The 144179-nt window shown below is 41.4% G+C and overlaps 2 non-coding genes across 2 annotated transcripts; one reads left to right on the top strand and one right to left on the bottom strand.

The window, feature by feature from the left end:
- Window positions 1–83756: 83756 nt before the first annotated feature.
- TRNAV-AAC (transfer RNA valine (anticodon AAC)) lies at window positions 83757–83829 on the bottom strand. Its single transcript has one exon. It is a non-coding gene; the product is annotated as a tRNA-Val (tRNA).
- Window positions 83830–85458: 1629 nt separating this feature from the next.
- Window positions 85459–85531, top strand: TRNAV-AAC (transfer RNA valine (anticodon AAC)). Its single transcript has one exon. It is a non-coding gene; the product is annotated as a tRNA-Val (tRNA).
- Window positions 85532–144179: the final 58648 nt, after the last annotated feature.

Below are 144179 nucleotides of genomic sequence, written 5' to 3'. Positions count from 1 at the left end.
GATAGGTCTTATGGCGACGATGGGATAGGAAAGGACTAGGAGTGGGAAGGAAGCGGCCGTGGCCTTAATTAAGGTACAGCCCCAGCATTTGCCTGGTGTGAAAATGGGAAACCACGGAAAACCATTTTCAGGGCTGCCGATAGTGGGATTCGAACCTACTATCTCCCGGATGCAACCTCACATCCGCGCGCCTCTACGCGCACGGCCAACTCGCCCGGTATCATTTATTTTTGGGTTGGCAATATTTCCTTTTTATTTCCGCCAGTTTTGAATCTGTAATTAATTTTCCACCTATCACAGGCTTCTTGTTCGATCCTGCGTGTTACTTTTGAAATCTACCAATAAAATTGAGAGGGTGTGGCTGGTTTAGTCTTGAATGATCTGACGGTTTATAAACTGCGGATTTTCTCGTTTATTGGCCAATTGATCGACGTCTATCTGAGTGTGTGTATTAAGCAGGAGGCGAGCGGCCTCTTTCGTCGGCAGCTAGAACATCTACAAGGTAATGGCCACATAACTTTATTCTTTCTTGCTACCTCCGCAGTTTAACCCGAGGGAAATGTCCGACCCTTTTGTATGTAACAACTTTCCTAAAATGTAACTTCTTCTGGCTAACGTAAAAACTTCATAAAATCTTGAAATGTAAATCGGGGATAGAGAGTGAATTACCCTCTCGACCTCCCCTTCATCTTGGTTTGAGGTGACTACGTTTTGTAACTGTTTTTCCTTCTGTAATGTGTTAAAGTAATTTGTATACGAGTGACCTCAGTAGTTTGGGAATAGCCCCTGTTTCATTGGCCTAGAGCCCCTTAGGTATTTCATTATCTTGGAGCTCAGTACTCCTTTCAATTTGTGTTTCGGGCCATTTACTTAACCTGTTCTTTTCCGCAAAGGCTCTATAGGTTGTGTACGAGGTACCTCTGTTTCAAATTTTAAGTTGGGCCATGGGAGGCCGGAGAATGTAAAATTTTTGAGGTCGCCTCGAGGAGGCTGAAAGAAACGGAGTTCCTGTTAGCTCCTTTTTTAGTTTTGTAATTGTAAAATGTGCCTCTGGGAGGTTAGGTGTTGTGATTTAGGGAGCAAGTGCTCCTGAATTAGGGGATTTCAGCCCCTCAGTATATAATACCTCTTCCTTTGTAAAATTGTATAACTAGGGGCTTAAGGCCCAAAGTGTTAAGGTTCTGAATCTTGGATTTTTCCCAATCCTGTTTAATAATTGCTACTTGTACCTGTAACATGGTCATGAAAAAGATCGTTAAGTTTGTTTTCGGAGAAGAAATATAACTTTTGTTAAAGTTTTAAATTCGATTCTTGACATTGTATTTAGACCCATTCAAGCCCACAGCTTCTTTAACCTCTTTCTGCTCCACGGGTATCCCCGTAACAAGTGGTAGCAGAACGTGGTTGAATGGGTCTCAATTAAGCCCTTTTGCCAGCTAAAACATAGAATCCGCATTGAACTCCAAGAATTTTCTCGGTCGCTGGATTTTCTTTCTAAATTTGTAAATTTCTTTCACCATGTCTGGTCCTCGCGAAGTCCTCCATCCCGTCTACTTGCGCAAGGAGGAATTGATTTATGAATTACTGATTAGAAATGTTCAATCTGGAGGCACGATTGAGGCAGATACAACCAAATATAAAGAGTCATTAGAATTACCTATTTGTAACCCAATTTGGGGGAAAAAGAAATTGATGACGCTCTCTCCACTATCACGGACAACACCACCGAGCTAGCATCCGTAGTTAGTTTTTTTGAAGTGAGTGATCCACATCCTAATCAACGTAAAAGAGTGCAAGCTAGACAGTTCCATTTTTATCCCAGGGTTAGGGACCTATTGTCTCTCAAACTAAAAGAAGATCATGCTAAGGAGGCTAGTAACCTTGTTGAACACCTTTCTGAAATGTCAAATAAAGTTAGTCAATTGTTGACTGGGGCAGCTGCTCCCAAAACCGACCAAGCCCCTGCGATAAACATTGTAAGTGAGGAGGATTCTTCCAAGGGTGGAGAAAGTAGGAAATCTGTGGCAACTCAACAAACTTCTGTCCCATTAGGAAACGAGTCTGATCGTCGTACATCAATTCCACCTTTCTTTTTAAATAATGCTGTGTCTAAAGCTTCTCAATCCCCCAGGCCGTTACCTATTATGTCACCTGGGTTCAGTAGTTCGCCTCATCCTTTGGCTATGTTGCTTAGGGGAAATTCAAACTTTTCGGTAAATTCTACTAACGATGTCATTTCCTTTCTAAGGTTCTTAGTTCAGTTCCAAGATCACGCTCTTGTATTTTCTCTCTCTCATTCCCAAATTCTTCAAATTATTTACCCTTACTCTATAGGTGTCCTCTCGGACAGAATAGTCAAAGCAATAGCTGAGCAATCTTCCATGGAAGACTTCCACGCCCATCTGCTGACTAAATTCATTCCGGCTCGAGCAATGTCATCATTAATTCAAAAGTACTATTTCAGAGTACAGCGACTGGATGGAAATCTTGCAGACTTCGTCCAATATGTTAAGTTTTACAGCAGGGTATTAGCTTTTCATTTCCCTGAAGATCAAATCATGCAAACGATTGTTGAAGGGATTTCCCCGCCCTACAGATCGTGTTCGTGTTTCGCGTCGCGTCCTCAAACTTTTGCAGAATTGGAGGCTATGGCTGTCTCAGCCGAAGGAATGCGGTATGCCGACACCTTAAGAGTCGCGAAGGAACTCCCTTCGTCTTCTAGTAATTTTCGGCCTTCACCTCGCCGAACATTCACCACCCGTAAATGCTATATTTGTGGGACTACGGAACATCTCCGTAACAAGTGCCCTTTGATCAAATCCAGTGGGACAAAGAATGGGGCAGGGTCATCTCAATGATGTTTCAAATGTGGCTCGTTTACTCACCTCGACAAAAATTGCCCTAATGCCAATAGCACCCCCTCCTGTTGAAATCCTGGCGGAGTCGGCAGGTCCACCTTCCCAAGGCCCGAAAGCAACGGCACGGATAAAAGTTCTTCTAATGTATCATTTGAAGGTCCTAAAGAATGCCTTAGGATTGCGGCGGATAACACAGCACTCGTACTTTTTCTTAAAATTGAGTTGAATAGTGACCCAAACACGCACAGGGTGGGGAAGAAGTTTCTACACTACCACCACCGCGTATCCTTCATGTGCGACCATTACACCACCATAATCGTGAAATGCTTGAACTCATCCCCTGAAGGGAGCGGCGGGCCACTTAGAGGGTTGCACGCTCACTGTGACCAAGATATTGGGGTGGGTTGAAGATGAAGTGAAGGATTAAAGAGAAGGTAAAGGGATGCGAGCAAGAAAAGCAGATTGTTAGTATACTCGAGTCAAAAACATAAAATTTACAGTTAATGTACAAGTCAGTTTGTTGTACACAAAACATAACATGTGACATCATATTACTAGTATTTTGCAATGTCCAAGCACTCGGAGTGGCTTGTAGGAGTTCATCCTCTGTGCAAGATGTCGGACAAAGAGGCCACTGAAGCTTGGTTGGATGTTTCCACTCCCGATCGTACCCTGTTCAGGGACTTTCATTATGTCCTATAGATTGATTACAGGTTGCTTAAAGCTTACTCCTACTGATAACCTCCATTACCTGGCTGGATAGCGCCACAGGGCAGAGAAGTAGCTGTCAACGGATTAACAAAGGAAGAAAGAAACAAAGAAAGAAAACTTTTATGGCTACGAAAACAATAGGTCTGTGTTTTTGAAACGAATATTTAGTAACCCATGCAGAAGAACGAATATCCAATATTAAATCCCACTCCACACGAATTAAAATTGAAGGCTGAATGATTCCTCTGAAAAATGAAAACATGGCATTTGGAAATGTCGCTTTTCACCCACTCATGTTGGCTAATGTTGGTCGCCTTTGTTGTGGCTATTACAGATTTTTGGATAGGAGTGACTCCAGCATTTCCTTAAATCATGTTTAGTCCTCCAAATTAGATCATCGTTCTGGAAACTAAGTATTTGAAACAATGCTTACGCCTGTGTATTTACTGTATGTCTTTTAGCGTTTCAGTCCCAGTTTATAAATTAGATTATTGCTTTAGACAGTTTAAAGGTACATTTGTTATACCTACACCGAGCAAACCTGTTGAAATGAATGTGTTGTGGAAGTGTGGTATGGTGTTTTTTTCATTTCTTTTTGACAATTGGCTTTACGTCCGCATCGACACAGACAGGTCTTATGGCGACGATGGGATAGGAAAAGTCTACGCCAGCATTCGCCTGGTGTGAAAATAGGAAACCACGGAAAACCATTTCAGGGCTGCCGACAGAGGGGTTCGAATCCACTAAGTCACGAATGCAAGCTCACAGCCGAGGGTCCCTAAAATCACGGCTAACTCGCTCGGTGGTACGGTGTTGCTAGATTGATGTGAACACAATGGCTGCAGATGATTTATGAACACACTATATTTTACTGCACGCTTTTTATTCACCATATATGAATAATGACGTAAGTGTGGGTTGTTAGTACACCGTTATACAGTAGCACTGATCGCAACTTAAATACGAACATGGTGTCCTTGAATGGAACATGAAAGTAAGTCATATCTTATCGCAGCTGTTAATTAGTTGCATGTCTCCAAGCATTTCGTATTTATATATCTAATTGGACAATCTTTGTCCTCCAGAATAAAGCAGGAATATAACTTACACCTGTGTATGAAAAGAAGTGATAGCTTACGCCGAAACGCACCATAATTCTCCACTGAGCTACTGGGAATCCTCTATCATAATAATGATGACGGCCTAAAAACAATATGGAATTTCATCAAACGAATGTAACAAGGCCAAGGTGGTCCCAAGAATGTGCAAAGGATTTAAGACAGATCCGCATAGCAGAATGTAAAATTAATGGCGGATTAAATATAGACAGATCGTAAAGCCTATCAAAGTCTTAACAGTCTCCTGCCAATGCCAAGGGTCACGCCGATAAAAGTACAATGGCAGGGGTCAGCAATTAAACCCCACTATTTTCATATGCATTTCTGGGAATTCAATAGGCTTATATTAGTTTTTCGGTTAATGGTCATGATTTCCATAAGACGTGAAGTGAGTAAAGTACTGTAATTGTTTCTCAATGGCATTGTCTTTCTTAGGAATAATTTACTATCAGTTAATATACAAGTCTCATCTTCTATTATATTTGTGTTCTAAGGCATATCAGTTAAGAGAAAAATGCTAATTTGGTGAATACAATTTCAATCGTATTATAAATGTTTGGACCGCAGCCCTGAAGATGGTTTTCCGTGGTTTCCAATTTTCACACCAAGCAAATGCTGGGCCTGTACATTAATTAAAGCCATGGACGTTTCCTTCCCACTCCTACCCCTTTCCTGTCCCATCGTCACCGTTAGACCTATCTGTGTCGGTGCGACGTAAAGCAACCTGCGTTTGGAGAGGATTTATTTTGATCTTGTTCTGAACGGATCATTCCCAGAAGGACGAGATTCATTGATGCAGCGCGAAAATCGGCGCACGAATGGTAGTCGATATTCTGACTTAGCTGTGATTACTACCGCGCAGCCAATAGGAGAGAAGTTCTTATACCTGCTACACATGTCATGAAGATCGACAATTCAAGAAGAGAGTGTACAAGTATCCACATCTAAGCTTATTTGTTAGATATTATTTGTGTGCTTTGGCTTCGTCCGTGCCATGTGAAAGGATATTTCTGTGCGGAACGAACGTCTCACCAGGTTACGTGGCAATAAAGCTGGCATGCTTCGTTTTTGAATACGAATGCATCATATAACAATAATTTGATCACATTAAAAAATTCGAATTGTGATTTAGTGTAATGTCTAAGTTAGATTAGTAAGCTTACACGTTGTGACAGAAAAATACTCGTATAAGTAAGTCGGTAGGTAAGTAATTCATCTTTATTCGTGGCCAAGCTAGGGCTCAATGCCCTCTATAACATGTAAACAAAACATTTAAAACGATTTTAACAGAAGTGTAATTCAAAATACAACAAATCATTTCTTAAACAATATATGCTAGTACTAATAGCAAATATGGAGATAGTAATAATATAGGATGTACAGCATGACAATATAAATTAAGATGACAATATTATAAACCTCACACTAGTAAGCCGGTCCCATGGTGTTGGGGTAGCGTACCCGGCCTGGTCAGGGATTTTTACCTGGACCTGAGGGCTGGTTCGATGTCCACTCAGCCTACGTCATTACAATTGAGGAGCTATCTGACGGTGAGATAGCGGCCCCGGTCTAGAAAGCCAAGAATAACGACCCAGGGATTCGTCGTGCTGACCACATGACACTTCATAATCTGCAGGCCTTCGGGATGAGCAGCGGTCGCTTGTAGGCCAAGGCCCTTCGGGGCTATTGCGCCATTAGTATTACAATTATTAAAATTATTAAATTATTAAATTTAATTAATCTTTGTTGGAAATGAAGAAATATACCCGAAGAATGGAGAAAAGCTAAAATAATATCACTTCTCAAGAAAGGAAATCGAAGTTTTTGCAGTAACTATCGAGGAATAAGTTTATTAAATGTTGGCTATAAAATATATGCTAAAATAATAAAAGACTTAAAATCATTGCACACAATCTCTTATTGGAAGAACAATGTGGATTTAGGAAAGGCAGATCCTGTACAGACAATATATTTAGCCTCAAACAGATACTGGAGAAGAGAAGAGAATTTAACTTGAATACTTATGTCGCTTTTGTCGACTATGAAAAGGCTTTTGATAGGGTAGATAGAGAACAGCTATGGAATATAATGGTAAAAAATGGATACCCTAAACATCTTATTCAAGTTATCCAAAGTCTGTACAAAAGGACGAGAATTGTGTTAGATTTAGGATACAAACTAACGGAAGAAATATTAATTAATCAAGGTGTACGTCAGGGATGCAGCCTCTCTCCAACACTATTCAATATATATATATAGATGAAGTAATCAGAAATTGGAAACGGATTGTGCACTCTGGAATAAAATTGAACACAAACACATACATAAATACTATGCTCTTTGCAGATGATCAATTTATCCTGCAGGATGATGAAGATAAACTCCAGAAATCAATACATCAGTTAAACACCATTTGTAAAAGTTATAATCTTCGGCTATCCAGAACAAAAACCAAAGTTATGGTGTGGCAAGGGAAATGTCCTATCAGAGCGAAGATAGTAATCGACAATCAACCAGTAGAACAAGTCACAAATTTTAAGTTCCTTGGTTGTGAAATATCTTTTAATGATGATGACGAGGTGAAGAAGAAGCTTCATCGATTTCAATATATGTGTGGGACAATTCGCCGCACACTGAAAGGAAAAGTAAGAGAAGATACTCAACTTAAATTCTATAAGACTATGGCTGTACCAACTTTGCTATATGGAAGTGAGACATGGGTAGATAAAATAAGCTATAGGAATAAAATACAATCATCTGAAATGAGATTCCTAAGATCAGTAAAAGTATACTCCCTAAAAGATAAAATACGAAATGAAGAGATAAGACAAAAATTAAATATATTCTCAATGAATGAAAGAATATTCCAAAACAGGATAAATTGGAAAAACCACGTTCTGAGGATGGATAACGACAGAATCCCAAAACTTGCCCTGGAATACCATCCTACAGGAAGAAGAGATATTGGTCGTCCTATGAAGAGATGGAATGAAATCTGAGGTCGGAACAGGCTATTAGCCTAATCCATGAAGAGGAAGTAAGTAAGTAAGTATTAAAAGAAGGAAATATAATGAACACCTATAACTGGCAAATACATTCTAATGTTTAACAAAATCTGCTCATCTACGCACTCATTCACACCTCACTCATCGCACAAGCATTCAGCAATCCCTCCTACATCTCGTACGAGAACGCAAATCTGTAATGTTATCAGGGAGGGTATTCCACAACCTAGCGACAGTGACTACACAGGAGCGGTTGCAAGCCCTCGAGTGACTGAGATACATAGTTAAATAGGAGCCAGATCGTGTATCGTGGTTATGATAGGAAGATGAAAGGTAATTCGGTAGACCTGAGTTTAGAACTCCGTGCAGAAGGGATGATATGTGGAGACGGCGACGCTCGTACGCACGAAGCCATGAGCATTGCGTATAATAAGATGAAATGTGAGAATCATATCGCAGCTTAAATATCAAGTAGAGTAATATAAATATGACCTTCTTTCTTTCTTTCTTTCTTAAACTGTTTACCTTCCAGGGTTGGTTTATTTCTTGGACTCAGTGAACGATCTCACCACTACCGCCTCAAGGAGCGCGAGACTTTGGGTCGGGGGATACAACTGGGGACGATGAGCAGTACCTCGCCCAGACGGCCTCACCTGCTATGCTCAACAGGGGTCTTGTGGGGGTATAGGAAGATTGGTAGGGATAGGCAAGAAAAGGAAAGGAAGTAGCCGTGGCCATCCCGGCATTTGACTGGAGGGGAAGTTGGAAACCATGGAAAACCACTTCGAGGATGGATGAGGTAGGAATGGAACCCCCTCTACTCAGTTGACCTCCCGAGGCTAAGTGGACCCCGTTCCATCCCTCGTATCACTTTTCAAATTTTGTGGCATAGCTTGGAATCGAACCCGGGCCTCAGGGGATTGTAGCTAAGCACTCTAACCACAACACCACAGAGGCCGCATAAATAAAAGTAATTAAAATTATGGTCATTGTTTTGTTAGCGTGTTTAGTATAGCTTAAACATAACAGTGTGAAGATACGTTGTTCATAAATCGTTTAAAACAGTGAATAGTAGCCGCTGAGTTGGAACTGTGATCAGATCACAGTTAAAAATAACAGATACTGAAAAGTATCGATCACAATTATAACTTTGATTACAAAATATAAATTATTCTCCTCTCTAATTAATGAATAGCGCACCAAATGATTCTGAAGTCTTTCATGTCTAAATTGATAGTCAGTAACTAACAAGGTTAGAGAGAAATACCTACGATTTCGGAAATTATACAAGTACAGCAGAGTTTATAGTTTCTGTAGAGGATTTAAAATGAATTCTTTCTAACAGCCATGCCTTGAGGCTTCTATACGAGTAAAAGGTAAATACCTTCACTATTCGTAATCGTTGCAACCTGGCTACTGAATGGGACATATTGGTTAGCCCTATACCTTGCCACTGAAGAATTTAACCGCTACTCACATGTAGTGTAGGCGGAGTGAACACCTGGGCCACGTGTTTATCCAGAGATGAAAATCTCGTTTCTAACGTTTTCTTGAATTTCCTTGTAAAATCTACTCCCTTTAGAAGAGTGAATTATCGTAAAAATATAGATAAGATGTTGCAATTTACGTAATTGATACGAAAAGCTTTATTTTACTACGGTAGGCCTACAATCGAGTACTTGGGATAAACGATATCCAGTCGAGCAGATTCTTACTAGCATCTGTAATATATATTAATAGACAAATTACATATATCTCAGTCACTCATTGGCCAATTTAAATCTATTGCGGAGAAGCTGTCTTGCAAGCAGTTAATTCCAGCTCTTTGCACGCGGGGATAAATCACACCTATCAGTATTGCAGTGACGTCACCGCGGTGAACTACCTGTTGGGGTCGTGTAGGTGTGCTGAACTTTATGCTATATTGTTAACTAATAACCCGCAGAGGTAGCTGTATTTGGCATCTTCTGCTTTGTTCTGGAGGAATTCTCTTTCATTATTCAAGTTCCACTTGATGTGGGTGACAATACTAATTTGCATACTTGCGGGATTGAGGCTGGCCTTTTCTAGGTTCCCTCGGCTATACAGATTACTTCTGAAATACTCTGTCCCTCATATAAACTGCTTAAATTTCTCGCACCAATTATATCTGAGCACAGACCTTGTGAATTACGTGAATTGTATAGCTTGTATTCTCTTCAAGGTCCCCTATAGTGCCACTCCGTGAGGCTGTCGCAGCCATTCGCTTGAACTCTTCATCTTGCTTACTTCGAAACTTTATAGGACTGAAAATGAAAATCCAGTTTCAACCGGGTCAGGAATGGAATGAATAAAGCCCCCACCTAGCGGCAAGGATAGGAACAGTGCCGGCTACCGAAGTCTGTCGCACTCCTCTTGGGCATGATTAATGACTGGGAGGTGAAATGAAATGATACTGTAGATTGTTGCTGTAATGAAAGATGATTTGAACCACGGAACCCAGCAGTGAGAGGGCGGTGGACTGCCGCGTGAGCCACGGAGGCCTTAGACTTCAATACTATCGGAGCCATTTTTAAAGATTTTTTGTACAATTTGCTTTACGTCACACCGGCACAGATAGTTCAGTTCTTATGCCGACAATGGGGTAGGAAAGCGCTAGGAGTGGGAAGGAAGCGGCCGTGGCCTTGATTAAGGCCTTAGTGCAGAAGAAAGGAAAATCGTTCTCAGGACAGCTGACGGTGGGGACCAGTCCCCTCTCTGTCTCCCCAATACAGAAATGTAGAGTCACGACAGAGCCGTGGCCACCCGTGCTCAGCTCGGTTGGTCGGTCGGAGTACAAGGCTGTCGGACCACGGACTAGTCATGGCCACTTGTAGTACGAAGCCTACTCTGCAACCGCTGACAGAAAAAAGGGAAAATATGAGTAACTTTTATATATTTCCCCTCGCTGCTCTACTATTCGGTGAACATCGAAATCAGGTCAGTTTTAAACTGTCAATGGTGATGAACGGCGCAATAAATATTCAAGAGAAAATATGCTGATTAAAATATATTTGCCCAGGTAGGGTATACGGAGTGTCTTATCCGTTGCGTACGTTGCTATAGATGGCCGCGAAATACAAGCAGTTGTCCGCTAAAAAAGGAGAAGTGGGAAACCACTGAAAACCATTTCCAGGATGGCTGAGGTGGGAATGGAACCCCCCTCCACTCACTTGACCTCCCGAGGCTGAGTGGACCCGGTTGTAGCCCTCATAGCACTTTTCAAATTCCGTGGCAGAGCCGGAAATCGAGCCTGAGCTTGCGGGGTTCGCAGCTAATCACACTAACCACTACACCACGGAGGTGGACATCAGTCTTATCTTATCTTACTTCTTACAGCCGGGCTGAGTGGCTCAGGCGGTTAAGGCCCAACTTGGCAGGTTCGATCCTGGCTCAGTCCGGTGGTATTTGAAGGTGCTCAAATACGTCAGCCTCGTGTCGGTAGATTTACTGCCACGTAAAAGAACTCCTGCGGGACTAAATTCCGGCACCTCGGCGTCTCCGAAAACCGTAAAAGAGTAGTTAGTGGGACGTAAAACAAATAACATTATTATTATTATTACTTCTTACAATATATAAAAATGGATGTATGTGTGTAAATGGCACATCTCCTTCTAAACCACTGGAGTAATTTCAATCAAATTTTGAAAACTTATTATTTTCTATCTGGAGACGAGCACTCTGGGGGTTAGCCATCTCTAGCCCCCTTAATGTTGGGGGGTTAGGGAGGTCAGGTATAAACATAATCAAAAATAGTGTCGAATCCATAGTTTTCGTGGTCGCCGAGATGAATAGTAACACTCCGATTTTTTAAAAGTCAAAGTTCAGCCCCATTGGCGGTGGGGGGCGTGGGGGTAGTTTGCGGTGGGGGGCGAGGGGGCAGTGAGATATAAAAATAATTGAAAATAGTGTCCAATACTATCTTTTCGGGGTCGCTGAGATGAATAGTGACACTCCGGAATGTTTTAAAGTCCAAATTCATCCCCCTTTGGGGTGGGGGCAAGGGGGAATGATGTATAAAATTAATCGAAAATAGTGTCGAATACATAGTTTTTGGGGGGTCGCCGAAGTGAATCGTACACTCCGGATTTTTAGCATCAGGAGAAAAACCACGTGGGGGTAAGCCACCACAGGAACCCTTAGGGTGGGGGTGAGGGGGCTGAGATATAAAAAATCATCGAAAGTAGTGTCGAATCCATACTATTAGGGCTCTCTGAAATGATTAGTGACACTCTGGAATTTTTTAATGTCCAAGTTCAGTCCCCTTTTCGGGTGGGGGGCGATGGAGGACTGATATATAAAAATCTTAGAAAATAGTATCGAATCCATAGTTTTTGGGATCGCTGGGATGAATAGTGACACTCCGTATTTTTAGTATCAGGAGAAAAACCATGTGAGGGTAATACACCCAAGGAACCCTTAGGGGGGTGGCGAGGGGGCTGAGATATAAAAATAATCTAAAGTAGTGTCGAATCCATACTTTTCCGGGTCACTGAGATGAATAGTGACACTCCGGAATTTTTTAAAGTCCAGTTCAGTCCCGTTTGGTGTGGGGGGCGATGGGGGAGTGATATATAACAATAATAGAAAATAGTGTCAAATCCGTATTTTTCTGGATCGCTGAGATGAACAGTGAGATTCCGAATATTTTATAAGTCCAAATTCATCCCCCTTTGGGGTGGAGGGCGAGGGGAGATTTATAAATAAAAATAAACGAAAATAGTGTCGAATCCATAGTTTTCCGGGTCACTGAGATAAATAGTATCATTCCAAATTTTTTAAGTTCGAGTTCAGCCCCCTTTTGACATAGGGGCTGAGAAATGGTGAAAAAATAAATGTACAAAACGACCGAGATAATGGACGTGTGCATGTTCCAGGTTGCTATTTGCTTTACGTCGCACCGACACAGATAGGTCTTATGGCGACAATGGGATAGGAAAGGCCTAGGAGGTGGAAGGAAGCAGCCGTGGCCTTAATGTGTTCCAGTATGACTTACAAGTATGACTTACTACCTAGAAAATATACTGTGGGAGTAAGACGTTCCTAGAACCACTAGGGAAGGGGGTGAAATTAATCCACATTAATAAATGGAAGTCAGTACCGTATGTAGCGATCTATGTTGTATATACTGTACTATATATATATAAATTATGGCATAAAAATGAAAACACGTGAATTAATGAGAAACATCCAGGCATCATAGAAACTTAATACTTGGTACCAGGCAAGCTAATGACTTCAGGATCCCTAGAAAAATTGGAAATTCTCAGCATTCTCTGAGGTGGTCACGCTGGGAGTTTAAAATCTACATAAGAACTCAGTCGAATATATTTATCCAAAATGATAACCTATAGGTTTCATGGGCTTAAAAGTTTCCTGAAAGTCCTATTTTTTAACACAATTCCCCATATCAAGATGACAGCACAATCTGCCAGATGAGCTAGAAAACTGGAATTTGGCAAAATCATACCTTTTAGCCTGTAACCGACGGGAAATTTACGAGATGTTAAAATTTTTATTTTTTTAACCCCGATAAATATCGAAATATGGAGGCAATGTTAATGACGGCGCAGACTTTCCTTTTGAGGTATTTGGTGGCTAAACGGCAAGTCGTATAACAAAGCTGATGGCACAATCTTCGTTCAATATGGAGAGATCTACAACTTTGTTCCTACCACCTTTTGTCGTATCTCGATCCCTTATACGTTAAATTTGGCTCTATTTCTGGATTTACCTAAATTTTGCACTTTGTTCACGTATAATTGATTGTTTGATGCACTTAAAGGAAAGGTAGGATCATCAAATTCTACAAAAATATTGGCCCACCCAGTACGCAAGCTAAATTCTATGTTTGAATCTGTCACATAAGTATCTGAAAAGTAATTCAATGTGTGAAAACCTTACACAAATTTCACTCTATTCAATGTTTCTAAAACAATCTTACCTTTAAAGAGGTGAGATACGAGGTAATATCATAGGACCAGCCATTTAGATCGCTAAATGAGACCAGAGGCGTCTTATCGTACGATCCATTTTTCGATATAATGCACAGTTTAGCAGTAGTTATTCTGAAAATGAAATTGAACATTCATATACTTCCGTATGTCGATCTATATTTATTCAGTGAAGTCGATTTGTAGAGATTTAGAAGGGGTTTGTCTGTCATTGAAATTAATAATTTACAAATCAATAGTGACTGTCAGCAGGATGGCGTAGCTATTGTAATCAGTACTCCCACATCGCCTTTAACTGGCAGTAGGAATGGGGTCCTCCTGCAACTCCCGTGTACCGTTGTAATGAATAATTCCCTTCTCGATTTTACTAGCAGAAGGCAAGGGAGCTTGCAATTCTTTTCAAAACCCCTTTACCGATTCTGTTTTTCAGTAGGCAAAGGTGCCCCCTTGCAAGGGTACCCCCATTATAAACAAATTTACCCATAAAAATGTGACTGACATTATGCATAGTGAATTGCAGTATATATGTGGACCTGTCGTTGTTATCACAACTCCGCAACTCGCATTTTACATTGGAAATAACTTCTGCGGACTTCCCTATCCTGTTTCTCGGATAACGCCAAGAGAGATGCAATTTAAAAAAAATCTTATTCACTTCATGTACAGTAATTTACTTCGATATACGTATACAATGTAGAATACCGTAGCAAAGCACGGTTACATTTGCTAGTATATATATAAAATCCCTTATTTCTGTCTGTCATTCACAGTGATATTCTAGAAAGTGAGAAGGTTTCAATAGCAGAACTTTGTTCAAGTTATAGATTGTTATGTCGTCTTTACAAGAAAAATATAATGAACCTCTCAAGACCACGACTTTTGAACATATTAAAGAACGTTTCTATCAGCGAAGTCGTTGTCGCATATTCGCCATGATGACGTAGGTACACAGCTCTATCTATCGGCGTGATGTCCAAGTGCGTACATCCTAGCTTCGTTTGCCTTCCACAAATATATTTGAGAGACTTCAACTGGTTCCAGTTATGGGTTAGTAGTACAATGCAATGATGACAATCATATCTGAACAGTTCAGTGAAAAATACTATCCTTCAGTGAACTGTTTTCTATTTTCCGTTCTGGTGTTTATCGCAATCGATAAGCACAAGGTTACCTGGCATCCATGGTCGTTAACGCATCAGTTATATGGTGTATGGTCTCAAACCCTGGTTATCCGGTTCAAATCTCCTTCGTTCAAGTTATTTTCGGCACGGAAACACACTTCGATGATGGCGGAGTTGGGAATCGAACCAGCACCTCCGGGGGTAGCAGTTAATCACACTAACCTCTACACCACCGAGGTGGACATTTTTTTTGTAGTGTTGAATACATTTCTTAGCAGACAAATACTACGAAAAACGTAAAATTACACAATTTCCTCAATTTTTGCCGAACGTTGAAGGGAAAAATGGCCTGAAAAGATTTTGAATTGTGAGTCTTGGATAGTTCTATCATTCAAGGTTATAAACTTCACTATTGGTTCCGTATTGAATTAAGATTACATATAATATCCTCACACTACAGCAAGAATTCATTATATTATAAACCCTCTGCACCAATGTCAAACTTTCAATTCTCCACCTGAAGGTACACTCGGAATTCCAGAACTCAATAGAAGCATCTGGACTTTGCATTCAACTGACATATTACATTTTTAAAGTGCAATTTTAGAGTATTCACTAACACGGGCATATTTTAATCATTTTTGTAATAACTGTATGATACTCGTTCTTACAGTCGAATTGTAATTGATGTAAATTCTAAAAAAATGTATTTGTCACTGATAAGTACAACATAATTTTATCTATAACAGTTCATCAATCTATCATTTTATATGCACATTATCGCACCACATACACAGTTCATTCTTTTCAATTTTATTTTCACAATGTAATTCTATCTTAGGACTTCGGCAAATCCATAAGTGTATCTTGGTTAGGCTGATGATGACCCATATAGGGTCGAAACTAGTACCTTGATAATATATTGTAACGTATTTATAAACATTGCAATCACTGTACAGTATTGACTAAGTGGAATGTACTTTTTATATTATATGTAGATCTATCAAACTAAAAAAAAAATCGAAAATCACTTCCGGCCTAAATGCAGTTCCAAAAATACAGCCTATAATAGCTTGTTTTTTACTCGTTTTCTTTTTTTATTCAAATACTAGCCAAATTAACTTGTTTAGATATTTTTTTCTGTAATGTGTTCCTTGGTTCAATTCCCTCAGGCGTTTTTTTGAAAATAAATCCACACCGAATGTAGTTATAAAGGCTTAAGTGAAAATATTCACTGACTCATATTAGCGCTCGTAGTGGTAGAAGGCAAACTGCTAATCTAACCGACCGGATAACGATTATTAAAGAAAGTATTCTAATTTTTAGGAATAAATAAAGAATATATACTCATTCTTTATTATATTTACCTAAAATTCGTAGCTCACATCCCTAGTATGTTTTCAAAATTAACTTGCTTGCCTGAATGGCTAGAACTGTGGATATTTTTGTGGATGAAACCATGGCTGTGGAAGGGAGTGAGAGAGAATGCAATACTACTTTGAGCAAACTTCACAATGGCTTGAGATTTTCAGGTGTACCTATACAGCTTCATCATGGAGGATGGTGAAACTGCTGGAAACAATGATACAGTACCTGACCTCGTCTCTACTAAGTGAAAGAAATGCAGACCTACTTACTGCACATTGTAGAGAATGAATTGTTTTGTGTAACACCTCTGTGGAGTGACATGTATTATTGTGAGCTGATCTAGATAAGATACGCGTCCTTTATGTCGATTTACCACGTTCACGTACTAGTTTCCTCCAGTCGACCGTGGCATTTCCGAGCGGACAAGTTATACACACTACAGTCAGTATTTCGACTGGGAAGGTTCCATTACCACTCCGCTGACCTCAGGTAGGTCAAGGGAGGATTGCCGCTTTACATTTACGTCACTTCTCAAGAACTAAAATCCCTTTTATACAGGACCCGTGCTACTTCGCAGCATTCACTACAAATAGGTCAGATAACTCATCTTGTTATGCCTGACGTAGTCATATTGTTTTACCTGTCCTTTTCAATGGTTTTGTGAACATTTAATAAGAAGCGCGTTATGGTACCCCGCAGTTCGTAGTCAGAATTCATCCATTCTGATGTCATCATGCCCTATGTTTGGTAAAAATATATCCATGTATTCCCTTATTTATCCTGAAGTTGTTGATGTAAAGCTTGGTATTGTGTCGTAGAAGGTAGTGGTACTTTTAATCGCAGTTCTATATAGAACGGTTATCTTGTGAGCTCATAGGTTAGTCTCTACGGAGCGTGTTTTGCCAGGCGGATAACTTTTTAAAGATACATGGCCTTCATTGCAGCTAGATTATCCTTCGATAGGTGTTCCCAGATAATGTCTAAGGTGTATGTCATGATGGGGTCTGTTTGTGCGTAGACTTTTTTCTCTTAGCAGTGTGTAAGTTATTACGAACGCTCTGCCATCTGTTGAATATATTTGAAATCTGGGAAAGTTTAGAGAGTCGAGTATCTAGCAGGGGATAGTATTATTCCGTAATCAGAGGAAGTGTATACTCTGTAGCTTGACAGGTAGTAATCAAACATGGCTGCATGCAATGACTTTACTAAGGATGAAAATCACATATTTCAGAAAATGAAAGTGTTAGTCGCTTAGCAACCTGCTATGTACACAATGTATTGCGGGTTAGTGTAAGCCTTCGCCTGTAATTATTGGAGTGATCATTTATTGATTTCATTTTATGATTACTCAAACTTGGTTGAACTTAGAGACCAATCAATGCCTCATGATTCACTGGCAGTTAATTCCGGAGAGAATGAAATGAAAATGAAGCATATCGGTCCAGTAGAACGGTCAGATTTGCCAAAATTCTTTTAATATATACGTAGATTAAGAAAGAACTGTGTGTACTTTTCTAAGTTCCATTGCGCAATATTTCGCTTTCTACATTTCGGTATCTTAGAAGACAGCTATAGACTAGCTATATTACTCGGCGCTGCCCGGGTGCTTTATTGAATGTCCACTTTTAGGATTTTTATTACGTGTTAAGAAGAAATGTGTGTTTTAAATGAAAGGACTAAGGGGAAAAAATAAATGGGAAAAGAAGGCACAGCATTGGATTTGTTGATGACATATCAATACTAGCAGACTCTGAGAATGAATTAAATGGAATATTGAATATCGTCGCTGCCGGGACAAAACCTCCTATGTGAAATATTTCAGATTAGAACTTTGGCCGGTAGGGTTCTGTCATTTAAGGTGCAATATTGTGTTGAATATTGCCAAGGCATTCTCGCTCTTCATAATGTATGTGCTGCGGGTCAGTATATCTCCAGAAATATTATCACATAGGATGTTTTGTCCCGGCAACGACGATATTCTATGTGATACACTGAGACATTACAAACAAACAATAGTAAGGAAACCAAAATTTTAGTTGTGAACTAAGATGGCAGGAGTGTTGATACAAACATAAGAATAGGAAATTTAAATTAGAACAAGTGCAACATTTCTACTACTTAGGAAGCATTATAACTGAAAGAATAGATGCACCAACGGAATTAAAAGAAGAATAGCTCTTGCTAACAGGCCTTTCTAAATAGAAAAAAGTCTCTTAAAAATCCAGTATCATGTATTCGGGAGATAGTAGGTTCGAACCCCACTATCGGCAGGCCTGAAAATGGTTTTCCGTGGTTTCCCATTTTCACACCAGGCAAATGTTGGGGCTGTACCTTAATTAAGGACACGGCTGCTTCCTTCCCACTCCTAGCCCTTCCTTGTCCCATCGTCGCCATAAGACCTATCTGTGTCGGTGCGATGTAAAACAACTAGCAAACATTTCGTACGTGAAACCCTGCTCCATAATTCTTTTAAAACTTCAAAAAATTAAAGTTTTCGTGTACAAGTGAAATTTTGAGATCTGTGATATAGGAATTGTGTCATAGCAACCAACAGGAGCAGACAGGTGCTATAGATAGCTATAACCACGAAGCCGCTGAATATCGTTATTGGCGCTGTCTCGTCGGAAAGCTATGCATTTTCCAGAGAGTCTGGGCTATTATCTTTATAATCCGTATGGTTGAGGCATTAATCTTCTATCCTCAGGGGCGCAGGATCAAATCTTGGCATAGTCGGAGGAGTTCAAATACGAGACGCCCGTTTTCATAGATCTCTTTGTACGTCAGACATCCTATTTTCAACGTAAAAATTCTGCCTTACTGACTCTATTAATAGTCCCTCCTATTTCAGTGATTATTATTATTATTATTATTATTATTATTATTATTATTATTATTATTATTATTATTATTATTATTATTGTTATTATTATTGTTCCGAGGTATCTGTGGAACAGCAGAGATGAAAGAAGGTGCGGGGGTGAACAGGTCTCAGGCTACGAAATTAAAGTTAATTTAAAATTTAACCAGGTTATATTTTCTTTGCAAAATCAATAAATAACAATAATGGCAGGTACAGAGTAGCAAGGTAACAAATTACAATTACAGTATTTACAGGATTTGGGCTTCGAGCCCCGAACTCACAATTCTTGAGCAATTAGCCCAGTTTTACCCCAACACAAGTTTCAACAGAGGGGCAGAAAACCCCATTCATGCCCAGGAGCACTTGCTCCAAATTACACAGTAAGGCCTCCTTGAGGCGCGCAGAAAACAAAATTTTCAAGAAAGAGCAACTCGCTCTCAAAATTTAAGCCTGTCAAAGGCCACACCAAATTCCACCTTCAAGCTGTCCTCTAAGGACATAAACACAGGGGTAAAATACCCAACTTACTGAGGCCTATTAAGTGAAAAAAGGTTAATTACATGGCCTCTAAAATACCAACTTGAGAGGAGGCGATCTGCACTCCTAATACATTTGTTTAAAACCTATTTGGCACTAGGCCGTTAATGCAAGGGCTAATCCCATACTAAAGAGGTGACTTTAGAAAGAAACAATTTACATTACGTTAAGGAAGAAAGTAGTGAAAATAAGTTCACCTCAATGCAATATGAGTGGGAGCTCGAGAGGGTTAAGCACTCTCTATCCCGATATGTAGTTTACAAGATAGAATAGATACTAAGTGTCTTTACATTTTAGGGAAAGGTTACATGGTGGAAACGCTTCGGACCTGCCCCGAGAGTTAAACTGCTGAGCTAGCAAGGAAAGAAGTTATTAAACGGCCATTACCTTGTTGTTGAACTGCTGCCCGAAGAAAGAGGCGCTTCCCGCCCCCTGCTACGTACTTTACACACTGAAAGATGTTACTGAAGTGGCACGGAGACCCGAAAATCAGCAGTTTATATACTCTCGCAGAAAGTTCGAGGTGTTTCAGGAATGAGAACACCCTCCCACAAAATCTTTATTGGCTAGGGTTAAGCAAGATATCCCCTTTGGGGAAGATACACCTGATTGGTCATAAATTAATTAAAGAAATTCGGGATTGGCTAAATTCAAAACAAGGGGAAAGAAAGGGTTATACAGCCAACTTAAACAATAACAGAAAGAAATTTAACAAGGAACAAACTTTTGAAATAAAAATTTCTCCAAAAAACAGTTCTTTCACTTCGCACTAGGGTGCACCATTGTAGTTCTGCAGTAGTGTCCTCTAGAAGAGAAAGTTCACACTTCTTACTACAGGTAAAACAAAAATACATCGAAAACGACCCAGTTCAGAAACTTCAAAATTTCCAAGTAGTGACATCTTCTGATAAACTTGAAAATTAATACAGTTGATAAAGTTCAGACTTCCTCCAGCAGAGGAGTTTCAACTGGCGCAAAGTTTGAATTAGCGGCGTGGAGGTGTACCGCCCGGTACAATTATTATTATTATTATTATCACCAAACTGATTAGCACAAATGATCGAACACTGGCTATCTGAGCCCAAGCTAGGGAGTTCGATATCGGTTCAGCTCGTAGGGGAGATGTTTGAGGGTTCTCGAATATTTCAGCCCAGTATTGGCAGATTTAAAGTCAGCTGAGAAACTCCAGTGGGACAAGATTTCATGCACCTCAGCGAATTGTAAGACTGTAGAAGTAGTTAATGGGATCGGTCAGAAGTTTAGTGTCAACATACAAAATCAGTCAAATTATAATTAAGCAATAATTTATATCATCATTTAATTACCAACAACTTATCTCTATAAATACGCAAATAACTGATGATATCGTTATGAAACCACGATAATTGCTTAAACTCGGTGGTGAGTTGTTACTTTCGGGAAACCTGTGCGGGCTTCGTTAGTTTTATTTATAAATTTGCTTTACGTCGCACCCACACAGACAAGTTTTATGGCGACGATGAGATAGGAAAGGGCTAGAAGTGGGAAGGAAGTGGCCGTGGCCTTAATTAAGGTACAGCCCGAGCATTTGCCTGATCTGAAAATGGGAAACACCAGAAAACCATCTTCAGGGCTGTTGACAGTGAGGTTTGAACCCATTATCTCCCGAATGCAAGCTCATAGTTGCGTGACCCTAACCGTACGGCCAATTCGCTCGGTGACTTCGTTATTAATAGCATTTTACTGACTTACTCTGTTCCTATATCAAATCAAACCCATGGCAAAGGGACCCCAAATGGCCATGGCCTACCAAGCGACTGCTGCTGCTGAGCCCAAAGACCTGCAGGTTATGAGGTCTCGTGTGGTCAGCATGACGAATCCTCTCGGTAGTTGTTCTTGGCTTTCTAAACCAGGGCCGCTATATCACCGTCAGATAGCTCCTCAATTGTAATTGCATAGTCTGTATAGACCTCCAAACAGCCGTCAGATCCGGGTAGAACTCCCTGACCGGTCGGAAATGGACCCGGGGTCTCCAGATAAGGGGCAAAGACGCTACCCCTACACCGCGGGGCCGGTATTTACTGTGTTCCTCCACATGGTTAATTCACACTTCACTGCTGTATCTCTCAGACAACTGCACTTCCTAGTCCATTAAAATTTCAATACTAGTGAGAATAAAATTAGAATTACTTAAGGTGAAGAAGCTGACTGCATTCATAACGAGAGAAAGACAAGGCAGCGTACCTCGTTTCAGCTGAAAATGAAACTCCACAGTTTGTTTCGACTGGGTCAGGGATGGAATGAATGAAGCTCCATCTAGCGGCGAGGATAAAAATTGTGCGGGCTGCCCAGGCTTGTCGCTCTGGAACAATGATTTATAACTGACAGATGAAATTAAATGATATCGTAGTTTGTTGCTGGAATGAATGATGACAGGGAAAACTGGAGTATTCTTGGAAAAACCTGTCCCATTGTCCAGCACGAATCTCACATGTAGTGACCGGGATTTGAACAACGGAACCCAGCGATGAGAGGCCGCCGTGCTGCCGCCTGAGGTACGGAGGCTCTCCATTTCAGCTAAGCTTTGAAATATACAAAAACACAAAGAAATATCAGTAAAGGAGTGTATTTCCATTTTATCTCAGAGGGAAGCTCATCTAATTCCACAAATGACCAAAACTCTTGGTGACATTACGAATGAACAGCATAAAATAAATTAATATGAATATGGGGATATTCTGGAGTGTTTTTTCTAATATTTTTTAAATTTCTATTTCCTACAATGATAGGCTGCCTAAATTTGACAAAATATACCATAATATTTGAATCTTGATTTATGTTCAAGCATGAATATTTTTCTGGATTAAATCCTTCTCGTATGCAGTACTGTAGAGGTGATTTCTAACAGTTCGGGTGGAGTCTTTAATATCGAAGACGACTAAATCACAGTGCACATTCTTGGGAATGCCCATACGTTTGAATAACTCAACTAAGAATTTTAATAGGGTTCGTCCTTTATCTAGAACTTTATATCAGCTACAATACCCGGACAAACTCAATGAAGTAGAACTAAATGTAAGTGTTCAAATCACCAAGTTTCAAGGGCAGTAGTTCAATCTCCAGGTGATATTTCGTATGCAGTCGATATCAGCTACAATACCCGGACAAACTCAATGAAGTAGAACTAAATGTAAGTGTTCAAATCACCAAATTTCAAGGGCAGTAGTTCAATCTCCAGGTGATATTTCGTATGCAGTCAATCAGTACAAATTTCTTTGGTTTCATTTTCCAATGCTAACGTTTAAAGGTAAATGAGTCTTAAATACATTATACTGTAGGAGTGTGTAAATACAAACATACATTCCTAGAGTTCGGTACGGAAAGATATTGATGCGTCTTTTATGTTGGTCATCTTTGCAGGTCAGTTTGTTCGGCAATTTCCCCTAACAGTTCGGGTTTATTCTTAGCGGTTTCCAAGTCGTTTAACAGACTGGCGATGTCATCGACAAAAGTTAGAGTCTAATATGATCCTTTTGATTTGGTTCCCATTCTCAGTGGGCTATAATCGGTTTCCATTAATCTTGTTGGCCAGGTCCTAATGATTTTCTCAAGAACGCAGTTGAAAATCATCGGAGAGAGCGCATGGCCTTGTATGACACCTGTTTTAATCTCAAAAGAATCCGAGAAGCATCCTTGGAGCTTTATATTAGACTAGTTGTAGTACCCGTTGTTAACGGGACAATCACATATCATGTGAACAGTTATCTAACTCCCCAACTACTTTCTTCCAAAATTCAGACAGGCTGTTTTATACGGGACGCTTTAGTAATCCCATATATCGGAGATGAGTGTCAGCAGAAGAGACAAATCACATCACAACAATGGACAATGTAATGTTATTGTTGATCACTTTTATGAGTATTCGATATTGTAGACATTTACATTCAGTTTCCTTCAGACTCTGCGATATTAGACCATCTAATGTAAAGGAAGTCCACCCTTCTTTCACGACTCCCTCCTGTATTATTCTTCAAGCGGTCGATTTTTTCTCAATGTTTATAATCATTTTCGCAATTTTCCTGGTCGATACGGACCGATGACAAAGCTTACTCTCTATAACTTTTGCTATGTAATACTTTTCAATAGAACCAATAACACGGGTATTTAAAAGAATCAATTTTAGGCTCCTTCTACTAAACTACCATTTCATCGAGTGTTCAAAAATTATTTACAGCCTAGAGTGTAGTGCCTTATTCTCTGACTTTACATACCGATTTCCATTAAATTATGTTCAGCCATTTTCTCGTGGTTCGCCATTAGTACGGACTCAGTAACAAAAATCCAAATTCATGAATATCTCTATCATAGCCAGTACGGAGAAAATGTTTAAGACAAAAATGATCGGAAATTTAATTCTATGTAACTGAAGTTACATACTTTATATCGATAGGACCACTAACAACATAGAAATTTGAGAATTAAATTTTAGGCCTTCCCTTAAACTATCATTTAGCTCGGCGTGAATAAAATTAACGTAGATTGTAGAGCCTCATTCACTGACTTAACATACCGATTTTCATTAAATTCTCTTCAGCCATTTCTCGTGATGAGTGTACAGACAGACAGACAGACAGACAGACAGACAGACAGACAGACAGACAGACAGACAGACAGACATTTAAAAATGTATTTACTTTTTATTGTGGAGACGAGCGATACAGAAATACTATTCTTTCAAATTCTGAGCGCTGTACTACAGGCAAAACTCTAATTTTATGTGTATAGAATTTGTATCCGTCACTATGGTTCTAATTACTGCCAGGATTTTTAGGTCAACCCAGAATTTGTTGAGGAGGTGGATTAATATTTATAATTATTTTACTCAAATCTCGCTTACACCCATAAAACAGATAGAAGAAATATTGTTCATATGAACTAATTAGCAGGTCAATCAGTTTGATTACCTAATAGGGGTGGTTATCAGGTGGATTATCTCTCTTACTTATTTACTGTGGTGGGAAAGCGTTAAGAAATGTGTTTGTAACAGATACTTACAACATCAAGAAAGGCGAAGTAAAGGAGCCAAATATATTAGCTGAAACTGATGCAGTTAGCAAGGGGCTGAAGACAATCAGAACACACAACAAAAAGTGCCGCTGGCATAGCGGTGTAGGTTGTATCTATAGGAGTGCCTACCGTCACAGAAACACAAGTAATTGTGGAAAGTTGAACTGCCACAATTACTGCTGAACAATGGGAGTGAAAGGATGATCCAAGGTGATACATCACTCGCCTGCAGTTATACGGGTCACGATGACTAGCAAGGACTAAGCTATTTAGCCATTAATAGATCTCTTGCTTCAAAATAAGTGGAAACATCCATGCCCAATACAACCGCATGAGGTTAAACATTGTATAAAATACATATCGAAGAGTCAGGGCCGCCACACGCTAGAGAAACAATTCTCTGTGGAGGCTTCAGGAATACATGATCTTCTAACAATACGGGATCATATTTAGCACAGTGCGTGCACATGATGCAGCTTGTCAGTCAAGGAGCTGCGGCTTAGGAGCTTAGAAGATCGAAGTTTAAATGTCGATTGGTCCAAGTGTGGAATGTTCACACTAAAAATCCTGGCAAAGGTATTTCCTAACTGGCTTAAATTCCGAATGAGCCAAAGTGAATACAATGACCCCAGAAATAACCAGGAAAAACTGAAGCAAATTTTAATCATGTTTCTTGCAATTCCCTTTGATTTATATACCGTGATAGCTTTTATTTTGTCCTCTAGACGTGTTTGACATCAGTACATCAGGGTAAGTCGGATCAGGCTCCATAATTAAATGGCCCAAGTCGTCCTGGGTTCGAAAACTGGCTGGTTCTGGGATTTCCAGTTTATTAGTTCATTCCTATCGCTCGGGGTTTGGGTATTTGTGCGGTCTTCAGCATTAGTATTCATCTTAGGTACGGACTCAACCCGACAGCCGCGCAAGTCACCTTCATGGTGTCAACTCGAAAGACCTGCTACACACCACTCCGGAGGTTGCACGCCAGTATTACAAGAGAGGGGACAAATTTTTACAAGATTACATGTCGTATAATAGTAGATTGCATGTTTTAATGAGGACTCGACGTTCCCGAGGCAAGGGAAATAGAACATTTTTAGCAGCATATCATACATTATTCCAACTAGTTAAAATGCTAAAATAAATAAATATAACGATCTGGATTAAAGCCACTTATTTATTACTAAAACAAAGCCGAGCTTTCCTCCAAATTACATTGGCCGTCATCAGGGCATGTGAAGTTCTGCTTCTGACAGTGATCATAGGAAATTGTCAAAGACGTGGAAGTCACGACCGTGCTATCCACTAACTGGACTCACTGTTTTGTGATGGTTGGGGATGAAGTTACTGATTCACCGCTCTTTGTCGACAGTCCTTGGAGTGCATCGCGCTGTGCTGTGGTGATGTTGTGGAGAACAGGTCTCCATGTATTTGATAACTCGAAGCCGTTTTCCCTGTTGAAGTTATATGGGCGCAGTTCAATCTCTCCCTTACAAGTCGAGCATAGAGGATTACATAGTCCTTATTGTACAAGTGTTGTGCTATGGCAGACTGGCTTATAGCTCTTTATGTGGAGGATGAAAGTAATATTGTTAACACCTGATGTGTTCTTTCACCCTGGTGCTAACAAGCCTTTTTGTCATGCCAATATATAACCAACTACAACTGTATGAAACTTGCTAGACACCCGGTATTTCAAGACGTGATTTTTATTTCACTGGTCGAAACAGGAATTTAAGCTCCCGGTCTGTGTTGGAAACTGAAGTTACGTTATACTTCCTAAGAATGCGCCCTATTCTGTTAGTTATACGTGCCACGTAAGGAAGGAATACCCTTTTTTTCTGCAGTCCTTGTTTCAACTATCCCTATTAGGCTCCTTAATCTTCTAAGCTCGTGCTATGTCTTCTGATGTAAAAGACTTCTATGCTCGACTTGTGAGGGATAAAGCTGCGCCCAAATAACATCAACAGGCAAGACGGCTTCAAGTTATCAAACACATGGAGTCCTGTATTCCCGAAACACATTCATAACACCACCATGGCACGGCGCGACGCACTCCAGGAAATGTCGACAGAGGGTGGTGAATCAGTAATTTCACTCCCAACCGCCACAGCACAGCACGATGATACCTGAGTCCAGTTAGTGGGGAGACCGTGGATAGTATGGTCTTGATTTCTTTCAAGAATTTCTATAATACTGTCAGAAGGAGAACTTATCTTGCCGTGATGACGGCCAATGAAACAGGTGTATGCATAAGTTTTTGCCGAATTTTCTGATAAATAAAACACGTAATTTTTAAAGGAAATCCATTTTTTGTCTAACGAAAGGGTGATTGGTAAATGTGGGGAAGATATGGAAGCTAATGGGAATGGGAAGCGTTTGCTGGACTTCTGTGCTAGTATGGGTTTAACTGTTACAAATACATTCTTCAAGCATAAGGCTATTCACCGCTACACATGGGAGGCTAGGGGTACCAGATCCATAATAGACTATATCTTAACAGACTTTGAATTCAGGAAATCTTTTAGGAATGTACGAGTTTTTCGGGGATTTTTCGATGATACAGACCACTATCTGATCTGTAGTGAACTAAGTATCTCTAGGCCTAGGGTAGAGAAAGTGAAATCTGTCTGCAAACGAATAAGGGTAGAAAATCTCCAGGATGAGGAAATTAGACAGAAGTACATGGATATGATTAGTGAGAAGTTTCGAACAGTAGACAGTAAGCAGGTTCAGGATATAGAAAGTGAATGGGTGGAATACAGGGATGCTGTAGTAGAAACAGCAAGGGAATGCCTAGGAACAACTGTGTGTAAAGATGGGAAAAGGCGAACATCTTGGTGGAATGATGAAGTGAGAGCAGCCTGTAAACGTAAAAAGAAGGCTTATCAGAAATGGCTCCAAACAAGGGCCGAGGCAGACAGGGATTTGTACGTAGATGAAAGAAACAGAGCGAAACAAATAGTTGTTGAATCCAAAAAGAAGTCATGGGAAGATTTTGGTAATAACCTGGAAAGGCTAGGTAAAGCAGCAGGGAAACCATTCTGGACAGTAATAAAGAATCTTAGGAAGGGAGGGAAAAAGGAAATGAACAGTGTTTTAAGTAATTCAGGTGAACTCATAACAGATCCCAGGGAATCACTGGAGAGGTGGAGGGAATATTTTGAACATCTTCTCAATGTAAAAGGAAATCATCATGGTGGTTTTGCAAACAGTCAAGGTTACGGGGAGGAGGAAAATGATGTTGGTGAAATTATGCTTGAGGAAGTGGAAAGGATAGTAAATAAACTCCATTGTCATAAGGCAGCAGGAATAGATGAAATTAGACCTGAAATGGTGAAGTATAGTGGGAAGGCAGGGATGAAATGGCTTCATAGACTAGTCAAATTAGCGTGGAGTGTTGGTAAGGTACCTTCAGATTGGACAAAAGCAGTAATTGCACCTATCTATAAGCAAGGGAACAGAAAGGATTGCAACAACTATCGAGGTATTTCATTGATTAGTATACCAGGCAAAGTATTCACAGGCATCTTGGAAGGGAGGGTGCGATCAGTCGTTGAGAGGAAGTTGGATGAAAACCAGTGTGGTTTCAGACCACAGAGAGGCTGTCAGGATAAGATTTTCAGTATGCGCCAGGTAATTGAAAAATGCTACGAGAGGAATAGGCAGTTGTGTTTATGTTTCGTAGATCTAGAGAAAGCATATGACAGGGTACCGAGGGAAAAGATGTTCGCTATACTGGGGGACTATGGAATTAAAGGTAGATTATTAAAATCAATCAAAGGCATTTATGTTGACAATTGGGCTTCAGTGAGAATTGATGGTAGAATGAGTTCTTGGTTCAGGGTACTTACAGGAGTTAGACAAGGCTGTAATCTTTCACCTTTGCTGTTTGTAGTTTACATGGATCATATGCTGAAAGGTATAAAATGGCAGGGAGGGATTCAGTTAGGTGGAAATGTAGTAAACAGCCTGGCCTATGCTGACGACTTGGTCTTAATGGCAGACTGTGCCGAAAGCCTGCAGTCTAACATCTTGGAACTTGAAAATAGGTGCAATGAGTATGGTATGAAAATTAGCCTCTCGAAGACTAAATTGATGTCAGTAGGTAAGAAATCCAACAGAATTGAATGTCAGATTGGTGATACAAAGCTAGAACAGGTCGATAATTTCAAGTATTTAGGTTGTGTTTTTTCCCAGGATGGCAATATAGTAAGTGAGATTGAATCAAGGTGTAGTAAAGCTAATGCAGTGAGCTCGCAGTTGCGATCAGCAGTATTCTGTAAGAAGGAAGTCAGCTCCCAGACGAAACTATCTTTTTATCGGTCTGTTTTCAGACCAACTTTGCTTTATGGGAGCGAAAGCTGGGTGGACTCAGGATATCTTATTCATAAGTTAGAAGTAACAGACATGAAAGTAGCAAGAATGATTGCTGGTACAAGCAGGTGGGAACAATGGAAGGAGGGAACTCGGAATGAGGAGATAAAGGCTAATTTAGGAATGAACTCGATGGATGAAGCTGTACGCATAAACCGGCTTCGGTGGTGGGGTCATGTGAGGCGAATGGGGGAGGTTAGGTTACCTAGGAGAATAATGGACTCTGTTATGGAGGGTAAGAGAAGTAGAGGGAGACCAAGACGACGATGGTTAGACTCTGTTTCTAACGATTTAAAGATAAGAGGTATAGAACTAAATGAGGCCACAACACTAGTTGCAAATCGAGGATTGTGGCGACGTTTAGTAAATTCTCAGAGGCTTGCAGACTGAACGCTGAAAGGCATAACAGTCTATAATGATAATGTATGTATGTATGTTTGTATGTATGTCAAAATATTGGCCATCGGCTTCTATAGACTTCGCCCAACTTGCAGGCAAGTTATGGACACCATGCCAGAAAAAGCTGCTTGTATTTTGCGGCAAACCATTCCCAACTACCTCGAAATTGCTGAAGTGCTGCTCTGCGATCGCGTGCCCCATTGATGCGAAGAGGTGCCAGGTCAGGGAGTACGGCGGGTGTGGAAGGATGCCCCATCCAAGCGATTTCAAGGTGTCTCTCACTGGTTTTGCTGTGTGAGACGGGGCATTGTCGTGTAATACACTGACTGACAGAGCAAATGCAACACCAAGAAGGAGTGGTCAGAACTTTATGCCAATTGCAGGGTAGACTGACGTCACTGAGGTATGCTCATGATGTGAAATGCGCCGCTGTGCTGCGCACGTAGCGAACGATAAATGGGACACGGCGTTGGCGAATGGCCCACTTCGTACCGTGATTTCTCAGCCGACAGTCATTGTAGAACGTGTTGTTGTGTGCCACAGGACACGTGTATAGCTAAGAATGCCAGGCCGCCGTCAACGGAGGCATTTCCAGCAGACAGACGACTTTGCTAGGGGTTTGGTGATCGGGCTGAGAAGGGCAGGTTGGTCGCTTCGTCAAATCGCAGCCGATACCCATAGGGATGTGTCCACGGTGCAGCGCCTGTGGCGAAGATGGTTGGCGCAGGGACATGTGGCACGTGCGAGGGGTCCAGGCGCAGCCCGAGTGACGTCAGCACGCGAGGATCGGCGCATCCGCCGCCAAGCGGTGGCAGCCCCGCACACCACGTCAACCGCCATTCTTCAGCATGTGCAAGACACCCTGGCTGTTCCAATATCGACCAGAACAATTTCCCGTCGATTGGTTGAAGGAGGCCTGCACTCCCGGCGTCCGCTCAGAAGACTACCATTGACTCCACAGCATAGACGTGCACGCCTGGCATGGTGCCGGGCTAGAGCGACTTGGATGAGGGAATGGCGGAACGTCGTGTTCTCCGATGAGTCACGCTTCTGTTCTGTCAGTGATAGTCACCGCAGACGAGTGTGGCGTCGGCGTGGAGAAAGGTCAAATCCGGCAGTAACTGTGGAGCGCCCTACCGCTAGACAACGCGGCATCATGGTTTGGGGTGCTATTGCGTATGATTCCACGTCACCTCTAGTGCGTATTCAAGGCACGTTAAATGCCCACCGCTACGTGCAGCATGTGCTGCGGCCGGTGGCACTCCCGTACCTTCAGGGGCTGCCCAATGCTCTGTTTCAGCAGGATAATGCCCGCCACACACTGCTCGCATCTCCCAACAGGCTCTACGAGGTGTACAGATGCTTCCGTGGCCAGCGTACTCTCCGGATCTCTCACCAATCGAACACGCGTGGGATCTCATTGGACGCCGTTTGCAAACTCTGCCCCAGCCTCGTACGGACGACCAACTGTGGCAAATGGTTGACAGAGAATGGAGAACCATCCCTCAGGACACCATCCGCACTCTTATTGACTCTGTACCTCGACGTGTTTCTGCGTGCATCGCCGCTCGCGGTGGTCCTACATCCTACTGAGTCGATACCGTGCGCATTGTGTAACCTGCATATCGGTTTGAAATAAACATCAATTATTCATCCGTGCCGTCTCTGTTTTTTCCCCAACTTTCATCCCTTTCGAACCACTCCTTCTTGGTGTTGCATTTGCTCTGTCAGTCAGTGTAAAATCACTTTGCCATGTCTTCTGGCCCATTCCGGTCGTCTTTCGATCAATGCGTGTATCATTTGTTGTCGATAGCGTTGTGCATCCACTAACGCCTGCAATTGCTCGTCTTCGCACTTTTGTGGTCTACCAGAGCGCACTGCCTTTCACATTGAAATCACCACTTTTAAATCGCTGAAACCATGTCTCACATGTTCTAATCGATGGAGCCTTCACCATACGTTTCTACCAGCAAGCGATGACTTTCCATAGTCTTTTTCTTTTGATTAAATACGAAAAGCAATGCGTGCCGCAAATGTTCTTTGTCAGGTACAAACGCCGACATGATCACTGAACGAAACAACACAGACGCTAGTGTTTGGTGGACTCAACTTATGTATGTTGGTGGGTTTATAATGTCAGACGAACAAACTGACGTAGGCGTATGTTTCAAACGCATACGCTGCGTACTGTTGGCTGGCACCAACTCTTAGTGAAACCGGAAAAGACTTACGCATACACCTGGTAATTTCGTGGAAATGTCGGCTTTGTGTTAGTAATAAATAAGTGGCTTTAATCAAGATAATTATATTTATTTATTTTAATACAGTGAGCTACGAAAACCTACGTTCGTCAATAAGCTAAAATGGTTTGATCTAGGAAAACAACTCCCCTTGCCTGCGTATATTTGGTTGTAAAATACGTGTAATTATTTTAGAAAGCGACTGATTAATTTTAAATATAGTAGGCCTACATTACTCCTCACCAGCTGTGAAGAGGTTACTGGGAATGTAACCTGAAATAGAGCCAGGATCGGAAACAGTCAGTGGAAAAAATGAGCAAAATGGGGTAATCAGCTGATAGACGTAGGAAATCCGAACGAGAAAGAATATTATTGAAATGCTCTATTAAGTCCTTGCATCGAAACTCGATAAAATGTCGTGATAATGGATAAAGACACGGAAAAATGACTCTAATTTTATTAATTTTTCTTGTTAGAAACGGGAGGACGACAATATGCTGATTAAAGCAAGAGTACGCAAATATTATGTTAGAGAAGTTTATTGAGATCATCTATCTGTACGTATCTTCATCGTCTTTAAGTTCCTATGTGCTTTATAAACCTTTTAAATATTTTGATGGTGGTATTTACGCGAAAATATTTGAACAGTAAATATTACTTGAAGTAAGTTCCAACCTTTTAAGATATGATTAGGATCCTGTTTCTTTTGAAAGTGCAGGGATATATTTTATGATCTGCACAAACTTTTTTGAAAAATATGTATCTTATGTATGAAACATCATAAATTATGAAAATAGGTAACTCGAACATATACAAGGTCATTCGGGATCTCCGTGACGAGCCTGAAGGCCGCTGATGGCACTGTCAAAACGGGGAGTGATGATTCACGTCAGTACTGACAAAAGTGTGTGTAGAGTTTCGTGGCATTAGCTGCAACTATGCTGAAGTGGATTGATCCATACTGGGAGGGCTACATAAAAGCCCTTTCCGGTGCTAAATATATCTGTTCTGCAATCCAAGGAATGTGCAAGAAGGGTGTTTCCTTGATATCAAATAACGAGATAACGGGGTCAGTGCTGGGCTTAATTCCAGAGGGGAAGAAACTGGCAAATCCACGACCAGCCACCAATCGTACATCAGAAGTGGTGAGGAAAGTGAAGGCCCTTGTCTCAGGTGTTAACCCTGACCTCCAAAGGACTATCTCTGCTTCAACAGTTGACACCATAATAAAGAAGGACCTGCAATCAGAAGAGCGGTATAAGTGCCTCGTCACATTTCGGAAGAAAGCTGTATGAGGCAGGGGACAGATGCAAAAATGTGCTGACATTGGACGAAACATATGTGTACCTTAGTGACTGTAACAAATCCCGCTCCATTTACTACCGCCCTAGAGCCAAAAGAAAATATCAAACATTGTATAAAGAACTACACGAAAGTTTTCCAAGGAGTTTCATGATCATCTCAATTTTAAGTTACCATTCGCCGTATCGGTAATTATGTGAAGGTGAACTCTACATACTATCAGAAAGAAGTTTTAACGCCCATTTACAGAACAGATTTCACAGCACCACGTGGCAGGGCGAAAAATTCGATATGGGTACATCAAGATAAAGCATCCAGCCACATCTCTCGTTCGACTCGTCTGTTCTTAGAGAGAGAATGTAGATGGAAACATTCCTTTTAAATGGTATTCCGGTGAAGGCACCCGATGGGCCACTCATGGACTTCTATGCTTGTGGATTCCTAAAATGGGCCTTAGCAAATAGACATCCACGCACTATCAATTGCCTCTGGAAAGCCTGTCAGGAGGAGTGGGATAAGACAGACATGCTAGTCTGCGAAAAAGTCTGCTGCAATGGAAAGTATGCTGTCAGGCTATAGCCAGAAATGCTGGCTTTCCAATTCAGTATGATCGTTGGTCGAGACATGGCTTTTCATAAGCTAATTACCCTTCAAACATTGTCCTCAGAGATCGCGAATGACCCGTACTTTCCTTTTAAGTAACAAATAGAACTAATCAAAAGTAACAAACAAAATATCTCGTAACTAGTTATTAACAAAAACAGATGGATTTGAGAGGTATTACATAACTGGTAACATCGAGAATGTAAGGTGTATCTCGCATTTTATTCTTGTAATATTCTTCAGTTCTTAAAAACAGTTTGCTACATCACGAATCTCACATGAGATGACTTTATAAGCTACATAATATATTCTTAACACTCAAAAATTATTATGATTTCGATGCATGATGACGTGGCATGTAATCTTGGCTGACTTATCGCCCTGTGAGACGCCTATGCTCTTCCTTTGTTCAGGATTGAGACTGGCACTGACGATCCGTGCTGCCTCCTAGTAGCGGAGTGTGGAATGCTGACATGTGGTACAATTGTTGTACATGGTACACCACATACTAAGACCAGCTGTTTCAGCTGACGGAGACATGATCTTAGATACCAGGACTCTGTATTCTGTGATCGTCAAATCCTGTTACACTTGAAGTCAAAGGACTACAATGTACCGCGAGGGTACACCCGCCCCGTTCATTTAAATCAAGCGCCTTGTCAAATGACATCTTACACTTAAAACTTGGAACAACTAGAGCAAAAAGTCAACAGATGTCGCTACGAAAGTGATAAAGTAATTTTGTATTCCGTGGTTTACTACACTGACTTGATTATCCTTTTTGGTACGTTAAAGTTGTCAGCACTTTGACCTTCTTGCGCCAACTTCAAAAGTGGCCAATAGAAAATTTCCTGTATTTAATTTTCCACCAATCAGCGTTTTCTTCTACATATTTAATTACCCAATAAAAATCGGGGGGTGTCGGGCCTTAGTCCAGATCTCACTCGAACCTTCCTCTCGGGTATAAAAGCTGGCAAATTTTCGAGCTACCTTGTCTTCTTGATCGTCCAGTGTACTGAGTGTGTGCTAATAGTGGAGGCGGGGGCATTTCACACTTCATCGAGCATTCGAGGGCAATAAGTTAATGGCAGCCATTTAATAACTATGTGAAAGCCTCTGAAAGCTCGCCCGAGGGGAAGGTTTCCTATCTTCAATAATGTAACCTTAAAGTTCCAGTCTTCTAAAATGTAACTTTCTACTGTAAATTTCAAACAGCCTAAAAGCACTTAGCTTAATTCGGGAATAGAGAGTGTGTCACCCTCTCGAGTTCTCCTTCAACTTAAATTTGAGGTGACTATGTTTTTGTAACCGTTTTCTATATGTAGCATTGTAACTTAAATTTTCTCCATCTAGTCACCTCAGTAGTATGGTATTAGCCTCTGTAACGTCGGCCAGTGAGTCCTACTAGGGTTTCAGTTTCAAGGAGTGCAAGTGTCTGCCTCCGCATCGTTTTGATTTTTGGGGCCTTCAGAGGCCTGAAAATGTAAATTTTAGCGAGCAAGTATGCACTGATTGTTGAAGGTTGCCGTGATAAGGCAGCAAAGGTGTAAGGTTTGAGCGTAGTCTGCGAAATAATTCCATAGAGCACACACGCTCTTTCTATTTTTGTAGAAGTGTTAGTATACCTTGTAAATGAAACTGGGAGACCTGTCTCCTTGACTATGGAGTGGATTGAACATTATTGCTCAAATAACCTTTGAAAATTGGGAGCTTCAAGCTCAAATGATTAATTGACAATTTTGTTGATTTTCTGATTTCTCCTACTTTGTATTTAAACTCCTGTACCTGAAATCTGGTTCCGTTGCGGAGCGACTTTAAAAAAAATATTTTATCAGTTGAAAGAAGAAAGACAAGAGGAGTAAAGAAATATAACTTTAATTTTAAAGCTTTTAATTAATCTTTTGATTGTAGTTGATAGCCCCATTCATGCTCACACCTTCTTTCACCTGTGTGATCCACAAAAACTTGTTAACATGCCAAACTGTCGTTCATCAGGTAGCAGCTGAACGCTGGTCTCTCACGATCGACATGAGCAAACGCTTAATGTAAAGGAGATGACGATGCTTCGTTGAGCTCTAGGAGTCATGCGGTTGGACCGAATCAGAAACTTGTATATCAGGAACACCTTTTGAAGTGTCACCCACTCCAACAAAATTAAGGGAAGCAATACTACGGCGGCACGAACACGTGGTTAATCGAGATGTAGCATCGGTTGTAAGAACAGCCCTCAAACGCAACCCAGAAGAACGCATGCTTCGAGGAGATGGATGGTGTTTTTCTTGCTATTTGCTTAACGTCGCACCGACACAGATAGGTCTTATGGCGACGATGGGATAGGAAAGGCCTAGGAATGGGAAGGAAGCGGCCGTGGTTTTAATTAAAGTGCAGCCCCAGCATTTACCTGGTGTGAAAATGGCAAACCACGGAAAACCATCTTCAGGGCTGCCGACAGTAGGATTTGAACCCACTATCCGGATGCGAGCTCAGAGCTGCGAGCCCCTAACCGCACGGCTAACTCACCCGGTAGTAGATGGATGCAGGAATACATGACAGTTATCGGTGATCGGTCAGAATACGTGGTAGGTAGGTCACGATACAGACGGAGAACAATACACTACGTACACACATCTTCATTATGACTTGCTGTGCCTCGTAGTGTTTGCAATCTCAACTGAGCTGTGTACCTCCTCAAGCCGTTTCGCAAGTAACACTGCGATGACTTCTGCTCTGATGTCCTTTCCTTGAAATGGTACGAAATCTGGTATAAGTACCTTCCCCTAAAGACCAGCTCTTCTTCTCTTGAAATCCATGGCAGAGTCAATTTCCTCTCGGCAGGCCATCTTTTCCCATTCGCCTCTCATGACCTCACCACTGCAGTCGGATCATACACAGAACTCGATTTCTCACTAAGCCTTTTGCGAATTCCCTCTTCGCCTGCCCGGAATGGACATTATAAAAAGATTCCTCTTGAATGAGGCAAAGTGTCTTACATTTTAGTCTTTGTTATCATAAGTTTACTAACTTTTTGAAACAGTGAATGCTACTGTTCGGTTTCCTTCAATTGTCCATTGTCTCCGTACTTTATCTAATGTAGGTATCAGGATGATTAATGTGGTGTAATGAATGTGTTTAAACAGCGTAAAAGCAAGTATGATAACAATCGGCCATGTTACTTATGTAATTTAGTAGGTTTTGCAGGAGCATTTCTTAACAGGTTTTATATTTGCATCCATCTCAATGTTAACGTGTTTCGCAAGTTGACGGGACATAATTTCGTGCATTGCAAGCTACTTTAACATGGTTTACAAATAGAGAATTTCACAACCCTGTATAAGGTGCTGAGATTTTTGCGGTGGTGTCACTAACTCCTATTCTAAAAAAAAAGGTGTCGTTTAGCAGGGTTTGCAAGTGGACGACATATATATTTTTTGCTTCACAAAAGCTTACCCCATTTAAAGGAATGAAAATCTAAAATGTGGCCTTCTGATTAATTTTCACATTCAGGTGCGTTTAATATATGGCGTTTTCACGTTTCATCGCTAGTGCCACCATAAAAAGGTACAACCATCGTCAAAATGTTTTAACGATGTAGTTTTGGGCATAACTCATTCAACCCTCATTCAGACTGGTCTGTCGGTTTGAGATATTAAACACATCATAACCAAACCCCGCTATTTGTATTTGTGACTTATATAATTAGCGTTGCGCTGCTCAGTCGACTATAATAAAGCGACCCAGGTTCAGTAATCATGCCATTACTGCCTACATCAATTACTACTCTGGAACGTATCCAATCTACAGCCGATTGGATATGGTATATGAGTGTATTCCGTAGCCTGCGGGTATCAGAGTGGGTTTCCTATGAATGAGACGTGATTGTAACAGGTCTCACTGAGAATGTAGGTCGTCCCACAGCACGTGGTTCTCCATTATGCATGCAATATTCCGATAATTTCAAACACTTGTACACCTCATAATTGCTACTCTTGCTAGAAATAATGACAGTTACAAAACCAATATTGGCTTTTATAACAAAAACAGGTATTTCCATGGACAAAAGAACTCCTTCTCTGGAGATTGTGTAAGGTAGTTAATATTTATTTTGAAATGTCCATGATGTCCGATGATTTAGTTAGCGCTTCGTGGGAGTTGTGGATGACCTTTCCTTCAGCCGCCATCCCTCGCAGCAGTGCACGTGCACTGTAAGTTATGCACATTAGCGTGAAAAGTGTTACGCCCCCTTCTTCCTCTGATTAGACTTCTCTGTACTACTCCTAGAAGTCGAACAGACGATAGTAAGATGTACTCAGCATACTATTGCGCGTGGGACACACAGCATATAAAATATTTTTTACTTACACCACTATGTATAAATGTACTAACACCACTATACCCGTGGTATTTGAAGGTGCTCAAATACGCCAGCCTCGTGTGGGTAAATTTACTGGCACGTAAAATAACTCCTTCGGGACTTAATTCCGGCACCTCTGCGTCTCCGAATACCGTTAAAGTAGGAAGTGGGACATAAAGTCAACCACAGTGTTATTATTAACATACTTTTGCATAAGAGCTGAGCTGGGACAATCAATTTCGCTTCAGAAGAAATGTACGAATGCCCAAAGCAGTCCTCAGTGTTCGTTTAATTTTAAAACGATCGAATTAAAAATAACAAGCCAATATATGTATACATGGCACTCATAGATCTACAAAGGGCACTTGATAATACTGGTTGGAACAAGCTATTTGGAGTTCTGAAGGTGATCGGAGTCAGACACCAGGATTGAAATATTATGTACAATCTGTACAAAAATCAGTCTGCAGTGATAAGAATAGAGGAATATGAAGAGGAATCAGCAATCCAGAAAGGAGTGGGGCAAGGCTGCAGTTTGTCCCCACGCCTTTCCAATGATTATATAGAACAGGCGGTGAAAGATATCCAACAGTAATTTGGAAACGAAATCACGATCCAAGGAGAGGAAATCCAAACTCTGAGATCTGTTAAAGATATCGTTATTTTAACAGAATCTGGAAACATTGCTGAATGGTATGGACAGTCTTGGAGGGGTACAAGATGAAAATAAATAAATCCAAAACAAAACATAAAGTGCAGTTGAACGAAGTCAGATGATGCAGGACATATTAGGTTAGAAAATGAAGTCTTAAGGGAAGTAGATGAATATTGTTACTTGGGAAGTATAATAACTAACGATGGCAGAAGTAAGGAGGGTATAAATTGCAGACTACCACAAGCAAGGTAGGCCTTTCTTGATAAAAATAAATTTCTTCACTTGAAACATTGATATCGGAATTAGGAACATGTTTTTGAGGATTTTCGTCTGGAACGTCGTATTGTACTGTAGTGAAACAGGGATGATAAATAGAAAATATAAACTTTTGAAATGAGGTATTACAGGAGGATGCTGAAAGTGATATGTGTATATCGAATCACAAATGAAGAGAAAAGCATCTAAATGGTGAAAAAGAACGATTTGGTAAAATTTTGACAAGAAGAAGAGATAACATGAAAGAACACATCATAAGACACCCAGAAGTAGTTCAGTTGGTTTTTGAAGGAATTATAGGCGAAGAAAACGGTAAGGGTTGAGAAACAGTTTAGAGTAGTTGTAGGATGTAGTAGTTACAAAGAAGTGAAAAGTTTAGCACAGCCCAGGGTGACATGGAGAGCTAAATAAAACCGGTCTATCTATGGACCGATGACCCCAGACAGCAGTGTTTATTATAAGCCAACGCAAAGACATGTTCGAACATCGATTCACGTGAGGTTTTTCAAGTTAAGCAGTATCAGGCTTGGTGTCTACTTGGATAGGTGGCCTACTTGCTGTTGCTTGTAGGAGGACTGGTCACTCTATCCAAATCCCCTTCCGCAGAGTGTTCCTGATCAATGGCCCCTAGTCCAGTTCAGGACTGTGTTTAAACCACCTACGTTCAAACACGAATACGACTCTTGCTTAGATTATAATAAAAATAATATAAATGTTACCTCCCATTATAAACTTATACGGCTTTTGGAGACTCTAAAATAGATGGCTTCAAAACGTAATAAATAATAATAATAGTAATAATAATAATAATAATAATAATAATAATAATAATAATAATAATAATTGTTCCGAGGATTCTGTGGAACAGCAGAGGTGAAAGAAGGTGCGGACTGGAATGGGTCTAACTACAAGTTCGAAAGATGAATTAAAATTTCAACAAAGGTTATATTTTCAAAACTTAACAATGGTAACATAGAATTTGAAAACTTAACAAGTCAACAACAAGCCAAAATCAGATACAAAGAAATTACAAGTGTTAGGGGATTATTACAAGGTCTGGGCTTCGAGCCCCACAATCACAATCCTCGAGCTATTAGCCCAACTTTACCAAGGTACCAAATTCGAACAAAGGGGCAGAAAACCCCATCATGCCAAGGAGCACTTGCTCCCAATTAAAATGTTAAGCCTCCTAGAGTTACACAGAAATCAAATTTAGGAAAGAGCAGACCCGCTCTCGAAGTTCAAGCCTATCAAAGGCCACAACGAATTTCACTTCTACCTGCCCTCAAGGCACACAAAGAAACAGGGATATTTAATACCCAACCTACAGGGCCTTCGCAATGAAAATAAAACAACAGCTTAAGTACAGAGAGGACTGGAGGCGTGAACTTGCACTCCAAATACACTTTTTAAAACCTAAATGGCTCTAGGCCGATACACAGGGGCTAGTCCCAAGCTAGGGAGGTGACCCGTATGAGAAAACTTTAATACATTAAGGAAGAGAAGAAACGGTTATATAAACGTGGTCACCTCAATGTCAAAATGAAGGGGAGTTCGAGAGGGTAAAGCACTCTCTATCCCCGCTATACAGTGAAAGATATTTGTAGTTTTTGCATAGACAGAAGAGGAATTTACATTTAAAGGTGGTAGGTTACATATTAAAGGTTTCGAACCCTCCCCGAGAGTTAAACTGCTGAGCTAGCAAGAAATGAAGATGTTAACAGACCATTACCTTGTTGAAGAGCAGCTGCTTGAAGAAAGAGGCGCTTCCCGCCCCCTGCTACATATCCACACTAAGTTAGATGTTACTGAAGTGGCTCCGAGACAAGAAAATCAGCAGTTTTTATACCCTTGTGGAAAATTCGAGACCTTTCAGGAATGAGAAGACACCCTCCCCCCCAATTTTATTGGATAGCTTAGAGCTACATATCCATATCGAAGAAGACATACATGATTGGATTAAAATTAATTAAAGAAGTCTGGGATTGGCTAAGTTCAAAACTGGCGGAAGGAAGGATTAATATTGCCAACCCAAAAAATAAAAGAACAAAATTTAGTAAAGTCAACAACTTTTGAAGACAAAATTTCTTCAAGAAAGTTCATTCCTTCGCACCAGAGTGCGTAATCATAGTTTTTAGTAGAGACATCTGGTAGAGAACGTCCACACTTCTTGATCAATTACAAACAAAAACATATCAAAATTCACTCAGAGCCATTTTCGGAGAAACTGTTGAGTTAATACAGTTTTTTAAAGTTCAGGCTTTCTCCTGTAGAGGAGTTTCAATTGGCGCAATATTTGAACTAGCGGCATGGAGGTGCACCGCCTGGTACAACAACAACAACAACAATAATAATAATAATAATAATAATAATAATAATAATAATAATAGTTTAACATCTCACTGAGTACTTACACGGTTTCCGAAGATGCTGAAATACCAGAATAGTTTGTTCTGTCTTTTACTTGCTGGTAAATCTACCGAATCGATGCTGGCATATTTCAGGGTATTCAAATACTGCCTAATCGAGTTGGGACGAACCAATTACAGTATTTTGAGCTCAGAAATCAAGCTACTCAGCCCGTTATCTAAATGATGACTGCTCACAAAGAATGAAACTACATTACATGAAAATGTTTGAATACTCTCCAATGGAATGCAATAAGAAGTGAGAGAATACCCTCTTAGTTTAATCTTGTGGAATTTCTACGTATTTGCAATTGTATAACAACACTATTAGTATACTTATTTTTTTTAAATAAGGATATTTATACTTATCTGGCTCTTGTTTAGTTTTAAAGTAAGAACAGTCCTCTATCAGCAGTTTACATTAGCGATAAAAAGCTGTTAACAACGTTCATTATTGTTGTACATGAAGCCAAGTCCACACGAAAGTTTTTACTGCCAAAAACCAGCGATCGCAACTAATGCAACTTGAAGGAATGTTCAAGGTTGACAAGTATTTCCGCGAAGAATTAAAATGATTTCTGTACTACTTAATCTTCATATGGTATTCTTGACTGCAAATACATTTCACTGTTTCATAAACAAACGCAGATAATTTTAAAAAATATCAAATGTCGCAAAATAAATTGACAACGTACACGTATTTAGGCCTATGAAAAATAATATTGTCTCATTGCTAGGATACAGATTAGAGATACTTCTTGCCAAATGAGATTTAAAACTAATGAAACTAGTTAAAGTTACAAATGCATTTTAAAGAGTTATTATTTTTATTTTATAACTTTCAAAAGCGCCCTTCATCAATTCCAAAAAGTAGCTACTCACTTTTCTCTTTACGTTAATACAGTATTGTAGTGTAGGGTACGCCATTACGGCGCCTAATTAATGTGACGAATGTAAAACAATAGTGTTATGAAGGTTGCGTCATGAAACACGTAATAACATCCAGCTTAAAACTACAATGACATGAATCCATTTGGTAATTTACAGGGTTAATATGGCACTTTAACTAAACAATAATTATGGTTGATTCCACTGATCTTAATGTTTAATCAAAGTGACCAAAAATTAACATACAAACGATCAAATAATACACCTATGAACAGAAATTGAACTCTTGAGAATGTAGAGAATTACGAGAGCACCGAGCGAGTTGGCCGTACGGTTAGGGGAGCTGTGAGCTTGCATTCGGGAGATAGTGGGTTTGAACCCCACTGTCGGCAGCCATGAAGATTGTTTTTCGTGGTTTCCCATTTTCACACGAAGCAAATGCTGGAGCTGTGCCTGAATTAAGGCTACGGTCACTTCCTTCTCACTCCTAGCCCTTTCTTATCCCATTGTCTCCATAAGACCTTTGCATAATATAAAAATAGGTAAATGAACACAACGAACATTGTTCTGATGGACTACATTATCAATATGTGGCTGGGAGGCGTGACGATCCTTAAGGAAAGTAATGGATAGGAAGAGCAAAACGAACGAAAGAACGAAACATGTCATTTTTTGTTTAATAGTGTGCTTTATTCCTTCTTTAATAATGTATTTTACATGTATGTAATAGTGTATCATTTGTGTAATACTTGTGTGTTCCACAGACTGGAAAGCTTTTAAGTTACATATTCCTAATGATTTCTTCACTAATATGTATACTATTACGTGGTAGGTGGAAGTTTATTGCAACGTGTTCTGCCCCTCAAGGGTAAAAGCACCCGTCTGGAGAACTGGCGTTTCGAGTTCTAATCTTTAGTGTTTAAAATGTAAATAATAACTGGCACAGTGGAAGATAGGCTGATTTGGGAATGATTTCCATTCAATGGAGGAAGAGTTTGTTGTTCAAGTTTATCTAAGTCTAAACATTTATCTCTGATTGGATCAGAAGAGGCTTCTACATAACGAAATGGTGCCTGAGTTCCTCCATTTTAAATGAGTAGCGTGTTAGAAGGAAGTTATGTAGCTTCGGATTACTCCTCAGTTCCTTGATGCGTGTGTTTCATCCATTATAGATGTATCAGAGGATGAATGGTGTGAATGATTCGGTTATTATCGCGGAAGGTGAAGTAGAAATTACAGATGATATAAAAAAGTTATAATATCTCACCTACCACTGAATTGCAATTTCAGGCGTTTATTGACATTCAGATTCAATATCTTTCAATATCTGTCTGTAGAATTACGCCAGTTACAACCAATACTCAGAACGTCAGTGGTAAAATACATAACTATCACGCACACCAGGAATCGTTGCCTGCGGAGAGAATAAAAGGAATCAGCGGTTAGCGTGCAAAGTGTGCACATGCAAGAATAATTCTCAGAGCTAGCAGCATCATCAGTGAGCAGCTGTAGAACTGGATTTCGTTCGAGTAACGAGATGAATTCAATAAGAAGAAGACAACTGATATTTATGATTGATGTTTAACCTCCAGCTCCGAGGTTCATGCAGCTTTACAGGCCATGTAGTGGACGTAAGAAAATGCGGGAAGAACGTCTGCCACCGTCGCTCTATAAATTGAGCAGTCTCCAATTAAATCAATTCGCAAATTATCAGCTGAACTGTGAATACAGCGGTCCACAATGCATCACCACATTAAAGGATATTTGAAAATGAAAGGATTTAGACCGATGCATGGGAATTAAATTATCTGACAATGACATGGAGCAGTGACTTATAGCCTGCCGTGCTTTGTTGGCATAATTTCTACGTGCCATGCGTCGCTTAAGAGTGTTATTTTCTGATGAATGTACAATACATCGTAGTTCGCAGAGGAGGAATGTAGTTTTCTGGCCTAAGAAAAATGCTCATTATATGCAAGAGTTGGAAAGGAACCCGCGTCATGTATAGGTCGATATGTCATCACGTCACCTGTTCGGTCCGTATTATTTTGAAGTGTACGTGAATGGAAATTCGTATTTTCACATGTTACAAACTTGGTTAATTCCTCAGCTCCAAGACAAGAGAATCAAGGATCATGTATAGATATATTTTGCTATACAGGTGATTGTGTTCCATGATGAACAATTCCGAGGCTCTGGATTGGGCGTGGCTCACCAACATCTCCAGCCCCATTGAAATAGCCACAGTAAAGTCCGCACCTTATCACGCCAAACAACTCATTATGGAGAGTAATCGTATCTCATGTGACTCAACGTAGGTATACGACTAATGAAGAATTGCGCCAAAGTGTGGAGGAAGTCTTTCGAAATGTAAATCCTGACTTGCTTCGGAATACAATAGGGTCTATAATGTTTTGATGTAGGGGTAAGGGGATTTCTCAGACACCCTGAGTGTTCTGATTCAATGACAATGTAAATGTACTGAAGAAATTGGATTAAAATGTGGAACCAATATGACAAGTTATCTACTTAAGACTGAGAATATTCGTGTACAGAGAGAATAAAAACTCACTGAACAGATGACTAAAGCAGTCAGAAGTTGAAAAAGGAACCTAAAAAGAAAAAGGAAGGGGGAAAAATCAGATACACATGTGTAATATGCTGTAGGAATGTTCCAAATTTACTGAAATTACCAGTAAAGGATTTCTTAACCTTTGCAAGCTCCTTACCATAACTGAAGTTTTGGATGATTGGGTACTATTAATTACCAAATCCATAAAAACTAGATGCATAATATTTTCACACTAATTTTTATATCAGATATCTTGATGTGTGTGTATAATATTCACTTTCAGTCAAATGTCGAAACAGTTCCTGTGCATAGGTCACGGTCGATTCCTTCCACCTCCTTATAAATTTCATTCACAGTCATTCATTTCATCATACATAGCTCCTCAACTTCACTCATATATTTTCCTCTGCTTACGTGTGCCCTGTGTCTAATAAATGGTGAGAAAATGCGTCCAAGTTGTTGTGTGTATGAAATAATCTCGTTTTTCCGGTTTTAGGGTATGTTATTTTATATCATTATTATTAGTAGCGAATTCTCCCAATATTGGAAGACGCTAAGCAAATAACTCAATCAGTTCTTCTGTGGGTTCTTCATGTCGTTCCAATAGGCTTTCATTCTTTCGGAGAAGGCTTGTTTACGTTCTGCCGACCACTTTGGTCTGTACGGGTTTTGTTACGGTTGCTCTGATACAAAGTATAGCTTCCCAATTGTTTACTTTGTGTCTAATTAAGCCTATTTCCAGAATGTCTGTTGAACTTATGTTCGAGTCGAAGACCTTCGATGTTAGGCCCCTTAAAACAACAAGCATCATCATCAGCATCATCGAACTTATGTTTATCTTTTTGAGGACCTTCCAAATTTTGTTAAGCCAGGGTGTTGGGTTCCTAAGTGAGGTTATCGATGGCTTTCTTTTAAAACCTCGTATGTCCAAATGTTCTTCCTACCCATTATATTCCTTAAGACTGGTCACGCCTCCCGGTCATATATTTGTATTCAGTCCATCAGAATAATTTTCGCTGCGTTCATTTTCCTTTGCTTATGTCTAAAGGAAAATGGACCTTACCGTACCGTATTGTAGGGATGTTGATTGCATGGCAAATTTACACACTCCTACAGTATAATGCATTTAAGGTTCATTTTCCTTTACAGCCCGGCAGAGGAAAATGACCATAACGAAAATGATTCTTTTGGACTGCATATAGATATGGGACTGGGGGGCGTGACCAGTCTTAAGGAATGTGATGGATAGGAAGAGCATTCGGATTTACGAGGTTTTTAAAGAAAGCCATCGTTATATAATCTAATATATTTGTTGTCAATCGATTTTCTGGTTTAAAAAAATGAAATGGCGTATGGCTTTTAGTGCCGGGAGTGTCCGAGGACATGTTCGGTACGCCAGGAGCAGGTCTTTTGATTTGAGGTCCGTAGGCGACCTGCGCGTCATGATAAGGATGAAATGATGATGAGGAAGACACACACATCCAGTACCCTGCCGGCGAAATTAACACGCTAACCATTTAGTCATGGAGACGGACAATTTTCTGGTGATCTAGTGAGATGACCGAATAATTCCATTCGTCTTTTCCTAATGTCAATTTCGATTTTTGAGAACTTTTCTGTTGTTTTGTGACAAACGTCTTGGGTGTATCTTGCTCCTAAGATTTTCCCAATAATCTTCCTCTCTTTTATTATTTCTTCAGGTTCTTGTTTTATGTTGAGTGCCAGCGTTTCTCTTTCGTAAAGGACTGTTGGTTTTATGACTGTACTGTAACACTGAATTTTTGTGTCTTGACATTCTTTTGTAGATGTTTTGGACTAACCCTAATGCTTTTTTTAATTTTTTGAAAACGAGTTTGTTATGAGATCTTTTCAAGGCCTGTCGGTTTGATAAATTCTCCGAGGTATTTAAAGTAAGAGACCCTGTCAGTTGTACCATATTTTGTTCTTAGGTCCTTGATATCTGTCTCTGAACATAAGAAATTAGTTTTCTCGAACGATATCTGTAGCCCCATCTTCTCTGCACTTTATCTCGAGCTGTTTTATCGGCAGTCTCCTCGTCCTGTGTTAGTATCGCCATATCGCCGGAAAAATCGAGGTATGGTTTGTAGAGTTTGTATTTAGGAAATCCCAGTCGGATTGGCTTCCAAAACTCACATTTCTTGTGTTCTTTCTCCCATTCTTCCATAACATTATTATTATTATTATTATTATTATTATTATTATTATTATTATTATTATTATTATTATTATTATTATTATGTAATACGTGTTCGCACATTTTCACAGTGGATATCAATGTGCGACTTAAGAATCGTTTCCGAGAACCAAATTACTCATAGAACAATGAGTCACTACACACAGAAGACCTTGAATTCTTGTTGATGGTAAAAGCAAGTAAGCATGTTATTAAGATTATGATCACATTTAAATTTTAGATCAAGATACAGTGTCTATTTGTCGGCGTGGACTGGATAAAATATTAATATGCTGAATAAACAGAAACATTTTGGTACTTTCCACAAATTATGACAATGAATTCTAAGGATAGCCGATACAGTTATTAAGTTTCAATTAATGCAGAACGAAATCATAATAGTTCGTGGGTGTATCCATCATAAGATCAAGAATAAGTAATATAAAGCTGCAGGAATAATAAAGAAAACCATTAGGGCGATCGGCCTTGTGTACTTTTTGTGAAATAATTGTGGCAATCTTCAGAACTTGAGAACTGTGGAAATATTTTCAAAAGTATGAGTAATTCCTTCAGATATATTGAATCATGGTCTGCAAGTTAATTGACAGCTGCATAAGAGTAAGACACTTATTGGTTCTGCATCAGACCTACAAAAATGTTACGGTTCATGTGACAATTGCAGTGACCTGTAAAAACTCCCTTTCATCACATCGAGGGATATGGTTTGGGGACTGTTTACCCTTATTTAAGAAAAGTTATGACTGAATTGTTGCGATTTTTGACCAAAAAACTCGAATTTTAACCTTATGTATGTATGTATGTATGTATGTATGTATGTATGTATGTATGTATGTATGTATGTATGTTCAGTCCGTCAGCGCTTCCGCTGGTGGGATCCTCAACAGCTCTGTCATCAGCTGTCATAGATGGCCTAGGCGTCACTGAAGAGGCGTACTAGGAAAATGAGGAGTGAGGTAGTTTCCCGTTGCTTTCCTCACCGAGCCAGAGTTGCTATTACATATCAGTCTGCCAAGCCCAATGAAATGCATACACCAACCGACCCTATGAGCAAAATTTTACACCATTCATAGCAGGGACTGGCTGCATAAGGATTGGCATTACTAGCATCGCTCATACCTCAGTCACTTTCATATTGTCAATGCCAAGGATCAGAGACAGATCTATGAAAGTAACAAAATTGCTCTAGCCTATACCAGAAGACATAGTGCACTGTAAACACTAGGTCCTGCCAGCAAAGGCATTTTTAACCTTAAAAATCCCCCAATTCTTCTTCTTTCAAATCCCGTTATCAGTTCCTCAATAACGCCATTGTAAAGGTCCAAATGCTGGAGTTAAAGGGTAGCGGCACGGCGTATAGAGAGCAAACCGCACGTCCCTTTCTCTCGCGCTGTCAGGTAATATTGGCTTCCAAGTTCTTTCGGACTACCACTTCAATAACCCGCTGGCTGTAGGCTTACGGTGTGCATAAGAGGAGAAAGACGTTTGAGCAATCTCAAAGCTAGTATATTTCTTAAAAAACATTCAACTGCAATTTTCTAGCTTCAAATATTTTCAGCTCTTTACCATGTACAAAATGCTCCATGCGACAGTGTTCTTATCAGATTTACCTGAAATTTTCAGATAATATGTACAAGAAATAAAGCAGTTCTGCATTTTATTATCAGTTGAATATGACCTTCATATTTTTGCACGAAAATAGCATCAGACTAGATTTTTGCCTATTGTATGATTAATGAAAAACTGAAAAACGCAAATCCCCAATAGTTTATAACTGACCGAGGAACCCAGAGTTATTACTAAGTATATGAGTAGTTTTGACAAGTCTGTCATCAAATTATAGCCCTAAATAATGAAAACTTTGGCGCAAGGCGAATTTTCTATGCAACATATAAAAGTAAATATTATTGTTTAATAATTGGGCAACAAATTAACTAATCAACTCAAAATTTTGTATGGTGCTATATCCGATTAGTATATGCTTGTGCTTTAAATCCGAATTGGATAAGTTGTGTATTGTAGAAGTTTCAAATTTCTGTCATGACCCCCACTAAGGGAACGAAGAATGCTAATGTTGCTAAACTTGGCGGCGCTCATCTTCCAAACTACTGTAGATAGAGTAGAGCAGTCTTTATCTCTGTGTTAAATGCATTTTGAGCAAAATTAGGTAGAATATTTTATTATTTGTTTTACCTTTCCTATTAAGTAAAAAATCCACAATTTATTTACACGTACTTTTCATGAACAAAGTTTCCATTGTTAGATTATGGATTTGTGTTTAAGGAGACCGTTGACTGAAATTTTCAACTTGTATAATTTTTTAGATATCAGTACGAAATTTTGTGAGCACATTCATGAAGTAAATATTACCTATTATACAAAGTTTCAAAGCACTGTGTTGATTCAACCTATTTCCATTATTTTTATATTTAGTTGTGAGTTACAGAAAAAAAGTTCCCTGAGACACAATTTTGTTTTTCATGACTTCAAAATTTGATAATGGTGTTTATATACATGTAAACATAACTTAATTACAAATGTATTTCTGCCCAAATATTTACCAGACTAGACATATTTGAATTTCTGGTTTACTAATTTCTATCAAATGCATGTTACGTTGCTTCCAATCAACAAATAACATTCTTTATAAGTATGCTTTTTTAGTTGAAGATATTTCTATATATATCTTCTTTCCTAGTGGCTTTACGTCGCACCGACACAGATAGGTCTTATGGCGACGATGGGATAGGAAAGGACTAGGAGTTAGAAGGAAGCCTTAATTAAGGTACAGCCCCAGCATTTGCCTAGTGTGACAATGGGAAGCCACGAAAAACCATCTTCAGGGCTGCCGACAGTTGGATTCGAACCCACTATCTCCTGGATGCAAGCTCACGGTCGCGTGCTTCTACCGCACGGCCAACTTGCCCGGTGATATTGCTATAACTCCAGAAAGTTTCATATCTATCAGTTTCGAATGCACCTATTGCTTTTTAAAGGTAATGAGGTAAACAGTAAACATCGTAAAGCGCTGACCACTGTCATTTGTCAAACCTTTCAGCCAAATTCAAACGAAAAATACTGCCAATATACCGATAAAGTGCCATCAGGTTAACGTGGGAGTGGCAGAGATACCAACACGGCAGTCCACTGAAATGCTCGTACGGCCTTTGAAATTGGCGAAACTTTAATAAATATTCTGCCATTTTCCAATAATAGTAGGATTGGTGGTGTTCTTAACAATAATTGCAAAAGTCCATTTTTTGTAAGGAAATCACGAAATTTCAGTCATCGGTCCCCTTAACATGGAGGGCAGTGTTAGTATTGAAGGTGGTAAAATTTTTATATTGGTATCTTCACTAGTTTTTAAGATGAGCACCCCACAACCAAAATATATTCAGAGAAAATTAACTTCAAAATTAAGGTAGTAAAAATACCTGGGGCAATGATTAATTAATGATAGACGAAAATAAATTATACCTGAGAGTGTTGCTGGAATGAAATATGACAGGGAAAACCGGAGTACCCGGAGAAAAACCTGTTCCGCCTCCGCTTTGTCCAGCACAAATCTGACATGGAGTGACCGGGATTTCAACCACGGAACCCAGCGGTGAGAGGTCGGTGCACTACCGCCTGAGCCACGGAGGCTATATATTATATAATATAATATAATATAATATTATATTATATTATATTATATTATATTATATTATATTATATTATATTATATTATATTATATTATATTATATTATATTATATTATATTATTTAATCCGTTTAACCTCCCGGGTTCTTTCCCCAACGGACTCAGCGAGGGGTCCCATCTCTACTGTCTCAAGGACGGTGTCGTGGAGCGTGAAATATTTGGTCGGGGATAAAACTGAGGAGGAGGACCAGTACCTCGCATAGGTGGCCTCACCTGCTATGCCGAATAGAGACATTGTGAGGGCATGGGAGGATCGGAAGGGATTAGGCAAGGAAGAGAGTGATTTGTCTGAAGAAGGAGTGAGAAACCACGGTTGGCTGACGTAGGAATAGAACCTCCTAAGGCTAAGTGACCCCGTTCCAGTCCTCGTACCACTTTTCAAATTTCGTGGCAGATCCGGGAATCGAACCCGGGCCTCCGGAGCTGGCAGCTAAACACATAACCACTACACCACAGAGGTGGACTATTTTTATTATTGTTATTGTTATTGTTAATATTATCATTATTATTATTGATGATGTTGATTTCCATTCGGAGTAAACCTTTTATTATACAGTACAAGAGAGTAATCTCGTCTTTAACATTTGAGTGCAAATTTCGATTTCACATGGCGGGCAATGGATAGTATCTGCTGTAACTCTGACGATTACATCGAAGGACAATGAATCGTACAGTAATGGTAGTGGAAAATAAAGGAAGAAAACTCGATCCTAAAACGGCACAATTCTGACGAATTCAATCTCACCTAACAATACACGTATTTTTAACTTTATGGTAAGTTTGACCTTATAAACCACTTGATGTGCTCTGGCATGACACAGCTTCTAACTGAGGACATCCTGGTTGAGGTGGCCGGTAATTTGGTGACACAGCCTTGGTTTATTAAAACATGTGGATCATGAGCATAGAGCACATGTGATGACGTCACCATCACGTCACAGTTGTGTCATCAGCAGAGCGAATTGTTCTGCGGGAGGATTTGATTACAGAGCTAGTCCGCAACATCCATATTTATGTGGAGCGCCTCTGGCGGCGGGCTTGCAGGAACCTTATGGAAGTAACTTTCCCATCGACGATGAAATGCGTGGTGTCATTGCACACACATCCACGTGTCGACAGCGACATCTGCACTACTCATCTTACATAATTACGTATGTTTCACTGCTGTTGCGAGAAAAAAAAAAAAAAAAGGAGAGTGAGCGTGCAGCCAATGGCTTGATGGCTTTTAGCGATATTATGTGACGGATTTAACAACGCCAAGAGGTATTCCAATGTTGCCTCTGGTAAGACAATTGAGAGGAGGAGATAAAAGAAGAGAACCGGTTTGAGTAGCTTAGGCGGTAGTGTGCTGGCCTTCCGAGCCAAACTTGAGAGGTTCGATCCCAGCTCAGTCCGATGGATTTTGAAGGTGCTCAAATTCGTCAGCCTCATGTCAGTAGATCTTGGGAAGCTCAGCGCCTACGAAAAAACACAAAAAAGAGAATAGATAAAACTGAGAAGTAAAGTAAGGAGAGAAGCGATGAAAGGAAGAAAAGGCAAAATAGGCAAATGCAGAGGAAGAAAGGGGAGAAGAGAACAGGAGAAAAGGAGAGAGAAAAAATGGAGAAGAGAGGTGAACGGAGATGAGAGAAAGAAAAGATCTGAAAGAAGAGAGAGAAAGAAAAGAGAATAGAGGAGGGAAAAGATTAAAAGGAATGACAGAACATACATAAGAAAGGAGAAGAGCAGAGAACGAAAAGAAAAAATTGTAGAGCAGAATTCTTTCATTTCTTTCTTAATCCGTTTATCGTCGAGGGTTGGTTCTTCACTCGTAATCAGCGAGGGATACCGCCGCAAGGGCAGTATCCTAGAGCGCGATACATTTGGTCGAGGATACAAATGAGGAGGAGGACCAGTATCTCGTCCAGGCGGCCTCACCTGCTATGCTAAACAGAGGCCTTATTGGAGGGATGGGTAGATCGGAAGGGATAGTCAAGGAAGGGGGGAAGAAACATCCGTGACCTTAAGTTAGTGTAGGTACCATCGTAGCATTTGCCTGGAGGAGAAGTCGTAAACCACTGAAAACCACTTCGAGGATGGCTGAGGAGATAATCGATCCTGCCCCCTCTACACATTTGACCTAAATAGGCTGAGTGGACCCCGTTCTAGCCCTCGTACCACTTTTCAAATTTCGTAGCAGAACGAGAATTAAACTCGGGCTTCTGGGGGTGGCAGCTAACCACACTAACCACTGCACTACATAGGACTGTACTGAATTTAAGGATAATTTTCCTTTGCACCTTCGCATAAAAAATGAACACAACGAACGTTGTTCTGATGGACTGCATATCCATATGGGGCTGGGGGTGTGACAACTTAAGGGAAATAATGGACAGGAACAGCATTGTCACATACGAGGTAGTGTTTCTTCACCGACGATATAAATAACTAAATGAATATATAAATCAATAAACAAATAAATAAATTTATCATTCAAGAAAATGAACATAATTTTGTCAGTGGCAACAATTTCAGTTTCCGGAAGTAAACAGATTTTGTTTTATTTTGCCGTGAAATTATTCATTCTGTTGAAAGAGTAGGCCAAGTTTAGAGAAGTTATCCTCAATGTGGGTTAGTGAAGGCCAAGTTATACGGGACATGTCGGAACACGGACGTTTCACAATACTTAGTAAAGGTTAAATAACTTGTCTTTATCAAAGGATAGAAGAACCACCTTTCAGGTGATGATGTACTGTAAGTCAGGAATTACAGGTAAACAGCATCAGAAATTACGTATTCTGAATATTTTATCCACGATTGTTTACACAAATTTCTTGTGTATGTCTGATAGAACACCTTTCCACGAGCTGCGTTGAAATAACAAGATAAACAAACAGTGGGGCAACACACATTATTCCAGGACGAAGGCCAAGGAACCTGCTTATTTGTAGCGTGTGAGGCAAATCCTAGAATATGGGGCAGAGTAGTATTGATGATAGACACTATTAAATGAGGAAACATTATCTAGCTGTCATTCCTCATGAAGAGTGGCTTAAGGGGAGTTACAAATCAATGTACTCATTATCTTTTCTAAATTTTCCTTCCTAAGATAATGTAAAATCTCCCAACAAAACTGTTGTATTTGTTTTTAATACGGGTAGGGTTGACCATGCGGAGCTGTGAGCGTATGTTTGGTAAATGGTGGGTTCGTACACAACCGTTGGCTGGGGCTGTACCTTAATTAAGGCCACGGCCGCTTCCTTCCAACTCCTAGGCCTTTCCTATCCCATCGTCGCCATAAGACCTATCTGTGTCGGTGCGACGTAAAGCTCCTAGCAAAAAAAATCGTCTGAGCCACTCAGCTCGGCTGTACATTTTTTTTTTTGTATTTGCTTTACATCGCACCGACACAGATAGGTCTAATGGTGACGATGGAAGAGGAAAGGCCTAGGAATGGGAAGGAAGTGGCCTTGGCCTTAATTAAGGTACAGTCCCAGAATTTTTCCTGGTGTGAAAATGGGAAACCACGGAAAACCATATGCAGGGCTGCCGACAGTGGGATTCGAACCCACTATCTCGCCTATGCGAGCTCACAACTCCGCGCCCTTAACCGCACTGCCAACTCGCCCGGTGTACATTAATTAGGAGCATGGCTGTCACCATTCCAATTCTATCACTTTCCCGCCCTTGTGTCACCGAAAACCTTCGATATGTTAATAAGACGTTAAACAACATTAAAAAAGGGAGACTTGATCTATTATAACCCCTAGAAGCTATGTTACCCTCGGTACATTACGGAAGAGCGGTTTTGACGACGCTTCCTACTGGCCAAATTAGTCTGTATCCTGACGTATTACTGAATTTTCCCTCACATTATGTAGGGCTATGTAAGGCGTATACAAATAACACTGCCTACCTTTTTAGAACTCAGCAAAACAATTCATATTTAAGATTCTGAAAGCCGCCACACACACAAAGCTCAGATAAGCTACTCTATGCTATTTAATGTCAAGCTATGTTGTGTTATGACAAATAAAAAGCCAAGCTGGTGACTATGCTTAGACAGCTGTTTAAAGATGGTGCGATTAAGTAAAGAGGAGGCTTTTATTGACTGCTGTCTTAAAAGATGAAAAAGAGATGGTTCTGTATTCGTAGAATTCCCTCCATCATTGAAGTTGATATTCAGGAAACAAATAAGAAATACCCAAATTATAGAATGTAGGGAAAAATTTGTGTAAAAGCAATAAATGATACGTAAAATCAAAATAGTATAAGCAAGTAGAGAAAGACCTCACTGAATTAGGATCACCAAATCTGCAGGATAGAAATGTAGTGAGGAAAATTGTTAACACAACGGTATTTGAGGAAGGCGAGAAGAAACCGTCACGACGTACTGGGCAAAGAGGAAAGTTCAATAAATGTTGATTCCGCATCATCCTAAGTGACCCATTAGCTCAGAATCAGAAGAAGATGTCGAGAGTTTCTCTATTTCCCCCCCAACAGTTGTCTTTTATGGTTATATCTCTACAATAATTTGAGGTTGTATCATAAAGACAAAGAAAGTTTTGTATCTCTTCAATTAGTCTTTCTTCCGTCTGCCTTCCTCGATAATTAGCAAACATACCGAGCGATTTGGCCGTGTGGTTAGCGGCAAGCAGCTGTGAGCTTGCATTCGGGAGATAGTGGGTTCGAATGCTACTGTCGGCACCCCTGAATATGTTTTTCCGTAGTTCTCCTTCCTCTCACTACGCAAATGCTGAGGCTGTACCTTAATTAAGGCCATGGCTGCTTCTTTCCCACTCCTAGCCCTTTCCTATCCCATCGCCATCATAAGACCTATCTATGTCGGCACGACGTAAGCAAAATGTAATTATCAAACACAGAAACAATTAAAAACTTTTACGTTCTTCAGGACTTTTCCATCTTGAAATTACCAGCGTTTCCTCCCAGTGTAGCAGAGGGCTCATCTGTTGGATTGCTATACCTTTGCAAGACACTGGACACCACTACAAGCCTCCTAAGTAGGACAATGCAGTGACGCTGCACTAGAGGAAGCATGTGCCTCCACTTGTATAAAAGCATGCCTTTGGCCATTATATCAACAATTAAGTTCCCAGAAGGAAACTATAATTTAATTTCATCGACTGCAAATGTTGAAAATATTTAAGGTCTTCAGGACTTTTCAGCCGTGAATTTACCAGCGTTTCACCTCAGTGTAGCAGTGGGCTCATCAGTTGTACGAATTAAACAATTGTCAGTGTATTGAAGTAAGTCGCGAAATCCATACACATGACTTGACTGTTTGCTAGATTCCGAAAAACAATTGAGTGTGAGCATGCGCGAAGCCAACTACACCAATCAAATTCACCTCCTTGGCGATCTGTAAAATGTAGCTTGGCGTCGCTTAGATTAGTATAGCTTAGCATAGCAGTCTCTATGTGCCATACCATACAGCTTCATTGGAGCGTTATTTGTCCTTTGGTTGCGTGGCATAGCGTAGCTTAGCTTAGCTTTTTGTATATGGTGACCTTGGGTCTGTAAATGACAAGTAATATTGTGCATCAATAAGAAAATATATACAGGGTAATCAACAAGTCCTTTAACATTTGACGAGACAATACTTCACGGAGTATTGGAGGTAAAGAGATAATAATTGCTTAGGTGAAACTCTGTATTTACTAACATTAGCGCTCGTAGTGGTGATTACATGAAACAATGAATTGACTCACATTAGCGCTCGTAGTGGTAGAAAAAGGCAAAACTTTTTTTCCCCTGCTATTTGTTTTACGTCGCGCCGACAGAGATACGTCTTGTGGCGACGATGGGATAGGAAAGGCCTAGTAAGTGGAAGGAAGCGGCCGTGGCCTTAATTAAGGTACAGCCCCGGGATTTGCCTGGTGTGAAAATGGGAAACCACGGAAAACCATCTTCAGGGCTGCCGACAGTGGGGCTCGAACCCACGATCTCCCGATTACTGGATACTGGCCGCACTTAAGCGACTGCAGCTATCGAGCTCGGTAAAGGCAAAACCGTTAATCTAACCAATCGGAAAACGATGATTAAGAAAAGGATTGAAATTTTTAGGAATAAATAAAGAATATTTTCTCATACTTTATTATATTTTATTTACGTAAAATTCGTAGCTCATATCCCTAGGATGTTTTCAACATTGAGTTGCTTGCCTCAAGAGCTAGAAACACCTTAAGCCAGGGCCAAGCCTTGCAGGCCCTAACGTTACGCCTCTGAACACTGTATACTTTCATCCCGCCGATCGTTTGATGACACCGCCCGTATTATATTGGTTGGGAAATTTTCTGCTACTTCAATGTCCTATTGGAGGGCGGATGGCGCACAGGTGTAGGTGAAGTGGACACGAGATGACCAGCTTGTAATGCTCCCTGGGGCAGTATCATGCAGATATCAGCCTACCTGCTTATTTCCGTGCTTACTTCAGCTGTGTCGAAGTGTAAATGACGGCTGGTACAGACAGTTTCCTCCCCAGGCTCGCAGCTTGCGTGCGAGCAACCAGTAAAGCGTGGAAATTTCAAAGCTCGGAATTCACCGTAACACTTTCATTCCACATGTACACTCTATACTGACCACCAGATTAATTCTGATCGGTGAGATGAAGTTTTGATCTACCGCGGCTGCAATTTGGAACACACGCGGCATGGCAAGGCTACATTCAAGGAAAGTATTTATGAATGGATCGAGTAGTTGGGCTATACTTTATTCTGTTATTCATCCACAATAAAATATATTTTCCTGAACTTTAAAATCGATGTGACATGTAGTGCCATCGAGTTAGCACTTGTTGAGTGGTGGTGGTGATTATTGTTTTAAGAGGAAGTACAACTAGGCAACCTCGTCTATATAACACTAATCAGAGGGAAAAATGGAAGGGATACGACACTACGAAAAATGAAGGTAAAGGTCCAAAGAAAGACTAGGGCCACGAAGGGCGTGAAAACGAAATGGTCCTTACGCCTCGAGTGCTCAAATATCGTCGTGGTTGGAAAAACAAAACAAGAGTTGACCAAGGGAGGTCGGATAAGATATATGAAAGTGAGGAGCCTGACACAAGTAAATAGAAGCAATGCCAAGACTCAGCTAAGGGCCCCGTGGTTGCCAACCCACGCTCCCACCTCAAGAGCCCCTGGGGCCCCTTTCAGTCACCTCTTACGACAGGCAGGGGATACCGTGGTTGTTTTTCTACCGCCCCACCCACAGGGGGTAAGAACTTGTTGAACCGCAATGGTTATTTTCCTGGATTGAGTCTTATGCGCCTTTATCATGACTTCATGTCCGGGTCCGTAGCAAAATGGTTCCTTTGGTCGAAGGAATCCTGGGTTCGATTTGCGGCTGGGTCAAGGATTTTAATCTTCATTGGTTAACTCCGGTGACTCGGGTCTGGGTCTGTGTGCCGTCTTCCGCATTTGAATTCGTAATAAGCAGGGCATCATCTTCAATGATGCGCAGGTCGCCCATCAGGTGCCAACTCGAAAGACCTGCACCAAGAATCTCCGCAGATATCGCGCTAGTATTGTTATCATGACTTCATTGTTTCGACGTTATTTTTTACCTTATAAGCAGAGCCCTGAAGTTTGGACTAAGGTAGGCAGGCAAATAAGCACCTAGAACGTAGGAAATAAGCAGGAAAATAATGAAAATAGGCATTCAAAAATGACGAAAATGAGCGCTGAAATATTTAAAATGATTTAATGTAAGCTACTTAAAATACTCCTGAATCATATTTTAGTACTTAATCCCACATAGCAGGCACTAGACCCGGCAATCCTCTCGACCGGTTGGCTTGTGGAGTGATATTTTCAGTACAGATTTATGTAATACTAAAGAATCGTTTATGCAAATATTTATTTTTTATCTATTAAGTTAAAATAAAATGTTCTCTTTATTATTATTGAAGCGATATTTTATTGACATAAATATGTCTTAAGCCTGCTGTACAAGTCAAATTTTTGTCATATTCAAGACTTCACAAGAATTTTCAATACTTCACAAGTTTACTTGTCAAATAGCTTGCAATACTTGACAAGTCTTGAGAAATCATCAAATGCCTTCAAAGTGAATAACTAATAATAATATTCTACAAACAGAATTACAGCACTTGGAGATAAATAACTAATAATAATATTCCACGAACAGAACTAGGCTTACATAACTTGGAGGTAAATAAATAATAAATTAGAACACGTTCTAATCGGCCAAAGAATTGCCGAGTCTATGACAGAATTGACCAATGGAATGCGAGCATCAATGGTGCGCGCTAGGCCGCTAGGCATGCTGGGATTTTCGGGAATCAAAACAACAAATTTCTTCATGACCGAGCGATGTTCTGTGTTTTAATTGCTAAGTATATTCAGTGAACTCCGTAGATTGCCACAATAAAATGAAGAAAACGGCAGCTTACGAGGAGATTACGAGAGAAATACCATAAGGAAGTGGAGAGTTTTTATTTTTATTACCGTACGATAACCTATAAGTAAACACTATCAGCAAAGTTCGAATTATGACAATTTTCGCATATTATTACGGAATTCGCAATATGTTTTCGGATAATAAAATATGAATTTCCGTTGCAATGCTATAATTCATATTTATGTGAGTAAATGCAATACCTATAACATAACCTCTGAAAATGATGTTATGGCAGTAAATACATTGAAAAAATTATGATGAAGATAACTATATTAATATATTACTAATGTAAATTATGGCTTATTGCGCGTTTCTCTTCATTTTTTAAAGAATATATACCACTGCCAATCCAAGAACCGCAACGGATGCTTGCCTTTCTTCCACGTTAAATCAAAAAACTATCAAACCTAGCCATATATTTTCAAATAATGTCAAATCTTCAGAAATGTTGAACAATATTTGACAAGATTGACTATTTTTCTTGTGAACTATTGAATTAAAAGAAAAGTTTGATGGTGTACAACAGGCATCAGAGCTGGGGGGTCATTCGAAAATTTGTATAATGAATTAGTGTCATGTAACAAAATGTGTGGCGCGATGTTACCTAGCAACAGTACCTTGAGATCTGAGCAGGACGTGGATCTGTATGCCATGGCCATCCATCAATACTTCACATCACAGCCTGCACGCTTCCTAAGTATAATCGCGTCACAGATTTGATTTTCCCAAAGAAAAATTCAATAACATTTTCTTATTTCCTCTGATTTATTTCAATCTGCAAAAAATAGCAAGAAATATCCATTATAACTCAAAAAAAGCAACTTCCAAAGAGGCAACGGAAGCTAAAATAGGCAAAGAAGGTAAAATAATAACTGATTTTACCGTTTCAAAATGTTCACAAACATGTTTATCTCTATTTTGACGCTTCGATACACCCGCACATATAAAACAAGGCATTTTGCTTAACTTGCAGACTCTACTTATAAGCTGGCCTCGTGGTATAGTGGTAGCGTGCCTGCCTCACACTCGGAGACTCCAAGAATGTAACTCTGGACTGAGGGCTTAAGTGGGATTCATTCAGCCTAGCGAGACCAAACTAAAAGCAGTCTCATATGAGAAGCAGGAGACCGGAACATGAAAACCAACTCCTGACGATGTGATCATGTTGACCACGTGAACAAAACATCCAGGTCATCTGCCTGAGCAGCAATCTTCTTAGCAGCCCCTGTTGGACTGTATGTGAAACTGGTTTCTTAGTTCCTCTTGCTGAATCAGGGATAAGCACGACATGTCCTACTAGGGCCTACTTGTTATTCGTCAAATATATTGAAATAGTTTAACTCAGTATTGATTTTACCTACAAGGGAACCCCATGACTTTCGTCGCTTCAAACTGCAGCAATATTGTCAATCATCTATCCTTTTATAACTGTTAGGATTTCAAGTGTATGAGGAAGTCCATGTTATCGGAGTAAATGGTAGCACGAGAAGGATAGACATGATCGACATTAAAGGAAAGAAATTATATATGTTAGACCCCACAGTAACATTTAAAGCGCACTCCGACCAACCAGATGAAATAGACAGAGAAAAGAAGTCTATCTACCTACATACAGTGCAGTATTATAAGAACAAATACGAACTGGATTACGTAGAAGTGAGGGGTCTCAGTTCGAGAGCGGTAGTCCCTAAGAAGACGATCGAGCTGATGGAGACCTTTAATATCAGTTCAAAGGAGTTCACTGAAAGCTCTCCGGAGTTCTCTTTTGATACTCAGACACCACTTATATTCGCCAGACTGAGACATATTTTACGTTAATTATTTTATTTTCGAATGAAATTGTTTTTGTGTATTCTTTGTCTTAGACAGCTTCCGAGTGGAGGAAAAGTTTGAAAAAAAAAATGAGAATTCTACAAATCACACGAATTTTTAATAATGAAATTATTAATATTATTGAGAATTGTACAAACATTTATTATAAAACCTGTGTCTACTCTTCCAAAAATTATTTGAGGAGAGAGAAGAACTACCCTGAGGAGTTCGTCGTTAATATAATTTATAGCATTCAAATTGTACCGGGCGGTACACCTCTACGCGACGCAAGTTCAAATCTTGCGCCAATTGAAACTTCTCTACTGGAGAAACCCGGAACTTTAACCACTGAACTAACTCTGCTAGTTATCAGAAGAGGTCACTTAGTGTTTTTTTTTTCATTGATCAAGAAGTGTGAACATTCTCTAACAGATGTCTCTATCAAAAAAAACTATGGTAATACACTCTGGCGCAATGGAATGAACTCTCTTGAAGACATTTTGGATTCTTAAGTTTTGTCTTTACTAAATTTTGTTCTTTTATTTTTTGGGTTGGCAATATTAATCTTTCTGTCCGCCAGTTTTGAACTCAGCCAATCTCGAATTCCTTTAATTAATTTTTGACCAACAGTGTCCCTCTTCTTTGATGTTGATGTGTAATTTTTAGCTACCCAATCAAATTGAGGGGGTGTGTCTACTCATTCTTGAAAGGTCTCGAATTCTCCACGAGGGTATAAAAACTGCTGATTTTCTTGTCTCGGGGCCACTCGTATAACATCTAGCTTAGTGTGTGGATATGTAGCAGGGGGCGGGAAGCGCCTTTTTCTTCAAGCAGCAGCTCTTCTACAAGGTAATGGCCTTTTAACATCTTCATTTCTTGCTAGCTCAGCAGTGTAACTCTCGGGGAGGGTTCGAAACCTTTAATATGTAAACAACTAAACATGTAAACCCTTTTTCTTGCTAAACTTCTGTTTTCTTGAACTTTAAGTCGGGGATAGAGAGTGCTTTACCCTCTCGAGCTCCCTTTCATTTTGAAATGGAGGTGACTACGTTTTCATAACCGTTCTTCTCTTCTTTAATGTATTAAAGTTTTCTCATACGGGTCACCTCCCTAGTTTGGGATTAGCGCCTGTGCATCGGCCTAGAGCCACTTAGGTTTTAAAATGTATATTTAGGAGTGCAAGTTCACGCCTCCAGTCCTTGCTGTACTTTGGGCCAGTAACTTAACCTGATGTCTTGTTTTCTTCATGCGAAGGCCCTGTAGGTTGGGTATTAAATACCCCTGTTTCTTTGTGTACCACCTCCCTAGTTTGGGATTAGCGCCTGTGCATCGGCCTAGAGCCACTTAGGTTTTAAAATGTATATTTAGGAGTGCAAGTTCACGCCTCCAGTCCTTGCTGTACTTTGGGCCAGTAACTTAACCTGATGTCTTGTTTTCTTCATGCGAAGGCCCTGTAGGTTGGGTATTAAATACCCCTGTTTCTTTGTGTACCTTAAGGGCAGTTAGTAGTGAAGTTTGTTGTGGCCTTTGATAGGCTTGTAAAATTGAGAGCAGGTCCGCTCTTTCTGGTATTATTAAGCGGGAGCAAGAGCTCCAGGTAATTAAGGGTTTTCTGCCCTTTGGTATTTGGTGATAGTGAGCTGAGAGCTCAGAGTTGTATACGGTGGGGCTTGAAGCCCAGATCATTAAGTTGTTCTCTAATCTTGGACTTCTTGATTGTGTACCTGATTTAACTGGTTGTTATTTGTTGTATGCTCAAAAATTCTATGTCACCATCGTTAAGTTTTGAAAATATAACATTTATTGAAATTTTAATGCATCTTTCGGACTTGTAGTTAGACCCATTCCAGCCCGCACCTTCTTTCACCTCTGCTGATCCACCAAAACACGGTAACACAAACAATTATTAGAAGAGTTGATACTGGTTTTAACATAAATGGTTTTACACTTCTCAGTAATATTAATCAATTCTTGAGTTACAAAAAACTTTATAGAATCTAATGATGTCCTCTCAAGTACGAAATATGCAATTCTATTTTAATTAACTTGTTTCATCTTCAGGTATAATCTGTTTTTATCTGTCTTTCTTTCGTTCTTAATCTGTTTACCCTCCAGAGTTGGTTTTGTCCTCGGACTCAGGGAGGGATCCCATCTCTATCGCCTCAAGGGCAATTTCCTGGTGCGTGAGACTTTGGGTCGGGGGAAATAACTGGAGAGGAGGACCAGTACCTCGTCCAGGCGGCCTCACCTGCTACGTTCGGCAGGGACCATGTGGGGGGATGGGAGGAATGGAAGGGATAGACAAGAAAGAGGGAAGGAAGCGGCCGTGGCCTTAGGTTAGGTACCATCCCGGCATTGGCCTGGAGGAGAAGTGTGAAAACACTTCGAGGATGCCTCAAGTGGGAATCGAACGTCCCTCTACTCAGCTGAGCTCCCAAGGCTCAGTGGATGCCATTTCTGCCCTCGTACCACTTTTCAAATTTCATGGCAGAGCCGGGAATCGAACCCGGTCCTCCAGGGGTGGCAGCTAATCATGCTAACCACTAGCCTAGACCACAGAGGCGGATATCTGTTATTATACGTTTCATTTTTCAGGTATTTTCTGAATTTTATGTATTTCCAGGTAACTTTCTACAGAGTGAAGAACCCAAGTAATAAACTGAGTCAAAACTGAACAGAAATGGCTTCCGCTATAAAATCAATCAATCAATCAATCAATCAATCAATCAATCAATCAATCAATCAATCAATCAATCAATCAATCAATCAATCACCGAGAAAGTGGCTGCGCTATCAGCTTGTATTCGGAAGATAGTGAGCTTGAACTCCACTGTCGGCAGCCCTCAAGATAGTTTTGTGTGGCTACCCATTTTCACACAAGGAAAATGCTAGGGGTGTATCGTAATTAGGGCTTCATTCGCTTGCTTCCCACCACTAGCCTTTTCTAATTCCTTCGTCGCCGTAAGATCTGTCTGTGTCGGTGCGACTAAGTATAAAGTCTATCAATTACCACTGATCTGCATTTAGGGCAGTCGCCCAGGTGGCAGATTCCCTATCAATTGTTCACCTAGTTTTTTCTTGAATAATTGGAAAGAGTTCGGAAATGTACTGATTTATTGGTAAATTATTCTAATTCCTAACTCCTCTTCCTATAAACAAATATTTACTCAATTAGTCCTCTTGAATTCCAACTTTACCTTCATATTATTATCTTTCCTACTTTTAGAAACACCACTTAAACTTATTAGTCTACTAAAGTCTTCCACCCTATCTCTCCATTGACATCTCGGAACATTACACTTCGTCCAGCAGCTCGTCTCCTTTTTCCCAAGTCTTCTCATCCCAAAGTTTGCAGCATTCTTGTAACACTACTCTTTTTGTCGGAAATAACCCACACAAATCAAGCTGCAGACCTTTGTATTTTTTCCAGTTCTCAAAGCAAGTGAGTGTCATACACTGGAACCATCTATCTCAAATCTTATTTAGATGCCCTCTCTACATCTTTACTACAACCCCTCAAATATCCCCATAACCATGTGGAGAGATCTGAAACTTTTTTTTGCTAGGGGCTTTACGTCGCACCGACACAGATAGGTCTTATGGCGACGATGGGATAGGAAAGGCTTAGGAGTTGGAAGGAAGCGGCCGTGACCTTAATTAAGGTACAGCCCCAGCATTTGCCTGGTATGAAAATGGGAAACCACGGAAAACCATTTTCAGGGCTGCCGATAGTGGGATTCGAACCTACTATCTCCCGGATGCAAGCTCACAGCCGCGCGCCTCTACGCGCACGGCCAACTCGCCCGTCTGTAACCTTTACTTACAGTCCCGTGCACTTGATTACCTCAATGAAGATATTTCTTTATATAAACACGGAGGTACTCTCAGTGATTCCAATAAGGAACTTTCTCCCTATTAAGGCTGTATTTAAAACTAAGAGGACTACCGGGCGAGTTGGCCGTGCGGTTAGGGGCGCGCAGCTGTGAGCTTGCATTCGGGGATATAGTGGGTTCCAACCCCATTGTCGGCAGCCCTGAGATGATTTTCCGTGGTTTCCCATTTTCACACCAGGCAAATGCTGGGGTTGTACCTTAATTAAGGCCATGGACGCTTCCTTCCCACTCCTAGCCCATCGTCTCCATACGACCTATCTGTGTCCGTGCGACTTTTTTTTTGTTTTTTTTTTAACTGAGAGGACTTTTACTCTTTGTGAAACTCACAACCTGACTTTTCAGCCCGTGTATCACTATCAACAGCATCATGTGCCCTCTCTCCATATGAACACTGCGGAAAGGTTTGGAAATAAAGCCAGGCTTTGGCACGCAATTTAATGATTTGAAATTGTATACTACCACCTTGAATTTACTGTAATTGTTATTCATTTATTCCACCGACCAACGTTCCCTTGGTGATTTTTTCCATCAACGGGACTCGAATTAGCTAAACATGGTCTCAGATCTTAAAGACTTGACACCTTTATGGTTATGGCCACCAGGTGAATTATGATGATGAAGATGATGATGATGATGATGATGATGATCAGCTGTTAAGGGTACTGAACTTGCGAATATTAATTTTGCCTAGCCAGGTGGTCTGGCGATACTGATGTGTCATGGCGATACAGGCCATGTTGCCCATCCTTTTTGAGGTTATTCAAAGGACTTTATACCGAACGAGTTGGCTTCACAGTGCAGGCCGAATAGTTGCTACTTTATATTTGGGAGATAGTGGGTTGAAACCTCACGTTCATAGCATTGAAGATGGTTTTCCGCAGACTCCCAGCTTTTTATCAGATGGATAGTAAAGTTGTACATTGAAAACAGTATGAAAATTCACAGCCTGTTTCCAGTCATTCGACCGGGTCAGAAATGGAATGAATGAAGTCCCATCTAGCGGCGCAGATAGGAATTGTGCCGGCTGACGAAGCCTGTTGCACTCCTCTGGGGCAATGATTAATGACTGACAGATGAAATGAAATGATATTGAAGAGTATTGCTCGAATGATAGATGACAGGAAAACTGGAGTATCCGGAGAAAAAGCTGTTCCGCCTCCGCTTTGTCCAGCACAAACATCACGTGGAGTTACCGCGATTTGAAGCACGGAATCCAGCGGTGAGAGGCCAACGCGCTGCCGTCCAAGCTATGGAGGCGCCAATGTTTTGCATTAATGAACTTAAAATTAACATTTGCAGACCATTACTAGTGCTTTTGTGGATCTTCACAAACGGTGAACCATTAACTGTGCCATGTTTGGAAGGACAAGATTCGAACATTTAGTGTCACCTAAACAATTGTAATGTGGAACTTTCAAAACCATTATACAATCTGATTAGAAAATTCTGCTGCTACAAACGGTTTCTTAAGTTCATTCACCATATCCTCAATAATTTAGTTTCCTAATTTTGTGTCAAGTACGGCCATGATGAAGTAATTGATTCACGCTTAATATTTTTCTCTGATGAACTACGGTACGTGTATGTTTCTACGTAGAATAATAAAAATTGGAGGACAGAAAACCGCCTTCGTACATATGAAATTCCTCTACATGACGAACGGATAGGAGTGTGGTGCGCAGTGAATGGACACAGAATTATAGGACCTATCTTTTTTTCAGGGCATAATTAATGCACAAAGATACAGGGATAATATACTCTAACCATTTTTCGAGGAACTGACTGACACTGGCTGTCGAAATGGACATTTTCAGCAAGACTCTGCCAATGACACATTAAACTTAATTGAGGAAATTTTTGAAGACCGTCTTATTAGAACGGACTTATATGGCTGTCACGGTCCCCAGATTTAACTGTTTGTGACTTTTATTTATGGGGGAGCTTAAAAAATAACGTGTATGCAAGAAACCCTCACACGTTGGACGAACTGAAAGAACATATCCGGTGAGAAATATCCTCAATTACGGAAAGATAATAAAGTAGATTATTTCACGAGGCTGAATGAACCCCTCATCAATACTTAAGTCAGGATTAAAATCCTCGGATCGAGCGAATTGGCCGTTTCGTACGGTCTTGCAGCTGCGAGCTTGCTTTCGGAATATAGTGGATTCGAATTCCACCGTCGGCAGCCCTGAAGAGGGATAGTTCCACATTCAAGGACACGTCCGCTACCCTCCTAACACTAGCCCGATCCCTCCATCACCGAAAACCTGCGATGTGTTAGTGCGACGTTAAACAAGTAACAAAAAATCAGTGGACCTGCTAGGAATCTAAGTCACGGCCTCCGGGTAAGAGGATAGAAATTGCACCACGTAGCTCTCATTTCTTTAACTATTACTATATATTTCCGAGCCTTGGCTGTCCTTGTGGTTTGCGACTATACGTGTTGTCCGCGAAGTTCAGAGCTCGACAGCGTACTCTGCTTCGGATTTTGGCATGCTTTTTAGTTTGTAAAGCGGTTCATGGGGGAAATGAGGAGACATCTGAGACTAAACCGTAAGCTCCAGGTAGAGAAGCAGAGAACGTAGAGCGCTCGCTGGCTTTCTGAATTCAAGATTGCTAACAAAATTACGGCTCAATCCAGTAGAGTTTGAAGGGACTCAAATATAGGAATAACCTCGTGTTGGGACATTTAGTGGCACGTAACTCCTGTGAGATAAATGTTCGGCGCTTGGCGCCTTCACAAACATTACAAATATATGAAAATTTCTCCGCTGCACGGAGAAGTATAGCATCATGCACAGGTTTTAGGGCCCAGAAGACGAGAGAACGGGTACAGAATTTTTAGTTGCTCCCCTCCTAGTAGCCCTTTACGAGATGCAGAGTGGACAAATAACGCATCCTTTCACTTCTGTACAATATCTTGCTTGGCGACACCTGAAAGGAGGTTATAATATGAACGCAAATCGAGTACAGTGATCTTACAGTTGCAGTAGGGCGACGAATGTAATTTAGGGCAACTGAAAATCCTCAGGCTCTTTCCAGGGGAGGTAAATCGAAAGAAATACGTGGGATCATGATCTGCGGCCAATAATATGGCAGCTGATCTAAGACACAACATGATGATGATGATGATGATGATATTTGATTTACGTCCCACTAACTGCTCTTTTACTGTTTTCGGAGACGCCGAGGTGCCGGAATTTAGTCCCGCAGGAGTTCTTTTACGTGCCACTAAATCTACCGGCACGAGGCTGACGTATTTGAGCACCTTCAAATACCATCGGACTGAGCCAGGATCGAACCTGCCAAGTTGGGGTCAGAAGGCCGGCGCCTTAACCGTCTGAGCCACTCAACCCGACGAAGACACAACATTCCCACCCCATATCGCAAGATAACCCCAAGATAACTTCCAACATTATGGTCAATGATTTAGCACACAATTTTGTGGCCATACATATTCGCAAGATATGTATTATGAGAAATATTATGCTGCCTTCGGTGACGTTATCGTGTGTACGGGGCTTTGCCAGTCAAAAACAGTGGAAACTCGTTTAAGGCACGGCGCCATTTGTATCAGCGGTGCAGAGAGAGTGTCGGCCCGCAAGTGGCCACGGCTGGTCCGTGGTCTGACAGTTCTGCACTCCGACCGGGCAACCGAACAGAGGAGGGATGACTACCGTGCATCTACGCCTCTGTATTCGGGAGACGTCGAGGGGATGGTCCCCGCCGTTGGCTGTCTTGAGAATGCCGTGGTTTTCTATTCTCCTCCACTAAGGTGAATGCCGGGGAAGTTCGTAGTATATGTCACAGCCGCCAACCCTCTCACCTTCTCCACACATCTCCTTCTACGATACAAATCTCCTGGCCCGATAGTCGGTGACACCGTTTAGGAGGCCCGCCTCCCCCTTTAGGGAAAGAATGAAGACATATGGCAGCAGTAGTAGTAGTGGTGGTGATAGTAGTAGTAGTAGAAGTAGAGTTCTAGCACACGGTAATAACGTGAGGAAGAAGACGATGGATATACGTAGATAGATGACGAACAGGTTACCACGGTGTCGTGTTTCTATCCACGAAAAACTGTCTATGCTAAACTGATGATCCTAAATCCAGATAGAAACCAACCAAAACCACATCCATGTTAAACGCAGTTAATGGAATATAATATCAATAATATTGTTATAGAAGGTAAGGTAGATCCTCCGTGGCTCAGGTGGCATCGCACCGGCCTCTCAGCTCCATGGTTCGAATCCCGGTCATTCAATGTGAGATTTGTGCTGTTAAAAGCGGAGTCACTAGAGGTTTTTCTCCGGGTGCTCCGATTTTCCCTGTCGCCTTCCATTTGAGCAACACTCTCCAGTATCATTTCATTTCATCTTCCAGACATTAATCATTGCCCCAGAAGAGTGCGACAAGCTTCGGCAGCCGGCACAATTCCTATCCTTTCCGCTAGATGTCACTTCATTCATTCCATTCCCGACCCGGGCGAATGGCTGTAAACAAGCTGTGGATTTTCATGAAAGGTGAGGTAACCTTAGCTAGGAAGGTGCAATTCCCAGTGACAGGATTCTTCTTGTTGAGTGCATGTCACACAGGACTGCCTCAGAAAAAGAGAGAGCAGTTTTTGGTCAGTAGGTCGTGACTTCATAAGACATTTAACGTTATTTTATTGAATGTATGTTGAATATTTCTTCAAGTGACCTATCAGCTCCAATTTAACAATCATCTCTATAGAAGTAAATGGTCGCAGATGATGCATTCAGCAATATTGGACTGGCGAACATGCACTTGAACGCTATAAAAGTCAGATCGTGAAGTGCTGCGGCCAACGAGGAAAGGAGGTCAGACTTGCCTTGTTCTCTTCTGGTACAATATCTTGCGTGGCGACACCTGAAAGGAGGTTATAATGTGAACACAAATCGACTACATTGATCTTACAGTTGCAATAGGACGACGAATGTAATTGAGGGCAACTGAAAATCCTCAGCCTCTTTCCGGTCATTCGACCGGATCAGGAATGGAATGAATGAAACCCTATCTAGCAGTAAGGATACGAACTCTTCCGGTCGTCGAAGCCTGTCGCACACCTCTGGAGCAATAATTAATGACTGACAGATGAAATGAAATGATATTGCAGAATGTTGCTCATGCGAAAGATGACAGGGAAAACCGGAGTACCTGGAGTTAATCCTGTCGCGTCTCCGCTTTCTCCAGCATAAATCTCACGTAGAGACTGGGATTTGAATCACGCAACCCAGCTGCGAGAGGCCGGCGCGCTAAGGTCTGAGCCACGGACAACCATTGATACAATCTTTGCTAGCTCCGAAGTGTTGGGTAGCGTCTCATACTCAAACCTAGAGGTTCCTCGCTTCTATTTCCGGGTTATCAAGGTATTTCGATCGTATCGCGAGGGTTAAAAAGAGGTTCGGTCAACCTCGTGAGGTCAGTGTGGGATATCTGGTCTGAGTTTAAGCGAACCTGGTCAATAAATCCAAATGATAAGGATGAAATGATGATGAAGACGACACATACACCCAGCCCCCGTGCCAGCGAAATTAACCAATTAAGGTTAACATTCCCGACCCTGCCGGGAATCGAACCCGGGACCCCTGCGACCAAAGGCCAGCACGCTAACCATTTAGCCATGGAGTCAGACAATCAATCAATCAATCAATCAATCAATCAATCAATCAATCAATCAATCAATCAATCAATCAATCAATCAATCAATCAATCAATCAATCAATCAATCAATCAATCAATCATTATGGATTTGTATTTAATTATGTTGCCCAGCTGTCAGTTTTCCTATGAATTGTTTACCTAGTCTTCTCTTAAGGGGACACGAAACTTCCTATATTTCCAATGTTAATTATAAGGAGCATTTTCTTCTAAGCTATTATCACTAGAGAGACTCCATGGCTCAGGTAGCAGCGCGCCGGCCTCTCACCGCTGGGTTCCGTGGTTCAAAACCATGTCATTCCACGTGATATTTGTGCTAGACGAAGCGGAGATGGCACAGGTTTTTCCCCGGGTACTACGATTTTTTCTGTCACCTTTCATTCTGGCAACACTATCCAATATCATTTCATCTGTCAGTCATTAATTATTTCCTCAGATGAGTATGAAAGGAATCGGCAGCCGGCACAATTCCTATCCACGTCGCTAGATGGGGGCTTCATTCATTCCATTCCTGACAAAGGTCGAATGACTGGAAACATGCTGTGGATTTTCATTTTCATTGTTATCACTAAAACCATGAAACTTCTAACTGGTATACTACACTTATTAGACACCATGAACCATAGTTATTTTCTGGGAAATTGATTTTTTCGGTACTGAAAACAATTAACACAGTTTTGACTTAAAATATGTCGGAGTGGGCTTCGGCCTACAGGTGACCTGCACTGCAACCAACCAACCGAGCTGAGGGCGGGGAGCAACGGCTGTGCCATGGCGCTACGCCTCTGCATTCGGGAGACGGAGGGACTTTGTTCTAGCGCCTGACACTCAGTAGCCATCACTGGGTAAGTTCATGCACGATCGTCGTGGCAGGATATTTAGCCACACCCTCCCTCTGCTTGAGCTTTTCAACCCTGAGGATTTTCACTTTCCTCGAGCTCAGTACACTGTGAACAGAACGACAGGCTCAGTGATATTGCGTGTCCAGTTTATAATCGGTTCTAATGCTACTTCCAACACATCATTTCTAACATCTTGGAGAGAAAATAAATAGTTAATATTATTTTGAAAGAAACATACATCTACTTATAAGTATTCGTATCATAATATTGTTATGATGGCGGCCCATATAATATTGTAGATGCAGAGGTCGCATGTAAATATCACTGCTTCACCTGAATGTTTCATCTTAAAATAAAGATTCATTTTTTCTATAATTAAATGATGTAGAACTTACTGAGCACACCAAGTTATTCAGTGACTACTTCAGAATTAAATAATACACTAGCTTAATTTAAAATTTCACTGTAAAATTTTCAAAGAAAATAGTCAAGCCCACGTTTTAACAAACTTCATCTGACTACCGCAAGATACAGATTACACATTGAGAGAAAGCAACCTTTCGCGCGGGATCTTCGGGAATGCATATACGACAAGAAAGGAAAGAAAGTTTTGTCTATATACCGGTAGAACATGCTGGACACACGGAAGCATTCATGACTATTTTAGAACTAAATAATACACTAGCTTAATTCATCATTTCAGTTCAAGATTCTCGAAGGTGAGCGGGACTTGTGACGACACGACGCGTTCGGCACTATGACCCGAGTGACAGCGAATATAACTCCTGAGTGTCAGTCGCTAGACGGTAGTGACGGAGTGGGGCTTGTTCCCACCGTCGACTGTCCTGCGAATGGTAGTTTTCCATTCTTCTGCACTAAGTCGAATGCCGGGACAGTTCTTAGTATAGGCCACAGCCACTAACCCTCTCATTTTATCCGCACATCTCCTTCAAACAAACCTCCCGGCCTGAGAGACGGCGTCACCGACTAAGAGACCCGTCTCCCCCTTCAGGGGAGGAATCAAAACGTTTTAGTAGTAAATATGTCTACAATTAAGCATGACAAAAGGGCTGCGTCAGAACGTGTATTTTCGCAATGAAACAGGATGTAGAGTAGGTGTCATTTAGCGTTAGTGTGGAATTCTTTTACCACAATCTGAAATAAACAAGAAATAAACAATCGTCCTTGTTCTACTGAAATTACTCCCCTTTTTAAATCTGTTGTCAACTTTTCGATACGTTTTAAGTAGCCTGAGAAAATTTCACAGCTCATCAATCGTAACCAGTTCAAGAATTACTCATTAAATGCAAAGCAAAATACGTACTCTACATTCTGTTTATATATAAATTATTCCCCAATCGTGGCGGTCATTGAAGGGAAGGTAACAAAAGAACATTGTATCCTCTGTATCTAGAAGACTAAGAGAGGTGAGCTGAAAAGTATAAACAAGAGAACTATTTGCTTTTTTTTTTGTCAAATTCAAGACTTCAGAAGAATTTTCAATACATCACAAGTATACTTGTCAAATCACCTGCAAAACTTGACGAGCCATGAGAAAATCGTGAAAATGAATTAGAACATGTTCTAAATGTTGAAATATTTGCGAAGTCTTTGACAGAATTGACCAATGGAATTCAAGTACTAACGATGAGCACTAGTCCGCTAGGCATGCTGGGATTACTGAGAATCATAACAACAAAAATGGCTTCGTCTTCATGACCGAGGGATGTCCTGTGTGCATTAATTGCTAAGTATGAGGCACATATCTGCGTATATTCAGTGGACTCCTTAGAGTGCCACAATAAAAAATAATACGGCTGCGCGTGAGGAGATTGTGAGAAAACATCTCAGGGAAGTGGACAGATTTTATGTTATTTATTACGGTACGGCAATGTTCGATTTCAACCTTCGTATATTATTTTTCAATTTTTGTTTGTCTTTATTTAGTCAGTTTACCGTCCAGGTTTGGTTTCTCCCTCGGACTCAGCGAGGGATCCCACCTCTACCACCTCAAGGGCAGTGTCTTGGAGCGTGAGACGTTTGATCAGGGATACACCTGGGGTGGACGATCAGTATCTCCGCCAGGCGGCCTCATCTGCTATGCTGAACAGGATAAGCGGGAAGACTAGAAGAGACAGGCAAGGAAGCGTCCGTGGCCTTTGAATTTGCCTGAAGAACCACGGAAAATCACTCCTCGATGGCTGAGGTGCGAATCGAATCTCCCTGTATTCAGTTGACCTTCCGAGGCTGAGTGGATCACGTTACAGTCCTCGAACCACTCTTTAAATATCGTGGCAGAGCAAGGAATCGTACCTGGCCTCCGGGAGTCGTAGCTAATCACACTAACCACTTTACCACACAGGCGGACATTATAATTATTGTTATTGAATTCCTATTTTTTCGTGTAATAAGATATGAATTTTTGTTGCATTGCTATCATTTTTGTTCAGATCATGTGTAGTAAAAACAATATGACGTAACCTCGGCAAATGGCAGTAAATTCATTGCAAAAATTAAGTTGAAAGTAACCTCATTAATCTCTTCCCCATGAAATTTATGATTTATTGCATAATTCTCTTCTTTTTAAGAATATGTCCCACTCCTAGTTCAAGAAGCAAAACTGCTGCTTGTCTTTCCTCCATTTTAAAACACAGCGGTGTTAAACCTTGCCAAATCTTTTCAAATCTTGTCAAACCTTCAGCAATGTTGAGCAATCTTCGACAAGATTTGACAGTTTGGCTTGTGAAGTATTGAACTGAAAGAAAAATTCGGTGGTGTACAAGAGGCATAAGAGTCCACAATGAAAATGTACGCACGAGGAATATATTAACTCTAGCTGTGCATCCATAAATTATTTGTTCTTAATTCTGTGTCATAAATCTTCTGTCTCTCTCTCCCTTATATGATCAAACTGGGCGTCACTCGCTCACTGAGTTCGTAGAAGGAGTCTCCCAGTCATTTGCTGTGTGGTATGTGTAAATATCCAGCCGATTAATCCGTGAGGTTCTTGAATAATTGATCCGTAACGAGGGAACACTTCGTTAGCGCAGTCATTTTTCATCCTGGTAAGATGCTCCTTCTTAGCCGGTGGAGCTATTAAGCGTTAGTAACAGCAACTCAACACACGAAGATCATGATTAAGTGGAATTGTTAAATTGGTGTGAATTAGCATTTTAAAATAATTATATTAATTATGTGATATATTGTATTTTGCTCCTATTGAGGCGGTCAAGGCATCTATCTATATCTATCTATAGCCGCAAAATTAAAAGAAAAGTTTTGACAGATAAGGCTGAAGGGAGGAGCATTGCATGTGCCATTGCAATGTGTTGCCAAATTCCTGCCTTCCTTCCTACCTACCTTCACTTTCGGCTCACTTGTTCGTTCGTTCGTTCACCCCGTTGTGTTCTGTTGTACGTAACTCAGAAGTGAGAGGTTTGGCAACTACAAGCAGGCTTATCTCCATGGCAACCGCAGTGTGTCCGCCAACGTTTCGATGGCAATCATACCCCCTACTCCCTTCTCCCCACTCAGGCAGACAGTAAATGGACCTTCCTCTAAGAACTGTCAGAACGCATCTTTCTAAGTTACAACTACAGAAGACTGAGAGGGATGAGCTGAAAAATATACATTGAAAAATATACGCCCCGAAGAACATTGGTTCGATTCCTAACCAGGAAGCCAAAACATATAGAAGGGAGAAATCATCATCCGGAGAGTTCTTTTTTTTTTTTTTTGCTACTTGCTTTACGTCGCACCGACACAGATAGGTCTTATGGCGACGATGGGACAGGAAAGGGCTAGGAGTGGGAAGGAAGCGGCTGTGGCCTTAATTAAGGTACAGCCCCAGCATTTGCCTGGTGTGAAAATGGGAAACCACAGAAAACCATTTTCAGGGCTGCCGACAGTGGGGTTCGAACCTACTATCTCCCGAATACTGGATACTGCCCGCACTTAAGCGACTGCAGCTATCGAGCTCGGTCATCCGGAGAGTAACATGGCCCTAGGGTTCACGCAACCTACCACAGAAATGAATGATATGTTAATTCCAGGGGCAAAGTCGGCTGGATATAAAGCTAACCACCGATGGCAGCGATTGGGAATCAAATGTTTCGAAGGGGGTACGGGGTGGGGCACACAATGTATAGACAACAAAAAGTACCCGTTCTGAGGGATATAGTGCGGTGGAGAGGGTAGACATAAAACGCTAAAACCCGGGTGAGTTGGTCGTACGGTTAGGAGCGCGCAACTGTGAGTTCGCATCCCGGAGAATAGTGGGTTCGAGCACCACTGTCGGCAGCCCTGAGGATGGTTTTCCTTTTTTCCCATTTTCACACAAGGCTGTACGTTAATCAAGGCCACGGCCGCTTCCTTCCCATTCCTAGGCCTTTGCTGCCCCATCGTCCCCATAAGAACTATCTGAGTCGGTGCGACGTAAAGGAAATAGCTAACCTAACATTCGAAATACAGACATTTGGCATACCATGAGCATCGGGCGAAGGCAGATTTGCCGTAGTTACATTTCAGTGTGGAAATGTCGCTCGGGAAAGGAACGTCGTTAACATAACTATAGATTTCACGTGTTGTCAGTAATAAGTCTGCGCAAACCACGCATAAGGGATCATTTTTCCAAAAACCTTCGCTAGCAATTAATTATGAATCAATGGAAAAATTTTATTGCGTCGCGTCTAGTCGTGGTAGGCCTATCTCTTTGCTGTGCAATAAGTGTAAAACAATTGATGTTTTAAAATTCATTTACCATGCAGATCCTTAATAGGCGAAAAAGGACAACTTCTTCTTCATCCGATTTTCCCACATCTGTGGGGTCGCGGGTGCGAACTGTGTCACACACAGGGGTTGGGAAGAGAGAGAGAGAGAGAGAGAGAGAGAGAGAGAGAGAGAGAGAGAGAAATATATTTATTTATTTAATTTATTTATTTATTTATTTATTTATTTATTTATTTATTTATTTATTTATTTATTTATTTATTTATTTATTTATTTATTTATTTATTTATTTATTTGGCCCCGTTTTACGGCCGGATGCCCTTCCTGACGCCAACCCTAAATGAAGTGGTATACTATCCGCAAAACTTTTAGTGAAACTTCAGCTCACTAGTGCTAAATCGGTAGATCTCGGTTATCTTCGACATTCGTATTGGCAACCTCTGCCACAAAAGATATGAATCGTTTATGCATCACCGTGAGACAATATAATTACAACACTTTAAATACTGTTGTTATTTACTTGACGGCCTCTGTAATATAGTGGTTAGTGTGATTAAATGCCACTCCCCCCCCCCCCCCCGAGGCCCGGTTTCCATTCCCAGCTCTGGCACGAAATTTGAAAAGTGGTACGAGGGCTGGAACGTGCTCTACTCCACATAGGAAGGTCAACTGAGTAGAGAGGGGTTCGATTCCCACCTCAGCCATCCTGGAAGTGGTTTTCTGTGGTTTCCCACTTCTCATCCAAGCAAATGCCGGTATGGTACCTAACTTAAGGGCACGGCCGCTTTCTTCCCTCTACCTTGTCTATCCCTTCCAAACTTCTCATCCCCCCCCCCCACAAGGCCCCTGGGCGAGGTACTGGTCATCCTCCCCAGTTATACTCCTGACCCAGAGTCTGCAGCTCCAGGACACTGCCCATGAGGCGGTAGAGATGGGATCCCTCGCTGAGTCCGAGGGAAAAACCAACGCTGGAGGGTAAACAGATAAATAAGTAGAAGAAGAAGAAACACAAAAAGCTATTCGCCCGATGAAGAGGAAGTTATTTACACAGCAAAGTCAAAATACAGGTTAAGCTTGAGCTTGAGTGAGGAAAATCGAAGTATATCACAGGAACAACCTACAACTCCTACACGGAAACGACGGTTTAGATAATTCATATCGATCGATCATACTATCGATTCAATTCAGATTTCAATTTCATTCAGTTGGCAGTATTACCCTCCTTACTCCTCAACCCCGTAAAACGGAGTGTCACTAAAAGTTTCGCGGATAGTAATTACTATAGCGTGTTTCTGTGGTAGTTGGTGGTGAAGTATGTTGTCTGACTATGAAGAGGAAATTGTTGGGACAAACACAAAAAACCCCTGGCCAGAAGAACTAATCATACACAGTTAAAATCCACGAACCGACCGTGAATCGAACCCGGGACCCTCTGAACCGAAGGCCTCAGCGCTGACCATTCAGCCAATGAGTCGGACAGACGAAAAAGGACAACGGTAATTCAAAATACATTGAACAAAACCATTCGTGTAGTAATTGTCAATGGACAAAAGTAAATACGTAAAGAGCAGAACAAAAAACAAAATACAGTTCATCGGGATTAGAACTCGGGGCCCAAAAAATGCAAAGCCGCAACGAAAGCCATTGCGCCAACATGTCTGCTCAGGTTGTAAAACTTGGTGGGTTCCCCTCGTTACCCTGCATGATTACGACTGAGGAGCTATCTGATGGTGAGATAGTGGCCCCCGTCTAGATAGCCAAGACCGCACGACACCTCGTAATCTGCAGGCCTTCGAGCTGAGAGAGCAGTCGCTTGGTAAGCTGTTGCGCCATAGGGCTTGGCTTGTCTCCCTGGGGTGGTACCGTACATACACGCTAAATGCAACTAAGACAACTGTAATTTTAGTGCATCCCACCGTTAGGTCATTTATGTTGTTGTTGTTTGAGTCATCAGTCTATAGATTGGTTTGATGCACCACTCCATGCCACCCTACCCCGTGCTAACCTTTTCATTTCTACGTAACTATTGCATCCTACATCTGCTCTAATCTGCTTGTCATATTCATACCTCGGTCTACCCCTACAGTTCTTACCACCTAAACTTCCTTCATATGCATCGATAATGATTGTCACTCACAAACCAGTAAAACTAGCAAAATGAACTCTACTAGAGAATACAATCAAGCTAGACTTGGATCATTATCAGACATTCCGATTAGATAACTCTGCCCGTATAAGGCATAGGGATGTAGCGATCTGATTAAACATAACGCAGGGCATTACTTAAGGCCTGACACGGCACGCCTTCAGTGCAGCCACTTTAATGCCTCATTATGACCTTATTTGGTCCCTTTAAGTTATAGGCCCACGCATTGTGTAACATATGATGTAGAATACTCTGAAATTAACCATTTAAAAATGTAAGAAAGTTCATGACATTATTTTTTTATTAGGAATAAGGAATGCGGGGGGAGGACGGATGAAATAATGTTCTTCTTCTACTTCTTAATCTGTTTACCTTCTAGAGTCGGTTTTTCTCTCGGACTCAGCGAGGGATCCCACCTCTACCGGCTTAAGAGCAGTGTCCTGGAGCTTCAGACTCTGGGTCCGGGGATACAACTGGGGAGGGTGACCAGTGGGATGAAATTATCCGTAGCTATAACTCTGTATCTTATGTGCTACATAACTACTGAAGTCACTGTCCAGTCTTTTCTTGGGGTACCGTTTAACCCATTTTTCTCTCAACAGAGGATCCTTTGGAAAGCTGAACATTGCTATGTAACCGTCTGCTTCGTTTGACTTACACACTAGTAAACACTTTTGAGACATCTGTGAATGTAAATATCCACACGAATAAAAACAGGAAGAGAGATTTAGTGAAGCTTATATTAAATTTAATATACGTAACGATTTTGACACAAAGCATATTAATTTTTAACATGAGTGATATTACAGAGGACTTGAACAAAATTCAAGAGGCCCTTTTCACGAGAACGAATCTTTTATCTACATAAATAAAGTTGTAGGGGTCTGCTGTCTGTAATTTTGGTTTTTTGCCAATTTTTCAGATATTTAACTGTTTTAGGTCAACTCAAGACCGAATCAGTGTTTTTTTTATTTTTCGTTTGTCTGTTTGTTCCACAATCACGGCAAAACGGCTGGATAGATCTCAACCAATCTTCATATTTAGAGTGTACTCATCCCGGCTAAGGTTTTGTTATGCATATAATTTAAAATATCTGAATATACGAGGGGATTATAGGAAAACAAGAACAGTTACATTTTTCCTTTCACTATTGATTTTCTGTAAAATATGCGGACGATATGTTAAACGTCCCTTCATTATAAACAACTTTTGTTATGCATATAATTTCGCTTACTCTTCAAATGACGGAGGATATTTCTATTTTGTGGCGATCTCATACTCTGCATTGAGTAACCGACAGACCGACAACGAACCTACAGGCTACCATGGCAACGGCTCTAACTGCTTGCCAGCAAGGAACTAACGTATTGCCAGTTTCGTCATAATTCCTGCAAACTGATGGTTGTTCCTTGGGTAGAAAGCAAGAGAGACATCAATCGTCAATTCTGCGGGATATTGGCGGAATACCATTGGAGGTTATAATCGTTTTTGAATAGCACTAAGGGGCGTTGTTAATATTTGAACAGTGCCGTTCATTATTTCACACCGTAAGGTGTTTTCTGGCATTCGCTATACTTTTTACTGTATTTCTATTCTACTTCTGTATTCCGCTTTAATTTTTTGCCTCTGCCTTGCTTCTTTACGCTTAAGTAATAACACCATAAGTCATCTTCTCATCTGTTTACCTAAGAATTCCTGTGCCTAAATGTCTCTTTTTACCGCCTTCTTTTATACGTAACTCATACAATCTCATTTTATTTAGGGCAATTTCTTTTCTAATTCACCCGCTTGGTATTTAGATATTCGTCCTATATGACTGTCCTCAGTTATAATCCTATTTTTCATTAAATTCAACTTCCTTTTAACTCTATTACTTTGTTTCTTAATAGTAATCGGTATGTATGCGAGTGCTAAGCCCGAAACCTGGACTCTATTTTCTTTGAGGAAAAAATTCAAAGCTATTCAAATGTATATAATTTTTGGCCCCGAAAAATATCGAAATATGGATGCAATTTTAATGACGGCGCAGACCTTCATCTCGGGATAACTGGTGACTAAACGGTAAGTCGTATCACAAAACAGATAGCACAATCGCTGTTCAATCCTGCACTTCTCGATTATAATCAAACCTCTCCAACTCGATTGTGACTGGCATTAAGAAAAGGGGCCTGTGTTTATAATTAAAACTCTCCATCTCTACTGTGAATCGTAGTTGCTAAGTGAGCCTGCCGTTATAGTAGAAACTCCCGAAAACGATTGTGATTGGCAGTAGTATATGTGGCCTGTCATTATCAACAAAACTTCCCCAATGTCTACATTACATCAGAAAAGTAACGCATAGCGTCCTTCCTGCTTTGTTTCTCGGATATGGCAAAGAGACATGGCTTTACAGTAAGTTACGGAGAAATCAGTATACAATGTAGAATACCGTAGCGAAGCACGGGTACATTTGCTAGTCCTTGAATAAATAAACAGGTCCGCCTCTGTGGTGAAGTAGTTAGTGTGATTAGCTGCCACTCCCGGAGGACCGAGTTCGATTTCCGGCTTCGCAACGAAATTTGAAAAGAGGTACGAGAACTGGAACGGGCCCACTGAGATTCAGGAAGTCAGATGAGTGGAGGGGAATAAATTCCACCTCGGCCATCCTCGAAGTGGCTTTTGGTCGTTTTCCACTTCTCCTTCCCACAAATACCGGGATAGTACCTAACTTAAGACTACGGCCGCTTCCTTCTCTCTACCTTGCTTGACCCCTCCAATCTACCACAAGGACCCTGTTTAGCCATAGCAGGTGAGGCCGCCTGGGTGAGGTACTGGTCCTCCTCCCCAGTTTTATACTTTAACAAATATCGTAATGACTAAAGTACACTTCCCATGAGGCGGTAGAGCTGGAATCCCTCGCTGAGTCCGAGGGAACCATCTCTGAACGGTAAATAGATTAAATAATAATAATAATAATAATAATAATAATAATAATAATAATAATAATAATAATAATAATAATAATAATAATAATCCGCTTCTGTGGTGTAATGCTAGGTGTTACGGGGTTACCCGTAGAGCACAAAGAGGTTAAAGAAGGTGCTGGGGGTGAATAAGTGTAACTACAACATCAAAATTGAATTTAAAACTTTAACAAAGGTTATATTTCTTTTTAAAGCGCAAACTTAACAATCTTTTCACTGAGTGAATAACATGAGATTACAGGTACAATGACAATTTCAAAAATTGGAAAAATTCAAGATTCAGAACCTTAACAACCCTGGGCTTCAAGCCCCTAGGAAACAAGTTTACAATTTGAAAGTAGTATTATTTCGGTAAGGGCAGAAATCCCCTAATCCAAGAGCACTTGCTCCCAAAAATTACAACATCTAGCCTTCCAGAGGCCGCCTTCCCTATTACAAAACTTTGAAAAGAGCTTACATGCTCCAGATTTCTTACAGCCCACTCAGGGCAACATCACATCACAATCTAGTCTCACGAGGCACGAATTACAAATGGGAATAATTTTACACAGGGATATCTAGTACCCAACCTACTGGGTCTTTGCGAAAAAAGAACAAGTTAAATAAACGGCCCGAACTCAAACTGAATGGAGGCGTCCACTGCGCTCCTAGATAATGAAATATAAAATTCTACAGGGTTCTCGGCCGATGAAACAGTGGCTAATCCCAAACTACTGAGGTGGCTCGCATGGAAATTACTTTAAAACATTACAGAAAGGAAACAGTTATCAAAACGTTGTCACCTCAAACCAAGATGAAGGGGAGCTCGAGAGGGTAACTCACTCACTATCCCCGATTTACAGTTAAAGACTAAATGAAATTTTACATGAAAGGAAGAAGTTTACATTAAAGGAGTTACATAATTAGAAATTCGGACCTTCCCCTCGGATAAGTACGCGGAAACAGCAAGAAAGATTGAATTTATGTGGCCATTACCTGGTAGATGTTCTGCTGGCCGAAGAGAGAGGCGCCCCGCCTCCTGCCTTAACACACACACTCAGAAAGACGACGATCAATTGGCAAAGAAGCCCGAAAAGCCGCAGTTTATATACCCTCAGGGAAGGTTCGAGAGAATTCAGGCCTAATCAGGAACCACCCTCTTAATGTGAACAAGAAATGCGGGATTGGTTGAAAATTAATTACAAAAATTCCTGATTGGCTGGATTCAAAACTGGCGGAAGGAAAAAGAAGAATTGCCAATCCAAAAATAAATGAACATAGATTCAGTTATGCAAACCTAGAAATACGAAACTTCTTTAAGTTGTAAGTTCTTTCACCTTGCACCAGAGTGCATGATCAGAGTTTTTGGTAGTGTTATCTGTGGGAAAATGTCCAAACTTCTTGATGTATAGCAAAACAAGGAGAAATTCAATCAGTTTAGGAAACTTCACCATAACGCAACTAAATATTTCCGTGGTGACATCTTCCGTTTAAAGTCTCGACTTTATGTAGTAGTGATTTCACATTTTGGTCAGTAGAGGAGTTCAGTAAGGCGCTTATTTTGAATTTGCGGCGTTGAGGTGTACCTCCCGGTACAGTAGGCATAATTAGCTGCCATCCCCGGAGGCCCGTGTTCGATTCCCGGCTCTGCCACCAAATTTGAAAAGTGGTTCGAGGGCTGGAACGGGTTCCACGGAGTCTCGGGAGGTCAACTGTGTAGAGTGGTGGTGGTGGGGGGGTTCGATTCCCTCCTCAGTCATCCTACATGTGGTTTTCCATAGTTTCCCACTCCTCCTTCAAGTAAATGCCGGGATGGTACCTGAGTTCCTGAGTTAACGTCGCCGCCGCTTTCTTCCCTCTTCCTTTCCTATCCCTTTCAATCTTCCCATCCCCCCCCCACCCCACAAGGGCCCTGTTCAGCATAGCAGGCGAGGCAGTCTGGGCGAAGTACTAGTCTCCTTCCCAGTTGTATCCTCCTACCCAAAGTTTGACGCTCCAGGACACTGCCTTTGAGGTGGTAGAGGTGGGATCCCTGCTGAGTCCGAGGGAAAAACCAACCCTGGTGGGTAAACAGATTAAGACAGAAAGAAAGAAAGAAAGAAAGAAAGAAAGAAAGAAAGAAAGAAAGAAAGAAAGAAAGAAAGAAAGAAAGTAAGCCCACCCCAGCTATCCAGGAAATGGTTTTCGGTGGTTTCCTACTTCTCCTCCAGGCAAATGCCGGGATGGTACCTAACTTCATGCCACGGCCGCTTCCTTCCCTCTTCCTTGTCTATCCCTTCCAATCGTCCCATCACTCCGCAAGGCTCCTGTTGAGCATAGCAGGTGAGGCCGCCTGGGCGAGATACTGGTCATCCTTCCCAGTTGTATCCCCGACCCAATGTCTCACGCTCCAGGACACTGCCCTTTAGGCGGTAGAGGTGGGATCCCTCGTTGAGTACTAGGGAAAACCAACCCTGGAGGGTTACAGATTAAGAAATAAAGATAACAACGTATATCCCGTGAAGTGAAGCAGCTTTAGATATTAGACTATATTTATGCGGCTCGTAGCATCTAACAGTTTATTTCTAAAACTTCGTGGCATGGCTTCTTGAGCACACAACACTTATGTTCTTAACTGCAAATCAATTTCATCTGTATCATTATACTCATAATCAATCTAGCCTACGGAACAGCACTTGAATGGTGTTTGCCAACGTTTTAGGAAAGAAAAATGTTTCCGCCCGGGATCGAACCGGGGACCTTCCGCGTGTTAGGCGGATGTGATAACCACTACACCACGGAAACATATATACAAAATGCCTTTACATGCACAAGACAAATTACCAGTCGTATGGCCAACTTGTTCGTGACGGAGAAAGCAACTTCACAGACCAGTTTTTAGTCTTGGAAGTAACTGGTTCATAGCAGCAGATTTAGCTCAGTCTGGCTCAGTTGTACAGCTTTTGGTTTTCCCATGACACTACTACGGTGACATCTGGAGAACACATCCCCTAAAACTGGTCTAAGCTATGATTAGAATGGTGTGATGTAAAACAGAGGATTCGAAGTAACTATCGTGGATATTTTTAGACTACAAAAATCAGCAGTTCAGGGTAGTGGATATTGAATATGCCAATTCCGAAAGATTATTTACTATTATTTCCCACCTAACCTCAGTTGTGCATTCGGTTAATCATTGTCCTGTTTCCTAAGGACCGAGTTCGTTTCAGACTGAGGTTGATGGCAATTGATGCAATTTCAAAGCGACTCCGTGTCGCCTGTTTATACGAAGTTACCAGAAGAAGTACAAGCTAGAAGACATAACAGTCACCAGCCGAATGGTGGGACAGCGTGTTGCCCATGAGAGGATCGATCTCCAGCTCTAGGAATCATTGCCATTTAGAAGCAACCGCAACAACAACAAAAACAAACCATGACGAACACTCATTTTTTTATAAACAACAAAAAAAATTTAAGTATACTTTGCAGTCCACCTCGGTGGTGTAGTAGTTAGTGTGATTAGCTGCCACCCCCTGAGGTCCAGGTTCGATTCGTAATTTGAAAAGTAGTATGAGTGTTGGAACGGAGTCCATTCAGCCACGGGAGGTCAACTGAGCAGAGGGGGTTCGATTCCCACCTCAGCCATCCTGGAAGTGGTTTTCCGTGGTTTCCCACTTCTCCTCCAGGCAAATGCCGGGACCGTACCTAACGTAAGGACGCGGCCGCTTCCTTGCCACTCCTAGCCCTTTTCTATCCATCGTCGCCACATAAGACCTATCTATGTCGGCGCGACGTAAAACAACTAGCAAAAAAAAAAATGAAAAAAAAAAAAAGATTCCTTCCCTCTTCCTTGCCTGTCCCATCCAATATTCCCATCCCTCCACAAGGCCCCTGTTCAGCATAGCAGGTGAGGCCGCCTGGGCGAGGTACTGGTCATTCTTCCCAGTTGTATCCCCCGACCCAAAGTCTGAAACTCCAGGACACTGTCCTTGAGGTGGTAGAGGTGGGATCTCTCGCTGAGTCCGAGTGAAAAACTGACCCTGGAGGGTAAACATATTAATAAAAAGAAGAAGAAGAAGATACTGAGAAATGTCGGTGAGTCTCTGCGTTGTTACGCGGAAAAAATCATGTATACATCAACTGGAAAGGATATTCATTATGGTCTAATCACAGATATACTGGTAACGTATTTTCTCAAATCATAACCTACGACTTGATGAAGAACCCTGTTTATTCTGTTTATATTTTCCCTCAGTCCCTCTAGTAGTGTCATCTGGGAGACAAAAGAGATACCGTTGTAGTCGATTCATTTCTGTGGGCTAGACAGCAGGCTAAAACTGGTCCTTAATCTCAGCTTTCTCCGCTGCATCGAGAGGTAGTTGGCCGTACGCCCATTAAGTTTATGTTAAGACAGCGGAGCACCGATCCGTGTCTGTTTCCGTGGTGTAGTGGTTATCACATCCGCCTAACACGCGGAAGGTCCCCGGTTCGATCCCGGGCGGAAACATTTTTCTTTCCAACGCATGTGATAACCACTGAGGTAGGGGTTACTAGATACAAACACCAAGACGAATAGGCCAAAAACTGTTGAAAATGTGTTGTTGTTTGAGTCATCAGTCCACAGACTGGTTTGATGCAACGTCTATGCCACCCTATCCAGTGCTGATTTTTCAAATATACGTAACAAGTACAACCTGCATCTGCTCTAATCGTTCTTCCTTAATCCATTTACCCTCCAGGTTTCTCGGGCGCAGCGAGGGATGTCACCTCTACCGCCACAAGGACAGTGTCCTGGAGCGTGAGACTTCGGGTGGATGGATACACTGAGAAGGAGGACCAGTATCTCACCCGAGCGGACTCACCTGTTATGCTTTACAGGTTCCTTGTGTGGGTATGGGAAGACTGGACGGGATAGGCTAGGAAGACGGAAGGAAGCGGCCGTGGTTTTATGTTAGGTACCACCCACACATTTACCTGGGTGAGAAGTGGAAAACCGCGGAAAACCACTTCGAGGAAGGCTGAGGTGGGAATTGAACTCCTCTCTGCTCATTTGACCCCCAAGGCTGAGTGGACCCCGAGCCAGCCCACGTATCACTTTCCAAATTTCGCAGCAGAGCGAGGAATCGAACCCGGGATTCCGTGGGTGGCAGTTAATCACACTAACCACTACACCGCAGAGACGCTGCATTTTAATACATTAAATAAAATAAAAATCACACAGTCCGCCTCTGTGGTGTAGTCGTTAGTGTGATTAGCTGCCACCCCCGGAGGCCCGGGTTCGATTCCCGGCTCTGCCACGAAATTTAAAAAGTGGTACGAGGGCTGGAACGGGGTCCACTCAGCCTCGGGAGGTCAACTGAGTAGAGGTGGGTTCGATTCCCATCTCAGCCATCCTGGAAGTGGTTTTCCGTGGTTTCCCAATTCTCCTCCAGGCAAATGCCAGGATGGTACCTAACTCCCCAGTTGTATCCCCCGAACTAATGTCTCACACTCCAGGACACTGCCCTTGAGGCGGTAGAGGTGGGATCCTCGCTGAGTCCGAGGTAAAAACCAACCCTGGAAGGTAAGCCGATTAAGAAAGAAAGAAAGAAAGAAAGAAAGAAAGAAAGAAAGATCACAAAGGTAGTTTGTAACAAACAGCAACAGACTGACTAGCCTACAATAATTGCTTATTATGTCAATGGTAACGAGAATAGATGAAACATAAATGCCGCCATAATATGAGTGATGTGCTCTGTCTTTTATAAACTAAGCACTATTTTATTAAGAAAAAGTATTTGTTTTTATGTCCTCTTTCACATCAGACAATCAGAAATCAGGAAATTCTGATGCACCCTGTGTACGAGGTGTCGCTGAAATCGATGTCTACTGCACATGACTTCAAGTGGCAATATTTTAGAGCAGTTTTCTAATGTTAAATTAGTCATCATCATCATCTGTTTACCCTCCAGGGTCGGCTTTTCCCTCGGACTTAGCGAGGGATCACACCTCTACCGCCTCAAGGGCAGTGTCCTGGAGCTTCAGACTCTTGGTCGGGGATACAACTGGGGAGAATGACCAGTACCTCGCCCAGGCGACCTCACCTGCTATGCTGAACAGGGGCCTTGTGGAGGGATGGGAAGATTGGAGGGGATAGGCAAGGAAGAGGGAAGGAAGCGGCCGTGGCCTTATGTTAGGTACCATCCCGGCATTCGCCTGGAGAAGTGGCTGAGGATGGCTGAAGTGGGAATCGAACCCACCTCTACTCAGTTGACCTCCCGAGGCTGAGTGGACCCCGTTTCAGCCCTCATACCACTTTTCAAATTTCGTGGCAGAGCCGGGAATCGAACCCGGGCCTCCGGGGGTGGCAGCTAATCACGCTAACCACTACACCACAGAGGCGGACGTTAAATTAGTAACCCCTACAACATACAGTACGACCTCTCATATCTTTTACATATCTTTACATATCTTTTACATTTTGGTTAAAGGTTTTACAATTTTGTTTGTATTTAATTTGTGATATAAAAGAAGGATTTTTTTTTTTTTTTTTTGCATATACCACGCGGCTCGTGAGCGCCGTACTTTCTTCTTACAATTGTTACAATTGTCCCGCATGCACTAGTGATGCATGTGATGCCTGATCACTTGTTTTTGAAGGAGCACTACAACGTGCTTTATTTTAGATGTTACCGGGCGAGTTGGCCGTGCGGTTAGGGTCGTGCAGATGTGAGGTTGAATCCAGGAGATAGTGGGTTCGAACCCCACTGTCCGCAGCCCTGAAGATGGTTTTACGTGGTATCCCATTTTGATGATTGATGCTTGTTGTTTAAAGGGGCCTAACATCTAAGTCATCGGCCCCAGGTTTCCTATTTTCACACCAGGCAAATGTTGGGGCTGTATCTTAATTAAGTCCACGGCCGCTTCCTTCTCACTCATAGCCCTTTCCTATCCCATCGTCGCAGTAATACATATCTGTGTCTGTGCGACGTAAAGCAAATTGTAAAAGAAAAAAGAAAAAAAGAATATTTTGGGTGTTGTGAAACAAATAGCAGTCATTTTATAACACACGTTCCTCAACAGGGGCATTTGTAAATGCGCCAAATATGCAGAAAAGAAAATTGAATAACTTATTAATTTATACACGTGTAGACATTCCACTCTATAAAAGAGTTGTTTGCATGAAACAAAACCTAACACTATTCGGCGAAACACGTGTGTAGAAGGCAGACGTCTGTTTGGAGCTTCGGCTGCATTCCGAGCAGGTTCTCCAGATTAAAATGAGGTTTGTGTATCGTTGTTGATGAACACACTAGTGTAAATGTCGTGCTGCTGTACCATACACCAGCCTAGCATTATGCGGTCGCAAACAAGGTTTACTAAAACAAGGGGTTGCATTAGACGGGTAGCGCTGAGCAACATGTCGCGAGCGACCATCCGGTTGTTATCTCTTCATATTCAGACGTAACCTGCCTTCTGATAGTAGTGCCCCTGTGAAAATCGGTTAGTAGATATCCCATTTATCACTTGTGCATGCGGTGCATATGTAAGTAGAAAGTACGGCGCTCGCGAGCCGCCTGATATATATATGTATAGCAAAACGGTTTTCTTTTTAGACATAAGGTACATGCAGTCTACAGTTTTAGCAAATAATAGAAATTTCCTATTACACCCTGCACCTGGAAGCACACGTAAGAAAATAGAAAATTGAATTTAAGCATGTCCGCTCTGTGGTGTAGTGGTTAGCGTGATTAGCTGCCACCCCCGGAGGCCCGGGTTCGATTCCCGGCTCTGCCACGAAATTTGAAAAGTGGTACGAGGGCTGGTACGGGGTCCACTCAGCCTCGGAAGGTCAACTGAGTAGAGGTGGGTTCGATTCCCACCTCAGCCATCCTAGAAGTAGTTTTCCGTGGTTTCCCACTTCTCCTCCAGGCGAATGCCGGGATGGTACCTAACTTAAGGCCACGGCCGCTTCCTTCCCTCTTCCTTGCCTATCCCTTCCAATCTTCCCATCCCTCCACAAGGCCCCTGTTCAGCATAGCAGGTGAGGCCGCCTGGGCGAGGTACTGGTCATACTCCCCAGTTGTATCCCCCGACCAAGAGCCTGAAGCTCCAAGACACTGCCCTTGAGGTGGTAGAGGTGGGATCCCTCGCTAAGTCCGAGGGAAAAACCGAACCTGGAGGGTAAACAGATGATGATGATGATGATGATGAATTTAAGCATATAAAATAACTTCGTTTTCCTAGCACACTGGCTAGCCAAGTAGTATCGTACTTCGAATGGTTACATTGATGAGGGTAGAAATGTACGAAAGATGGAACTTTTTTGACAGAGTGAAAGAATGGTGTGTGATTTTAGACAGGGTTTTAAAAGGTGTGAACCTGAAATGTGAGTTTAAACCCGTGTTAGTGGTTGAACAATGGAGTTTGGATGTTTGGTTTGCCGCAGCTTGTACATGATTAAGGACTACGATCTGTTGTAGGGATATATATTAAGTAGGGAAATGGTAAAGAACCGAAGGAGATCCTCTACTGTAGGTGGTGGGAGCAGGGAACGGGTTTGGGAAGGTGCAGGACGGCGTCTGCACCGGCGTAAATATGTTGGAATATGGCCTCAACAAGTGTGACACCGGGGAAGTTGACGGATGGTGTGGCAACTGGATGTACAGGGTCTCTCTTATAACCTCTGCGCTACGGCAGCTGCTTCAGTCAAACTTACGTCGCACACGGCCACCCTGCTTTAAGCATCTAGGCATATACAGTCTTATATGAAAACTTACGTTTTAAAAGATGTTGGAAGTGTAAGGATTGCATAAACACCATTAGGAATTTCCACACAGCAATAGCGAGAGTTATGACTGTTCGCACGACTAATAAGATGAAATCAGGCCTCATCCGAAAAGAACACAAGCAGTTGGTCGAAAAAACGATCATTCAATGATGTAAGATATCATTCACAGTATCTCACCCTTGTGGCTGGTTCAGCAGGTTTTAAACAATGAGTCTGTGTAAACCTGTACAGTTTGATGTGTAGCAGCGTTGTAGCTCAGTGTGCAGAAGAAACCGAAAGCCTTACTAATTTTGTGAGTGATTTATTCCGTGACCATTCATGATTGGCACCAATATCATCCAGCTTTTCCTCTGTTAAAACTGTTCGTGTGCGTTCGTTGAGCCAGTAGTTTCAAATTTATTTACAAGTACGAGAATCTGTGCTCATGAAGGAGGCACTTCACCAGGAAATTGCTGAACAAATGCATCGCGTACCCGTCGAGCCGACTCGTACTTAAAATAACTTTTACATACGAAAATATGGTGTTACAATGATAACTGTGTCCCCATGTTAACAGCTGAGATTCAGACTGGCTAGTGATGCTAGGTCGAATACATGCACGCTTCTTGCAAGGTTAACAAGTAAGCGCGCGTCTCCCATGCAGCGGCTTAGGTCTCGGAGAGTAAAAACGCCGCAGGATGGTCTGGATTTATAAGAGAGACCCTGTAGAGTGCTGTTGGCTGCAATGAATGCGTACAGGGTGTTTTGCTCTGCACTGAGTGGTAGGGTGGTTATTATACATTTCGCAGTATCCAAATGTGGTCTACCGAGCTCGATAGCTGCAGTCGCTTAAGTGCGGCCAGTATCCAGTATTCGGGAGATAGTAGGTTCGAACCCCACTGTCGGCAGCCCTGAAAATGGTATTCCGTTTTTCCCATTTTCACACCAGGAAAATGCTGGGGCTGTACCTTAATTAAGGCCACGGCCGCTTCCTTCCCACTCCTAGCCCTTTCCTGTCCCATCGTCGCCGTAAGACCTATCTGTGTCGGTGCGACGTAAATCAACTAGCAAAAAACAAAAAACAAAAAAAAAAAACAAATGTGGTCTGAAATCTTTGACCGGTATTGTTCACTATTTACTGCATTTAAGTCCCTCAAAAAAGTCATGAAGTTCTCTGCTTGGAATCGAATACAATCTGGAAACACTAATTAAAATACCATGGTATAGCATTTATTTGGCGTGGTGTGGAAAGAGACATAAATGACACGATTTGAAGCTCGTACTTCCGGAACAATTCTCTATCCAGTTCCGGTCCAGTATCACCTCTATCTGTTCCGATGATTGAGCGTGCGTCATACAATTTACATTGTGCACCTAAAGCTGATATCCCAATTTGCTTCCTGATCTACAACATCGTGCTCTTAAATTTGAGAAACACCTCGTTTGTATGTGTGAGGTGTCTGGAAAGTTCTTGGAAGCAAGCTATTAATCTGTTAGACACAGCAGTCATCTTAGTCAACATGAATAATCGATCCAAAGCGAGTGGAGTCACGTAGTTTAAACAACAATTTCTCACTGTAGCAACTTTCCGCATAATCTAACAGACAATCATCTCATGTCCAAAACAAGACTCTGGGATTCGCAAGAACGATTTCTCACTTATCTCGTTATGTATTGGAGAGAAATATCCATAGAAATTTCAGTAGCAGGAGGATCTAAGGTGAACATGCTACTTGAAGTAAATAAATGAATGTCGTTATCTACCCAGACGATACTACTTACTAGCTATTATAATCATTATTAGTTGGAATACCAAACTGTAACGATTTCATGCAAAGTAGCCTACATTGTGACAACAATGCTATGTACTTGGTCTGTCTAAAGATCTATGCCGTTATGGTGTTCGTACTAACGTCTATCATCCGCACACTTTATTTTGGTGCATTTACACCCTAGTCCTGAACCGGTCGACCTCGGCGATCTTCGAGATTCGTACTGGCAACCTTTGAAACACAAACTATGAATCGCTTAAGCATCGTTGTGCGACATCTGGCGTACACTTTACGTACTAGTACTGTTGTTGTTTACACAACAAAGCCAAAGTATTGAATTCATGCTAGGAACAAGATTCGCATCGAGAAATGTTTTATAATGTTATGAAATGTGTATGTGACATAGTTGTTGGCTTAAGATGATAACGGTTTAGAAATTTCATATCGATCGATCATATTCTCGATTCAATTCAGATTACATTTTCATTCAGTAGGCAGCACCAGGCAGCACTCTCGATACCAGGACAGCTCCCTCCTTACTCCTCACCGCCGTACACAAATGCACCAAGATAAAATGTGCGGATAATACGTCTGTATTTTAAATAGGCCTAGCTTGTCATGTGGTGGTGGTGGTGGTAGTCTGTGGCGTGGAGGTTCCGTTCCCAGGTTCCCAGTTCCGTTCCCAGCACGACAAGGGACTTTAATTCTGGACTCAGGGTTTGTACACCGAGTAGCTACGGAGCCAAGCTCTGCACTTGGCAGACGAGTGGAAGACCACAACCGACTCCTTCAACATCGTTACACAATTTCATTCACCTTCATTCATATCTTCACTAGTTCCTTAACTTGGTTGGCAGGCCCGCTAAATGGCACCACTTGGAACTCCGAATTTGAATTATTATTATTATTATTATTATTATTATGATTATGATTATGATTATTATTATTATTATTATTATTATTATTATTATTATTATTATTATTATTATTATTATTGTTACGGAGCTATCCGTAGAAGTCAGAGGTGAAAGACGGTGCGGGCTGGAATGGGTCTAACTACAAGTTCGAAAGATTAATTAAAATTTCAACAAGGTTACATTTTCAAAACTTAACAATGGTAACACAGAATTTTGAGGGTACAACAAATAACAACAGTTAAATCAGGTACACAGCAACTTTACAAATTCTGGGCTACAAGCCCCAAAGTCTGAGCTACCAGCTCACATCCACAATTTAACAAAGGGCAGAAAACCCCTTCATTACATGGAGCTCTTGCTCCCGCTTAATAATGTCAGGCCTCCTAGAGGCACCTTCCAAAATACCAGAAAGAGCTGACCCGCTCTCAATCTTTACAAGCCTATCAACGGCCACAACAACCTTTACTACTAACTGCCCTCAAGGCACACAAAGAAGCGGGGACATTTAATACCCAACCTACAGGGCCTTCACATGAAGAAAACAAAACATCGGGTTAATTAAATGGCCCAAAATACAAAATTGAATGGAGGCGAATACATGCACTCCTACACAAAAGTTATTAGAACCTAAGAGGCACTAGGCCGATAATGCAGGGGCTAATCCCAATCTATGGTGGTGACTCGTATGAGGAAACTTAACACATTAAGGAAGCGTAGAAACGGTTATGAAAACGTAGTCACCTCAATTTCAGGATGAAGGGGAGTTCGAGAGGGTAAAGCACTCTCCATCCCCGCTTTACAGTAAAAGAGATTTGTAGTTTTTACATAGACTGAAAAGGAATTTACATTTTAAAGTGGTAGGTTACATATTAAAGGTTTCGAACCTTCCCCGAGAGTTAAAGTGCTGAGCTAGCAAGAGAAAGTTGTTAAGAGGCCATTATCTTGATGAAGAACTGCTGCCTGAAGAACGGGGCGCTTCCCGCCCCCTGCTACATATCCACACACTGAGTCAGATGTTATACTAGTGGCCCGGAGACAAGAAAATCAATAGTTTTTATACCCTTGTGGAAAATTCGAGACCTTTCAAGAATGAATAGACACACCCCCTCAACTTTATTGGATAGCTTAGAGCTACATATCTATATCGAAGAAGACATACATGATTGGCTGAGAATTAATTACAGAAATTCGGGATTGGCTAAGTTCAAACCTGGCGGAAGGAAGGATTAATATTGCCAACCCAAAAATAAAAGAACAAAATTTAGTAAAGACAACTTTTGAATACAAAATTTCTTCAAGAAGGTTCATTCCTTTGCACCACAGTGCATGATCATAGTTTTTTTGTAGAGACATCTGGTAGAGAACGTCCACACTTCTTGATCAATGACAAACAAAAACACATCAAAATTCACACAGAGCCATCTTCGGAGAAAGTGTTGAGTTAATACAGTTTTTTAAAGTTCAGGCTTTCTCCTGTAGAGGAGTTTCAATTGGCGCAATATTTGAACTAGCGGCGTGGAGGTGTACCGCCCGGTACAATTATTATTATTATTATTATTATTATTATTATTATTATTATTATTATTATTATTATTATTATTATTATTATTATTATTATTAATTTATTTATTTCAAAACCTTACAGTTGGCAACATAGCACGTATTTCGATATTTTACATATAAGAAAGATAATCATAATTTATATAACTTTACAATATATGCCTTCATTACTCTCTTCGTTGTAGAGATTGCAGCCTTTTCAATTTATGGTCCGTACTGAACATTCAGAAATGTCCTGATGATGTTGCAGGTCTTCAAAATTGCAGACTATTTTGCCACATAGTGAGTGAAGATGGGGAGCTGTAGTTTAATTAAGTTTTCTTGAAATGATTTTGGTGTGAATCCAGTGAGAGAAAGGAGAAAAGCAAGAATTGCCACTCTGTCTTCTTTCTGGATCCTTGCTACTTCCATAGCCAGAGGAGTATATTTATCGACCTTTTCCCTGTATTTCTATACCTTAAATAAGAATCGATAAATTTCAGTCAGTTTCGACCTGATCTTAGATGAATACATCCTTATTTACCTTTAATTAAAACCAAAGTAGAGGTATATTACTGTTAATAATATTATTGAAATTTATTTCCAATTAAAGAAATGTGTTGATCATATTAAAGCTGCTAACTTGTCATTTTAATGGTTTAATTCCATTAACATTTCTTAATTTATATAGTTTAAATAAAACAATACATTTTCATTGTATAAATAATATATCATCTGTTTCAGAAGTATAAAAAACAGCTGATATTTTTTTCTGTAATGTTCTTTTCATTACAGCAATACAGGTGACATAGAGTGAATTAAGATGAAATATTCATGTAGTTTCAGTTAAACGATGACGTTGTATGGAAAGCGCTTGTGTTTCTTACAGAGTCGATTACCCTGGTATGAATTCTGCCTCTCAAGGTAAGCCATTTAACTACAGTTTGAAGTCATCTGTTTAAACAGCACTACATTTGCCCATATCTATGCGCATAGCAATCAAATGTATGTAGAGCATTTCTAGTTTTTGTTTTTTACGAATCTTTGCTGAGATTAAATGTAAATCCTATGACTGAGACACCTGTTACCTTTATGTAAATTGGAGCCGAATTAGCATCAAACGCACTTTAATGTTCAGATCACGTTAGTGCTTTCCATAAAGCAGCAGTAGAGTAGCCAGTTACTTCTAACGTCAATCCGAACTCTCCTCAGAGTTCAAAGTCATTACATATGAGTTTATACGTTCTGTATTAGGATCTAGTAGTATACGTGCAAGGAAGTGTTTTTGTGTGAGACCAGGTTGTTTTTATATATCCTTATTTTTGACAACAATTTTGTAAACTGTGTCTCAGTGATCATCAAAAGTGCACATTGCACACTAATTCTACTCTATTCTATTCTATTCTTCTATTCTATTCTATTCTATTCTATTCTATTCTATTCTATTCTATTCTATTCTATTCTATTCTATTCAAAGGCATAAAACATGTAAAGCCAGAAATATAATTATGAAAGAAACCGCATTTCCCCTTCCGAAAATTGAATAATTTCTCTCGGTCATGGCCATCCATCAACGGCCCCAGGGGCGCTCAACTTGGGAGAGTGGGTTTGCGACCACGGGGCCCTTAGCTGAGTCTTGTCATTGCTTCCACTTACTTGTGCCTCAATGCTTATCAAATTCATGTATCCTATCTGAACCCCCTTGGTCAACTCTTGTTCTTTTCCAACCCCGACGCTATTAGGTTCCAAGCGCTGGGGAGTCCTACATCTTCACGTACTTCGAAAAATAAAATGCGTAGCCTGTTTCGAGTTTCAACGGGGTCAGGATAGAAACTGTGCCGGCTGCCGAAGCCTGTCGCACTCCTCTGAGGCAATGATTAATGCCTGACTGAAGAAATAAAATTATATTGGAGAGTGTTGCTGGAATGAAAGAAGTACCTCGAGGAAATCCTGTCCCCCCTCCACTTTCTCCAGCTTAAATCTCACATGGAGTGACTGAGGTTTGAACCATGGATCGCAGCGGTGAGAAGCCGGCACGCTGTCGTCTGATCCACGACGACTTTTGCCTAGTTGTACTTCCTTTTAAAACAGTAACCACTACAACCACCACCATCCATCAACGGCTGCTAATATCATATGACCACCAGCCATATGACATAGCCTGCACGATTGCTAGGGTTGTATTTTCTTCGGACATTTTGTTACGTAAATTTTCGGATGACCTCCAGTCATAAGAAATACGAGGGCTGTAAATTAAAGTACTGGCAACGTAGTCCAGGAGATTGGGCATGTGCAAATAAGATATGGGATCGGTCAGGTGGCGCTGTTGCCATGTGTAGTGTGCATTTGACGGGTATGCTGTTGGCAGTGATGTTGCTGTGTGGTGTTGAAGTGAAGAGTGTCTATTTCACCATTCTAAATCACGTTTTCATAAGATAATCAGCGTTCGAGGATTAAAATCGAGGTTGTCCGCGGTAAAAATGCATCAGAATGTTGTCGATGATTACTTGAAACCTGTAGCGAGAATGCATTACTGTATAGGACGGTTACACGATGGGTCAAGGCGTTTCATGCGGATCGGAATGACACTGAGGATTTGCACCGCGCAGGTCACCCGTCTACTCTGTTCTCACCAGGGAAGAGTTTTTGTGAATTCGACCTGTTTCCGAAGTTGAAGGAACACCTCCGAGGCCGCCGATTTCCTGACCATGCATCTGTACTTTGCACAGTAGGGCGCTCCGTCGCTGTCATCAAACGGTGTGGCACATAACGCACAGTAGGGCGCTCCGTCGCTGTCATCAAACGGTGTGGCACATAACGCACAGTAGGGCGCCCCGTCGCTGTCATCAAACGGTGTGGCACATAACGCACAGTAGGGCGCTCCGTCGCTGTCATCAAACGATGTGGCACATAACGCACAGTAGGGCGCTCCGTCGCTGTCATCAAACGGTGTGGCGCATAACGCGCAGTAGGGCGCTCCGTCGCTGTCATCAAACGGTGTGGCGCATAACGCGCAGTAGGGCGCTCCGTCGCTGTCATCAAACGGTGTGGCACATAACGCACAGTAGGGCGCTCCGTCGCTGTCATCAAACGGTGTGGCACATAACGCACAGTAGGGCGCTCCGTCGCTGTCATCAAACGGTGTGGCACATAACGCACAGTAGGGCGCTCCGTCGCTGTCATCAAACGGTGTGGCACATAACGCACAGTAGGGCGCTCCGTCGCTGTCATCAAACGGTGTGGCACATAACGTACAGTAGGGCGCTCCGTCGCTGTCATCAAACGGTGTAGCACATAACGCACAGTAGGGCGCTCCGTCGCTGTCATCAAACGGTGTGGCACATAACGTACAGTAGGGCGCTCCGTCGCTGTCATCAAACGGTGTGGCACATAACGTACAGTAGGGCGCTCCGTCGCTGTCATCAAACGGTGTGGCACATAACGCACAGTAGGGCGCTCCGTCGCTGTCATCAAACGGTGTGGCGCATAACGCACAGTAGGGCGCTCCGTCGTTGTCATCAAACGGTGTGGTACATAACGCACAGTAGGGCGCTCCGTCGTTGTCATCAAACGGTGTGGCACATAACGCACAGTAGGGCGCTCCGTCGCTGTCATCAAACGGTGTGGCACATAACGCACAGTAGGGCGCTCCGTCGCTGTCATCAAACAGTGTGGCGCATAACGCACAGTTGGGCGCTCCGTCGCTGTCATCAAACGGTGTGGCGCATAACGCACAGTAGGGCGCTTCGTCGCTGTCATCAAACGGTGTGGCGCATAACGCACAGTACGGCGCTCCGTCGCTGTCATCAAACGGTGTGGCACATAACGCACAGTAGGGCGCTCCGTCGCTGTCATCAAACGGTGTGGCACATAACGTACAGTAGGGCGCTCCGTCGCTGTCATCAAACGGTGTGGCACATAACGTACAGTAGGGCGCTCCGTCTCTGTCATCAAACGGTGTGGCACATAACGCACAGTAGGGCGCTCCGTCGCTGTCATCAAACGGTGTGGCGCATAACGCACAGTAGGGCGCTCCGTCGCTGTCATCAAACGGTGTGGCACATAACGCACAGTAGGGCGCTCCGTCGTTGTCATCAAACGGTGTGGCACATAACGCACAGTAGGGCGCTCCGTCGCTGTCATCAAACGGTGTGGCACATAACGCACAGTAGGGCGCTCCGTCGCTGTCATCAAACAGTGTGGCGCATAACGCACAGTTGGGCGCTCCGTCGCTGTCATCAAACGGTGTGGCGCATAACGCACAGTAGGGCGCTTCGTCGCTGTCATCAAACGGTGTGGCGCATAACGCACAGTACGGCGCTCCGTCGCTGTCATCAAACGGTGTGGCGCATAACGCACAGTAGGGCGCTCCGACGCTGTCATCAAACGGTGTGGCGCATAACGCACAGTACGGCGCTCCGTCGCTGTCATCAAACGGTGTGGCGCATAACGCACAGTAGGGCGCTCCGTCGCTGTCATCAAACGGTGTGGCGCATAACGCACAGTACGGCGCTTCGTCGCTGTCATCAAACGGTGTGGCACATAACGCACAGTAGGGCGCTCCGTCGTTGTCATCAGACGGTGTGGCACATAACGCACAGTAGGGCGCTCCGTCGCTGTCATCAAACGGTGTGGCACATAACGCACAGTAGGGCGCTCCGTCGCTGTCATCAAACGGTGTGGCACATAACGCACAGTAGGGCGCTCCGTCGCTGTCATCAAACGGTGTGGCACATAACGCACAGTAGGGCGCTTCGTCGCTGTCATCAAACGGTGTGGCACATAACGCACAGTAGGGCGCTTCGTCGCTGTCATCAAACGGTGTGGCGCATAACGCACAGTAGGGCGCTCCGTCGCTGTCATCAAACGGTGTGGCACATAACGCACAGTAGGGCGCTCCGTCGCTGTCATCAAACGGTGTGGCACATAACGCACAGTAGGGCGCTCCGTCGCTGTCATCAAACGGTGTGGCGCATAACGCACAGTACGGCGCTTCGTCGCTGTCATCAAACGGTGTGGCGCATAACGCACAGTAGGGCGCTCCGTCGCTGTCATCAAACGGTGTGGCACATAACGCACAGTAGTGCGCTCCGTCGCTGTCATCAAACAGTGTGGCACATAACGCACAGTAGGGCACTCCGTCGCTGTCATCAACAGAGAACGCTTTGCCAATGGTCCCCAAGGGCTTTCTGATATTTGGCAAAAGTTAACAGACTTTGCGGGTTACTACATTGAATAAATGTAATGCAATTGTACTTGTTGGTTTATGAAATATTTCGTTCTATCAACATTGCTGTTACTCTATTTACAGTACTCGTATTTATGTCGACAAGGACACCCCGTTAACAACGGAAGTGTTTGGATTGCACCAGATATTCAGTGAAACTAGTAGGATGATCATAATCTTAATGGTAATAGTACTGACCGGAGTGGCCGTGAGTGTTAAAGCGCTGTGACTATGAAGTCAAGTTGTGCATTCGGAAGACGCTTTAGTTCAGACCTCACCGTCGGCTGTCCAGAGAATGGTTTTCTCTTGTTTCTCATTTCCACGCAATTCCACAATTGAGATTGATACCAGGAAGAACATCTGGACTTAAAAAGTTGCCACATCATTTCATCTCACCTCATCCACGACCCCATATCCGAAATCAGGACTAAGAGGTGGACATAGAATCTTCATGGTACTAATCATTCTACCATATTTATGTACCTGAAAATAGTAATTTGTTACTGAAATTTTCAATGGAACGTGGTGTATTGAAAGCATCGATTACAGTGACACTTAGTACGACTGTAAATGAAGATGTTAGAACTTCGTTGTACGTCTGCCATTATTACGTAGATTGTCCCTAGGATAACAAAGTAAGTGATTCTCGACAGGAAACCGACAATTTCTTCCTTCGTGCAACTAAAATATTTTATTCCCGGCTCTACACGAAATTTGAAAAGTGGTACGAGGGCTGGAACGGGGTCCACTCAGACTCAGGAGGTCCACTGAGTAGAGGTGGGTTCGATTCCCACCTTACCCATCCTGGAAGTGGGTTTCCGTGGTTTCCCACTCCTCCTCCAGGAAAATGCAACGATGGTACTTAACTTAAGGCCACGGTCGCTTCCTTCCTTCCTTCTTCCTTGTCTATCCCTTGAGGCGATAGAGGTGGGATCCCTCGCTGAGTCCGAGGGTAAAACCCACCCTGGAGGGTAAACAGATTAAGAAAGAAAGAAGTAGCATACATATTTATTCGTAGATGACCATGCGAGTTGGACGTGCGGTTAGGGTCGCGCAGTTGTGAGCTTGAATTCGGGAGATAGTGATCAGTCCTGAGGACAATAATGGGCGGGAAGAGCGCTATGGGATACGAGGTATTGTTCCCGCAGCTACGAGTAGTAGTAGTAGTAGTACAATAACCTAAAGATCCATCAAGGAGGTTGGTTTGCTAACCACGGCTTGGGAGTCAGTCGTCTAGGTAATTGCTTGAACATTCGCTGTTAATCATCACATCGTCGTTGTGCCTCGAAACCACTATGTGACAATATTGTCGGCCGGCTACGCGGTGTAGGGGTAGCGTGCCTCCCTCCTACCCGGAGGCCCCAGGTTCGACCTCGGGTAAGGTCAGGGATTTTTACCTGGACTTGACGGCTGGTTCGAGATGAACTAAGTCTGCATACGTGATTACAGTTGAGGAGTTGTCTGACAGTGAGATGGCGGCCGCGATCTAGAATGCCAAGAATAACGGCTCAGAAGATTCGTCGTGCTGACCACACAATACCTAGTAATCTGTAGGCCTTCAGGCTGAGCAGCGATTGATTGGCAGGACAAGGCAATTCAGTGCTGTTGCGCCATGGGATTTGTTCCTTATTACTTAAGAAATCAATGACCTTTCTTGTAAGTCAATGATTCTGATGATTTGGAGGGTTTTGGCGCAGACTGCACCCTGTACTTCCTTGTATTTGAAGAGTAGATTGAGTTTCGTGAATGATACATATCAGCGTTATTATTATTATTATTATTATTATTATTACTATTATTATTATGATTATTATTATTATTATTATTATTATTATTATTATTATTATTATTATTATTATTATTATTATTATTATTATTATTATTATTATTATTATTATTATTACCGTGTTTTAGCGGTAGGTAGAGGTGTAAGAAGGTGCGGGCGTGAATGGGTTTTCAAACTACGGAATCAAAGTTAATGTAAAATTTAACGAGGTTATATTTTCTTTTCAATATTAAGTAATAACAAAGAACAGGTACTTAGTAGCCAAAACACAATTTGAAATGTACAATTACAGGGGTTACAGAGTTTGGGCTTCGAGCCCAGAGTTCACAATTCTTGAGCAACTAGCCCAACTTTCCGATATACAAATTTTAACAAAGGGGCAGAAGACCCCAATCAAACCCTGGAGCACTTGCTCCAAATTACACAGTTAAGCCTCCTCGAGTCACACAACACTCCGTTTCCAAAAGAGCCACCCGCTCTTTAATTTAAGCCTCTCCCAGGCCACACCAAACTCCACCTTCAAGTTGTCCACAACGGACACAAACCCAGGGGTAAAATACCCAATCTACTGAGGTCTATTAAATGAAAAGCAGGTTAATTAAATGACCTCTAAAACAATTTGAGAGGAGGCGAACTTGCACTCCTAATACACTTTGATTTTAAAACCTACCTTGGCACTAGGCCGTTATTACAAGGGCTAATCCCATACTACAGAGGTGACTTAATAGCAATTTACATTACATTACGGAAGAATAGGTTGAGAAACAATAAGTTCACCTCAAAACATTATGAGTGGGAGCTCGAGAGGGTTAGCACTCTCTATCCCAGTATGTAGCTTTTCAAGAGAATAGAAGAAAAGACTAGTTACATTTTAGGAAAAGGTTACATGGTGGAACGCTTCGCACCCGCCCCGAGAGTTAAACTGCTGAGCAAGAAAAGAAAGAATTTATTAATCGGCCATTACCTTATTGTTGACCGCTGCCGAAGAAAGAGGCGCCTCCCGCCTCCTGCTAGGTACTTAACACACTGAAAGATGGAACAGAAGTGGCCCAGAGACCCAAAAATCAGCAGTTTAAATACTCTCGCGGAAGTTTCTAGGCGTTAGGGGAAAGAAAACACCCGCCCACAATGTTTTTATTGGATAGGACCCCGCAACAGATACAAGTTGGGGGAAAATACACCAGATTGGTCAGAAATTACTAAAAGAAATTCGGGATTGGATAAATCTAAAACAAGGGGAAAAAGAGGGGTAAACAGCCAACTTAAACCATAACAGAAAGAAATTTAACAAGAAACAAACTTTTGAAATAAAAATTTCTCCAACAAAATAGTTCTTTGACTCCGCACTAGGGTGCACTATTGTTGATCTTCAGTAGTGTCCTCTAGAAGAGAAAGTTCACACTTCTTACTTCAAGCGAAACAAAAACACATCAAAAGTGACACAGTTCAAAAACTCAAAATTTTCCACGTGGTGACATCTTCTGAGAAAGTAGAGAATTAATAGAGTAGATAAAGTTCAACCTTCCTCCAGAAGAGGAGTTTCAACTGGCGCAACTTTTAAATAAACGGTGTAGAGGTGTACCGCCCGGTACAGACCTCCCCCCCCAAAAGTTCCTCCAAGGGGTAACACAGAAGAACATAAACTTTTGTTTGAAAATAAGTTCCAAGTTTTGATGTTGAGATTAAGATAACTTGCAGAAGTATTTGAGAAATTTCTTAAGTCGGTTCCAAAATTTTGTTGTTGCAGGTGAAGTAAAGTCTTTATGTTTATAGAAGTTGAATTTCTGAAGATAAGCTTTTAATACTTAAAAGTGAAGGAAAAATTTGCAATGTCCACCAAATATTGCTGTTGAATTCCCAAGTGTAGTTATCTCTTATAGTAACTGTCCATGTAGTTGATGTTGATGAAGTTGGATGGCCGGACCGGCCGTTGCAGCTTGCGTCCAAAAGGAGGCCGCTCGGACCCCTTAAGTACCCTGAGATACCGCTCGCCCGCACTATGAGGGGAGCAGAGGTGTTGAAGCACGCCGCGCCCGCGGTGAACATATACAGGCTGCGGGCAAGTAGCAGGTCGTGCGCCGCACATCAGCCTTGGCCGGGAGGAGAGCTCCGGCTCGCCGTGCACATGTCGTCCTCGCTGGAGAGGAGGGGGCCCATCCCCCTCCCCAGTTACTGCACGGCGCCGCGCGGCTGCGGGGGCACTGAAACATTAAAGCTAGGCGGCAGAATTGTGTTGGACCATCATGTTTCTTTTAAGGGCACAGGCATGTAAAGAGATTGAGGGGCCAGCGGCGTGCAGATATCCATGGCATTTCATCTAAGCCAGCCACTGAGTGTAGTGGAGCAGGAGACGGGAGCGTGGTAATGGCCGTGGAAAGGACAGAATGGCAGTTTAACGGGTCGGGACAGGTTTTACAAAAATGCTTACATCTGAAACAAAATATTATAGGTAGTGCAGAATGCCTTAAAAATGAAACTCAAAAAAAATATAACCTTCATATCCTTTCAAAATAATATAAAGCAAGTTAACACAGAAATTACACCGGCTTCACCTGGGACAGGTGAACTCTAAATATCCTCTCGGTGGCTGGATTACTTAACAATAAGGTAACCGGCGTAAGAAAATCGAGAATGATACAAGGCCCCTGAAATCTGGGGGCAAGCTTGCCCGCGGGAACAAAATTTTTGACCATTACTTGGTCACCTACCTTTAAAGGGGTGGGTCTCCGTCCACGATCATACCTTTCCCTAACCTTTTCATGAGATACCTTAAGATTGGCTTTAGCCTTCTTCCAAAGATCTTTAATATTATCCGGATCTATTGTCTCGGGCAGAATGTCACTCAGAGACCAGAGGTTAGAGAGCGGCGTGTTGGGAACAAACTTAAACATCAAGGAAGCTGGAGTAAACTTGTGTGATTCATGAACCGCCGAATTCAAAGCAAAAGCTAACCAATGCAGGGACGTGTCCCACCTAGAATGATCTTCATGATGATAGGCAATAAGTGCGGACCTGAGATTACGGTTAACCCGTTCAGCCAGAGATGGTTGAGGGTAATAAGCAGAAGTGGTTACATGAGAGATGGACAAGTCAAAACAGAATTTACGAAAAAGATTTGATGTGAACGCCTTAGCATTATCAGATACAATATATTGGCACGGACCAAAAGAAGCAAAAATAGAATTTAGACAGGTAATGGTGGACTGAGCGGTAGCCAGCTTAGTCGGAAATAACCAAGAAAATCTGGTAAAACCATGTACACATACAAAGATGAATTTGTTGGCATTTCCCTTCGACTGGGGGAAGGGTCCTACATAATCAATATACAGGCGTTCCATGGGGCGCGACGCTTGATGAGAAGACAAAAGGCCTACTTTAGTGGACATGGTGGGTTTACTGATCAAACAAGATTTACAAGCTTTTACAAGTTCCCGAATTTCACCGTCCATACCTTTCCATATGAACATTTCACGAATCTTTTCACGAGTTTTAAAGATACCCAGATGCCCTCCTAATGGGGTCTCATGATAATACTTGAAGATCATTGGTACAAGAACTGCTGGAACAACAACTTTCATCATCTTATCATGCCTCGAAGGGCAACATAAAACACCATTCCTCAGAACATAAGGGACAACATGTTCCCCAGAAGAAAGGGTTTCCATTATCGGAGCCAGCGTCGGATCTTCACGTTGGTATTTCTCGATATCCCTAAAAAGCATGGGAGCATCTGTTAGGATGGCATTAACCTCAGATAGCATGGACTCGGAAGGTGATGAACTGTCGACCGGTTCGTGGGTCTCGACGTCGTTATGAAACATACGGCTGAGTCCATCAGCAACAACATTTTCGGTACCTCTGATATGTCTAACATCAAACTGGAAGGCGGAAATACGAATAGCCCAGCGGGCTATACGACCAGTACGACGCGGCCTACCTAAGACCCAGCTTAAGGCTTGATTATCTGTCTCCAGGTCGAATTTGACATGTTCCAGATAGAGACGGAACTTTTCTAAGGCAAATAAGACTGCCAAACCTTCGAGCTCATAGATGGAATACTTGGCTTCTTGAGCCGACAATGTCCTAGACGCATAGGCGATGGGTCGCCTCCCTAGTTCAGTCTCTTGAAGAAGGACTGCCGCTACTGCTGACGACGATGCGTCGGTTTGGACAATGAATTTCTTCGAGAAATCAGGCATAGCAAGGACAGGGGCATTACAGAGAGCTAATTTCAGATCTTCAAAAGCGGCTTGTTGAGAAGGTCCCCACTCGAATTTGATGCCTTTCCTACGAAGAAGGTTTAAGGGCGCCGCTCTATTAGCAAAGTTAGGAATGAACTTTCTGAAGAAATTCACCATACCAATGAACCTGGCGATACCTTTAATGTCCTTGGGAGGTTTAAAATCACGGATGGCCTGTGTTCTAGAATGATCGACTGCTACACCATCGGGTGACACAATATGCCCTAGGAATGACATAGAGGGCTTAGCAAAGGCAACCTTGGACAACTTAACAGTTAACCCAGCCTTACGAAGGCGATCAAAAACTTCTCGCAGATGATCTAGATGTTCTTCAAAAGTCTCTGAAAATACTACGACATCATCTAAGTAGTGATATAAGTACTCGAATTTGATGTCGGAGAAGACCCTATCTAGCAGCCTAGTGAGCACAGCTGCTCCCGTGGGGAGCCCGAAAGGCACGCGGTTGTATTCATATAAATTCCAGTCCGTGGCGAACGCTGTAAGGTGTTTAGACTCTTCGGCAAGGGGAATTTGATTATAGGCCTGATTTAAGTCCAAGATGGTGAAGAACTTGGCCTTACGAAACCATGAAAAACAAGAATGAAGGTCGGGAAGGGGCACAGATTGTAACACCACCTTCCGATTGAGAGCCCTGTAATCAATGACAGGCCTGAAGCCTCCTTGGGGTTTCGGTACTAGAAAAATAGGCGAAGAATACGCTGACTTAGAGGGCCTAATAATACCGTCCTTCAACATCTGATCGATGATTTCCTTCAGAGCCTTCATTTTAGGTGGAGATAGCCTATACGGTGGAAAACGGACAGGAATCGAATCCGTAACCTCAATTTTGTATTCAATAAGGTCAGTAACACCAAGAGTATCAGAGAACACCTCTGGAAATGACTGACATAATTTACGAATACTATCAGCCTGCTCCTCAGGTAGATGTCTAAGGTCTAACAACATCTTGTCCTGGGTAGGCGAAATAGAAGAACATGACACAGAATTACACTTTAATAGTGGTATTTTACAACTAGAAGCAAATTTGAATGTGCACGACCTAGACTTGAGATCGAGCACAAGACCAGTGTGAGAGATAAAGTCAGCTCCCAATATAATGGGGCAAGACAATTGCTTGGCCACAAACAATTTAATTTTCCATGTAAACTTAAAAACACGAATTTTGACCAGTGAGGAACCTAGAATTTCTAATGGAGATGAATTAGCCGAAACGTATTGAACAGGAGAAGAGACATAGTCAGGAAGTTTACAAACCGATTTCAATTTAGAATACCATTCAGCCGCAATAATCGAACAAGCACTACCTGAATCTAAGAGAGCTGTTATAGGCTCGTTATTTAACTCAATCTTAAGAAAAGGAACAGGTGCGGGGGTATCCGCCGCAATCCTAAGACATTCTTTAGGGCATTCAAAAGATGAATTTGAAGGCTGATCGTTCTCTAAATTTACAACCTGTTTACTAGGGGCTGAGTCTCGGGAAGATGGATTAGTCGACTCAGCCGAAGCCACTAGTCACTTTTTATTATTGGCATAGGTGGAATTTGCACCAGAAGTTGAGCAGGAGGGGGTGCTATTTGAGTTCGGACAATTCTTGGCGATATGTGAGAAGGCCCCACATTTAAAACAGCCTTGTGCTGAACCAGCTCCATTATTTGCCCTACTACTTTTGACCAATGGACATTTATTGCGAAGATGGTCAGGCGACCCGCAAGCATAACATTTACGGGGTGTGACTGGTCGGCGAGGTGGAGGCCGAGTGTTACTAAAGGAAGGCGGGGGTTCTTTCGCTACACGCAAAGAATCGGCGTATCTAACTCCTTCCGCTGAGACGGCCAACGCTTCAAGTTCAGAAAAAGTTTGCGGACACGCCGCAAAACACAAGTATGACCTATAAGATGGTGAAATGCCTTCCACAATAGCTTGTACAATTTGGTCCTCAGGGAAGTGAAGAGCAAACACCCTGGTATAAAACTTAATGTCTTGTATGAAATCAGCCAAGTTTTCATCCAACCTCTGTACTCGATAATAGTATTTCTGAATCAGAGATGACCTTGCGCGGGCAGGAATAAAATTAGCAAGCAGATGTGCATGAAAATCTTCGATGGATGACTGTTCAGCTATGGCTCTTACTATTTTGTCGGAGAGAATACCAATAGCATACGGATAGATAATTTGCAAGATTTGACATGGAGACAGAGAAAAAACAAGGGCATGATCCTGAAATTCCACTAGAAATCTTAAAAATGAAATTACGTCACTGGTGGTATTAACAGAAAACTTGGATATACCTCTGAGCAACATTGCCAATGGATGAGGCAAGCTACTAAATCCGGGTGACATAGTAGGTAAAGGTTTCAATGGCAAGGAAGTCAATTCAGAACGGATGTTACTCAATGATGCACGACGTTCAGATTCGTTGTCCAATGGGGCAGGGATAGTTTGAGCAGCAACGGTTATCCTATTAACTTCTCCCTTGGGAGGCGCTTCCTCACTACCTGCATTCACTATGGTGGGTTGATCAGATTTGGGAGGAACTTCCCCAGTTAACAATTGAGTGACCTTACTAGATAATTCGGAAATATTTTCCAGGAGCGTACTAGCTTCCTTCCTCTGAACGTCATTCAGTTTTAGAGACAACAGATCGTTAACCCTATTCGAAAAATGATATAGCCTACCTTTCACACGCTTAATTTGATTCGGAGACGGATCATTTTCATCAAAAAAACTAACTACAGAAGCTAACCCAGTAATATTCTCCGTGATCGTGGAAAGAGAGTCGTCAATTTCTTTCTCTCCCAAATTGGGGATGGAAATGGACAAATCAAGAGACTCTCTAAGCTTGTTAGTGTCTATTGCAACCGTGCCTCCAGATTGCACATTTCTGATAGTTAATTCATAGATCAACTCCTCCTTGCGCAAATAGTTAAGAAGGAGAACATCGCGAGGGCCGGGCATGGTGACAGAACAATTTTGAAAAACTCAAAAAATTCCAGCAACTGGGAAAATAGTTAGAGTTCGGAACAAACAATATTTAGCCGTCAAAAGGGGCTAAATTGAGACCCATTCAACCACGCTCTGCTACCACTTGTTACCGTGTTTTAGCGGTAGGTAGAGGTGTAAGAAGGTGCGGGCGTGAATGGGTTTTCAAACTACGGAATCAAAGTTAATGTAAAATTTAACGAGGTTATATTTTCTTTTCAATATTAAGTAATAACAAAGAACAGGTACTTAGTAGCCAAAACACAATTTGAAATGTACAATTACAGGGGTTACAGAGTTTGGGCTTCGAGCCCAGAGTTCACAATTCTTGAGCAACTAGCCCAACTTTCCGATATACAAATTTTAACAAAGGGGCAGAAGACCCCAATCAAACCCTGGAGCACTTGCTCCAAATTACACAGTTAAGCCTCCTCGAGGCACACAACACTCCGTTTCCAAAAGAGCCACCCGCTCTTTAATTTAAGCCTCTCCCAGGCCACACCAAACTCCACCTTCAAGTTGTCCACAACGGACACAAACCCAGGGGTAAAATACCCAATCTACTGAGGTCTATTAAATGAAAAGCAGGTTAATTAAATGACCTCTAAAACAATTTGAGAGGAGGCGAACTTGCACTCCTAATACACTTTGATTTTAAAACCTACCTTGGCACTAGGCCGTTATTACAAGGGCTAATCCCATACTACAGAGGTGACTTAATAGCAATTTACATTACATTACGGAAGAATAGGTTGAGAAACAATAAGTTCACCTCAAAACATTATGAGTGGGAGCTCGAGAGGGTTAGCACTCTCTATCCCAGTATGTAGCTTTTCAAGAGAATAGAAGAAAAGACTAGTTACATTTTAGGAAAAGGTTACATGGTGGAACGCTTCGCACCCGCCCCGAGAGTTAAACTGCTGAGCAAGAAAAGAAAGAATTTATTAATCGGCCATTACCTTATTGTTGACCGCTGCCGAAGAAAGAGGCGCCTCCCGCCTCCTGCTAGGTACTTAACACACTGAAAGATGGAACAGAAGTGGCCCAGAGACCCAAAAATCAGCAGTTTAAATACTCTCGCGGAAGTTTCTAGGCGTTAGGGGAAAGAAAACACCCGCCCACAATGTTTTTATTGGATAGGACCCCGCAACAGATACAAGTTGGGGGAAAATACACCAGATTGGTCAGAAATTACTAAAAGAAATTCGGGATTGGATAAATCTAAAACAAGGGGAAAAAGAGGGGTAAACAGCCAACTTAAACCATAACAGAAAGAAATTTAACAAGAAACAAACTTTTGAAATAAAAATTTCTCCAACAAAATAGTTCTTTGACTCCGCACTAGGGTGCACTATTGTTGATCTTCAGTAGTGTCCTCTAGAAGAGAAAGTTCACACTTCTTACTTCAAGCGAAACAAAAACACATCAAAAGTGACACAGTTCAAAAACTCAAAATTTTCCACGTGGTGACATCTTCTGAGAAAGTAGAGAATTAATAGAGTAGATAAAGTTCAACCTTCCTCCAGAAGAGGAGTTTCAACTGGCGCAACTTTTAAATAAACGGTGTAGAGGTGTACCGCCCGGTACAATTATTATTATTATTATTATTATTATTATTATTATTATTATTATTATTGTTACGGAGTTATCCGTGGAAGTCAGAGGTGAAAGAAGGTGCGGGCTGGAATGGGACTAACTACAAGTCCGAAAGATGAATTTAAAATTTAAATAAAGGTTATATTTTCAATAGACAACAAGAGTTAACAAAAGTTTACATAGAATTTGAAAACTTAACAAGTCAATCAGGTACAAGACCAGAAAAGCAAGGACCGAGCTCGATAGCTGCAGTCGCTTAAGTGTGGCCAGTATCCAGTATTCGGGAGATAGTAGGTTCGAACCCCACTGTCGGCAGCCCTGAAAATGGTTTTCCGTGGTTTCCCATTTTCACACCAGGCAAATGCTGGGGCTGTACCTTAATTAAGGCCACGGCCGCTTCCTTCCCAATCCTAGCCCTTTCCTGTCCCACCGTCGCCATAAGACATATCTCTGTCGGTGCGACGTAAAGCCAATAGCAAAAAAAAAAAAAAAAAAAAAAAAAAAAAAAAAAAAAAAAAAAAAAAAAGAAAGAAAGAAAAGCAAGGATTTACATACAAATTGATGATCTGGGCTTCAAGCCCCACCTTTTGCAATCTCTGAGCTCTCAGCTCACAACCCCAAAATACCAAAGGGCAGAAAACCCTTAATTACATGGAGCATTAGCTCCCAACTTTACATCTCAAGCCTCTCTAAGGCACTTTTATCACAACACCATAAAAAGCTGACCCGCTCTCGATCTTTCAAGCCTATAAAGGCAATAACATACTTTTACTCAAAGTGCCATCAAGGCATAATAAAAAACAGGGGTATGTCGTACCCAATCTACTGGGCCTTAGTGTACAAAACTAGGTTAATTTAAATGGCCCAAAACAAAAGGATGGAGGCGTGAATTTGCACTCCTAAATGTACAATTTAAAACCTAAGTGGCGCTAGGCCGATCACACAGGGGCTAATCCCAATCTATGGAGGTGACTAGTATACAAGATAAATTTAACACATTAAGAAGGAAGAGAAAAACGGTTATTAAAACACAGTCATCTCAAAATCAAAATGAAGAGGAGCTCGAGAGGGTAAAGCACTCTCTATCCCCGCTTTACAGTTAAAGAGATTGTAGTTTTTACCTAGATTGAAAAGGGATTCACATTTTAAAGAGATTGGTTACATATTAAAGGTTTCGAACCCTCCCCGAGAGTTAAACTGCTGAGCTAGCAAGAAATAAAGATGTTAAAAGGCCATTACCTTGTTGAAGAACTGCTGTCCGAAGAAAGAGGCGCTTCCGCACCCTGCTACATATTCACACACTACGCTAGATGTTACTGAAGTGGCATCGAGACAATAAAATCAGAAGTTTTTATACCCTCTTGGAAAATTCGAGACCTTTCAGGAATGAGTAGACACACCCCCTCAATTTTTATTGTTTGACTAATAATTCCACATGGAAATTCGAAGAAGAAAGCAATGATTGGATGAAAATTAATTACAGAAATTACGGATTGGGTAAATTCAAAACAGGCGGAAAGAAAGGATTAATGTTGCCAACCCACAAACCGCAGAACAAAATGTAGTAAGGACAAAACTTATGAATACAACATTTCTTCAAGAGAGGTCATTCCATTGCACCAGAGTGTATTACCATCGTTTTTGGTAGAGACATCTGTTAGAGAATGTCCACACTTCTTGATCACTGAAAAACAAAAGTAAATCAAAAACTCTCAGTGGCATCTTCTGGTAAACTGTATAGTTAGTACAGTAGTTAAAGTTCCGGGTTTCTCCAGTAGAGAAGTTGCAATTGGCGCAAGATTTGAACTTGCGTCGTAGAGGTGTATCGCCCGGTACAATTATTATTATTATTATTATTATTATTATTATTATTATTATTATTATTATTATTATTATTATTATTTCGAGATCGATAGCTGCAGTCGCTTAAGTGCAGCCAGTATCCAGTATTCGGGAGATAGTGGGTTCGAACCCCACTATCGGCAGCCCTGAAGGTGGTTTTCCGTGGTTTCCTATTTTCACACCGGGCAAATGCTGGGGCTGCACCTTAATTAAGGCCACGGCCGCTTCCTTCCCTTTCCTAGGTCTTTCCTATCCCATCGTCGCCTTAAGACCTATCTGTGTCGGTGCGACGTAAAGCAATTAGCAAAAAAAAAAAATATTATTACGTAGTAGTAGTAGTAGTTGTTGTTGTTGTTGTTGTTGTAGAATAACCTTTCAAACGACCATTACGGGTGATTTGCGAACCACAGTTTAGGAATCGTGGTCCATGTATTTTCTTGAGCATCCTCTGCTAACCATCATAGACTACCTCTTCCTTTCAAGAGATCTGTTTTGTAGTTTCCATTTCCTAGACAAGTTCACTATCCTTGTAACAGGACTATTACATCAGTGTACATTATTTCAACAGAAACGCCCCGCCGTCTTCATTGCTACACTTCGTGTTAGCTGGAGGTGCGTGTGGTCGATTTGGATCAGCTACACGTTTCTCTCGCTCTGTTTACGATGATATGAAATCTCCCTCTGAGAATACTCCTCACGACTTAGCCTTTCAGTTTCCTATTAACATTAATAGTGTCTTAAACTGTTAGTGACAACACTTACCTTAGTGGAATGACTTCTGATCTCATGTACAGCACAGGCATAGTATGAAATGATCTCAGTCCAATTGATATGACCCCGGATTGTGACAACAGCGGAAAAATGCCTAATATAAGGTATTCGATAGCCGTACTCATCGCTGACGGGAATTACTTTTGGTAACATTATCCAGCTGAATACTACCTTAGATATCTCTCTTTCGCTTTCCTTGCGTGTAATCCGCAACAGTCCAGGATCTACACCTCTGGATACTTTCTTCTGTCGAGGGCATCTTCAGGTCTGAGGCAAGTCACTTCCATTACAATTTTGATTATTTGCTAGTGGCTTCACGTCACACCGACACAGATAGGTCTTATTTCGACGATGGGATAGGAAAGGGCTAGGAGTTGGAAGGAAGTGGTCGTGGCCTTAAATAGGAACACACCGAGCTCGATAGCTGCAATCGCTTAAGTGCGGCCAGTATCCAGTATTCGGGAGATCGTGGGTTCGAACCCCACTGTCGGCAGCCCTAAAGATGGTTTTCCGTGGTTTCCCATTTTCTCACCAGGCAAATGCTGGGGCTGTACCTTAATTAAAGGCCACGGCCGCTTTCTTCCCACTCCTAGCCCCTTCCTCTCTCATAGCCGCCAAAGACCTATCCGTGTCGGTGCGACGTAAAGCAAATAACAAAAAAAAAAAATAATAACAAGAAAATAAGGTACAGCCCCAGGATTTGCCTGGTGTGAAAATGGGAAAACACGGAAAACTATCTTCAGGGCTGCCGATAGTAGGATTTCAACTGACTATGCCCTGGATTCAAGCTCACAGCCGCACGCCTCTAATCGCACGGCCAACTCGCCCGGTAAATGTTGATTGATTTTTTTTTTTTGATTCTGTTAAGCCAGAGTTTTTTTTTCGGACGATCACGAGGTCTACCTCCTCCTGACTCATATGGTAGGGCAGTTTTAACATTGAGGAACTGCTGAATGGTATGGACACAGTCTTCGAGGAAGAGAACAAGAATATCATTTCTCTTTTTCTCTACGTCGCGCCGACACGGATAGGTCTTACCGCGACGATGGGATAGGAAAGGGCTAAGAGTGGGAAGGAAGCGACCGTGGCCTTAACTAAGGTACAGCCGCAAAATTTGCCTGATGTGAGAATGGGAAACCATGGAAAACAATATTTAGGGCTGCCGACAGTGGGGTTTGAATCCACTACCTCCCGAATAAGGTGATAGCTACGTGACCCACGCCGCGCAGCCACTTGCTCGGTGTCATGAAAATAAATAAATAAATAAATAAATAAATAAATAAATAAATCCTAAACAAAGGTAATGGAGAGCAGTTGAATGAAGTCTCGTGATGCAGGAAATATTAGATTAGGAAGTAAAGTAGAATAACTAACGATGGCAGAAGTGAGGAGGTCATAAAATGCATAATAATAATGTTATTTGCTTTACGTCCCACTAACTGCTTTTACGGTCTTCGGAGACGCCGAGGTGCCGGAATTTAGTCCCACAGGAGTTCTTTTACGTGCCAGTAAATCTACCGACACGAGGCTGTCGTATTTGAGCACCTTCAAATACCACCGGACTGAGCCAGGATCGAACCTGCAAAGTTGGGGTTAGAAGGCCAGCGCCTTAACCGTCTGAGCCACTCAGCCCGGCGGTCATAAAATGCAGACTAGCCCTTCTTAAGAAAATAAATTTCCTCCCTTCGAACATTGATATTGGATTTAGAAAGACGTTTTTGAAGTCTTTTGTCTGGAGCGTGGCATTGTATGGAAGTGAAACTTTGACGATTACTAGCTCAGAAAGAAAGAGAATAGAAGTTTCGAAATATGGTCTCACAGAAGAATGCTGAAGGTGAAATGAATAAGATCGAATCATGATTGAAGATATACTGAATCAAAATATTGAGAGGAGATCGTTTTGGCAAAATTTGACGAGAAGAAGAGATAGAAAAATAGGGCACATTTTATGACTCCCAGGTCTTGTTGAGTTAGCTTTTAAGGGATGAGTAGGCGGTAAGAATAACACGGGTAGACCAAATTATGAATATGACAAACGGATTAGAGGATATGTAGCACGTAGTAGTTACGTAGAAATGACAGGGTGGCATGAAGTGCTGCATCAAACAGGTCTATGGACTGACGACCTAAACAAAAAATGTTTTAGGACTGGGAGTCTATTTGGAATTAACGTCATTAATATTTCCAGACACCACTGTAACTGTGGTAACCGGTACTCGTCTATGTATACCACATCAGTAGTGTCATCTTCTCACTGTGCGCATTCTGCCCGTAACAACGAGCTTGAGAAAATCTCGCATCAAGTGAACCCCGTTGTGCTCCTTAGTCAAGATTTATTTATTTATTTACTTATTTATTTATTTATTTACTTATTTATTTATTTATTTATTTATTTATTTATTTATTTATTTATTTATTTATTTATTTATATGTTTATTTACCATACGGCTTCTACTGCCGGGAACGTTCGAGGACATGTTCGGTTCACCTGGTGAGCCCTTGCAAGGGAGACCCTCCAACGAGGGTGGGTGGCATGTGACGTGTACGGGAAACTGCGTTTTATTGTAGTAGAGGGTAGTATTGTGTGTGGTATGTGAGTTGCAGGGTTGTTGGGGACAGTACAAACACCCAGTCCCGGAGCCAGAGGAAATAACCGTGTAAGGTTAAAATCTCGAACCCGGGGCCCATTGAACCGAAGGCGACTACGCTGATCATTCAGACAAGAAGCTGAACAGCCAGAATTAAAATCCTTGAACTGGCCGGAAGAGTAACCCAGGGTCTTGGAATACGTGACAACACAGGGCTGGCTAATGATAATAATTAGACTAATATACATAGTATACATATATACTAATACATAGTATTTAAGCGGTTTCTTTTTTTCGGGTTTAGTAGCTCAGGTGGTAGAGCGCTGGCTTTCTCAGCCCAACTTGGAAGTATCAATCCTGGCTCAGTCCTGTGATATTTGAAGGTGCTCAAATACAGTACATCAACCTCGTGTCGGTAGATTTACTGGCACCTTAATGAAGGCCTGCGGGACAAAATTCCGACTCCTCAGCATCTCCAAAAACAGTAAACGTAGAGAGTCGTACGCAAGTTTGTATCATGCATAGGTTACCTGATTTGCTTGGCGGAAAGATAACAAATAAGTGTAAGGGAAGAAATACGAAAAAATTAAAAAAAGAGAGAGCTCCACCATGAGTTAAGATTAGGTTGAAAGCACAAAGCAGTTGGTGTACATTGTTTGCCCTTCACTGATGACATAGCAATCCTATCTTGAAGTATAGAGGCTGCCTTAAAACAAATCAACTTCCTGAAACAAAATAGCAGGAAAAGTTGGACTTCAGGTATCTTTTGAGAAGACTTAGAGATTCACCCACAGTGCTAAAAACAGAGTACGGGGAAATCAACAGGGTTAATAAATTTAAATAGCTAGATGAGATAATTCAGATTAATGGACTCAATAAGGAAGAAAACAGATCAAGGGCAAGAAAACTGGAACTGGAATATATCAACTGAATAAAGAGACCTACAATAAGAAAGAATCTTTCAAGGAAAGCTGAAATCAAACACTACAACACAGTAATCACACTAGAGAGTCTATATGCTACAGAATGCACGTTCTCTATGAAAACCAGTAAAATAGAGGATATGGAGAGAAAGAAAACGGAAATGTTGAAGAAAATCTGGGGACCATTGAAAACGGAGGACGGGGAGTTTATACATAGGAGGAGTAACGATCTAGGCAAGGACGAAGAAAATGAAAAGATGTCATAGAGATCAGAAAGAGGAGAGTTAAACTTTTTAGTCACACGATGAGGCTGGATAACAGCAGATTGACAAAACGAGTGTTTAACCATGTTTACAAGAACAAGAAAGGCAAACAGTGGATACAAATAATAAAAAGAGATTTGACAGAGACTGGAATAACGGAAGATGTAATTAATACAAGACAACTTTCAGAAGACTGATACAAAATTTCAAGGGTTTTCAGGGGAAGGAGAAGAATGACTGTAATAACATCTGGACACAAGAGAGGAGGAAACAGCAAAGTGAAAGGATGAAGAACTATTGGAAGTCAAGGAAAAAAGGATCAAGGTGAATGCACAATGTTACATTCCGTGGTCCTTAGATGGCCAAAATCGAAAAGAATTATTATTATTATTAAATTAATAAATTGTTAGTAATAATAATAATAATAATAGTAATGAATACCTTTCATATTATCTCAATTCATGAGCCTTACCATTTTTTATGGATACACTAATTTTTCTTTCGATTTATTGGAGCTCTTTATATTCCCTGTGGGTGGAGTCTCCCCTGCGTACCGTAAAGTGCTGCTAAGAATTTGCACCCGCTCTCTCGTTTCCTTGACCCCAAAACACGCATTCTATGCATTTCCGTCTAGCAGAGAAAATGTGCGATTGCTAAGTTTGCGACGGAGTTGTCATCACTTCTAGTGGCGAGTCCACACCACCTGAAGCCATAATTCTCGCATTTAATTTATAATGGGGGTCACCCAAGGGTTCAGTGAACCTCCTAGAAATAGAGTTGTGTTAGCGAAGAGGTTCAATTAAATCATAAAGGCGCGGGGTTGTGGAACGTAAGGAGGGTGCTGAAGGTGAGGGGTCAAGAGGAGCAACAAGAACATACATCATGGATTCCAGTGATAAATACGAGCAGTTCCGGAAATAGCCGAAGCACTGTCTCAGAACACGCGGTTGAAATTTGCCGTAAGTGGTGGGTTTAGAAGGGATTTCGATTTGACGATTTTGCGGTTCTAATGTAATTAACTGCAATGAACCAGAATATTTGGGTAACCACGGCTTGTATAACATCAATTATGTGATTAATGATTATGTGATTAATGAAACATTTAATTAGTAATACGTGTCTTATGAAAAGTAAACAGCAAAATACGTCAAGACATGAATAACAATAGTTTCCCAACACTTTCTTAAAGCAGTTATTGCTACTCAGAAACGTCTTCAAAATTAGAGGAAACTGCATCAGCATCGTAATTGCACCTCATATCCTTTCTCCTTCGTTCCTCGTTGTTTTGGTAACTTCTTCGAGCTGAGGCCATCTGTCTTAAAATGAAAGTCGGGTTATTAATCAAGCAATATCACTATTTTACATCTGTGTCAACATCAAATAACAATAAATCTGAACACGTTATTTTCTAAAGCAGTGAACTCCCAGACGTTTTATCCACGCGCAGCCACTGGTGTCACTCCCACCATTCTCGATGCGGTCTAGCAATGTAACAACCATGGACCAGCGGAACATCTCCATTGCATGAAGAGCCTGCACTTGCTTTGCTGATGCTGGCCGAACCATGGATATACATACTTTCCCTTCTAGATGGTTAGAGTTATTTTCTTATCACAAAGCATCACCGTAGATATCTAGTCTTGTGAATTAAAAAAAGTTAAGGAAATATCAATCTCTGGAGGAAATATGTTCATACTCGTTTTAGTTCATACAGGTCGTTCGGGATCTGTGGGGATGAGGTTTGAAGGGTAATTAGCTTATGAAAAGCCACGTCTCCACCAACGATCGCGCTCAATTGGAAAGCCCGACAACGTAATTGCCATTGCAGCAGACTGTTTAGCAGAGCTAGCATGTCTGTCTTATCCCACTCCTGCTGACAGGCTTTCCAGTGGCCATTGATAGTGCGTGGACGTCTATTTCCCATGGCCCTTTTTTTGGAGTTCAAATGCACTTATGTCCACGTGTGACCCATCGGGTGCCTTCACCGGAATTTCAATAAAAGGAATTGCATGGATTCCAGTTTCCATCTCAATTCTCTCTAAGAACAGACGATTCGAAAGAGGTGTGGCTGGATGCTTTGTCTTAAAGTAACCATGCCAGATTTTTCTCCTTCCCATACAGTGCTGGGATATGTGCGTTGTAAATGGGTGTTAAAACCGCTTGCTTGTAGTATGTAAAGTTCACCATCCCCGCGACACGGCGAATGGTTAACTTGCCATTTTAGCAGTAATCAGCGATCATCATAAAACTCCTTTGAAAATTATCTTGCCATTCTTTATACAATGTTTGATCTTTTGTTTCTCTAGGGTGGTTGTAAATCGAGCGGAGTTTGTTACAATCACTTAGGTACACATATACTTTGTGCTTTTCCATTTGTCCCCTGCCAGATGGCCCTCATACAGCTTTCTTACGTTAGTGCGACGTTCCGAAATGTGACGAGGCAACAGCTTGTGATCTCGGTGCTTATACACCTTTTCTAATTGCAGGTCCTTGTTAATTATGGTGTTAGCAGTTGAAACATACATCCTCAACTTACCTGCGATAATCCTTTGGGGGAGGGGGTTACCCGTTGGAACAAGGGCCTTCACATTCCTCACCACTTCTGGTATACGACTGGTGGCTGGTCATGGTTTTGCCTGTTTTTCTCCTCTGCATTTAATCCCAGTCGGCCTTCGCCTTCTTAATTCAATGCAGCACTGATCCCGTTCTTTGATATCAAGAAATCACGTTTCTTGCACATTCCTTGGATTGCAGAATACATATATTTAGCATCGGAAAGGGCTGTTATAGCCCTTCAAGTAAGGGTCTATCCGCTTCAGCGTCTTTGCAGTTAATGTCACGAAACTCTACACACACCTCAGCACTGACGTGAATCATCACTCCCCGCTTTGACGTACTCAAGTTGATAAAAGCGTCGCCAGTGGCCTTATAGCTCGTCACCAGAGGGTAGTGTTATTCTGAGAAGGAGTATTAATATTATGAAAGGGGGGTAGCATAGTAAATCTCGTACTGAAGTATGGAGGACATCGTATCTCTTAAATTTTGTTAAGTAAGAATTGAGTGTGCATTAGTCTTCTACTTTTCAAATTGACCCATGAATTTTGAGAACGTGAGGTGGTATGCGCATATCAGTCTTCAGGTAAACATTTTCCAAACCTCCTCAAAGAATTTAAACAGCTGAGAATCTTTTTACAAGTAGTTAATATCTGTTCGTTCCATGATAAGTTTTCATCAATAAGGATATCCAAAACGTTTACTGTTTCACTGAAAGGTATGCTGGTATCACAGACAAAAATACAAGCCTGATAATTCTTGTCTATTGATATTGCTGTCCTACAATAATAACCTGTGACTTTAACGGGTTTAATTTTAAACCATTCTTTTATACACATTCACCCATTTGTAGAAAAGGGGTAGAAAATTCATGTAAGCTTTTCGCTATTTATAGGACTTGCTTGAAATATACTTTTTGGATTCACATGCTTTGCTCTTTATAATATAATATTTGGAATGTGCGCTCTTGATAAGAATTTTGACCCATTGTGCACATAGAAATCCCTGTTTTCTTCCACATCCGGTTGTAGAATCCGAACAGTTAAGTGGTGGTTCCATTCTCGAGATCTCCACATCTGGTAAAGCAGTCTGAGCTCAACAAGGAGGGGGAGGAGGGTCACAAATCGGAGATAGGTATGGGCAGTGAAGGTTATCAAGACACTGCAAATGGCGTAGAGATGAGGCCACTTAGAGTGCTCACCTCCCAGACGCACGACTCACGAGTTGTCATAAATAAAACGTCCTCACGCCATGTACGGGCTCCTAACTACACCACGCACACTTAATGCATGTCATTCAATACGTCCAAAGGTGCCTTCAGCATATAATTTATGCGTGGGTTTAGCCACGTTTGATTATATACATAAAATACAACTATATAGGAAATATGAATTACAGTGCCTTCTCCCTCCTGGCGCCATATGAGATGACGTATCATTAAAATGGTGTTAACAAGTTCTGGTATTCCCCCACCATTACCTACTTACAGTCATCGTTCAGAAAAACAGCTCAGACGCTAGCAAAAATTGAACTTATCATTGTCGTACACTGCGCAAAACCTACAGAGACGTGAATTTAAGTCCACTTATCTAACAGCCCTCTGGATTAGTAAAAAAACATGCAGATATCGGACAGCGGAATATTTTTAAGTCGGACTCCAAAGGACGTGCCACCGAGCTCGATAGCTGCAGTCGCTTAAGTGCGGCCAGTATCCAGTATTCGGGAGATAGTGTGTTCGAACCCCACTGTCGGCAGCCCTGAAAATGGTTTTCCGTGGTTTCTCATTTTCACACTAGGCAAATGCTGGGGTTGTACCTTAATTAAGGCCACGGCAGCTTCCTTCCCCCTCCTGGCACTTTCCTGTTCCATCGTCGCCATAAGACCTATCTGTGTCGATGCGACGTAAAGCAAAAAAAAAAAAAAGGACGTTACGAAACAGCTATGTGTAATATTTAAGTTTAGAGCTTTAGCTGGTAAGGTTCTGTCATTTAAGGCTCATGCCGAGCAGGTAATTTCAAAGGATTTTCGCTCTTGTTAAAGTATGTGCTGCGGGTCGGTATTTGTCCCACAACATAGCTGTTTTCGCAGGCGCAAAGACGATATTACAAACTTCAAAACAGCACAAATTTGAACCATCCATTACTGTGAGTATTTAAACAAATGAAACACATTCAGTTCATAACCTCGAACTATAACACAGTACACTGCTGCATTCAACTAAGTACTGTAACCAGAATTCGTCGTTGATTCTTAATTTGATAGAGGTCGTAAATAAATATCTTTACTATTAAACAGCGCCCCTACTTTTAGGCAGATACAAATTCTAGAATGAGCTTACTTTACCACCGAAAGCTGAAATGACTTTTTATTGTCCACGGAAACTTCTGGTAATGTTGACCCTATAACTGCTAGCAAATCTTGTATCATATTTCTCGTTTACCATCAGAGTCTTATTGACATTTTTGTAGCCTATCATACTCCTCCACCACCAAATGCTAACGTAAAAAACCTTCGCTTCAATTAATGTGAAGAAAGCGTTTTTCCCATTCCCGGATTCACTCCTACGGTGTTGAAGAACTTTACCGAAATGGATTTTTCGTAGAAACGAACTTTTACCTCTCAAACAAACCACTGTAATCCCTGGATAAATGTATTTACCAGTAATACCCCATTCCTAAGTCATCTAGTAGTTTCTTTACCCTATCCACCCAGTAACCCTCATTTTGATGATTCATTTGATGCTGGTGCCTACCCTTAGAAATTCACATCTTGCCCTGGTCTTTAGTCTTAATCAACATTTAAGTATTTGCTTAACGATATATCGTCGCTGTTACAACAAAACCTCGTATCTCCCAATCCTCTTTCTCTGCATTATTCTCCTTAAGACTGGTTACGGCTCCCACCTACATATGGATATGCAGTCCATCAGTACAATTTTCGTTGAGTTCATTTTCCTATGGCACGGTGTAAAGGAAAATGAACTTTCTATACAGTATATTGTACGAGAGTGTAAATATGTCATGGAAACATACATTCCTACAGTGCGGTGCGGTATTCTGACAGACGGCTTATCAATATGTGGCTGAAAGGCGCGACAAGTCTTAAGGAAAATAAAGGATAGGAAGAGCATAGTGACATATGAAGTATTGCTTCTTCAACGACGATATACTAGTCTAATCGTATATCATTCTCTATTTGCAATACAGTTTGGCTATCGCATTACTATTTGGCAAATTCACTTACGACTGCGTGCAATGCTACATTTCCTTCATATTATAATCCCCAAATTTCCGCTCCACAGATTAATGCACACAGTATTTCTGTGAATTAAAGCTTGGTAGTGTAGCGTAGTTGGTATGTCGCATGTCTCTTGTGCTAAAGTTCACAGGATCGAATCCTTGCGCTTGAGATATATCACTTTCAGTATACTTATAACTATGTTAATAAACCCATTTTCAGAGTAAATATGGGCACTTCAGTCACTTAAGGCAGAAAAATATGATTATTATTACATCATTGGCAAAACGTATTCAGCCGTTGCAATTAAAAATGGTATGCTTAAGTTTAGAGAAGGAAATTATCGTTAAATGTTTATTTTTCAAGAATGTTTGATTCGTTGAATGTCATTCACACCGCCCATTTCTCTCTACCGCCATTATGTTCCTTAAGACTGGTCCCGCTTCCCAGCCACATATGGATATGCAGTCTATGAGAAGAGTTTTCGTTCTATTCATTTTCCAATGGTTACGTGCAAGGAAAAATTAATCTTACCGTACCTTACTGTAGAGACGTGTTTACGTACTCCTACATATGCCATTTTTAATGTAGACCTACGTTCCTCGACTGCTGGTACATGGAAACATCAATTTTGAGATGCTTTCAGTGTTTGGGTGGAACGCGTATATCGCCGAGAGTATTATGTTTAATTTATCATTTCATAGACACAAAAGGAGGCTACCTGTTGCGATAAAAAGAAAAAATGTGAAACGTAGTTTGTATGAAAAAGTAAGGCAAAATTTGTGCTAGATATGTGACATCACACGCATATACTCTGTGTTATAAGATGGCGCTCTGTTTACTCACGCACTCAGTTGGTTAGCTGTCGTTGTGAATAGATCGTGGTTGGTTGAATAAAATAATCTCAAACATCACTTTAATTTGAATGTGTTGCCGAGTAACTATTCCGGCACACTGGGCAATTCATTTATTTTATCTTGCTTTTACTCGTAATACTACTCCCGAACTCTTAAATGATGTATCTTATTTCTCCTATTACAGACCCATACTACCATGTTTTACTGAATAAAATGTATTATCGACATAATAATTGCCCTTTATTTCTAACAATTAAGTCTACGACATCTTCAAAACCCTGCGGCCGTTACAATAGTGACATCCCACCGCCAATTATTTTTTCAGGTAAGTGATTTTTAAGTAGGGGCTGTCTGGCCGAGGCGGTAAAGGCGCGCTCGGTTCACCCGGAAGGACGTGGGTTCGATTCCCCGTCTGGAAGTCGAAACGTTTAAGAAACGAGATTTCACCTTCCGGAGGTGCACTTTGCACTGAGGTTCACTCAGCCTACACCAAAAATGAGGGGCAAAAGTGGTCGGGCGTAGAGCTAACCACTCTACCCCATCAAGTGCCGAGGTTACGGATAGTGGAAGTCCATCCCTCCAAGATACTTCGTGGCCTCTACAGAGATATTTGTGTGAAAATTCTGCGTTTTATTTGACGATAGAACTAGCTGTTCGCCCATTACTTTGTTCTTGTAGACGATGAAACATACGCAGTTTCGAAATATAGAACATTTTAAACGTTTGCAGCTCTATATACCTTCCTATTGTGGTGTGTTCCTATGGCATTTACAAAGCGTTTACATTTTCTCAAGCCACCTGCTCTTAAGTTCACCGTAGTGCAGTACATTATAACATTATAATAGCTACAGAGTATTTGTAAAATTAAAGTCCATTATTATAATTTTATAACATCAAAACAGCTCAACAAAAATTTTGGTTACGTGAATACATTAAGGAACTACATATTGCCCATATATTAGTACAGTAAAATCTTCATATTAAAAGAGTCTGCTAAAAACAACTTTGGAAAATCCGTCCGTCCGTTCAACTGGACCGATTTCCGCCATTTTTATTTTACTCTCTTCGAAATTTCCTGTCGGTGAATCATGAGACATTGATAGGTCTCTAAATTCAGTCAACTTTGAGGAACCATAAAATCAAATCATTATGATCACTCCAATAACTGCAGGCGAAGGCTTACTCTAACCCGCAATACATTCTGTACTTAGCAGGTTGCTAGGCAACTAATACTTTCATTAATATTATGACATATGTGATTTTCATCCTTAGTAATGCCATTGCATGCATCCACGTTTAATTACTACTTGTCAAGCCAGAGAGCATACACTTCCTCTGATCACGGAAGAATACTATTCCCTGCTAGATACTCTTTGATTCTCTAAGTTTTCCCAGCTTCCAAATATATTGAACAGATGGCAGAGCGTCCCTAATAACTTGTATGCTGCTGAGAGAAAAAAGTATACGTACAAGCAGACCCCCATCGTGACATACGTACGCCTTAGACATTATCTGGGTACACCTATCGAAGGATAACCTAGATAAATTAGAAAGAGTGAAGGGCAGGTATCTTAAGGAAAGTTCTATACCTGGCGAAAACGCTCTTTCAAGACTAAGCTATGAGCTCACAAGACAACCGTTCTACATAGAAGAACTGCGATTAAAAATACCGTTGGCTTCTACGACACAATACCAAGCTTTACATCAAGAACTGCATGATAAAGAGCAAATGTATGGATAGAGTTTTACCAAACACACGGTATGATGACGTCAGAATTAACGAATTCTGACTACAATCTGCGGCATGCGTAAACGCACTTCTTATTAAATACCCTTGAGATCATTGAAAAGGGTAGGTGAAAAAGTATGACTTCGAAAGGCTTATCAAGACGAGTTATATGACCTATTTATAACGAATGATGCAGAGTAGCAGTGGTCCTATTGTATTAAAATATCGTAGAAGTATAATCATATGTACATTAACAATATATTATGTGAAAAATGAATGATTATGTTTGTACCGGGGGTACACCTTCTCCGTCCAGTTAAACTGCGCGCCTTCTATAAGGCCATCTACATAATCTAACTTAAACTGATGTAATACTAAATAGTTTGGTTTTCAACTGATAGAAGTCTCTACCATAACATTAATTGCTCCATCTTGCTGGTAAACTATAATTATTCCATAAAAAAACTTTGTAATTATGAGGTTTGTCAACCTGGTTCCTAAGATTTTTTTCCTTTTATGTGACAAAGTTGGATACACTTCCGCTGCTTCCTTCTTCAATTGCAATCAACCTATCAGAAATTTACAAATATTTTCTCTAGCCAATTAAAATTGGGTGTGTGTACAGGAACTCAGCCTATCAGTGAAGAGTTCTGGAATCTTCCTCTCATAAACAGTACAAAAGTTAGGTGTTTTAGGGATGTGTTGTCATCTTCATCGCTCCAGTTTATTGAGTGCGGCGTGTTCTTTGGGGGCAGTGGCCGTGGTCGGCGTTCGGAAGACCTATCAGCTCAAGGTAATGGCAGAATTTTTATAACATGTGATATTTCCGGCAAATAGTTTGAGGGGAAGGTATCAAGCCTCTATTATTTTATGTGAATTTCTAAAGCAGGTGGTTTAAATGTAGAATTTTCGGTCGGTATAAGGACTGTGTTCTATTCCCTACTGTTAAATATGTAATGTAAGGGAACACAGAGTGATTGCCCTCTGTTGATTCCCATTCAACTTGGTATGAGGTGACTAAAGTTTCTAATCATCTAAAATTCTTAACACACTTTTGAAATATAATGTTTTTCATTTAGTCACACCGGTTAAAACTTTGGGGCATAAGCCCAATTAGAGTTTTAAAATATTCCAGAAAGAGTGCAAGTGTTTCGCCTTGTAGCTTTCTGTTCATGACAACCATGATAAACCTTTTCTTTTTACATTAAGGCCATTTAGTATGGGCACTCTTTGCCCCTGTTTATTCGTTATTCTTACACCTATGTGATCTACGATATTCCCGGAACACTGTCTATTTATTCTGATATTTATTCTTATGCAAATGGAAATATTTTTTGTGACTCTTAGGAGTTTGTTCTATATAATTGAATTATATTGTTTAGAAGTTTCATACCGATACACACATGAGTATAAAAACAAAAACGAAAACAAACAAATATACAAGAAAGAAACCTTAACATTCAATTTCAAAACTTTTCACCTTTACAGTCTTACTCTACTTAAGATAACTTATTAACCTCTTTTTGAACATTTGTATTGAAGAGGCGTTCTTTACATCTTCGCGCAGTTTCCTACACGGAAAGAATAATCTATCTATCTGTCTTTCTTACTTAATCCGTTTTTTTCCCTCAAAATCTGCGAGGGATCCTACATCTACTGCCTCAAGGGCAGTGTCCTGGACCTCGAGACGATGGGTCGGGGATACAACTGGGAAGGACAACCAGTACCTTGTCCACGCGCCCTCACCTGCTATGTTGAGCAAGGGGCTTGTAGGGGGATGTGAATATCGGAAGCGTTAGACAAGGAAGAGGGAAGGAAGCGGCCGTGGCTTTAAGTTATGTACCATCCGGCATTTGCATGGAGGAGAAGTGGAAAACAACGGAAAACCACTTAGAGGATGGCTGTGGTGGGAACCGAAACCCCTCTGCTCACTTGACCTCCCGAGTCTGAGTAACCCCCTTCCAGCTCTCTTACCACTTTTCAAATTTCGTGGCAGAACCGGGAATAGAACCCGGGCCTCTGGGGGTGGCAGCTAATCACACTGACCAGTACACAACAGAGGTGGACCTAATAGAATAATGCCACTATAAATTAATTTCATACTTATTTGAATGGATGACAGTGCAGAGCGTTGAGGCCTTCGGTTCAGAGGATCCCGGGTTCGATTCCCGGCCGCTTTTAATCGCGTCTTATTAATTCTTCCGGTTCGGGGACTGATTGTTTTAATTTGTCCTCTTCATATTCAGCCAACATCCTACACTACCAACCACCATATAACACGCAGTAGCGATTACATCCCTTCACATAAGTTTGGCGCCAGGAAGGGCATGTGGCTGTAAAACAGGGCCAAATCCACATGTGGGGGACAATTCAAATCCGCGAAATCACGAGGTGAGGAAAAAGCGTCAGAAGAACAAGTGATTCATGAGGATGATTTAAGAAGAAATAAGACTCAAATGAACAAGGTTTGCTGGACATGAGATCAGGATGGACATGAAGAGAATGGAAGACAACGGATAGGACGAGAGGAGAGACGGGAAGTAAGTGGCTTGTCGAACTCCGGAAGAGATGGGGATCTATGTGGAAGGGACAGAGAACTGGAGAAATTTATATGCACCAACCAATATGTCAGAGCTTAATGACAGAGAGAGGTACAGGAATTGGACAGAGAAGCACCAATGTGGGGAGACAAGAGAACAGGATACTGAATCTATCAGGTGGAGAACGGGAGAGAAGGAGAGAGAGGATAAAGATGTTGTGGGAGAAGAAAACGAAGATATAAACCATGACAAAGCTTCCGTGGTCCTAAAGAGGCCATAACGAAATATAATAATAATAATAATAATAATAATAATAATAATAATAATAATAATAATAATAATAATAATAAGAATAATAATAATGTAGTGAAAATCTAGTAAGTTTAAGCTTAGAAATCCAGTCTTTAATGTTAGGTTAAGAATTTTAATGCTGAAAACGCTTCCTACCACACAAAGTAGGGATCCCCATGCTAAGAAAAACGTAAAATTAAGCAATTTACTCAATTATACCGAAATTTCACAGGCTAAATTGCCCGGAAAGGTTTAAAATTGTGAGTCTTAGATATCTCTATCAAAATAAAAAACAAATTTCAAAAATCACTTTCGGCCTACATAAAGGCATTTCCGGGAAAACTGCCTAAAATCGCTTGTTTGTTTACTCGCTTTCTTTTTGATTCAAATCCTGGAAACATTAAATTATTATCGCGATTATTTCTGTAATGTATTCCTTGGTTCAATACCCTCAGGAATTTTTGATTGTTCGAAAAATTTTCACACCAAATGCAGTTATAAGGACTAAAGTGTGATTCCGCATTGACTCACATTATCACTCGTAGTGATGCTTAAGTGAAACAATGCATTGACTCACATTAGCACTCGTAGTGGTGCTTAAGTGAAACAATGCATTGACTCACATTAGCACTCGTAGTGATGCTTAAGTGAAACAATGCATTGATTCACATTAGCACTCGTAGTGGTGCTTAAGTGAAACAATGCATTCACTCACATTAGTACTCGTAGTGATGCTTAAGTGAAACAATGCATTGATTCACATTAGCACTCGTAGTGGTGCTTAAGTGAAACAATGCATTAACTCACATTAGCTCTCGTAGTGATGCTTAAGTGAAACAATGCATTGATTCACATTAGCACTCGTAGTGGTGCTTAAGTGAAACAATGCATTCACTCACATTAGCTCTCGTAGTGATGCTTAAGTGAAACAATACATTGACTCACATTAGCTCTCGTAGTGATGCTTAAGTGAAACAATGCATTGACTCACATTAGCTCTCGTAGTGGTGCTTAAGTGAAACAATGCATTGACTCACATTAGCACTCGTAGTGATGCTTAAGTGAAACAATGCATTGACTCACATTAGCACTCATAGTGGTGCTTAAGTGAAACAATGCATTGACTCACATTAGCACTCGTAGTGGTACTTAAGTGAAACAATGCATTGACTCACATTAGCACTCGTAGTGGTACTTAAGTGAAACAATGCATTGACTCACATTAGCACTCGTAGTGATGCTTAAGTGAAACAATGCATTGACTCACATTAGCACTCGTAGTGGTGCTTAAGTGAAACAATGCATTGATTCACATTAGCTCTCGTAGTGGTAGAAAAAGGCTAACTGGTAATCTAATCGACCGGATAACGATGATCCCAAAAAGGTTTGTAATTTTTAGTAATAAATATTTTATTCTCATACTTTTTATATTTCACTTACCTAAAATTCATAGCTCATATCCCTAGGATGTTTTCATCATTGAATATGCTCTCCTGGATATTTTGTATACGAGACAGCTTTATGGGTCGTATTGCGTATCCCACTCACCATTTCATCTTTACCCTAAATAGCCTCAATGCCTCGCTCCACCGCTCCACCATCAACACCCCCTCTCTCCCGCCGCACATCTTATCACTTAGTCCTATCTTAAATGGTTGCTCGAAGGATCTTATTACTCTCATAAACTCTCGTTTTCAGATGCCAAAACAAACATACATTACTCCACACTTTGTTATGGCCTGAAGCAGATGGTGAAAAGGCAAACTCTAGGATTGAAGTATTGAACTCTGACAAGTACAAATGAAGATTAATGTCAGAAAACGGAGAGAAATATCGCACACTTAATCAGGCGTAGCTCTCTCTGCATGTACGTTATTTTATTAAAGGCTATTAAGCAATATCCTGGATCAAGATATATTTCTTAATGTGGAAATAATTGTGATCTCCAGATATTAAAATTAGGTTTAATTCGATAGTATTGTAGAAAAATTAGGATTATTTCTTTTGCTATCTTGATCTTATTATTCATGACTTGCGAGCGCCTGCAGGAAAACAGCTGGTGGATAATTAGAATGAGTAGCAAGCAACCGGCCCGGTATAACAGGTTCATGCTCTCGTATCTTGTAAGGTGGCTGAGATTTGCAAGTAATAAGCGTTTCTACGGAACTGAAAAATCTACTTATCGATCTCGAGTTGAATGAAGAAAGCAGTTCATCTAACCAAAAACTGATATGAAAATACCAAAGAAGGATAGCCCCCAAAGGTTTATTATCTGAACAAAATTGTAATTTATGACAGAGTTAAAATAATCTGCAAAATTCATGAACAGAAGAGGAGGAAACATAGCAAAAGTCAAGAGCATCGTGAGATTAAAAAAAAACGCAAAGCAAAGCCAAGTCATCTTCGTACAGGCTATGGAGAACTAAAGATTCCACTATCCGCAACCTCGGCACTTGATGGGGTAGAGTGGTTAGTTCTACGCCCGGCCACCTTTGTCCCCAGGAATTAACCTGGTATTCATTTTTGGTGTAGCCTGAGTGAACCTCACGGCCATGCGCACCTCCGGAAGCGGAAATCTCGTTTCATAAATTTTTCGACTTCCTGACGGGGAATCGAACCCACGTCCTTCCAGGTGAACGGAGGACACCTTTACCGCCTCGGCCATGCAGCCCCTACTTCACCGTGAGATGATCTACTGTAGCTTAATGGCTTAGAACAGAAGGCAATCGAGGCGAGAATCGGGAAGATTGAATTATCGTATCAGATAACGAAAAATGTGTACAATAAGAAATCACTAAACCTGAAGACAAACGTAGGACGCTACAACACCATGATCAAGCCAGACGTATTATACGCTGCTGAGGATTGCTGGAACAACTGGAGGCGAAAGAAGGAAGATTCTGGAACCTATAGCTCATTCCATGTTCAGAAAACAGTATTGCTCTTATGGACCTACAAGGAGCGAACACACCCCCTCTGAGACACTCATAATTCCTCCTAATTAAGGAAATTATAATGTAGTTTATATTGTGTCCGCCTCTGTGGTGTGATTAGCTGCCACCCCCGGAGGTCCGGGTTCGATTCCCGGCTCTGCCACGAAATTTGAAAAGTGGTGCGAGGGCTGGAACGGGGTCCACTCAGACTCGGGAGGTCAACGGAGTAGGGGTTGGTTTCGATTCCCACCTCAGCCATCCTGGAAGTGGTTTTCCGTAGTTTCCCACTTCTCCTCCAAGCAAAAAATGCAACGGCCGCTTCCTTCCCTCTTCCTTGTCTATCCCTTCAAATCATTCCATCCCTCCGCAAGGCCCCTGTTCAGCATAGCAGGTGTCCGCCTCCGTAGCGTAACGGTTAGTGTTATTAGCTGCCGTCCTCGGAGGCCCGGGTTCGATTCCCGGTACTGCCAGAAATTTAAGAATGGCAGGAGGGCTGGTATGTGGTTCAAATGGTACACGCAGCTCACCTCCAATGGGGGTGTGCCTGAAAAGAGCTGCACCACCTCGGGATGAGGACACGAGTTTACTTTTTTTAGCATAGCAGGTGAGGCCACATGGGCGAGGTACTGGTCATCCTCCCCAGTTGTATCCCCGACCCAGAGTCTGAACCTCCAGGACACTGCCCTTGAGGCGGTAGAGGTGGGATCCCTGGCTGGGTCCGAGGGAAAAGGTAAGCAGATTAAGAAAGAGGAAAGAAGGAATTGCTTGTTTTACTCCTGTTGTAGTTGTTGTTGTAGTTGGTGTTCTTGGGTAGTTATGTTTTAACGTCGTTTTATTATCACTGTCCGGCTCCATGGCTAAATAGTTAGCGTGCTGGCCTTTGGTCACAGGGGTCCCGGGCTCGATTCCCGGCAGGGTCGGGAATTTTAACCATAATTGGTTAATTTCACTGCCACGAGGACTGGGTGTATTTGTCGTCTTCAACATCATTTCATCCTCATCACGACGCGCAGGTCGCCTACGGGAATCAAATCAAAAGATCTACATCTGGGAAGCCGAACTTGTCCTCGGACACTCCCGGCACTAAAAGCCATACGCCATTTAATTTTTTTATTATCACTTGTAAAGTTAGTAGTAAGCTCAACCTATGGTATTGTAAGCCGTAATATTAAGCGTGAAATTGTACATGATGCTAGATTTGGAATGTTAAACTAGTGGTATTTCTTGTAATAGTTTCTTTCCTTGACATTGCCTGTTGTACTCTTCTTGTCGTCGTTATTGTTGTTGTTGGGTAATTACGCTTGTAATGTTAAGTTAGTAGTAAGCTCCAGCAAGCATAGGACAATTAACACAACGCATATTGTTCTGATGGACTAAGTATCCATATATGGCTCGGAGTCGTGACCAATCTTACGGAAAATAATGGATAGGATGAGCATTGGGAGATATGATCATTTGCCCTAACCGCGACGAATTAATCTTCAAGCAAATTGTGCGAACGGAACAGAACTAACAACAAGCGCTAGTATTGATGACGAGGAGGATATCCTGTTTTATAAAAATGTCATATATACCGTCATGGATTTCACCCTTTCAGGGGCGTAACATATATCACACGGGTCCGCCTGCCAAAATAAAATTCGGGCCCCATTATATAAAATGTGTAACCTATAAATAAGTAATATTGCTTTAATTACAGCAATAAGGAATAATGCAGTACATTGTCAATAATTGTAAATCTCAACCTTCCAATGTCGTCACCCTCACGGGCCACAGCTATGGATTCCGGACTTATACCACTTTCGTTGGCATTTTTCAGTAACTACAGAACTATACCCTGTATCATTTTAGAACTAAAATGTGGTATTGTGGTATCAATTCGAATTGCTATAATTATTTTTAAATAAATTGGTGCAGGTCTTTTCTGATGAGCGTGTCGCGGTGTTGAGTTACACTCAACACAATTACGACTGCTGCCAGATGCAACCAAGTGAAAATTCCTCTACGTACAAATTATCAATGCTAATTATTTCGACTGATTACACAAAACCGCCCTGACAATTTCCGTGCAGAGTGACATTAGGCAAGATATATATTATTTTGCGAGGAGTCTACGAGTCCCTTTAAAGGTATGGGCCCGACTGAATCTCAAGCCCCACAGGCCCTAACGCTACGCCCCTGCACCTATTCATGTTGGTCTATCATGCTCATTTATGTGCACAATCCAATCGATCTTTTCGCATCGTTCTGCATTAGGAATGGCATTGTTTATATCACTTGCACCTCAATCACTATCATATTTTCAAAGCCAAGGTTGAAACTGTGAAAGATCGATCAAAGAAACATTGTAAGACATGGTACAATATAAACACTATTGGTTTGTCGTCTTTGATGACTTATCCACCCAGTAATGTCGTGAGCCATTCCCCTTCGACATGCAGGACAGCTGAACTATAAGCCGCAGCCGTGGGTTGATGAGAGGGAAGCTCCAGTAACGCAAAGAATGCTGCGATAAGTTCGAATGTGTGGTGGCAGAGTTCAAATCAATATAAAATCAAACATTCAAGGAATTATGGAGTCTAAAAAAACCGTAACGAAATTAAATCAAAAACCAGGACAAGTTAGTTTCCTGTTTGTTTTATTCAATCATTTTGACAAGGTCTATTTATTAATTTATATATACCTACGTTTTCCATTATCTGACTCTGAATAAAAGTATACTATTGTTTATTGAAGGGTATTTATTTAATTATTACTTCATCATCATCATCATCATCATCATCTGTTTACCCTCCAGGTTCGGTTTTTCCCTCGGACTCAGCGAGGGATCCCACCTCTACCGCTTCAAGGGCAGTGTCCTGGAGCTTCAGACTCTTGGTCGGGGGATACAACTGGGGAGTATGACCAGTACCTCGCCCAGGCGGCCTCACCTGCTATGGTGAACAGAGGCTTAGTAGGGGTATGGGAAGATTGGAAGGGATAGGCAAGGATGAGGGATGGAAGCGGCCGTGGCCTTAAGTTAGGTACCGTCCCGGAATTCACCCGGAGGAGAAGTGGGAAACCACAGAAAACCACTTCGAGGATGGCTGAGGTGGGAATCGAACCCACCTCTACTCAGTTGACCTCCCGAGGCTCAGTGGACCCCGTTCCAGCCCTCGTACCACTTTTAAAATTTCGTGGCAGAGCCGGGAATCGAACCCGGACCTCCGGGGTTGGCAGCTAATCACGCTAACCACTACACCACAGAGGCGGAAAATTATTACTTACTAAGAGATATATTACGAACTACCTTGTGAATGTGTATCAAATACAATATTTGTGTTATTGATGTATGATCATTATAACATAACTTGTTAAACATGTATCTTTATACACAAATTCTCTTCTCTCCATTTTTCCCTGAACAAGAATATAAAAATTATCTTGAATAAATTGATACCGGTACAAAATTCATTTCAGGAGGAGTTTCACAGCGAGAAAAGTCCTCTCATTTTTAATGAATAATGTAATATTATTGGCTTTACGTCCCAATAACTAGTTTTATGGTCACGCACGAGTTCTTTCAGCCGGCCCCGTGGTGTAGGGTTAGCGTGCCTGCCTCTTACCCGGCCAGGTCATGATTTTTACCTGGACCCGAGGGCTGGTTCGAGGTCCTCTCAGCCTACGTGATTAGAATTGATGAGCTATCTGACGGTGAGATAGCGGCCCCGGTCTAGAAAGCCAAGAATAACGCCTGAGAGGATTCGTCGTGCTGACCATACGACACCTCGCAATCTGCAGGCCTTCGGGCTGAGCAGCGATCGTTTGGTAGGCCAAGATCCTTCAAGGGCTGTAGTACCGTGGGGTTTGGTTTAGTTTTAAGAGTTCCTTTATGTGCCAGTAAATCTAGCGACGCGAGGATGACGTATTTGAGCAACTTCAAATACCACCTGCCAAGTTGGGGTCAGAAGGCCAGCGCCTCAACCGTCTGAGTCACTCAGCACGGCTCATTTTCAGTTACTGTCGTGTTAAGGTGAAAGTATCTTACGGGGAACGCTGTAAATATTTACGTGTTAACATAAGGAAAGGTCATTATTGGGGTAATCTCATTAAAGAGGTTGTGTGATGTGACCGTGAGGCCACAAATGAAAGAACAGGTGTTGGTGCGGCTTGTGTCTGCTTGTCGGCGAGATGGGGTGCGCGCGACCTTGGCAGGGGCGAGAACGAGTTTTTTTTGTGCAGAGAGCGGCCGACTGGCTAACGGAATAAAAAATAAAAAAATGAAGGTTGGTGACTGGAAGAAGGAGGCCAGCGCGTGTCACTTGTAATTGCGAGGAATGACATGAATGAAATACTTGTAATATCTTTGGTGGCGACGTGCATAATTACGGAAGGCTCAAGGAATAAAATAAAATAAACTGGATAAAAGAATAGCACATTTGGAGGATATAAATTAAAAACTGAAATTTTGGAATAATTTGCACGACCTTGTGGCTAAGATGGTGATGAAGTTGTAGATTCGTACAGTAGAAGAATTTAGCCCCTCAATTGACTTTACTTCCGTGTATGTGCACCAGACATGACATTTAAGTCATGTGATACGAATACTCGTTCTCACACACCCTCTGGCGTGTCTTGGATTATCACCTTCAGTCGCTCAGCGTGGAACGTCGCTTCACTCCTGTGCTCTACACGTCTGAAAATTGGATATAATTTAGAACAGTGCTGTGATCAGACGTCGAATGTGCAGACAATAATCCCTAAAGTACGTGTCATTTCTAAAATACTGTTACGTGTGTGCTTGGAGCCTACTCTAAAACATTTTGTGTAAGTTTCAGCTGTCTTACAAGTGGACGCGGAAGACGTGGACGTGAATAAATTCCAGAAGAGGACGAAATCTCACATCATGGATTACCAGTGCTTCACCATGAGGTTCTAAACCTCTGACCATCGTTGGCGGCGCCGGGATGCAGATTCTTTCTTCCTGGCATGGCTGATTGAGAACCCAGACTTCCAGACATGAAGATTCATCTATAAGTTAAGTCGATTACGTCTCATTTATATCTGTTCTATGTAGTTTTGTTCTATTCTTTCTTTTCTCAGTAAGCTATTTTGATACTTTTTATGGCAGTTTATTTGCTCGAATACGTCATAAAACTGACACATGTGATTATTTAATGACCATGTGGCCATGAATTTGACAGTGAGGGTTCTGATAGAGTTATCCATGTGTTATCGACACCATCTTTGCTTATTGAGTAAATTTCGTCACGAATATGAATTAGTTTATGTTTGATGGATTTAATGGTAGGATATTTCGTCCGTATTTTCTATATTTTCCTTGTATTTGAACTTCTACTTGTACCTCGTGTCTGAGACAACGTGTCATCGGGATATTGAGTCCGAATTCTATGTGCGAATTTAATGTGAACATGTGCATTGGACGCATGTGATAATTAATTGGATGTAATTAATCATCGAGACACTTTTAAGTGGATATTATGTATTTGTAGGACGATGGTAGGTCCTGATATTTCACGGCTATATATATTTGAGATTAAGATGCGACAAGTTAAAGTCGTCATTGTGGTATATTGTACGTATAGAGTATATGGAATAAGTGGCATGAATCTTCGCGATACTGAGCTTTTCACATGTTTATGGATTATTCGCGATAAATGCAGTGTAGCCTAATATTAGTGTCTTCAGATGAAGAAAATGAAAGTCCATGTTTATCGATGTACTTTTAATTCGTGGGAATATCCCAAATTTTCTCAAGTAATCCAGTAATTTCAATCTCAAGGTACAGATGAATGTTCGAGAAGGCCTTAGGTCTAAAGAACAAGTCTTCGACGAAATATCTAAATAATGTCTGATTCGTGATTATACCAGCTCATTCGTTGATGTCATTTTACTCTCATGTGATAACTCAATCTTGCTGTAACTCAATAAATTTGTTAATAGGAGAGTAAAACGGTTGATCGACACTCGTCGACATGTACATAATGTAGATATTTTCTTCTTAGTACTCACAGTCTTCTTACCAATTTCCGTAGTTAGCTGTAGAAGTAGTGATTTATTAGTATTTAGAAGGTTATTTTTTTTATGTGTTCTATTCTGAAACATGTGACACTGATATTATCGATTGATAGTGGACAGGATCTCCACATGGATGGTATTATCCCCATTTATTTACGTTTGCAAGCCCGAGAGGCGTTTTATTTAGTTTAATCATTGGTCAAATACTTAACGTTCAATATAAATTCTCACGAAAGGAGATGTGAGACGACGTGAACAGGTATATCCGACGTCTCGGATTAACTTAGAGAAAACCAAGGCAAATTCAACTTTTCATTTTATCGTTAAGATAACGACTGTAAATTTTATTATTTTGTCATAAGTGTTAACTTTTTGAATCTTGGTTATTTCTTTACTAAATTCGTTCTTACAATTACTGCATTTTTTCCAGATTATCGATGAAGGCTTGGCCCAGACCTCATTTTTCTGAATGAAAATTTTCAATTCGACTTTAAACAAATAACTTAATAACTTTGAAGACGATAAAAAAAAATTTTTTTTTACAATGTAAATACTCTGTTAGAATGTCAGGGAAACAACTGTCGTGTACCATCCCATTTGTGTATGCCTAGGTTTGTTACATCAAGAGCCAGATAAAATTCCTTAACGTAACGATCATAATCATAATCATATATTTCAGAATGGCCAATACTGCATTTAATTGAATAAAAGTGTCATATTTGTTTTCTACTTGGAACGCACTCATTTGATGAACCCTATGATAATCCTGCCACACTCATTTATTTTATAAGCCTACAGCCACCGAACTGAGCACCCCTGGGGTGTCTCGTGTTCGATGACTGACTAGGACGGGCACATCTTAGTGGCTTTTCCCATCCGTGGGGCTCGATTTGTGGCTTAAAAATGTGGCTTAATCCATCGTGGAACTTGATTAATTGCTTCTCCACGTGGTTTAAATTGACTTGCTCAAATTATTAATTATTCACGGTTCGGCAGGTTCATTTCAGATTTAATGCCATCCCAGTTAGGTAGAATTCTAACAGAGTACGCGGAATTTTCAGAGTATTTTACTTAAGATTATGTGTTTCACATGGAAAAATGAGGGTTAGGAATTTTCTTCGTGAAACTTGAATTTGCCTTGTCACAATCAACATGTCTGGGGGGCAAGTTTCTGCATTTCGGCGTTTGCTGACACAGGTCACTTTCTGAATAATAGAATGGATCTCGAGGAGATTAGGAAGTTATTAGAGACTATGGCAGTAGAGAGTAGGAGAGCACAGGAGGAGAATAAAGAGGAATTCAGAAAAATGCAGGAAGAGAGTAAAGAGGAATTCAGAAAAATGCAGGAAGAGAGTAGGAGAGCACAGGAAGAGAGTAGGAGAGCACAGGAAGAGAATAAAGAGGAATTTAGGAAAATACAAGACGAGAATAAGGAGGAATTCAGAAAAATACAGGAAGAGAATAGGAAAATTCAGGAAGATAGTAATGAACGGTTGAGTCAAAAAATGAACATTATGGGTGCTGCGATACAGGAAGAGGCGAAAAAAGGTCGTGACGAACTATATGCAAAACTGGAGGAAACTAGTTGTCGGATTGACAATATCGTGTTAGAGTGCAGGGAAAATCAGAAAAAAACCCTGGAACAAGTTGTTACTTTGACGAGCCAGATTAAAGAGGATAATAAGGTTATCACCGGGAAGGTCACCGCTCTTCAGAGTGACGTAGTCCTAGTCAGAAATAACATTGAATCTGTGAGGAAGGAGATAGATGTTATAAAGGTAGAGATTTCTACGGCACAAGAAGAGATGTCAGAACAAGTGAAAAATCTTAGAGGAGAGGTCGCAGAAGACTTGAAGAAAATAAAAGAGAAGGTCGACGATGATCTCCGTTCCGTAAAGGACAGTATCTCAGTCAACCAAATGGAGATACAAGATATTTCACTCCAGTTCGATGATATCAAGAGCATGATTGACAAAGACAAGTCGGAAATACTCGAGCAAATTATTAATCTTGCCGGAGATGTCAAGTCCGGGAAACAGAAGATGGAGGAAAATATGGACGCCCTCCAAAAATTAGAAAAAGAAGTAGGATTCTTGAAGTTGCAGGATAGGAGCACTAGGGTCTTAGTGACATCATTAATGGACCGACAGAGTAATGTCGAAGAGGTCGTACAGGCTAAATCTACTGTAACAGAAGGAATATCGCCCATAGCTGAATCGTCTCAGAATACTACCCACATTGAACAACCCACAGTAAATCTCAGTACTACACCGGCACAAAGCGTACCTCAAATCATTAATTTTATCCGAATGAGCGAGGACAGGCCTAGAAAATTCAACAACTTAAACGGAGTCACGCCTAAAAATTTCATTAGGGACCTTGATGAATATATTCGTGAACAGAAGATCCCTACTGAAAAACATCTGCGAACAGCGGAGAAATTTTTAGAGGGAGACGTGCTCAACTGGTACCATGCTTTCCGTTATACGTTTGAAGACTATGAAAGTTTCAAGCGCTTATTCCTACAGAGATACTGGGGAGCGGATCTGCAACAAGCACTACGGTTGGATTTGTATTCACGAAAATACTCCACAGATGGGCAAACGCAGTACGCTAATTACTTCTGTAATCAAGTACGACGAATGAAAGACCTCGACACTCCACCATCTGAAAATGAGTTGGTCCAGGCGATAACAAAGCAGTTTCCTGTGGAAGTACAGCGCTTACTCATTGCTGCTAATGTTCAGACCGCCGTGCAGGCTGAGATTATTCTCAGACAGCTCGACCACACCATGAATGTCTCAACAGTACCGAAAACTCAAAGGAGCAATACTTATCAGGTCAACGTAATAGACTCTCCGAAAAACCGGAATTCGCCTCCAATGCCTGAAAACGGAAATCAGAGTGGACCTAAAGAGTACAAAAACTATCCCAGAGCGTACAATCGTCGATGGGAAGAGAGAAGAATGAGACCCAGAGAGGACAGGATGGAAGATCCGAAGAATGTCCGAAGAAGGGGAAATTACAGGACACGGGACCGACCACAGGACTATAGACGGAATAGGCCTTATGATAGACCTAGATATTATTCAGATCGTAACTACCGGAATTTCAGAGATGAAATGGAGGACCGTCATCGAGAAAGCATGAGGTACATTGAAGAATTAAGGAAGGAAACTGAAAAAGGCTCAAAATGGAAGGACGCCATTCATAATCAAGACACCGATCCAGATGTGACAGGAGCCGAAAGCTTAGAGTTACAACGACATAGGAATCAACAGCTGGAGGCTAGGGAGCTAAATCCTTCCGCGCCACAATATGCGCCGGAGGGTCAAGGAAAAAAAAAAACGACAATTTAAGACCGACTTTTTCACTCTCCTTTAACGATTTATTTTATATGAAGGAATGGACAGTTGCTCAAATAGACTCATGGTTCGTGAAACCGGAAGACCTAATCGAGGAAAAACAACCATGTCAACTTGATAAGTCTAAGGGGCTACCAATTATAGTCACCCGATTATATGGTCTTAGGGTGTACTCTCTTGTAGACACAGGCGCATCCATTAGTATCATTTCTAAAGCTTTGTGTGAGGAACTGAAAAACAAACATGCCATACATACTATACCGGTCTCAAATGTTAAAGTGAAGGGAATAATTCCGGACAAAACCACTACTTGCAAAGAACAGGTGTACATTGATCTCCAGCTAGGTGACACTGTATTTCCACACATATTTGTTGTCATGAACAAAATTAATTTTAATCTTATATTGGGAGCTGACTTTATGAAAGAGTACAATGCCATTATCAACATGCAAAAAAATGAAATTTATCTATATAACGCAAATACAGTGGAACGAACGTCACTTCTGTCTGATCATCATGAGGTACTGAAAGCCAGGGAGATAGAGGCGGATCAAGACGAAGATAGCCCGGCTAGCTCAGTTGCTGAGGTAATTCAGGAGGAAAACACTGAAATAGAACAAGGGTTTTTTACCTCACCGGAGAAAATGGCAGAGGATGAAACGAAGGAGGATTTCGTTAGCCTAGTAAGGAGAAAGGTCAGCGAAGCCAAATGTTCCAAGGAGAATCAGGGAAAATTACTCGAATTATTGACAAAATATGAGAGTGTTTTCAGTGACAAGCCGGGAAAGATCCCAAATTTCAAGTACTCACTCCTAGTCAATGACTGGACACCGTACAAACGTAAACCTTATCCTATCGCTGAGAAGTACTTCACGGAAGTGAAGAAAATTATTCAAGAAATGGAAGCTAATGGAATTATTCGAAAGGCTACCACTCCATTCGTTAATCCACTGGCCGTGGTTCGTAAACCGAACGGGTCCTTGAGATTGTGCCTCGACGCGCGTCTATTAAATGGGCGTATCATACCGGAACACAATCAAGTTACGCCCCTGAAAGACCTGATCCGACGATTTAAGGGTAGTTCGTACCTGACCGGAGTTGACATAGTTTCCTCATACCATCACATAGTGTTGGACGATAAATCACAACTATTAACAGGTTTCCTCTTTGACCAGCAAACCTACGTCTTCGTCAGACTTCCATTCGGGATCAAGACATCAGGATGTGTTTTGCTGAGGGCCTTAGATCGAAATCTCACAGATGAGGTGAAAGAACAGACCGTGAGGTACATGGATGATATCATTCTCCCAAGTAAAAGTATTGAAGAACATCTGGAACAGTTGGAGAAACTGTTGGTCAACTTGCAAGACGCTGGTTTTAAAATCAACTTGGAAAAGTCTAACTTTTGCCAACCTGAGATCTTATTTTTAGGTCACGTTGTGGACGGTACAGGGATAAGACCTAATCCTGCGAAGATTCAGGCCATTAGTAATTTTCCGCGGCCGCGACGGGTCAAACATGTAAGGTAATTCCTGGGCTTATGTGGATTTTTTTCGGAACATTGTCCTAACTATACTGATACAGTAGCGCCACTACAAAAACTGCTACATAAAAACAACAGGTGGTGCTGGAACCACGAATGTGAAGAGGCCTTTAGAAAAATAAAATCTTTACTCAATGAAAGCATAAAGTTGGGTTACCCAGATTTTAATTCTAAATTCATAATCCAGACGGATGCATCCACAATAGGAATAGGAGCTGTTCTTTTCCAAGAAGATGTTACTAATCCTACGAATAAAGTGTACTTAGCTTTTTATAGTAGAAAACTACGGAGCCATGAACTGCACTATAACACTACTGAGCTAGAGATGCTGTCCATAGTTTGTGCTCTGCGACACTGGCAGAAAATTGTTTTCGGATACCCTGTGATATTGAGAACTGACCATAAGGCTTTAACGTTCATGTTGAAAACCACAATTGCAAACGAACGTGTTTCACGGTGGTCTCTCTTTGTTCAACAATTCGACATTGAATTCGAACACTGTCATGGACAAAATAATGTCATAGCTGACGCCCTGAGCCGGAATCCGGAAGAAAATAGCGCTTCTGTACAATATGTAGACCTAATAAACGAGGATCAAGAAATACTAAGAAGACTCGGATATCTTCGACAGGCGCAGAGACGAGACACCTTTACTCGTAAACTAATCGATTACTTTGGAAGGAAGCTGGTAGCTGGTGATCTAGACTATGAAGCTATCCACAAGTTGGCATCTCACTACCTGATGTTCAATAAACTGTTACATAAATACGTGGACGCGGACCACACAAAATTAAGAATTGTGGTTCCTGCAAAATTGCAGAAGGGAATTATTTGGTTAACACACCGAACTACAGGTCATGCTGGGACAGATAAGGTGGTGGCTGCTATACAAGAAACATTCACATGGGCAAAGATGAGAGAGATGGTACGAGTAACAATTGGAACCTGCGACACGTGCCAACGTGTAAAGCCGAACAATCGCCTGCTAAAACAATATCCCATTCCGTTATTGCCTGAACAGCCCAGGAAGGTATTCGCAATCGACCTATTCGGACCACTTCCCAGGTCTACCCATGGAAACAAACATGTAGTAGTGACCATAGATGTCTTTTCTAAATTCTTGTCACTTTTCGCCATACAGAAGAGTAATACCAAGTCAATTTTGAGACGCATTACACGTAACGTGATACCTACGATGGGCAAACCAGAGTTCTTATTATCGGACCATGGTCCTCAGTTTACATCTCAGGAATTCCAACAAGCCATGAGACAGCTTGATATCAAACACGTCTTAAATTCAATCAGATATCCAGCCGGTAACCCAGCCGAGCGGGTCATGCCCGAAATCGCTAAGTTTTGCAGAATATACTCTGGACAATGTCACTGGAACTGGATAAAAGTACTGCCTATTCTTATGGATTGCCATAACAATACCATTCATGAATCTACAGGCCAGATACCCGTTCTTATTCAACACGGGCAGTTTCCCTCTCGACCTTGGGAAAACATCGTACAATGTCCGCCTGACGTACAACCGACTCCAGCAAGGCGCATTGAAATAACAGCAGAGCACCTGCGTAAACAGGCTGACCGCAGGTTACGCAGAGTTGCGAGGAAAAGATTTCACAGACCTTTACAAGTGAACGAACTGGTCTTAGTGAGAAAACCGATGGTCTCCAGCCCTACAGAACGATTTTACGGCAAGTTTGCTGACTTGTATACTGGACCATTTAAGGTTATAAGGTCGTATAACAACAACGCCTACCGAGTCCAAAGTCTCGATGGACGACAGGAATTTATATTCAATGCCTCGAACCTAAGACTCTACCGTAAAGCAGAAGAGTGAAGAAAGAAAAAAAAAGAAAAGACCCAGGTCGGCTATCGAAGAAATACCAGTTTGTGCCGTGCAGAATGACTACCGTTCAGACAACTGACAGATGCCTGAAATTATAAATAACATGGAAAATTAAACAGTAAAGTGGACAGCATACGGACCACATTTTAAGGAATGAACACGATTTTAAAAATTTTTAACCTTGCTTAAAAATTTTTGTCCCAGTAAGAGGTGGATGTGACCGTGAGGCCACAAATGAAAGAACAGGTGTTGGTGCGGCTTGTGTCTGCTTGTCGGCGAGATGGGGTGCGCGCGACCTTGGCAGGGGCGAGAACGAGTTTTTTTTGTGCAGAGAGCGGCCGACTGGCTAACGGAATAAAAAATAAAAAAATGAAGGTTGGTGACTGGAAGAAGGAGGCCAGCGCGTGTCACTTGTAATTGCGAGGAATGACATGAATGAAATACTTGTAATATCTTTGGTGGCGACGTGCATAATTACGGAAGGCTCAAGGAATAAAATAAAATAAACTGGATAAAAGAATAGCACATTTGGAGGATATAAATTAAAAACTGAAATTTTGGAATAATTTGCACGACCTTGTGGCTAAGATGGTGATGAAGTTGTAGATTCGTACAGTAGAAGAATTTAGCCCCTCAATTGACTTTACTTCCGTGTATGTGCACCAGACATGACATTTAAGTCATGTGATACGAATACTCGTTCTCACACACCCTCTGGCGTGTCTTGGATTATCACCTTCAGTCGCTCAGCGTGGAACGTCGCTTCACTCCTGTGCTCTACACGTCTGAAAATTGGATATAATTTAGAACAGTGCTGTGATCAGACGTCGAATGTGCAGACAATAATCCCTAAAGTACGTGTCATTTCTAAAATACTGTTACGTGTGTGCTTGGAGCCTACTCTAAAACATTTTGTGTAAGTTTCAGCTGTCTTACAAGTGGACGCGGAAGACGTGGACGTGAATAAATTCCAGAAGAGGACGAAATCTCACATCATGGATTACCAGTGCTTCACCATGA

Source organism: Anabrus simplex, chromosome 5 (genome assembly GCF_040414725.1).
Source record: "Anabrus simplex isolate iqAnaSimp1 chromosome 5, ASM4041472v1, whole genome shotgun sequence".
NCBI classification, from domain to species: domain Eukaryota; kingdom Metazoa; phylum Arthropoda; class Insecta; order Orthoptera; family Tettigoniidae; genus Anabrus; species Anabrus simplex.
This window is presented reverse-complemented; position numbering and strand designations above follow the sequence as displayed.